Source organism: Oncorhynchus clarkii, chromosome 17, assembly GCF_045791955.1.
Source record: "Oncorhynchus clarkii lewisi isolate Uvic-CL-2024 chromosome 17, UVic_Ocla_1.0, whole genome shotgun sequence".
NCBI classification, from domain to species: Eukaryota; Metazoa; Chordata; class Actinopteri; order Salmoniformes; family Salmonidae; genus Oncorhynchus; species Oncorhynchus clarkii.
The window spans coordinates 5,289,099-5,392,658 of record NC_092163.1 but is presented as its reverse complement, the minus strand read 5'-3'; the positions used below and the strand labels follow the sequence as shown (position 1 = coordinate 5,392,658).

Genomic DNA, 103,560 nt, shown 5'->3' with positions numbered 1-103,560 from the left:
GCACTGAGGCTAGGAAACACTGTCACCACCGATAAATCCACAATAATCGAGAATTTCAAGAAGCATTTCTCTACGGCTGGTCATGCTTTCCTCCTGGCTACCCCAACCCCGGCCAACAGCTCGGCACCCCCTGCAGCTACTTCTTTGGACACTGTGTTAACAAACCTCCAAACGAGCTTCAATGCCATACAACACTCCTTCCGTGGCCTCCAACTGCTCTTAAATGCTAGTAAAACTAAATGCTCTTCAACCGTTTGCTGCCCGCACCCGCCCGCCCAACTAGCATCACCACCCTGGACGGTTCTGACTTAGAATATGGGGACAACTACAAACACCTAGGTGTCTGGCTAGACTGTAAACTCTCCTTCCAGACTCATATTAAACATCTCCAATCCAAAATGAAATCTAGAATCGGCTTCGTATTTCGCAACAAAGCCCCCTTCACTCACGCCGCCAAACATACCTTCGTTAAACTGACTATCCTACCGATCCTCGACTTTGGCGATGTCATTCACAAAATAGCTTCCAATACTCTACTCAGCAAACTGGACGCAGTCTATCACAGTGCCATCTGTTTTGTCACCAAAGCCCCTCATACCACCCACCACTGCGACCTGTATTGCCTCGTCGGCTGGCCCTCGCTACATATTTGTCGCCAGACCCACTGGCTCCAGGTCATCTATAATCTATGCTTTCCTTTCAGTTCTCTGCTGCCAATGACTGGAACGAATTGCAATCATCGCTGAAGCTGGAGACTTATATTTCCCTCACTAACTTTAAACATCAGCTATCTGAGCAGCTAACACAGTCCATCTGTAAATAGCTCACCCAATCTGCCTACCTCATCCCCATATTGTTTTTATTTACTTTTCTGCTCTTTTGCACACCAATATTTCTACTTGCACATCACCATCTGCTCATCTATCACTCCAGTGTTAATCTGCTAAATTGTAATTACTTTGCTACTATGGCCTATTTATTGCCTTACCTCCTCATGCCATTTGCACACACTGTATGTAGACTGTATGCTTGTTTATTCCATGTGTAACTCTGTGTTGTTGTTTGTGTCGCACTGCTTTGCTTTATCTTGGCCAGGTCGCAGTTGTAAATGAGAACTTGTTCTCAACTAGCCTACCTGGTTAAATAAAGGTGAAATAAATAAATAAAAATATAAAAAAACGTAGTATCTTATAGGAATGCTATAGTGCTTTTTCGTAAAGGGGAGCCAGTTTGACTGTATGGAGTAGCTTACTTTCGATGAGCAAAGACTAAGACTGGTAGGTCTGGGATACCAGACTGTACTCTGGTCAAAGAGTGATGACAGATATCCCTGCAAATAAAAACAGTCTGATCTCCACAAAAGCCAAACTGAGAAATACATTTAGTTTTTTTTATATTAACAAGTGGTTGCCATGGTGAATAATCCAATAATAATTGGTAGGACCCATGAAAGGAAACTCTAAATGAAAATACTGACAGATCAATAAAAATGGCCTTGTAGATCTAATCGAAATGATTCTAAATTCATATCTAAGGGTATTTTTTTAAATACATTTCCCGTTGCAGGTATTATAAATTAACAGTGTGTCAGTTTCCCAAAGTTTGGTGTTGACTATGAACTTTACTTAGTGAGGTTAGCTGTGCTTTGTGGAAGAATGTCAGATGTAAATTATTGTCAACATTGAGTTGTTACTGGCTAGCTAGCTAGTTGGCTAGCTAACTGGATATAACAGGTAATGACGTTCGTTACCTTATTTGTGCTTAATTTTATTTGTTTGTTTACACAGATGACATCAGCCTTATATATATATATATATATATATATATATATATATATATATATATATATATATATATATATATTTAAACTTCCTTGGCTAAATATAGCTAGCTAGTTGATTTGCTAGCTAATTGGTTGGTTAGCTTGCTAGCCAACGTTAGCTCCTATCTGGCTAGTACTGTATCTATGGTATAACCAAAGATACTGTATATAGAACCAACCCAAAATAGTTAATCTGTGTCGTTTACGGTGGGAGCAAATTAAGCATATTGGGCGGAACAAACAAGGAGGTTGGCAAAATCAGAGTTAGCGAGATCCCATTTGAGACATTTGCATATTTTCCGTTAGGGAACGCCTCCTCTGAAGTGCGCATGTGCACAAACTAAATTCGACTTTGCACTCCTTCAAATTGTATTGGTCACGAACACGTATTTAGATGTTATTGCCGGTGTTGAGAAAATGCTTGTTCCTAGCTCCAACAGTGCAGTAGTGTCTAACAATTCACAACAATACACACAAATCTAAAAGTAAAAGGATGGAATTAAGAAATATATAAATATTGGGATGAGCAATGTCGGAGTGGCATTGACTAAAATACACCTACATGTACCCTGCACATTGACTCGGTACCGGTACCCCCTGTATATAGCCTCATTACTAACCTGTACCCTGCACATTGACTCGGTACCGGTACCCCCTGTATATAGCCTCATTACTAACCTGTACCCTGCACATTGACTCGGTACCGGTACCCCCTGTATATAGCCTCATTACTAACCTGTACCCTGCACATTGACTCGGTACCGGTACCCCCTGTATATAGCCTCATTACTAACCTGTACCCTCCACATTGACTCTGTACTGGTACATCCTGTATATAGCCTCCACATTGACTCGGTACCGGTACCCCCTGTATATAGCCTCCACATTGACTCTGTACCAGTACCCCCTGTATACAGCCTCCACATTGACTCTGTACTGGTACCTCCTGTATATAGCCTCCACATTGACTCGGTACTGGTACCTCCTGTATATAGCCTCCATATTGACTCTGTACTGGTACCCCCTGTATACAGCCTCCACATTGACTATGTACTGGTACCCCCTGTATACAGCCTCCACATTAACTATGTACTGGTACCTCCTGTATATAGCCTCCACATTGACTCTGTACTGGTACCCCCTGTATACAGCCTCCACATTGACTCTGTACTGGTACCCCCTGTATATAGTCTCCACATTGACTCTGTACTGGTACCTCCTGTATATAGCCTCCACATTGACTCTGTACTGGTACCCCCTGTATACAGCCTCCACATTGACTCTGTACTGGTACCCCCTGTATATAGTCTCCACATTGACTCTGTACTGGTACCCCCTGTATATAGCCTCCACATTGACTCTGTACTGGTACCCCCTGTATATAGCCTCCACATTGACTCTGTACTGGTACCCCCTGTATATAGTCTCCACATTGACTCTGTACTGGTACCCCCTGTATATAGTCTCCACATTGACTCTGTACTGGTACCCCCTGTATATAGTCTCCACATTGACTCTGTACTGGTACCCCCTGTATATAGCCTCCAAATTGACTCTATACTGGTACCCCCTGTATATAGTCTCCACATTGACTCTGTACTGGTACCCCCTGTATACAGCCTCCACATTGACTCTGTACTGGTACCCCCTGTATATAGTCTCCACATTGACTCTGTACTGGTACCCCCTGTATATAGCCTCCACATTGACTCTGTACTGGTACCCCCTGTATATAGCCTCCACATTGACTCTGTACTGGTACCCCCTGTATATAGTCTCCACATTGACTCTGTACTGGTACCCCCTGTAAATAGTCTCCACATTGACTCTGTACTGGTACCCCCTGTATATAGCCTCCACATTGACTCTATACTGGTACCCCCTGTATATAGTCTCCACATTGACTCTGTACTGGTACCTCCTGTATATAGTCTCCACATTGACTCTGTACTGGTACCCCCTGTATATAGTCTCCACATTGACTCTGTACTGGTACCCCCTGTATATAGCCTCCACATTGACTCTGTACTGGTACCTCCTGTATATAGCCTCCACATTGACTCTGTACCGGTACCCCCTGTATATAGCCTCCACATTGACTCTGTACTGGTACCCCCTGTATATAGCCTCCACATTGACTCTGTACTGGTACCCCCTGTATATAGCCTCCACATTGACTCTGTACTGGTACCCCCTGTATATAACCTCCACATTGACTCTGTACTGGTACATCCTGTATATAGCCTCCACATTGACTCTGTACTGGTACCTCCTGTATATAGCCTCCACATTGACTCGGTACTGGTACCCCCTGTATATAGCCTCCACATTGACTCTGTACCGGTACCCCCTGTATATAGTCTCCACATTGACTCTGTACTGGTACCCCCTGTATATAGCCTCCACATTGACTCTGTACCGGTACCCCCTGTATATAGTCTCCACATTGACTCTGTACTGGTACCCCCTGTATATAGCCTCCACATTGACTCTGTACTGGTACCTCCTGTATATAGCCTCCACATTGACTCTGTACTGGTACCCCCTGTATAAAGCCTCCACATTGACTCTGTACTGGTACCCCCTGTATATAGCCTCCACATTGACTCTGTACTGGTACCCCCTGTATATAGCCTCCACATTGACTCTGTACTGGTACCCCCTGTATATAGTCTCCACATTGACTCTGTACTGGTACCCCCTGTATATAGCCTCCACATTGACTCTGTACTGGTACCCCCTGTATACAGCCTCCACATTGACTCTGTACTGGTACCCCCTGTATACAGCCTCCACATTGACTCTGTACTGGTACCCCCTGTATATAGCCTCCACATTGACTCTGTACTGGTACCCCCCTGTATATAACCTCCACATTGACTCTGTACTGGTACCCCCTGTATATAGCCTCCACATTGACTCTGTACTGGTACCCCCTGTATATAACCTCCACATTGACTCTGTACTGGTACCCCCTGTATATAACCTCCACATTGACTCTGTACTGGTACCCCCTGTATATAACCTCCACATTGACTCTGTACTGGTACCCCCTGTATACAGCCTCCACATTGACTCTGTACTGGTACCCCCTGTATATAGCCTCCACATTGACTCTGTACTGGTACCCCCTGTATACAGCCTCCACATTGACTCTGTACTGGTACCCCCTGTACATAGCCTCCACATTGACTCTGTACTGGTACCCCCTGTATACAGCCTCCACATTGACTCTGTACTGGTACCCCCTGTATATAGCCTCCACATTGACTCTGTACTGGTACCCCCTGTATATAGCCTCCACATTGACTCTGTACTGGTACCCCCTGTATATAGCCTCCACATTGACTCTGTACTGGTACCCCCTGTATACAGCCTCCATATTGACTCTGTACTGGTACCCCCCTGTATATAACCTCCACATTGACTCTGTACTGGTACCCCCTGTATATAGCCTCCACATTGTCTCTGTACTGGTACCCCCTGTATATAGCCTCCACATTGACTCTGTACTGGTACCCCCTGTATATATCCTCCACATTGACTCTGTACTGGTACCCCCTGTATACAGCCTCCACATTGACTCTGTACTGGTACCCCCTGTATATAGCCTCCACATTGACTCTGTACTGGTACCCCCCTGTATATAACCTCCACATTGACTCTGTACTGGTACCCCCTGTATATAGCCTCCACATTGACTCTGTACTGGTACCCCCTGTATATAACCTCCACATTGACTCTGTACTGGTACCCCCCTGTATATAACCTCCACATTGACTCTGTACTGGTACCCCCTGTATATAACCTCCACATTGACTCTGTACTGGTACCCCCTGTATATAACCTCCACATTGACTCTGTACTGGTACCCCCTGTATATAACCTCCACATTGACTCTGTACTGGTACCCCCTGTATACAGCCTCCACATTGACTCTGTACTGGTACCCCCTGTATATAACCTCCACATTGACTCTGTACTGGTACCCCCCTGTATATAACCTCCACATTGACTCTGTACTGGTACCCCCTGTATATAACCTCCACATTGACTCTGTACTGGTACCCCCTGTATATAACCTCCACATTGACTCTGTACTGGTACCCCCTGTATATAACCTCCACATTGACTCTGTACTGGTACCCCCTGTATACAGCCTCCACATTGACTCTGTACTGGTACCCCCTGTATATAGCCTCCACATTGACTCTGTACTGGTACCCCCTGTATACAGCCTCCACATTGACTCTGTACTGGTACCCCCTGTACATAGCCTCCACATTGACTCTGTACTGGTACCCCCTGTATATAACCTCCACATTGACTCTGTACTGGTACCCCCTGTATATAACCTCCACATTGACTCTGTACTGGTACCCCCTGTATACAGCCTCCACATTGACTCTGTACTGGTACCCCCTGTATATAGCCTCCACATTGACTCTGTACTGGTACCCCCTGTATATAGCCTCCACATTGACTCTGTACTGGTACCCCCTGTATATAGCCTCCACATTGACTCTGTACTGGTACCCCCTGTATACAGCCTCCATATTGACTCTGTACTGGTACCCCCCTGTATATAACCTCCACATTGACTCTGTACTGGTACCCCCTGTATATAGCCTCCACATTGTCTCTGTACTGGTACCCCCTGTATATAGCCTCCACATTGACTCTGTACTGGTACCCCCTGTATATATCCTCCACATTGACTCGGTACTGGTACCCCCTGTATATAGCCTCCACATTGACTCTGTACTGGTACCCCCTGTATATAGCCTCCACATTGACTCTGTACTGGTACCTCCTGTATATAGCCTCCACATTGTCTCTGTACTGGTACCTCCTGTATATATCCTCCACATTGACTCGGTACTGGTACCCCCTGTATATAGCCTCCACATTGACTCTGTACTGGTACCCCCTGTATATAGCCTCCACATTGACTCTGTACTGGTACCTCCTGTATATAGCCTCCACATTGTCTCTGTACTGGTACCCCCTGTATATAGCCTCCACATTGACTCGGTACTGGTACCCCCTGTATACAGCCTCCACATTGACTCTGTACTGGTACCCCCTGTATATAGCCTCCACATTGACTCTGTGCTGGTACCCCCTGTATATAGCCTCCACATTGACTCTGTACTGGTACCCCCTGTATATAGCCTCCACATTGACTCTGTACTGGTACCCCCTGTATATAGCCTCCACATTGACTCTGTACTGGTACCCCCTGTATATAACCTCCACATTGACTCTGTACTGGTACCCCCTGTATATAGCCTCCACATTGACTCTGTACTGGTACCCCCTGTATATAGCCTCCACATTGACTCTGTACTGGTACCCCCTGTATATAACCTCCACATTGACTCTGTACTGGTACCCCCTGTATACAGCCTCCACATTGACTCTGTACTGGTACCCCCTGTATATAGCCTCCACATTGACTCTGTACTGGTACCCCCTGTATACAGCCTCCACATTGACTCTGTACTGGTACCCCCTGTACATAGCCTCCACATTGACTCTGTACTGGTACCCCCTGTATATAACCTCCACATTGACTCTGTACTGGTACCCCCTGTATATAACCTCCACATTGACTCTGTACTGGTACCCCCTGTATACAGCCTCCACATTGACTCTGTACTGGTACCCCCTGTATATAGCCTCCACATTGACTCTGTACTGGTACCCCCTGTATATAGCCTCCACATTGACTCTGTACTGGTACCCCCTGTATATAGCCTCCACATTGACTCTGTACTGGTACCCCCTGTATACAGCCTCCATATTGACTCTGTACTGGTACCCCCCTGTATATAACCTCCACATTGACTCTGTACTGGTACCCCCTGTATATAGCCTCCACATTGTCTCTGTACTGGTACCCCCTGTATATAGCCTCCACATTGACTCTGTACTGGTACCCCCTGTATATAGCCTCCACATTGACTCTGTACTGGTACCCCCTGTATATAGCCTCCACATTGACTCGGTACTGGTACCCCCTGTATATAGCCTCCACATTGACTCTGTACTGGTACCCCCTGTATATAGCCTCCACATTGACTCTGTACTGGTACCTCCTGTATATAGCCTCCACATTGACTCTGTACTGGTACCCCCTGTATATAGCCTCCACATTGACTCTGTACTGGTACCCCCTGTATATAGCCTCCACATTGACTCTGTACTGGTACCCCCTGTATATTGCCTCCACATTGACTCTGTACTGGTACCCCCTGTATACAGCCTCCATATTGACTCTGTACTGGTACCCCCCTGTATATAACCTCCACATTGACTCTGTACTGGTACCCCCTGTATATAGCCTCCACATTGTCTCTGTACTGGTACCCCCTGTATATAGCCTCCACATTGACTCTGTACTGGTACCCCCTGTATATATCCTCCACATTGACTCTGTACTGGTACCCCCTGTATACAGCCTCCACATTGACTCTGTACTGGTACCCCCTGTATATAGCCTCCACATTGACTCTGTACTGGTACCCCCCTGTATATAACCTCCACATTGACTCTGTACTGGTACCCCCTGTATATAGCCTCCACATTGACTCTGTACTGGTACCCCCTGTATATAACCTCCACATTGACTCTGTACTGGTACCCCCCTGTATATAACCTCCACATTGACTCTGTACTGGTACCCCCTGTATATAACCTCCACATTGACTCTGTACTGGTACCCCCTGTATATAACCTCCACATTGACTCTGTACTGGTACCCCCTGTATATAACCTCCACATTGACTCTGTACTGGTACCCCCTGTATACAGCCTCCACATTGACTCTGTACTGGTACCCCCTGTATATAACCTCCACATTGACTCTGTACTGGTACCCCCCTGTATATAACCTCCACATTGACTCTGTACTGGTACCCCCTGTATATAACCTCCACATTGACTCTGTACTGGTACCCCCTGTATATAACCTCCACATTGACTCTGTACTGGTACCCCCTGTATATAACCTCCACATTGACTCTGTACTGGTACCCCCTGTATACAGCCTCCACATTGACTCTGTACTGGTACCCCCTGTATATAGCCTCCACATTGACTCTGTACTGGTACCCCCTGTATACAGCCTCCACATTGACTCTGTACTGGTACCCCCTGTACATAGCCTCCACATTGACTCTGTACTGGTACCCCCTGTATATAACCTCCACATTGACTCTGTACTGGTACCCCCTGTATATAACCTCCACATTGACTCTGTACTGGTACCCCCTGTATACAGCCTCCACATTGACTCTGTACTGGTACCCCCTGTATATAGCCTCCACATTGACTCTGTACTGGTACCCCCTGTATATAGCCTCCACATTGACTCTGTACTGGTACCCCCTGTATATAGCCTCCACATTGACTCTGTACTGGTACCCCCTGTATACAGCCTCCATATTGACTCTGTACTGGTACCCCCCTGTATATAACCTCCACATTGACTCTGTACTGGTACCCCCTGTATATAGCCTCCACATTGTCTCTGTACTGGTACCCCCTGTATATAGCCTCCACATTGACTCTGTACTGGTACCCCCTGTATATATCCTCCACATTGACTCGGTACTGGTACCCCCTGTATATAGCCTCCACATTGACTCTGTACTGGTACCCCCTGTATATAGCCTCCACATTGACTCTGTACTGGTACCTCCTGTATATAGCCTCCACATTGTCTCTGTACTGGTACCTCCTGTATATATCCTCCACATTGACTCGGTACTGGTACCCCCTGTATATAGCCTCCACATTGACTCTGTACTGGTACCCCCTGTATATAGCCTCCACATTGACTCTGTACTGGTACCTCCTGTATATAGCCTCCACATTGTCTCTGTACTGGTACCCCCTGTATATAGCCTCCACATTGACTCGGTACTGGTACCCCCTGTATACAGCCTCCACATTGACTCTGTACTGGTACCCCCTGTATATAGCCTCCACATTGACTCTGTGCTGGTACCCCCTGTATATAGCCTCCACATTGACTCTGTACTGGTACCCCCTGTATATAGCCTCCACATTGACTCTGTACTGGTACCCCCTGTATATAGCCTCCACATTGACTCTGTACTGGTACCCCCTGTATATAACCTCCACATTGACTCTGTACTGGTACCCCCTGTATATAGCCTCCACATTGACTCTGTACTGGTACCCCCTGTATATAGCCTCCACATTGACTCTGTACTGGTACCCCCTGTATATAACCTCCACATTGACTCTGTACTGGTACCCCCTGTATACAGCCTCCACATTGACTCTGTACTGGTACCCCCTGTATATAGCCTCCACATTGACTCTGTACTGGTACCCCCTGTATACAGCCTCCACATTGACTCTGTACTGGTACCCCCTGTACATAGCCTCCACATTGACTCTGTACTGGTACCCCCTGTATATAACCTCCACATTGACTCTGTACTGGTACCCCCTGTATATAACCTCCACATTGACTCTGTACTGGTACCCCCTGTATACAGCCTCCACATTGACTCTGTACTGGTACCCCCTGTATATAGCCTCCACATTGACTCTGTACTGGTACCCCCTGTATATAGCCTCCACATTGACTCTGTACTGGTACCCCCTGTATATAGCCTCCACATTGACTCTGTACTGGTACCCCCTGTATACAGCCTCCATATTGACTCTGTACTGGTACCCCCCTGTATATAACCTCCACATTGACTCTGTACTGGTACCCCCTGTATATAGCCTCCACATTGTCTCTGTACTGGTACCCCCTGTATATAGCCTCCACATTGACTCTGTACTGGTACCCCCTGTATATAGCCTCCACATTGACTCTGTACTGGTACCCCCTGTATATAGCCTCCACATTGACTCGGTACTGGTACCCCCTGTATATAGCCTCCACATTGACTCTGTACTGGTACCCCCTGTATATAGCCTCCACATTGACTCTGTACTGGTACCTCCTGTATATAGCCTCCACATTGTCTCTGTACTGGTACCCCCTGTATATAGCCTCCACATTGACTCGGTACTGGTACCCCCTGTATACAGCCTCCACATTGACTCTGTACTGGTACCCCCTGTATATAGCCTCCACATTGACTCTGTGCTGGTACCCCCTGTATATAGCCTCCACATTGACTCTGTACTGGTACCCCCTGTATATAGCCTCCACATTGACTCTGTACTGGTACCCCCTGTATATAGCCTCCACATTGACTCTGTACTGGTACCCCCTGTATATAGCCTCCACATTGACTCTGTACTGGTACCCCCTGTATATAGCCTCCACATTGACTCTGTACTGGTACCCCCTGTATATAACCTCCACATTGACTCTGTACTGGTACCCCCTGTATATAGCCTCCACATTGACTCTGTACTGGTACCCCCTGTATATAGCCTCCACATTGACTCTGTACTGGTACCTCCTGTATATAGCCTCCACATTGACTCTGTACTGGTACCCCCTGTATATAGCCTCCACATTGACTCTGTACTGGTACCCCCTGTATATAGCCTCCACATTGACTCTGTACTGGTACCCCCTGTATATAGCCTCCACATTGACTCTGTACTGGTACCCCCTGTATATAGCCTCCACATTGACTCTGTACTGGTACCCCCTGTATATAGCCTCCACATTGACTCTGTACTGGTACCCCCTGTATATAGCCTCCACATTGACTCTGTACTGGTACCCCCTGTATATAGCCTCCACATTGACTCTGTACTGGTACCCCCTGTATATAGCCTCCACATTGACTCTGTACTGGTACCCCCTGTATATAGCCTCCACATTGACTCTGTACTGGTACCCCCTGTATATAGCCTCCACATTGACTATGTACTGGTACCCCCTGTATATAGCCTCTACATTGACTCTGTACTGGTACCCCCTGTATATAGCCTCCACATTGACTCTGTACTGGTACCCCCTGTATATAGCCTCCACATTGACTCTGTACTGGTACCTCCTGTATATAGCCTCCACATTGACTCTGTACTGGTACCTCCTGTATATAGCCTCCACATTGACTCTGTACTGGTACCCCCTGTATATAGCCTCCACATTGACTCTGTACTGGTACCACCTGTATATAGCCTCCACATTGACTCTGTACTGGTACCCCCTGTATATAGCCTCCACATTGACTCTGTACTGGTACCCCCTGTATATAGCCTCCACATTGACTCTGTACTGGTACCCCCTGTATATAGCCTCCACATTGACTCTGTACTGGTACCCCCTGTATACAGCCTCCACATTGACTCTGTACTGGTACCCCCTGTATATAGCCTCCACATTGACTCTGTACCGGTAACCCCCTGTATATAGCCTCCACATTGACTCTGTACTGGTACCCCCTGTATATAGCCTCCACATTGACTCTGTACTGGTACCTCCTGTATATAGCCTCCACATTGACTCTGTACTGGTACCCCCTGTATATAGCCTCCACATTGACTCTATACTGGTACCCCCTGTATATAGCCTCCACATTGACTCTGTACTGGTACCCCCTGTATATAGCCTCCACATTGACTCTGTACTGGTACCCCTTGTATATAGCCTCCACATTGACTCTGTACTGGTACCCCCTGTATATAGCCTCCACATTGACTCTATACTGGTACCCCCTGTATATAGCCTCCACATTGACTCTGTACTGGTACCCCCTGTATATAGCCTCCACATTGACTCTGTACTGGTACCCCTTGTATATAGCCTCCACATTGACTCTGTACTGGTACCCCCTGTATATAGCCTCCACATTGACTCTGTACTGGTACCCCCTGTATATAGCCTCCACATTGACTCTGTACTGGTTCCCCCTGTATATAGCCTCCACATTGACTCTGTACTGGTACCCCCCTGTATATAGCCTCCACATTGACTCTGTACTGGTACCTCCTGTATATAGTCTCCACATTGACTCTGTACTGGTACCCCCTGTATATAGCCTCCACATTGACTCTGTACTTGTACCCCCTGTATATAACCTCCACATTGACTCTGTACTGGTACCCCCTGTATACAGCCTCCACATTGACTCTGTACTGGTACCCCCTGTATATAGCCTCCACATTGACTCTGTACTGGTACCCCCTGTATATAGCCTCCACATTGACTCTGTACTTGTACCCCCTGTATATAACCTCCACATTGACTCTGTACTGGTACCCCCTGTATACAGCCTCCACATTGACTCTGTACTGGTACCCCCTGTATATAGTCTCCACATTGACTCTGTACTGGTACCCCCTGTATATAACCTCCACATTGACTCTGTACTGGTACCCCCTGTATATAGCCTCCACATTGACTCTGTACTGGTACCCCCTGTATACAGCCTCCACATTGACTCTGTACTGGTACCCCCTGTATATAACCTCCACATTGACTCTGTACTGGTACCCCCTGTATATAGCCTCCACATTGACTCTGTACTGGTACCCCCTGTATACAGCCTCCACATTGACTCTGTACTGGTACCCCCTGTATATAGTCTTGTTGTAATTTTGTGTAACTTTTTGTTTTATTTTTTACGTTTATTTTGTAAATATTTTCTTAACTCCATTTCTTGAATTGCATTGTTGGTTAATGCCCCATCTGTCAGTCAGCTCTCTGTTTCCACTCTCTCGGCGGAGCTGACTTGAACTGGCAGGTTTCACACCCCACATTTACATAGGGAGTAACGTGTCACATTTTCTGGCCTATCCAGAAAAATTATCTCTTCCTCTTGAGAGAGTGAGCCCAGCTTGGGAGACAGCACCCAGTGTGGAAAGATGTTTACCCGCTGACTAAACTAAATTAATTTAGATGTAAATGGACAATAAAGTATCAATCTTTTAAAAGTAAAAAAATATATGTACCAATCACAGATTGCCCCTTTAACAATTCCTCCAGTACTGAACAACATATTCGAGTGCATAACTTCAGTAGAATGCCCCTTTAAAACCGCACCCGTAGCCTAGTTCAACAACTGCTGAGTTTTTTTAGACAATACTCACTGCTGTTAATAAGATCTTCTGTCTCCTCCTCTTTCACTCCCAGAAAAGCTTCAACCTTCTCTTTTATTGAGACAGCCTCCTCTTCCTCCCCAAAAGGTTCGTCTTTCTCTGAAACAGCCTCCTCTTCCTCCTTTTTCATTCTGAAAGCTTCTACCTCCTCTTCCACTGTGACAGCCTGTATCCCCTCTTCCTCTTTCACTCCTAAAGTTTCATTCTCTTCTTTCACTGTAACATCCTCCTATTCTTTCAATGTGATAGCCTCCTCTTCCTCCTTTTTCATTCTGAAAGCTTCTTCCTCTCCTTTCACTGTGATAACCTCCTCTTTTAAGTCATGTTCAGCCCCAGAGCTTCTTTCTCCGTACAGCAGACCTCCTCACGTCGCCATCTGCTGGCTGCATTGGGTAACGCAAAGAGGGTTCTGTCAAAAAATATCATAAATCATTTCAGTACGTTTTTTTTACCACACTTCTTATAAAAACACTATCACCCTCTACGAAGTTGGTAAAAAGAAAATCGGAAACATCCGGTTTTCACGGATATAGATTATCCTCAACCCAATAACATGCATCGGTAGCGTGGCCGAGCGGTCTAAGGCGCTGGATTAAGGCTCCAGTCTCTTCGGAGGCGCGGGTTCGAATCCCGCCGCTGCCAGATATTTTGGCTCCCGAGCGTCGCAGCGGTCTAAGGCACTGCACTGGCGAGCACTGGTTCGATTCCAGGCTGGTCCCATAGAGTGTCGCACAATTGATCCAGCGTTTTCCGGGTTTGTTGTAAATAAGAATTTGGCTTGACTAGTTATATAAAGGGAAAAAAAACTGAATTTCAAATTGATTACATGTAGATTTTTTTGTCACTGGTGTACACAGTGGTGGAAAAAGTACTCAATTATCATACTTGAGTAAAAGTAAAGATACCTTAATAGAAAATGACTCAAGTAAAAGTGAAAGACACCCATTAAAGTACTACTTGAGTAAAAGTCTAAAAGTATCTGGTTTTAAATGTATTTAAGTATCAAAAGTAAATGGAATTGGTCAAATGTACTTAAGTATCAATATATTAATAATCAAACCAGACGGCACAATTTTCTTTTTTTTTTATAGACGGATTGCCAGGGTCGCACTCCAACACTCAGACATAATTTACAGATGAAGCGTTTGTGTTAAGTGAGTCCGCCTGAGCAGAGGCAGTACGGATCACCAGGGATGTTCTCTGTTTAGTGAGTCCGCCTGAGCAGAGGCAGTACGGATCACCAGGGATGTTCTCTGTTTAGTGAGTCCGCCAGAGCAGAGGCAGTACGGATCACCAGGGATGTTCTCTGTTTAGTGAGTCCGCCAGAGCAGAGGCAGTACGGATCACCAGGGATGTTCTCTGTTTAGTGAGTTCGCCAGATCAGAGGCAGTACGGATCACCAGGGATGTTCTCTGTTTAGTGAGTCCGCCAGAGCAGAGGCAGTACGGATCACCAGGGATGTTCTCTGTTTAGTGAGTCCGCCAGAGCAGAGGCAGTACGGATCACCAGGGATGTTCTCTGTTTAGTGAGTCCGCCAGAGCAGAGGCAGTACTGATCACCAGGGATGTTCTCTGTTTAGTGAGTCCGCCAGAGCAGAGGCAGTACGGATCACCAGGGATGTTCTCTGTTTAGTGAGTCCGCCAGAGCAGAGGCAGTACGGATCACCAGGGATGTTCTCTGTTTAGTGAGTCCGCCAGAGCAGAGGCAGTACGGATCACCAGGGATGTTCTCTTGATAAGTGTGTGAATTGGACCATTTTCCTGTCATAATGTAACGAGTACTTTTGGGTGTCAGGGAAAATGTATGGAGTAAAAAGTACATTATTGTCTTTAGGAATGTAAGTGAAGTGAAATTAAAAGTTGACAAAAATATAAATGGTAGAGTACAGACCCCCAAACAACTACTTAATTTTTACTTAAGTACATTACACCACTGCATACACACAATACCACAAAATGTCAAAGTGGAATCATGTTTTCAACGTTTTTTAAAACAAATTAATTAAAAATGAAAAGCTGAAATGTCTTGAGTTTATAAGTATTCAACTCATTTGTTATGGCAAGCCTAAATAAGTTCAGGAGTAAACATGTGCTTTTTAACAAGTCACATAATCAGTTGCATGGACTCACTCTGTGTGCAATGATAGTGTTTAACATGATTTTTTAAATGACGACCTCATCTCCGTACCCCAGATATACTGTATTATCTGTATGGTCCCTCAGTCGAGAAGTGAATTTCAAACACAGATTCAACCACAAAGACCAGGGAAGTTTTCCAATGCCTCGCAAATAAGGGCACCTATTGGTAGATGAAGAAATATATATATTATATATATATATAATCCATTTTGAATTCAGGCTGTATCACAACAAAATGTGGAATAAGTCAAGGGGTATGAATACATTCTGAGGGCATTGTAGGTATGGATAAATAATGATAATGAAATTATAACAAAATAATGAAACAATCCCTAGTAAGCTAATGTTTGGAGGGCATACTGACAGTATTATGTGACATTAATAGACTGGTTTTACGCACAGCTGGGAGAGTATGGAACGCCGTTTGGGTCTTTGGGTCTTCAAACACCCAAACGGCGTTCCATAAGAGAGAGCACGAGGAGGGCCCGTGTCATGCAGGTTCAGGTAGCCTCTACAGGACAGTTGTATATTATTGAATTAAAACATGTAATCAATTGGTAGCTGATTAGGCATTATTGCCACCAGGCAGCAGTCTAACAATTGCAGCATTGCGACAGCATGTGTAGCTTCGTGAAATGTTAGGCCTAACATGAGAAAATGACGACCAAATAGAGGCCTACCAATAAACCGTTATTCATTAGCTAAAGAAAAGCTATACATACCCAGAAACCCTATCATCGATTAATTAGGCATGCAGCCAATTAGACACGTCACTATTTCAACACGATGGACAGCGATCGGTTTGTGAGATGGCTGTCTGGCTGAAATATTGGATTTTATTTTAGAGCGGGGCCCAAACTCCAACCTTGCGGGGTCCAAAGAAACTGCCTTAACTTTTGAAAATGAGCTACTAAAATCAGAAGGCTACCAACGACTGGAATAGTATTTGTATGTTGGCAAATTTCCAAAGTTTCACTTAACAGGTGCTGTGCCGAATAGCTCCCCCCTGCCAGAATCTCCCTTCGCGTAAACGCGCAAGCACTCAATTCTTCATCGATTTACTTGCTCGTTGAGATTTCTCATCACGTTAGGCTGCGTTTAATTTCATTTTTTTATGTAATTTTGATTTCACTAATAATGTCTGCAGTTTTCGGTTTGGCTATTTGTTTCAAGTGTATTAGTCTATAAATAAATATCTTTGCCATCTTTGATTACCTATCATGCCCTCTGATATGTGCCACAGGAAGTATTAGACTCCAGTCACAAAAGGAAGTGGTTATTTCAGCAATAATAGTTTTCAGAGCCCTCTACTGTTCCCACTACCCATCCCTCAATCCCCCATCCCATCGAGCCCTCTACTGTTCCCTCTACCCATCCCTCAATCCCATCGTGTTTTGCCCTCTTATGGCTTTACCTACATTTTTTAAAACACTTTTTCTGATTGAATTTTTAAGAATGTAGGTACAGTAGCAATAATAACAATAATAATATCAATAATAAATTAAACATTTGTACTCTGGGCAACTGTATAATAATATAATAAACAAAACTATGACTGAATGTGACTCCATGAAGAATCCCCTCCCCAATAGGTCCCTTCGCCCTCCATAGGACACCCCCAGCACCTCCACCCCCCCCCCCCCCCATCAGCCCTCCATAGGACACCCCCAGCACCTCCACCATCCCCATCAACCCTCCATAGGACACCTTCAGCACCTCCACCCCCCCCCCCCCCCATCAGCCCTCCATAGGACACCTTCAGCACCTCCACCATCCCCATCAGCCCTCCATAGGACACCTTCAGCACCCCCCCCCCCCCCCATCAGCCCTCCATAGGACACCTTCAGCACCTCCACCATCCCCATCAGCCCTCCATAGGACACCTTCAGCACCCCCCCCCCCCCATCAGCCCTCCATAGGACACCCCCAGCACCTCCACCATCCCCATCAGCCCTCCATAGGACACCTTCAGCACCTCCACCCCCCCCCCCCATCAGCCCTCCATAGGACACCCCCAGCACCTCCACCATCCCCATCAGCCCTCCACAGGACACCCTCAGCACCTCCACCCCACAAATCACATAAGTTAAGTATCCTTGAGTATCCTGTGAATATACACAAATACATATACATAAACATATTCACAGGATACTCAACTTATCTCTTTTCCTACATCAGATGTACAGGTGACATTTCCACCTGGATGACAGCACATAATCAGCAATACAGAGATGCTCTTCATCCGAGGGAATGCCTGCCCGTTCTCATTGTTACATCATCCCAGATGATCACATGTCATTTACATTCTAGCCCTAAGGATTGCCTGCCCGTTCTCATTGTTACATCATCCCAGATGATCACATGTCATTTACATTCTAGCCCTAAGGATTGCCTGCCCGTTCTCATTGTTACATCATCCCAGATGATCATGTCATTTACATTCCAGCCCTAAGGATTGCCTGCCCGTTCACATTGTTACATCATCCCAGATGATCATGTCATTTACATTCCATCCCTAAGGATTGCCTGCCCGTTCTCATTGTTACATCATCCCAGATGATCATGTCATTTACATTCTAGCCCTAAGGATTGCCTGCCCGTTCTCATTGTTACATCATCCCAGATGATCATGCCATTTACATTCCATCCCTAAGGATTGCCTGCCCGTTCTCATTGTTACATCATCCCAGATGATCATGTCATTTACATTCCATCCCTAAGGATTGCCTGCCCGTTCTCAGATGTTAGATAACCCCAGGTAATTACACATCATTTACATCCCAGCCCTTGTCAGCTCCAGATTTGACTACTTCAACTCACACCCTGTTGGAGTCCCTGCATTCTCAGATTCCCCTCAGTTATTCATCTCTATATTGTAATCAATAAAGTGTTTCAAAATGCTGTTTTTTTTAATTAACATATACGTTCAGATCCTTCCTGAGAGAGAAGGGGTGTAGTATCTTCAGATGGGCGTGTGGTGCCCTTCCTCACCCACGCCAACAAGATGTTACTTCTTCTGGGGTCTTTGCCTTGAAAGTAAGTATGAGAGTATAAATAATGTACAATTATAACCTAGTGAAAGTATACTGACTAAAGGCTAAAACAGAACTGTCAAATTATATTATAGCTGTGTCATTGTATACTTGCTAATTATAATCTTAAATTGTAACATCATTTTGTTGGGAAAACTGAAATGTCCATCAAATTCTCCCCCAGTTTGCTGAATGTGTTCTGAAGGTGTCGATTGTCTTGTCAAATATGGACAAAGATGTTAACATCATGAGAGAAATAGCAGAAATATGTTCAATTTAATATAATTGTATATAAAAAACATTTATATGGATCTTTCAAGGTTATCTTCTGTGACTGCATGAGACAGACAGCAGCTATCAACACCAAGCTTACAGCTACATTAAAGTAAACCAATGTTACTGGTATATAGTTATCTAAGCCAGCCAGCTAAAGTTAGCTGCTAGATAACCAGCACTCTGTTATATCCTATCAAAGCCCCCCCCCCCCCCCCCCCACAGCACTCTGTTATATCCTATCAAAGCCCACCCCCACCCACAGCACTCTGTTATATCCTATCAAAGCCCCCCCCCCCCCACAGCACTCTGTTATATCCTATCAAAGCCCCCCCCCCCCACCCACAGCACTCTGTTATATCCTATCAATGCCCCCCCCCCCCCCCCCACAGCACTCTGTTATATCCTATCAAAGCTCCCCCCCACATAACTCTGTTATATCCTATCAAAGCCCCCCCCCCCACAGCACTCTGTTATATCCTATCAAAGCCCCCCCCCACACACACACACACTCTGTTATAAAACTCACTATATACTTTGAATTTCTAGTTCCAATGATATTAACTCAAAACTCCCTATAGCTTTGACCAATTCCCCAGAGGCTGTATTCGCCTGGTTAATAGAAGAATTCCCAATTCCCCAGAGGTTGTAATTGCCTGGTTAATAGAAGAATTCCCAACGTCCCCAGAGGTTGTAATCGCCTGGTTAATAGAAGAATTCCCAACGTCCCCAGAGGTTGTAATCGCCTGGTTAATAGCAGAATTCCCAACGTCCCCAGAGGTTGTAATCGCCTGGTTAATAGAAGAATTCCCAACGTCCCCAGAGGTTGTAATCGCCTGGTTAATAGAAGAATTCCCACGAAGTCCCAGAGTTTCTGCAAACAGTTGCTTCATTATTCAGAGAACGTTCTGAAAATCATACAGGCACATAGCCTTTTATACCTCACATTTGGTCAGTCCATCTACCATACCCCTTATAAATGCCCCTCTTCTCTAACGCTGTCAATGCTATTTACAAGTCTACTCCAACACATTACATTGGTCATACCATCTACCATACCCCTTACAAATGCCCCTCTTCTCTAACACTGTCAATGCTATTTCCAAGTCTACTCCAACACATTACATTACTTATCATATTTTGCCACATTGTTGCGTAACCTACTGCAAGCCTAACGGTTTCTCCCCATTGTTACGTAACCTACTGCAAGCCTAACGGTTTCTCCCCATTGTTACGTAACCTACTGCAAGCCTAACGGTTTCTCCCCTCCCTGGGTGGGGAGACGTGTGGTAGGATTAATTTCTGTATTTTACCAAGAAGAGAGAGACTTAACTTCACACACCAATCAGAGTTATACTTAAACTTACACCTTTTTAATAATAATTAAGCTTTGCAATAGCATTTGACTTTCAACAATTCACTATCTCTAATGAATTGTTGAGTGTCAACATAATGGCAACTGAGATCTGTTATAGCGAAGATCCACCCCCCTAGTCGACATGACAAACCACAGATAATAGGAACTGTGCACAAAGAAAGACTTTTACTTGAGAGAGGAAGTGTCCCACGGAGATCTTTTATAGCAAAGATCCACCACCCCCCCTAGTCGACATGACAAACCACAGATAATAGGAACTGTTCACAAAGGAAGACTTTTACATGAGAGAGGAAGTGTCCCATGGCCAGATAGCATTCGCTATAGATTATCATTCAGTTTGGTCTCTAAGACAAGGTTCTAATCTCATTCCGGGTACTTCATAGTACAAAAAACACCAACTCATTCAATGGCATAGATCAATTGTCAACTCTAGATACTCCCATCTCAAGTAAAACCCCCCTTGACCCCACTCCTGGACAAGCTCACTGAGGGGAGTGAGCCTCTTAGGTCATACAATATCCCAAGATAAGTGCAACATCAGAGGGGACATACAATGGTTCCAGACACTGCCATACACCCCCCCCCCCCCCCCCCCCCCAATAGAAAAATGAGGGAGTGGCTTGCCCACAGACATTGTAGAGACAAAGTAATTGGTTGCCCATTAATCACGCCATCCCTTCACATGGTTTAGAATAGGTAAAGACACATTCACATGAGAAGACAATGTTCCATTCCTGTCCTCTTCCCTTTCTGATATTCTGCATAGCACCAGGGACATGTGAAAGACAAGCCTGACATCTCCCCTCTCTGGGCCCCAATAAATACTTATTTTCCACCATAATTTGCAAATAAATTCATAAAAAATCCTACAATGTGATTTTCTGGATTTTTCCCCCTAATTTTGTCTGTCATAGTTGAAGTGTACCTATGATGAAATTTACAGGCCTCTCGTCTTTTTAAGTGGGAGAACTTGCACAATTGGTGGCTGACTAAATACTTTTTTGCCCGTGTGGGTGTGTGTGATATATATATATATATATATATATATATATATATATATATATATATATATAGTTGCAAAAAATTCTAAACTGTTTTTGCTTTGTTATTGTGTGTAGATTGAGGAGAGAAAAATAACTATTAAATCAATTTTAGAATAAGGCGGTAAATGTAACAAAATGTGGAAAAAGTCAAGGGGTCTGAATACTTTCCAAATGCTCTGCATGAAACGCACATGTCTCAGTCATAGTTAGTGGATTAATGCATGGATTGGTAAGATTTTGGCGCCGTCATGTTATACTGCCTGGTAACATCTGGTGCATGTATTTCGTGAAACACATTTGCTACAACACAACATTCCTGTTGCTGTGGGAGTGGACTTACGGGTATGTTAACTATCTTTATCAGGGGAGTGCAGGACCCTTTCAGGGCCGCAAAACAACAGCTCTGAATTATAGCCCCTCTTTCACGTGACGCTCCGTGCAGAGTAGAATACTAGACAACGTGATGGAACAAAGGAGGCATGTTAAAAGGCTATCGGACGTTTAACTTTTGGAAATGCGCTATAAGCAGAAGCCTACGGCTGGACTGTTATTTGTATGTTGGCCGAAGTCCTCTTTTTCAATCGAACGGCAGTGAAAGTGGAGTCCGTCTCTATTCTCCATTTTCTCTTGTGACTTTACACGCTGACCATACTGACGCGAGCGTTGCAAAATAAATGTACAACGTGCATGTTATTCAATTATTGCACCCACACTGCTCGCACGTGCCAATGAACGTCAGCGTTGCCATTGTGCGTTTCAGGTAAAATAACAGCTCGAAATGTATATCCCAGGACAAAATAGCTAGCAGCTGCAAGCTAGCTCATTTAAATCGTCAGAAATGTTTAATGCTTAATGCTTTTCGAACCTGTCGCCCAAATTATTATAATTGGTTCAGAGTTTGTTTTGATATTTCAACCTGCATGTCGCGCTCTCTTTTAGTGTGTTGGGGACAAAATACATTTGCACGCGCGTCCGGTCTGGGCGTGGTGTTAGGCAGAGAGTAACGTGTTGGAATGTAACGTCTCGGTCTTCTACCTCCCTAATCTACAAGGTCAGTAGACTAGACATAAACAATTATCTGGTTAACTTCTCCTGAACTCTGCGATCGACCATAAACAAAACAAACGTTTCTACAATGAATCAGGTGAGTTTATTATATAACGGGGGTGAAGCCTCCCTCAACTACAGGTCTAGGATCAGCGTGTGCTCTCTCCAATCCTAACTATTAGTGTGTTTATTATATAACGGGGGTGAAGCCTCCCTTATAACTACAGGTCTAGGATCAGCGTGCGCTCTCTCCAATCCTAACTATTAGTGTGTTTATTATATAACGGGGGTGAAGCCTCCCTTAACTACAGGTCTAGGATCAGCGTGCGCTCTCTCCAATCCTAACTATTAGTGTGTTTATTATATAACGGGGGTGAAGCCTCCCTTAACTACAGGTCTAGGATCAGCGTGCGCTCGCCCAATCCTAACTATTAGTGTGTTTATTATATAACGGGGGTGAAGCCTCCCTTAACTAGCCTTACAGGTCTAGGATCAGCGTGCGCTCTCCCAATCCTAACTATTAGTGTGTTTATTATATAACGGGGGTGAAGCCTCCCTTAACTACAGGTCTAGGATCAGCGTGCGCTCTCTCCAATCCTAACTATTAGTGTGTTTATTATATAACGGGGGTGAAGCCTCCCTTAACTACAGGTCTAGGATCAGCGTGCTCTCTCTCCAATCCTAACTATTAGTGTGTTTATTATATAACGGGGGTGAAGCCTCCCTTAACTACAGGTCTAGGATCAGCGTGCGCTCTCTCCAATCCTAACTATTAGTGTGTTTATTATATAACGGGGGTGAAGCCTCCCTTAACTACAGGTCCAGGATCAGCGTGCGCTCTCTCCAATCCTAACTATTAGTGTGTTTATTATATAACGAGGGTGAAGCCTCCCTTAACTACAGGTCTAGGATCAGCGTGCGCTCTCCCAATCCTAACTATTAGTGTGTTTATTATATAACGGGGGTGAAGCCTCCCTTAACTAGCCTTACAGGTCTAGGATCAGCGTGCGCTCTCTCCAATCCTAACTATTAGTGTGTTTATTATATAACGGGGGTGAAGCCTCCCTTAACTAGCCTTACAGGTCTAGGATCAGCGTGCGCTCTCCCAATCCTAACTATTAGTGTGTTTATTATATAACGGGGGTGAAGCCTCCCTTAACTACAGGTCCAGGATCAGCGTGCGCTCTCCCAATCCTAACTATTAGTGTGTTTATTATATAACGGGGGTGAAGCCTCCCTTAACTAGCCTTACAGGTCTAGGATCAGCGTGCGCTCTCCCAATCCTAACTATTAGTGTGTTTATTATATAACGGGGGTGAAGCCTCCCTTAACTACAGGTCTAGGATCAGCGTAAGATCTCCCAATCCTAACTATTAGTGTGTTTATTATATAACGGGGGTGAAGCCTCCCTTAACTACAGGTCTAGGATCAGCGTAAGATCTCCCAATCCTAACTATTAGTGTGTTTATTATATAACGGGGGTGAAGCCTCCCTTAACTACAGGTCTAGGATCAGCGTAAGATCTCCCAATCCTAACTATTAGTGTGTTTATTATATAACGGGGGTGAAGCCTCCCTTAACTACAGGTCTAGGATCAGCGTGCGCTCTCCCAATCCTAACTATTAGTGTGTTTATTATATAACGGGGGTGAAGCCTCCCTTAACTAGCCTTACAGGTCTAGGATCAGCGTGCGCTCTCTCCAATCCTAACTATTAGTGTGTTTATTATATAACGGGGGTGAAGCCTCCCTTAACTAGACTTACAGGTCTAGGATCAGCGTGCGCTCTCCCAATCCTAACTATTAGTGTGTTTATTACATAACGGGGGTGAAGCCTCCCTTAACTACAGGTCTAGGATCAGCGTGCGCTCTCTCCAATCCTAACTATTAGTGTGTTTATTATATAACGGGGGTGAAGCCTCCCTTAACTACAGGTCTAGGATCAGCGTGCGCTCTCTCCAATCCTAACTATTAGTGTGTTTATTATATAACGGGGGTGAAGCCTCCCTTAACTACAGGTCTAGGATCAGCGTGCGCTCTCCCAATCCTAACTATTAGTGTGTTTATTATATAACGAGGGTGAAGCCTCCCTTAACTAGCCTTACAGGTCTAGGATCAGCGTGTGCTCTCCCAATCCTAACTATTAGTGTGTTTATTATATAACGGGGGTGAAGCCTCCCTTAACTAGCCTTACAGGTCTAGGATCAGCGTGCGCTCTCTCCAATCCTAACTATTAGTGTGTTTATTATATAACGGGGGTGAAGCCTCCCTTAACTAGCCTTACAGGTCTAGGATCAGCGTGCGCTCTCTCCAATCCTAACTATTAGTGTGTTTATTATATAACGGGGGTGAAGCCTCCCTTAACTAGCCTTACAGGTCTAGGATCAGCGTGCGCTCTCTCCAATCCTAACTATTAGTGTGTTTATTATATAACGAGGGTGAAGCCTCCCTTAACTACAGGTCTAGGATCAGCGTGCGCTCTCTCCAATCCTAACCTTAACTATTAGGATGTTTATATATAACGGGGTGAAGCCTCCCTTAACTAGCCTTACAGGTCTAGGATCAGCGTGCGCTCTCCCAATCCTAACTATTAGTGTGTTTATTATATAACGGGGGTGAAGCCTCCCTTAACTAACCTTACAGGTCTAGGATCAGCGTGCGCTCTCCCAATCCTAACTATTAGTGTGTTTATTATATAACGGGGTGAAGCCTCCCTTAACTACAGGTCTAGGATCAGCGTGCGCTCTCTCCAATCCTAACTATTAGTGTGTTTATTATATAACGGGGGTGAAGCCTCCCTTAACTAGCCTTACAGGTCTAGGATCAGCGTGCGCTCTCCCAATCCTAACCTTAACTATTAGGGTGTTTTTATATAACGGGGTGAAGCCTCCCTTAACTAGCCTTACAGGTCTAGGATCAGCGTGCGCTCTCTCCAATCCTAACTATTAGTGTGTTTATTATATAACGGGGGTGAACCCTCCCTTAACTAGCCTTACAGGTCTAGGATCAGCGTGCGCTCTCCCAATCCTAACTATTAGTGTGTTTATTATATAACGGGGGTGAAGCCTCCCTTAACTAGCCTTACAGGTCTAGGATCAGCGTGTGCTCTCCCAATCCTAACTATTAGTGTGTTTATTATATAACGAGGGTGAAGCCTCCCTTAACTAGCCTTACAGGTCTAGGATCAGCGTGCGCTCTCCCAATCCTAACTATTAGTGTGTTTATTATATAACGGGGGTGAAGCCTCCCTTAACTAGCCTTACAGGTCTAGGATCAGCGTGTGCTCTCCCAATCCTAACTATTAGTGTGTTTATTATATAACGAGGGTGAAGCCTCCCTTAACTAGCCTTACAGGTCTAGGATCAGCGTGCGCTCTCTCCAATCCTAACTATTAGTGTGTTTATTATATAACGGGGGTGAAGCCTCCCTTAACTAGCCTTACAGGTCTAGGATCAGCGTGTGCTCTCCCAATCCTAACTATTAGTGTGTTTATTATATAACGAGGGTGAAGCCTCCCTTAACTAGCCTGACAGGTCTAGGATCAGCGTGCGCTCTCCCAATCCTAACTTTTAGTGTGTTTATTATATAACGGGGGTGAAGCCTCCCTTAACTAGCCTTACAGGTCTAGGATCAGCGTGTGCTCTCCCAATCCTAACTATTAGTGTGTTTATTATATAACGAGGGTGAAGCCTCCCTTAACTAGCCTTACAGGTCTAGGATCAGCGTGTGCTCTCCCAATCCTAACTATTAGTGTGTTTATTATATAACGGGGGTGAAGCCTCCCTTAACTAGCCTTACAGGTCTAGGATCAGCGTGCGCTCTCTCCAATCCTAACTATTAGTGTGTTTATTATATAACGGGGGTGAAGCCTCCCTTAACTAGCCTTACAGGTCTAGGATCAGCGTGTGCTCTCCCAATCCTAACTATTAGTGTGTTTATTATATAACGAGGGTGAAGCCTCCCTTAACTAGCCTTACAGGTCTAGGATCAGCGTGTGCTCTCCCAATCCTAACTATTAGTGTGTTTATTATATAACGGGGGTGAAGCCTCCCTTAACTAGCCTTACAGGTCTAGGATCAGCGTGCGCTCTCTCCAATCCTAACTATTAGTGTGTTTATTATATAACGGGGGTGAAGCCTCCCTTAACTAGCCTTACAGGTCTAGGATCAGCGTGCGCTCTCTCCAATCCTAACTATTAGTGTGTTTATTATATAACGGGGGTGAAGCCTCCCTTAACTAGCCTTACAGGTCTAGGATCAGCGTGCGCTCTCTCCAATCCTAACTATTAGTGTGTTTATTATATAACGGGGGTGAAGCCTCCCTTAACTAGCCTTACAGGTCTAGGATCAGCGTGCGCTCTCTCCAATCCTAACTATTAGTGTGTTTATTATATAACGGGGGTGAAGCCTCCCTTAACTAGCCTTACAGGTCTAGGATCAGCGTGCGCTCTCTCCAATCCTAACTATTAGTGTGTTTATTATATAACGGGGGTGAAGCCTCCCTTAACTAGCCTTACAGGTCTAGGATCAGCGTGCGCTCTCTCCAATCCTAACTATTAGTGTGTTTATTATATAACGAGGGTGAAGCCTCCCTTAACTAGCCTTACAGGTCTAGGATCAGCGTGTGCTCTCCCAATCCTAACTATTAGTGTGTTTATTATATAACGGGGGTGAAGCCTCCCTTAACTAGCCTTACAGGTCTAGGATCAGCGTGCGCTCTCTCCAATCCTAACTATTAGTGTGTTTATTATATAACGGGGGTGAAGCCTCCCTTAACTAGCCTTACAGGTCTAGGATCAGCGTGCGCTCTCTCCAATCCTAACTATTAGTGTGTTTATTATATAACGGGGGTGAAGCCTCCCTTAACTAGCCTTACAGGTCTAGGATCAGCGTGCGCTCTCTCCAATCCTAACTATTAGTGTGTTTATTATATAACGGGGGTGAAGCCTCCCTTAACTAGCCTTACAGGTCTAGGATCAGCGTGTGCTCTCCCAATCCTAACTATTAGTGTGTTTATTATATAACGAGGGTGAAGCCTCCCTTAACTAGCCTTACAGGTCTAGGATCAGCGTGTGCTCTCCCAATCCTAACTATTAGTGTGTTTATTATATAACGAGGGTGAAGCCTCCCTTAACTAGCCTTACAGGTCTAGGATCAGCATGCGCTCTCCCAATCCTAACTATTAGTGTGTTTATTATATAACGGGGGTGAAGCCTCCCTTAACTAGCCTTACAGGTCTAGGATCAGCGTGTGCTCTCCCAATCCTAACTATTAGTGTGTTTATTATATAACGAGGGTGAAGCCTCCCTTAACTAGCCTTACAGGTCTAGGATCAGCGTGCGCTCTCTCCAATCCTAACTATTAGTGTGTTTATTATATAACGGGGGTGAAGCCTCCCTTAACTAGCCTTACAGGTCTAGGATCAGCGTGTGCTCTCCCAATCCTAACTATTAGTGTGTTTATTATATAACGAGGGTGAAGCCTCCCTTAACTAGCCTTACAGGTCTAGGATCAGCGTGCGCTCTCCCAATCCTAACTTTTAGTGTGTTTATTATATAACGGGGGTGAAGCCTCCCTTAACTAGCCTTACAGGTCTAGGATCAGCGTGTGCTCTCCCAATCCTAACTATTAGTGTGTTTATTATATAACGAGGGTGAAGCCTCCCTTAACTAGCCTTACAGGTCTAGGATCAGCGTGTGCTCTCCCAATCCTAACTATTAGTGTGTTTATTATATAACGGGGGTGAAGCCTCCCTTAACTAGCCTTACAGGTCTAGGATCAGCGTGCGCTCTCTCCAATCCTAACTATTAGTGTGTTTATTATATAACGGGGGTGAAGCCTCCCTTAACTAGCCTTACAGGTCTAGGATCAGCGTGCGCTCTCTCCAATCCTAACTATTAGTGTGTTTATTATATAACGGGGGTGAAGCCTCCCTTAACTAGCCTTACAGGTCTAGGATCAGCGTGTGCTCTCCCAATCCTAACTATTAGTGTGTTTATTATATAACGAGGGTGAAGCCTCCCTTAACTAGCCTTACAGGTCTAGGATCAGCGTGCGCTCTCCCAATCCTAACTTTTAGTGTGTTTATTATATAACGGGGGTGAAGCCTCCCTTAACTAGCCTTACAGGTCTAGGATCAGCGTGTGCTCTCCCAATCCTAACTATTAGTGTGTTTATTATATAACGAGGGTGAAGCCTCCCTTAACTAGCCTTACAGGTCTAGGATCAGCGTGTGCTCTCCCAATCCTAACTATTAGTGTGTTTATTATATAACGGGGGTGAAGCCTCCCTTAACTAGCCTTACAGGTCTAGGATCAGCGTGCGCTCTCTCCAATCCTAACTATTAGTGTGTTTATTATATAACGGGGGTGAAGCCTCCCTTAACTAGCCTTACAGGTCTAGGATCAGCGTGCGCTCTCTCCAATCCTAACTATTAGTGTGTTTATTATATAACGGGGGTGAAGCCTCCCTTAACTAGCCTTACAGGTCTAGGATCAGCGTGCGCTCTCTCCAATCCTAACTATTAGTGTGTTTATTATATAACGGGGGTGAAGCCTCCCTTAACTAGCCTTACAGGTCTAGGATCAGCGTGCGCTTTCTCCAATCCTAACTATTAGTGTGTTTATTATATAACGGGGGTGAAGCCTCCCTTAACTAGCCTTACAGGTCTAGGATCAGCGTGCGCTCTCTCCAATCCTAACTATTAGTGTGTTTATTATATAACGAGGGTGAAGCCTCCCTTAACTAGCCTTACAGGTCTAGGATCAGCGTGAGCTCTCCCAATCCTAACTATTAGTGTGTTTATTATATAACGGGGGTGAAGCCTCCCTTAACTAGCCTTACAGGTCTAGGATCAGCGTGCGCTCTCTCCAATCCTAACTATTAGTGTGTTTATTATATAACGGGGGTGAAGCCTCCCTTAACTAGCCTTACAGGTCTAGGATCAGCGTGCGCTCTCTCCAATCCTAACTATTAGTGTGTTTATTATATAACGGGGGTGAAGCCTCCCTTAACTAGCCTTACAGGTCTAGGGTCAGCGTGTGCTCTCCCAATCCTAACTATTAGTGTGTTTATTATATAACGAGGGTGAAGCCTCCCTTAACTAGCCTTACAGGTCTAGGATCAGCGTGCGCTCTCCCAATCCTAACTTTTAGTGTGTTTATTATATAACGGGGGTGAAGCCTCCCTTAACTAGCCTTACAGGTCTAGGATCAGCGTGTGCTCTCCCAATCCTAACTATTAGTGTGTTTATTATATAACGAGGGTGAAGCCTCCCTTAACTAGCCTTACAGGTCTAGGATCAGCGTGCGCTCTCCCAATCCTAACTTTTAGTGTGTTTATTATATAACGGGGGTGAAGCCTCCCTTAACTAGCCTTACAGGTCTAGGATCAGCGTGTGCTCTCCCAATCCTAACTATTAGTGTGTTTATTATATAACGAGGGTGAAGCCTCCCTTAACTAGCCTTACAGGTCTAGGATCAGCGTGTGCTCTCCCAATCCTAACTATTAGTGTGTTTATTATATAACGGGGGTGAAGCCTCCCTTAACTAGCCTTACAGGTCTAGGATCAGCGTGCGCTCTCTCCAATCCTAACTATTAGTGTGTTTATTATATAACGGGGGTGAAGCCTCCCTTAACTAGCCTTACAGGTCTAGGATCAGCGTGCGCTCTCTCCAATCCTAACTATTAGTGTGTTTATTATATAACGGGGGTGAAGCCTCCCTTAACTAGCCTTACAGGTCTAGGATCAGCGTGCGCTCTCTCCAATCCTAACTATTAGTGTGTTTATTATATAACGGGGGTGAAGCCTCCCTTAACTAGCCTTACAGGTCTAGGATCAGCGTGCGCTTTCTCCAATCCTAACTATTAGTGTGTTTATTATATAACGGGGGTGAAGCCTCCCTTAACTAGCCTTACAGGTCTAGGATCAGCGTGCGCTCTCTCCAATCCTAACTATTAGTGTGTTTATTATATAACGAGGGTGAAGCCTCCCTTAACTAGCCTTACAGGTCTAGGATCAGCGTGAGCTCTCCCAATCCTAACTATTAGTGTGTTTATTATATAACGGGGGTGAAGCCTCCCTTAACTAGCCTTACAGGTCTAGGATCAGCGTGCGCTCTCTCCAATCCTAACTATTAGTGTGTTTATTATATAACGGGGGTGAAGCCTCCCTTAACTAGCCTTACAGGTCTAGGATCAGCGTGCGCTCTCTCCAATCCTAACTATTAGTGTGTTTATTATATAACGGGGGTGAAGCCTCCCTTAACTAGCCTTACAGGTCTAGGGTCAGCGTGTGCTCTCCCAATCCTAACTATTAGTGTGTTTATTATATAACGAGGGTGAAGCCTCCCTTAACTAGCCTTACAGGTCTAGGATCAGCGTGCGCTCTCCCAATCCTAACTTTTAGTGTGTTTATTATATAACGGGGGTGAAGCCTCCCTTAACTAGCCTTACAGGTCTAGGATCAGCGTGTGCTCTCCCAATCCTAACTATTAGTGTGTTTATTATATAACGAGGGTGAAGCCTCCCTTAACTAGCCTTACAGGTCTAGGATCAGCGTGTGCTCTCCCAATCCTAACTATTAGTGTGTTTATTATATAATGGGGGTGAAGCCTCCCTTAACTAGCCTTACAGGTCTAGGATCAGCGTGCGCTCTCTCCAATCCTAACTATTAGTGTGTTTATTATATGACGGGGGTGAAGCCTCCCTTAACTAGCCTTACAGGTCTAGGATCAGCGTGCGCTCTCTCCAATCCTAACTATTAGTGTGTTTATTATATAACGGGGGTGAAGCCTCCCTTAACTAGCCTTACAGGTCTAGGATCAGCGTGCGCTCTCTCCAATCCTAACTATTAGTGTGTTTATTATATAACGGGGGTGAAGCCTCCCTTAACTAGCCTTACAGGTCTAGGATCAGCGTGCGCTCTCTCCAATCCTAACTATTAGTGTGTTTATTATATAACGGGGGTGAAGCCTCCCTTAACTAGCCTTACAGGTCTAGGATCAGCGTGCGCTCTCTCCAATCCTAACTATTAGTGTGTTTATTATATAACGGGGGTGAAGCCTCCCTTAACTAGCCTTACAGGTCTAGGATCAGCGTGCGCTCTCTCCAATCCTAACTATTAGTGTGTTTATTATATAACGAGGGTGAAGCCTCCCTTAACTAGCCTTACAGGTCTAGGATCAGCGTGTGCTCTCCCAATCCTAACTATTAGTGTGTTTATTATATAACGGGGGTGAAGCCTCCCTTAACTAGCCTTACAGGTCTAGGATCAGCGTGCGCTCTCTCCAATCCTAACTATTAGTGTGTTTATTATATAACGAGGGTGAAGCCTCCCTTAACTAGCCTTACAGGTCTAGGATCAGCGTGAGCTCTCCCAATCCTAACTATTAGTGTGTTTATTATATAACGGGGGTGAAGCCTCCCTTAACTAGCCTTACAGGTCTAGGATCAGCGTGCGCTCTCTCCAATCCTAACTATTAGTGTGTTTATTATATAACGGGGGTGAAGCCTCCCTTAACTAGCCTTACAGGTCTAGGATCAGCGTGCGCTCTCTCCAATCCTAACTATTAGTGTGTTTATTATATAACGGGGGTGAAGCCTCCCTTAACTAGCCTTACAGGTCTAGGCTCAGCGTGTGCTCTCCCAATCCTAACTATTAGTGTGTTTATTATATAACGAGGGTGAAGCCTCCCTTAACTAGCCTTACAGGTCTAGGATCAGCGTGCGCTCTCCCAATCCTAACTTTTAGTGTGTTTATTATATAACGGGGGTGAAGCCTCCCTTAACTAGCCTTACAGGTCTAGGATCAGCGTGTGCTCTCCCAATCCTAACTATTAGTGTGTTTATTATATAACGAGGGTGAAGCCTCCCTTAACTAGCCTTACAGGTCTAGGATCAGCGTGTGCTCTCCCAATCCTAACTATTAGTGTGTTTATTATATAATGGGGGTGAAGCCTCCCTTAACTAGCCTTACAGGTCTAGGATCAGCGTGCGCTCTCTCCAATCCTAACTATTAGTGTGTTTATTATATAACGGGGGTGAAGCCTCCCTTAACTAGCCTTACAGGTCTAGGATCAGCGTGCGCTCTCTCCAATCCTAACTATTAGTGTGTTTATTATATAACGGGGGTGAAGCCTCCCTTAACTAGCCTTACAGGTCTAGGCTCAGCGTGTGCTCTCCCAATCCTAACTATTAGTGTGTTTATTATATAACGAGGGTGAAGCCTCCCTTAACTAGCCTTACAGGTCTAGGATCAGCGTGCGCTCTCCCAATCCTAACTTTTAGTGTGTTTATTATATAACGGGGGTGAAGCCTCCCTTAACTAGCCTTACAGGTCTAGGATCAGCGTGTGCTCTCCCAATCCTAACTATTAGTGTGTTTATTATATAACGAGGGTGAAGCCTCCCTTAACTAGCCTTACAGGTCTAGGATCAGCGTGTGCTCTCCCAATCCTAACTATTAGTGTGTTTATTATATAATGGGGGTGAAGCCTCCCTTAACTAGCCTTACAGGTCTAGGATCAGCGTGCGCTCTCTCCAATCCTAACTATTAGTGTGTTTATTATATAACGGGGGTGAAGCCTCCCTTAACTAGCCTTACAGGTCTAGGATCAGCGTGCGCTCTCTCCAATCCTAACTATTAGTGTGTTTATTATATAACGGGGGTGAAGCCTCCCTTAACTAGCCTTACAGGTCTAGGATCAGCGTGCGCTCTCTCCAATCCTAACTATTAGTGTGTTTATTATATAACGGGGGTGAAGCGTCCCTTAACTAGCCTTACAGGTCTAGGATCAGCGTGCGCTCTCTCCAATCCTAACTATTAGTGTGTTTATTATATAACGGGGGTGAAGCCTCCCTTAACTAGCCTTACAGGTCTAGGATCAGCGTGCGCTCTCTCCAATCCTAACTATTAGTGTGTTTATTATATAACGGGGGTGAAGCCTCCCTTAACTAGCCTTACAGGTCTAGGATCAGCGTGCGCTCTCTCCAATCCTAACTATTAGTGTGTTTATTATATAACGAGGGTGAAGCCTCCCTTAACTAGCCTTACAGGTCTAGGATCAGCGTGTGCTCTCCCAATCCTAACTATTAGTGTGTTTATTATATAACGGGGGTGAAGCCTCCCTTAACTAGCCTTACAGGTCTAGGATCAGCGTGCGCTCTCTCCAATCCTAACTATTAGTGTGTTTATTATATAACGGGGGTGAAGCCTCCCTTAACTAGCCTTACAGGTCTAGGATCAGCGTGCGCTCTCTCCAATCCTAACTATTAGTGTGTTTATTATATAACGGGGGTGAAGCCTCCCTTAACTAGCCTTACAGGTCTAGGATCAGCGTGCGCTCTCTCCAATCCTAACTATTAGTGTGTTTATTATATAACGGGGGTGAAGCCTCCCTTAACTAGCCTTACAGGTCTAGGATCAGCGTGTGCTCTCCCAATCCTAACTATTAGTGTGTTTATTATATAACGAGGGTGAAGCCTCCCTTAACTAGCCTTACAGGTCTAGGATCAGCGTGTGCTCTCCCAATCCTAACTATTAGTGTGTTTATTATATAACGAGGGTGAAGCCTCCCTTAACTAGCCTTACAGGTCTAGGATCAGCGTGTGCTCTCCCAATCCTAACTATTAGTGTGTTTATTATATAACGAGGGTGAAGCCTCCCTTAACTAGCCTTACAGGTCTAGGATCAGCGTGCGCTCTCCCAATCCTAACTATTAGTGTGTTTATTATATAACGGGGGTGAAGCCTCCCTTAACTAGCCTTACAGGTCTAGGATCAGCGTGTGCTCTCCCAATCCTAACTATTAGTGTGTTTATTATATAACGAGGGTGAAGCCTCCCTTAACTAGCCTTACAGGTCTAGGATCAGCGTGCGCTCTCTCCAATCCTAACTATTAGTGTGTTTATTATATAACGGGGGTGAAGCCTCCCTTAACTAGCCTTACAGGTCTAGGATCAGCGTGTGCTCTCCCAATCCTAACTATTAGTGTGTTTATTATATAACGAGGGTGAAGCCTCCCTTAACTAGCCTTACAGGTCTAGGATCAGCGTGCGCTCTCCCAATCCTAACTTTTAGTGTGTTTATTATATAACGAGGGTGAAGCCTCCCTTAACTAGCCTTACAGGTCTAGGATCAGCGTGTGCTCTCCCAATCCTAACTATTAGTGTGTTTATTATATAACGGGGGTGAAGCCTCCCTTAACTAGCCTTACAGGTCTAGGATCAGCGTGCGCTCTCTCCAATCCTAACTATTAGTGTGTTTATTATATAACGGGGGTGAAGCCTCCCTTAACTAGCCTTACAGGTCTAGGATCAGCGTGCGCTCTCTCCAATCCTAACTATTAGTGTGTTTATTATATAACGGGGGTGAAGCCTCCCTTAACTAGCCTTACAGGTCTAGGATCAGCGTGTGCTCTCCCAATCCTAACTATTAGTGTGTTTATTATATAACGAGGGTGAAGCCTCCCTTAACTAGCCTTACAGGTCTAGGATCAGCGTGCGCTCTCCCAATCCTAACTTTTAGTGTGTTTATTATATAACGGGGGTGAAGCCTCCCTTAACTAGCCTTACAGGTCTAGGATCAGCGTGTGCTCTCCCAATCCTAACTATTAGTGTGTTTATTATATAACGAGGGTGAAGCCTCCCTTAACTAGCCTTACAGGTCTAGGATCAGCGTGTGCTCTCCCAATCCTAACTATTAGTGTGTTTATTATATAACGGGGGTGAAGCCTCCCTTAACTAGCCTTACAGGTCTAGGATCAGCGTGCGCTCTCTCCAATCCTAACTATTAGTGTGTTTATTATATAACGGGGGTGAAGCCTCCCTTAACTAGCCTTACAGGTCTAGGATCAGCGTGCGCTCTCTCCAATCCTAACTATTAGTGTGTTTATTATATAACGGGGGTGAAGCCTCCCTTAACTAGCCTTACAGGTCTAGGATCAGCGTGCGCTCTCTCCAATCCTAACTATTAGTGTGTTTATTATATAACGGGGGTGAAGCCTCCCTTAACTAGCCTTACAGGTCTAGGATCAGCGTGCGCTTTCTCCAATCCTAACTATTAGTGTGTTTATTATATAACGGGGGTGAAGCCTCCCTTAACTAGCCTTACAGGTCTAGGATCAGCGTGCGCTCTCTCCAATCCTAACTATTAGTGTGTTTATTATATAACGGGGGTGAAGCCTCCCTTAACTAGCCTTACAGGTCTAGGATCAGCGTGCGCTCTCTCCAATCCTAACTATTAGTGTGTTTATTATATAACGGGGGTGAAGCCTCCCTTAACTAGCCTTACAGGTCTAGGATCAGCGTGCGCTCTCTCCAATCCTAACTATTAGTGTGTTTATTATATAACGAGGGTGAAGCCTCCCTTAACTAGCCTTACAGGTCTAGGATCAGCGTGTGCTCTCCCAATCCTAACTATTAGTGTGTTTATTATATAACGGGGGTGAAGCCTCCCTTAACTAGCCTTACAGGTCTAGGATCAGCGTGCGCTCTCTCCAATCCTAACTATTAGTGTGTTTATTATATAACGGGGGTGAAGCCTCCCTTAACTAGCCTTACAGGTCTAGGATCAGCGTGCGCTCTCTCCAATCCTAACTATTAGTGTGTTTATTATATAACGGGGGTGAAGCCTCCCTTAACTAGCCTTACAGGTCTAGGCTCAGCGTGTGCTCTCCCAATCCTAACTATTAGTGTGTTTATTATATAACGAGGGTGAAGCCTCCCTTAACTAGCCTTACAGGTCTAGGATCAGCGTGCGCTCTCCCAATCCTAACTTTTAGTGTGTTTATTATATAACGGGGGTGAAGCCTCCCTTAACTAGCCTTACAGGTCTAGGATCAGCGTGTGCTCTCCCAATCCTAACTATTAGTGTGTTTATTATATAACGAGGGTGAAGCCTCCCTTAACTAGCCTTACAGGTCTAGGATCAGCGTGTGCTCTCCCAATCCTAACTATTAGTGTGTTTATTATATAATGGGGGTGAAGCCTCCCTTAACTAGCCTTACAGGTCTAGGATCAGCGTGCGCTCTCTCCAATCCTAACTATTAGTGTGTTTATTATATAACGGGGGTGAAGCCTCCCTTAACTAGCCTTACAGGTCTAGGATCAGCGTGCGCTCTCTCCAATCCTAACTATTAGTGTGTTTATTATATAACGGGGGTGAAGCCTCCCTTAACTAGCCTTACAGGTCTAGGATCAGCGTGCGCTCTCTCCAATCCTAACTATTAGTGTGTTTATTATATAACGGGGGTGAAGCCTCCCTTAACTAGCCTTACAGGTCTAGGATCAGCGTGCGCTCTCTCCAATCCTAACTATTAGTGTGTTTATTATATAACGGGGGTGAAGCCTCCCTTAACTAGCCTTACAGGTCTAGGATCAGCGTGCGCTCTCCCAATCCTAACTATTAGTGTGTTTATTATATAACGGGGGTGAAGCCTCCCTTAACTACAGGTCTAGGATCAGCGTGCGCTCTCTCCAATCCTAACTATTAGTGTGTTTATTATATAACGGGGGTGAAGCCTCCCTTAACTACAGGTCTAGGATCAGCGTGCTCTCTCTCCAATCCTAACTATTAGTGTGTTTATTATATAACGGGGGTGAAGCCTCCCTTAACTACAGGTCTAGGATCAGCGTGCGCTCTCTCCAATCCTAACTATTAGTGTGTTTATTATATAACGGGGGTGAAGCCTCCCTTAACTACAGGTCCAGGATCAGCGTGCGCTCTCTCCAATCCTAACTATTAGTGTGTTTATTATATAACGAGGGTGAAGCCTCCCTTAACTACAGGTCTAGGATCAGCGTGCGCTCTCCCAATCCTAACTATTAGTGTGTTTATTATATAACGGGGGTGAAGCCTCCCTTAACTAGCCTTACAGGTCTAGGATCAGCGTGCGCTCTCTCCAATCCTAACTATTAGTGTGTTTATTATATAACGGGGGTGAAGCCTCCCTTAACTAGCCTTACAGGTCTAGGATCAGCGTGCGCTCTCCCAATCCTAACTATTAGTGTGTTTATTATATAACGGGGGTGAAGCCTCCCTTAACTACAGGTCCAGGATCAGCGTGCGCTCTCCCAATCCTAACTATTAGTGTGTTTATTATATAACGGGGGTGAAGCCTCCCTTAACTAGCCTTACAGGTCTAGGATCAGCGTGCGCTCTCCCAATCCTAACTATTAGTGTGTTTATTATATAACGGGGGTGAAGCCTCCCTTAACTACAGGTCTAGGATCAGCGTAAGATCTCCCAATCCTAACTATTAGTGTGTTTATTATATAACGGGGGTGAAGCCTCCCTTAACTACAGGTCTAGGATCAGCGTAAGATCTCCCAATCCTAACTATTAGTGTGTTTATTATATAACGGGGGTGAAGCCTCCCTTAACTACAGGTCTAGGATCAGCGTAAGATCTCCCAATCCTAACTATTAGTGTGTTTATTATATAACGGGGGTGAAGCCTCCCTTAACTACAGGTCTAGGATCAGCGTGCGCTCTCCCAATCCTAACTATTAGTGTGTTTATTATATAACGGGGGTGAAGCCTCCCTTAACTAGCCTTACAGGTCTAGGATCAGCGTGCGCTCTCTCCAATCCTAACTATTAGTGTGTTTATTATATAACGGGGGTGAAGCCTCCCTTAACTAGACTTACAGGTCTAGGATCAGCGTGCGCTCTCCCAATCCTAACTATTAGTGTGTTTATTACATAACGGGGGTGAAGCCTCCCTTAACTACAGGTCTAGGATCAGCGTGCGCTCTCTCCAATCCTAACTATTAGTGTGTTTATTATATAACGGGGGTGAAGCCTCCCTTAACTACAGGTCTAGGATCAGCGTGCGCTCTCTCCAATCCTAACTATTAGTGTGTTTATTATATAACGGGGGTGAAGCCTCCCTTAACTACAGGTCTAGGATCAGCGTGCGCTCTCCCAATCCTAACTATTAGTGTGTTTATTATATAACGAGGGTGAAGCCTCCCTTAACTAGCCTTACAGGTCTAGGATCAGCGTGTGCTCTCCCAATCCTAACTATTAGTGTGTTTATTATATAACGGGGGTGAAGCCTCCCTTAACTAGCCTTACAGGTCTAGGATCAGCGTGCGCTCTCTCCAATCCTAACTATTAGTGTGTTTATTATATAACGGGGGTGAAGCCTCCCTTAACTAGCCTTACAGGTCTAGGATCAGCGTGCGCTCTCTCCAATCCTAACTATTAGTGTGTTTATTATATAACGGGGGTGAAGCCTCCCTTAACTAGCCTTACAGGTCTAGGATCAGCGTGCGCTCTCTCCAATCCTAACTATTAGTGTGTTTATTATATAACGAGGGTGAAGCCTCCCTTAACTACAGGTCTAGGATCAGCGTGCGCTCTCTCCAATCCTAACCTTAACTATTAGGATGTTTATATATAACGGGGTGAAGCCTCCCTTAACTAGCCTTACAGGTCTAGGATCAGCGTGCGCTCTCCCAATCCTAACTATTAGTGTGTTTATTATATAACGGGGGTGAAGCCTCCCTTAACTAACCTTACAGGTCTAGGATCAGCGTGCGCTCTCCCAATCCTAACTATTAGTGTGTTTATTATATAACGGGGTGAAGCCTCCCTTAACTACAGGTCTAGGATCAGCGTGCGCTCTCTCCAATCCTAACTATTAGTGTGTTTATTATATAACGGGGGTGAAGCCTCCCTTAACTAGCCTTACAGGTCTAGGATCAGCGTGCGCTCTCCCAATCCTAACCTTAACTATTAGGGTGTTTTTATATAACGAGGGTGAAGCCTCCCTTAACTAGCCTTACAGGTCTAGGATCAGCGTGTGCTCTCCCAATCCTAACTATTAGTGTGTTTATTATATAACGGGGGTGAAGCCTCCCTTAACTAGCCTTACAGGTCTAGGATCAGCGTGCGCTCTCTCCAATCCTAACTATTAGTGTGTTTATTATATAACGGGGGTGAAGCCTCCCTTAACTAGCCTTACAGGTCTAGGATCAGCGTGCGCTCTCTCCAATCCTAACTATTAGTGTGTTTATTATATAACGGGGGTGAAGCCTCCCTTAACTAGCCTTACAGGTCTAGGCTCAGCGTGTGCTCTCCCAATCCTAACTATTAGTGTGTTTATTATATAACGAGGGTGAAGCCTCCCTTAACTAGCCTTACAGGTCTAGGATCAGCGTGTGCTCTCCCAATCCTAACTTTTAGTGTGTTTATTATATAACGGGGGTGAAGCCTCCCTTAACTAGCCTTACAGGTCTAGGATCAGCGTGTGCTCTCCCAATCCTAACTATTAGTGTGTTTATTATATAACGAGGGTGAAGCCTCCCTTAACTAGCCTTACAGGTCTAGGATCAGCGTGTGCTCTCCCAATCCTAACTATTAGTGTGTTTATTATATAATGGGGGTGAAGCCTCCCTTAACTAGCCTTACAGGTCTAGGATCAGCGTGCGCTCTCTCCAATCCTAACTATTAGTGTGTTTATTATATAACGGGGGTGAAGCCTCCCTTAACTAGCCTTACAGGTCTAGGATCAGCGTGCGCTCTCTCCAATCCTAACTATTAGTGTGTTTATTATATAACGGGGGTGAAGCCTCCCTTAACTAGCCTTACAGGTCTAGGATCAGCGTGCGCTCTCTCCAATCCTAACTATTAGTGTGTTTATTATATAACGGGGGTGAAGCCTCCCTTAACTAGCCTTACAGGTCTAGGATCAGCGTGCGCTCTCTCCAATCCTAACTATTAGTGTGTTTATTATATAACGGGGGTGAAGCCTCCCTTAACTAGCCTTACAGGTCTAGGATCAGCGTGCGCTCTCCCAATCCTAACTATTAGTGTGTTTATTATATAACGGGGGTGAAGCCTCCCTTAACTACAGGTCTAGGATCAGCGTGCGCTCTCTCCAATCCTAACTATTAGTGTGTTTATTATATAACGGGGGTGAAGCCTCCCTTAACTACAGGTCTAGGATCAGCGTGCTCTCTCTCCAATCCTAACTATTAGTGTGTTTATTATATAACGGGGGTGAAGCCTCCCTTAACTACAGGTCTAGGATCAGCGTGCGCTCTCTCCAATCCTAACTATTAGTGTGTTTATTATATAACGGGGGTGAAGCCTCCCTTAACTACAGGTCCAGGATCAGCGTGCGCTCTCTCCAATCCTAACTATTAGTGTGTTTATTATATAACGAGGGTGAAGCCTCCCTTAACTACAGGTCTAGGATCAGCGTGCGCTCTCCCAATCCTAACTATTAGTGTGTTTATTATATAACGGGGGTGAAGCCTCCCTTAACTAGCCTTACAGGTCTAGGATCAGCGTGCGCTCTCTCCAATCCTAACTATTAGTGTGTTTATTATATAACGGGGGTGAAGCCTCCCTTAACTAGCCTTACAGGTCTAGGATCAGCGTGCGCTCTCCCAATCCTAACTATTAGTGTGTTTATTATATAACGGGGGTGAAGCCTCCCTTAACTACAGGTCCAGGATCAGCGTGCGCTCTCCCAATCCTAACTATTAGTGTGTTTATTATATAACGGGGGTGAAGCCTCCCTTAACTAGCCTTACAGGTCTAGGATCAGCGTGCGCTCTCCCAATCCTAACTATTAGTGTGTTTATTATATAACGGGGGTGAAGCCTCCCTTAACTACAGGTCTAGGATCAGCGTAAGATCTCCCAATCCTAACTATTAGTGTGTTTATTATATAACGGGGGTGAAGCCTCCCTTAACTACAGGTCTAGGATCAGCGTAAGATCTCCCAATCCTAACTATTAGTGTGTTTATTATATAACGGGGGTGAAGCCTCCCTTAACTACAGGTCTAGGATCAGCGTAAGATCTCCCAATCCTAACTATTAGTGTGTTTATTATATAACGGGGGTGAAGCCTCCCTTAACTACAGGTCTAGGATCAGCGTGCGCTCTCCCAATCCTAACTATTAGTGTGTTTATTATATAACGGGGGTGAAGCCTCCCTTAACTAGCCTTACAGGTCTAGGATCAGCGTGCGCTCTCTCCAATCCTAACTATTAGTGTGTTTATTATATAACGGGGGTGAAGCCTCCCTTAACTAGACTTACAGGTCTAGGATCAGCGTGCGCTCTCCCAATCCTAACTATTAGTGTGTTTATTACATAACGGGGGTGAAGCCTCCCTTAACTACAGGTCTAGGATCAGCGTGCGCTCTCTCCAATCCTAACTATTAGTGTGTTTATTATATAACGGGGGTGAAGCCTCCCTTAACTACAGGTCTAGGATCAGCGTGCGCTCTCTCCAATCCTAACTATTAGTGTGTTTATTATATAACGGGGGTGAAGCCTCCCTTAACTACAGGTCTAGGATCAGCGTGCGCTCTCCCAATCCTAACTATTAGTGTGTTTATTATATAACGAGGGTGAAGCCTCCCTTAACTAGCCTTACAGGTCTAGGATCAGCGTGTGCTCTCCCAATCCTAACTATTAGTGTGTTTATTATATAACGGGGGTGAAGCCTCCCTTAACTAGCCTTACAGGTCTAGGATCAGCGTGCGCTCTCTCCAATCCTAACTATTAGTGTGTTTATTATATAACGGGGGTGAAGCCTCCCTTAACTAGCCTTACAGGTCTAGGATCAGCGTGCGCTCTCTCCAATCCTAACTATTAGTGTGTTTATTATATAACGGGGGTGAAGCCTCCCTTAACTAGCCTTACAGGTCTAGGATCAGCGTGCGCTCTCTCCAATCCTAACTATTAGTGTGTTTATTATATAACGAGGGTGAAGCCTCCCTTAACTACAGGTCTAGGATCAGCGTGCGCTCTCTCCAATCCTAACCTTAACTATTAGGATGTTTATATATAACGGGGTGAAGCCTCCCTTAACTAGCCTTACAGGTCTAGGATCAGCGTGCGCTCTCCCAATCCTAACTATTAGTGTGTTTATTATATAACGGGGGTGAAGCCTCCCTTAACTAACCTTACAGGTCTAGGATCAGCGTGCGCTCTCCCAATCCTAACTATTAGTGTGTTTATTATATAACGGGGTGAAGCCTCCCTTAACTACAGGTCTAGGATCAGCGTGCGCTCTCTCCAATCCTAACTATTAGTGTGTTTATTATATAACGGGGGTGAAGCCTCCCTTAACTAGCCTTACAGGTCTAGGATCAGCGTGCGCTCTCCCAATCCTAACCTTAACTATTAGGGTGTTTTTATATAACGGGGTGAACCCTCCCTTAACTAGCCTTACAGGTCTAGGATCAGCGTGCGCTCTCCCAATCCTAACTATTAGTGTGTTTATTATATAACGGGGGTGAAGCCTCCCTTAACTAGCCTTACAGGTCTAGGATCAGCGTGTGCTCTCCCAATCCTAACTATTAGTGTGTTTATTATATAACGAGGGTGAAGCCTCCCTTAACTAGCCTTACAGGTCTAGGATCAGCGTGCGCTCTCCCAATCCTAACTATTAGTGTGTTTATTATATAACGGGGGTGAAGCCTCCCTTAACTAGCCTTACAGGTCTAGGATCAGCGTGTGCTCTCCCAATCCTAACTATTAGTGTGTTTATTATATAACGAGGGTGAAGCCTCCCTTAACTAGCCTTACAGGTCTAGGATCAGCGTGCGCTCTCTCCAATCCTAACTATTAGTGTGTTTATTATATAACGGGGGTGAAGCCTCCCTTAACTAGCCTTACAGGTCTAGGATCAGCGTGCGCTTTCTCCAATCCTAACTATTAGTGTGTTTATTATATAACGGGGGTGAAGCCTCCCTTAACTAGCCTTACAGGTCTAGGATCAGCGTGCGCTCTCTCCAATCCTAACTATTAGTGTGTTTATTATATAACGGGGGTGAAGCCTCCCTTAACTAGCCTTACAGGTCTAGGATCAGCGTGCGCTCTCTCCAATCCTAACTATTAGTGTGTTTATTATATAACGGGGGTGAAGCCTCCCTTAACTAGCCTTACAGGTCTAGGATCAGCGTGCGCTCTCTCCAATCCTAACTATTAGTGTGTTTATTATATAACGGGGGTGAAGCCTCCCTTAACTAGCCTTACAGGTCTAGGATCAGCGTGCGCTCTCCCAATCCTAACCTTAACTATTAGGGTGTTTTTATATAACGGGGTGAAGCCTCCCTTAACTAGTTAGGATTGGGAGAGCGCATGCTGATCCTACACCTGTAAGGCTAGTTAAGGGAGGCTTCACCCCCGTTATATAATAAACACACTAATAGTTAGGATTGGAAGCACGCACGCTGATCCTAGACCTGTAGTTGAGGGAGGCTTCACCCCCCGTTATATAATAAACACCCTAATAGTTAGGATTGGGAGATCTTACGCTGATCCTAGATCTTAAAATCTATTTTATTTTGGTACATGTTGCAGACGCCTACTGTAGCATATTATAATTGGTCTCTGGTATCCCTGACCTAGGGGGGAACAACACGAGGTCTGGGGTCTCTGGTATCCCTGACCTAGGGGGGAACAACACGAGGTCTGGGGTCTCTGGTATCCCTGACCTAGGGGGGACAGTGTTGGAGAATTTCCAGTACTATGGGGATTTTCCAGTATCTAGACTCTGTTCTCCCAGAAGTAGTGAGCAGAATCGACATCGGGTTAATGAATAGACCTGTATAAGCAGAATAAAGGCTGAGCTCTGGTGAATGAACTGGATCAACACAGAGTTAACCACCTAGACATGTAAAACAGAACGTAAGCAGAATCCATGGGAGTGTACAGAGCTGGGTCAACATGGAGTTGATCACCTAGACATGTAAAAACAACGTAAAACGAAAATGTGTACCTTTTTAATCTAGGCACCAAAAGCCATGTATCTGTAATAAGATGTGTTTGTACTAATCAAGTATTATGAAAGCACTTATATTAGGAAAGTATTTATGCAATAAATGTATTATTGTATTAATATTATGGCGTATACCAATACAATCTAGACTGAGCGAAGATCAGTCAGGTCTCAGATTAGATCATCATTGTGTTTTACCCTTCAGTGTTCTAACATGAGATCAGATCATCATTGTGTTTTACCCTTCAGTGTTCTAACATGAGATCAGATCTAAGATTAGATCATCATTGTGTTTTACCCTTCAGTGTTCTAACATGAGAACTTCACTACCCTCTTTTTTTGGATTTACAGGAAACACCTATCCCACCCCCCTCCTCCCTCCCCCTCCGACCCTCCTCCCCCTTCACCCTCCCGGGGGCCCCAGGTTGTGCCTCTCCCGGTAGCGCCTTACTGCAGGGTATGAAGAGGTTGTCTGTGCTGTTGGTGGACTGCAGGAAAACAACGGGGCTGAGTGGGTTTATGTTCTTACATACATTTATTTTGGGACACTCCCTAGATGTTCTTAATTACCATTCAATATAACGGGTCTGTCGTTGTTTCACAGGGGACAGCCGTAACCGTCGCTCTCTCAGTAGAAGAGTCATATCTGGGGAGGCTAACGAACATGATGCTGATGAGGCAGAGAACAGTCTCTCCAGATCAGAACACCTCAAACACCAGCAGAGAGTGGCAGGGAAGAAACCTCACCGCTGCTCTGACTGTGGAAAGAGTTTCACCTCGTCGGCAAAACTTAAAACACACCAGAGAATTCATACTGGAGAGAAACCTTATAGCTCTTCAGACTGCAGGATAAGTATTTTGCAACTAGGAAACTTAACAAAACACCAGCTGACCCACACAGGAGAGAAACCTTTTAGCTGTGATCAATGTGGGAGGAGATTCACGAAGTCAGGAGCCCTGACAATTCACCAACGAATACACACAGGAGCAAAACCGTTTCACTGCACAGACTGTGGGAAGAGTTTTGTTCAATTAGGCAACATGAAAATTCATCTGCGGACACACACACAAGAGAAGCCTTACCACTGCTCTGTCTGTGAGAAGAGCTTTTCAACATCACAGGGTAATAAGGCGCACCAGAGAACGCACACCGGAGAGAAGCCTTACCACTGCTCTGACTGTGGGAAGAGTTTTCTTCAATTAGGCAACCTGAAAATTCATCTGCGGACACACACACAAGAGAAGCCTTACCACTGCTCTGTCTGTGAGAAGAGCTTTTCAACATCACATGGTAATAAAGTGCACCAGAGAACGCACACCGGAGAGAAGCCTTACCACTGCTCTGACTGTGGGAAGAGTTTTGCTCATTCAAGAAATCTGATAAAGCACCAGCGCATACACACAGGAGAGAAACCTTACAGCTGTGATCAATGTGGGAAGAGATTTACTAGCTCAAATGACCTGATACAACACCATAGAATACACACTGGAGAGAAACCTTACCACTGTTTGGACTGTGGGAAGAGTTTTACTCAGGCAAGCAACCTGAAAACACACCAGCGCAGACACCTGGGCCAGAAGCTTCACCACTGTTCAGATTGTGGAAGTAACTTTTCAACATCAAGGGGTTTAGAGCTGCACCAGCGAACACACACAGGTGTGAAACCTTACTACTGCTTCAGCTGTAGTAAAAGTTTTGCTAGATTAGACGGACTGACAGTGCACCAGCGAACACACACAGGTGAGAAGCCTTTTAGCTGTGATCAGTGTGGAAAGGGATTTACTCAGGCAGCACACTTGACTGTACACCAGAGAACACACACTGGAGAGAAACCATACCACTGCTCAGACTGTGGAATAAGCTTTATTAATTCAAGTCACCTTAAGGTACATCAGAGAGTACACACAGGAGAGAAGCCTTATAACTGTGATGTATGTGGCAAAAGTTTTGTTACATCAGGAAGTCTGGCTACACACCTTCGAACCCACACAGGAGAGAAGCCTTACCATTGTACCGACTGTGGGACAAGCTTTGGCAAGTCAGACCATTTAAAAGTGCACCAGAGAACACACACAGGAGAGAAGCCTTACCATTGTGCCGACTGTGGGAAAAGCTTTGCTGGGTCAGGCAGTTTAAAGTCACACCGGAAAACACACACAGGAGAGAAGCCTTACCACTGCTCTGACTGCGGAATGGGCTTAACCACTTCAGGTGGACTTAAAATACACCGGAGAACACACACAGGAGAAAAACCATTCCACTGCTCTGACTGTGGGAAAAGATTTAATCAGTCTGGGGAGTTGGTTTTACACCAGCGAATACACACTGGCGAAAAGCCTTACCACTGCTCAGACTGTGGGCTGAGTTGTACTTCTTCAGGGGATTTAAAAGTGCACCTGCGAACACACACTGGAGAGAAGCCTTTTGGCTGTGATCAGTGTGGGAAGAGGTTCGCTCAGTCAGGAAGCCTGGCTGGACACAAGAGAACACACACTGGAGAGAAGCCTTTTGGCTGTGATCAGTGTGGGAAGAGGTTCAGTCAGTCAGGAACCCTGGCTGGACACAAGAGGAAACACCACACTGGTGGGTAACCTTTCCATTTATTTCATTTCATTATAGCTGAAACCAGTGAATGGTAGACTGTCGGAGAGAAGCCGTGCAGGGTGAGCTTTCTTAATGTGGCCATGCTTGGTGTAACAAGGGAACTTTAAATAACTGTCCATTTAATTACAATATTTTTTAACTAGGCAAGTCAGTTAAGAACAAATTCTTATTTTCAATGACGGCCTAGGAACAGTGGGTTAACTGTCTGTTCAGGGGTAGAACGACAGATTTGTACCTTGTCAGCTCGGGGGTTTGAACTTGCAACCTTCCGGCTACTAGTCCAACACTCTAACCACTAGGCTACTCTGCCGCCCCAATATGAGTGAAAAAGTCTGTGTTTGAATGGTGTGGGGGTATACCGGTCATTAAAATGATTCATGACATGTTAACAGTGGATTGGTCAGCTCAGAGAAAGCAGGGAGGCAGCTCCTCCCCCTCTCTCTGCAAGTTTCAGGCAAGTCTGTCCTTAGGGATAAGGCAAGGGTCCGTTTTGAAAATGTTCAACCCTGTCTACCATCCAACTCACCATGATCAAACCCTGTCCACCATCCAACTCACCATGATCAACCCTGTCCACCATCCAACTCACCATCACCATGGTCAACCCTGTCCACCATCCAACTCACCACGATCAACCCTGTCCACCATCCAACTCACCATGATCAACCCTGTCCACCATCCAACTCACCATGATCAACCCTGTCCACCATCCAACTCACCATGGTCAACCCTGTCTACCATCCAACTCACCATTGTCAACCCTGTCCACCATCCAACTCACCATCACCATGGTCAACCCTGTCCACCATCCAACTCACCATCACCATTGTCAACCCTGTCCACCATCCAACTCACCATCACCATGGTCAACCCTGTCCACCATCCAACTCACCATCACCATGATCAACCCTGTCTACCATCCAACTCACCATGGTCAACCCTGTCCCCCATCCAACTCACCATGGTCAACCCTGTCCCCCATCCAACTCACCATGGTCAACCCTGTCTACCCTCCAACTCACCATGATCAACCCTGTCCCCCATCCAACTCACCATTGTCAACCCTGTCCACTATCCAACTCAACATCACCGTGGTCAACCCTGTCTACCCTCCAACTCACCACGATCAACCCTGTCTACCCTCCAACTCACCATGGTCAACCCTGTCTACCATCCAACTCACCATCACCATTGTCAACCCTGTCCACCATCCAACTCAACATCACCGTGGTCAACCCTGTCTACCCTCCAACTCACCACGATCAACCCTGTCTACCCTCCAACTCACCATGGTCAACCCTGTCTACCATCCAACTCACCATCACCATGGTCAACCCTGTCTACCATCCAACTCACCATCACCATGGTCAACCCTGTCCACCATCCAACTCACCATCACCATGGTCAACCCTGTCCACCATCCAACTCACCATGGTCAACCCTGTCCACCATCCAACTCACCATGGTCAACCCTGTCCACCATCCAACTCACCATGATCAACCCTGTCCACCATCCAACTCACCATGATCAACCCTGTCCACCATCCAACTCACCATTATTAACCCTGTCTACCCTCCAACTCACCATGGTCAACCCTGTCTACCATCCAACTCACCATCACCATGGTCAACCCTGTCTACCATCCAACTCACCATCACCATGGTCAACCCTGTCCACCATCCAACTCACCATCACCATGATCAACCCTGTCCACCATCCAACTCACCATCATCATGGTCAACCCTGCATACCATCCAACTCACCATCACCATGATCAACCCTGTCCACCATCCAACTCACCATGGTCAACCCTGTCCACCATCCAACTCACCATGGTCAACCCTGTCCACCATCCAACTCACCATGGTCAACCCTGTCCACCATCCAACTCACCATGGTCAATCCTGTCTACCATCCAACTCACCATCACCATGGTCAACCCTGTCTACCCTCCAACTCACCATTATTAACCCTGTCTACCCTCCAACTCACCATGGTCAACCCTGTCTACCATCCAACTCACCATCACCATGGTCAACCCTGTCTACCATCCAACTCACCATCACCATGGTCAACCCTGTCCACCATCCAACTCACCATCACCATGGTCAACCCTGTCCACCATCCAACTCACCATGGTCAACCCTGTCCACCATCCAACTCACCATGGTCAACCCTGTCCACCATCCAACTCACCATGATCAACCCTGTCCACCATCCAACTCACCATGATCAACCCTGTCCACCATCCAACTCACCATTATTAACCCTGTCTACCCTCCAACTCACCATGGTCAACCCTGTCTACCATCCAACTCACCATCACCATGGTCAACCCTGTCTACCATCCAACTCACCATCACCATGGTCAACCCTGTCCACCATCCAACTCACCATCACCATGATCAACCCTGTCCACCATCCAACTCACCATCACCATGGTCAACCCTGCATACCATCCAACTCACCATCACCATGATCAACCCTGTCCACCATCCAACTCACCATGGTCAACCCTGTCCACCATCCAACTCACCATGGTCAACCCTGTCCACCATCCAACTCACCATGGTCAACCCTGTCCACCATCCAACTCACCATGGTCAATCCTGTCTACCATCCAACTCACCATCACCATGGTCAACCCTGTCTACCCTCCAACTCACCATTATTAACCCTGTCTACCCTCCAACTCACCATTATGAACCCTGTCCACCATCCATCTCACCATTATTAACCCTGTCCACCCTCCATCTCACCATTATTAACCCTGTCCACCCTCCATCTCACCATTATTAACCCTGTCCACCCTCCATGTCACCATTATTAACCCTGTCCACCCTCCATCTCACCATTATTAACCCTGTCCACCCTCCATCTCACCATTATTAACCCTGTCCACCATCCAACTCACCATTATTAACCCTGTCCACCATCCAACTCACCATTATTAACCCTGTCCACCATCCATCTCACCATTATTAACCCTGTCCACCCTCCATCTCACCATTATTAACCCTGTCCACCCTCCATCTCACCATTATTAACCCTGTCCACCCTCCATCTCACCATTATTAACCCTGTCCACCCTCCATCTCACCATTATTAACCCTGTCCACCCTCCATCTCACCATTATTAACCCTGTCCACCCTCCAACTCACCATTATTAACCCTGTCCACCCTCCAACTTGGCTGCCATCAGAATATATGTTCTCTTCTTCTGTCCTTCTCTTGTCTGTAAACTGCAGTTCATATTTTACCTGTCAGTGAGACAGCCTTTGATATAGCCATGTCCTTCTCTTGTCTGTATACTGCAGTTCACGTTTTACCTGTCAGTGAGACAGCCTTTGATATAGCCATGTCCTTCTCTTGTCTGTATACTGCAGTTCACGTTTTACCTGTCAGTGAGACAGTCTTTGATATAGCCATGTGTATGAGTGTTAATGGAATTTATATATGTTTAAATTAATGATTAGAATATTCCACCCTGAAACCATGTAATTGTATGAAATTGATTAGAATCATAAAATTATTATTAATGGTGTGTGTGTAGTTTGTCAGTAAAAGCATAATTAATGATGTGTGTAGTTTTAGTCAGAATTAGAGTAAAACAATATATCTGTACAATATATCTTTATAGTATCTTAAAACACAGACTGTCTGAGCAAAATTCGGTGCCAACCTTGCTAGGGGCCTCTGAGAGATTTGGGAGGGCGGGGAGTACTTCTCAAGTCCCTCCTAATCTTGAGGGAGGACAGGGAGTGCTTCCCACAGTCTCCCTAATCTTGAGGGAGGACACGGGGTGCTTCCCATGGTCTCCCTAATCTTGAGGGAGGACAAGGAGTGCTTCCCACGGTCTCCCTAATCTTGAGGGAGGACACAGGGTGCTTCCTACGGACTCCCTAATCTTGAGGGAGGACACGGGGTGCTTCCCACGGTCTCCCTAATCTTTGTCGGCTGGGTGGGGATACAGTATGTGCGTATTATACCTACTGTCTGTGTGTGAATGTAAGTGCGTAAGTAGCCTGTATAATATGAATGGTTTTGTGCAACGGACTAGCGCTCTCGTGAATAAACATTTTGACTATCATAGCTGGGCCTCCGTCTGTTTCATTTAACCAGAATCTTACAAATTCTGGGTTGCAGACTGAGTAGTTTAATTAAAGTGGTTTATGAACATTGAGAACATAATTCTCGCAACAATGAGACAGCCTAACCAATCACAATAAAGCATTGATATAACCATGTTTGAAACAGCCTAACCAATCACAATAAAGCATTGATATAACCATGTTTATGAGACAGCCTAACCAATCACAATAAAGCATTGATATAACCATGTTTATGAGACAGCCTAACCAATCACAATAAAGCATTGATATAACCATGTTTATGAGACAGCCTAACCAATCACAATAAAGCATTGATATAACCATGTTTATGAGACAGCCTAACCAATCACAATAAAGCGTTGATATAACCATGTTTATGAGACAGCCTAACCAATCACAATAAAGCGTTGATATAACCATGTTTATGAGACAGCCTAATTTAATAAAGCGTTGATATAACCGTGTGTGTGTGTGTGAAGAAGGTTAATTGAATGTTTTAAAGTATGGGACAAGAGGTCTGCCCTTCTCGCTCCTCATTGTAAATGCATCTCTAACTGGTTCCATCTCCACTATATTGCAACAAAGAGCCAGGAGATGAGATGTTGCTAAACAACCAGTTTAGTAAATAAAGCTTAGAGCCAGGAGATTAGAGATGTTGCTAACAACCAGTTTAGTAAATAAAGCTTAGAGCCAGGAGATTAGAGATGCTGCTAAACAACCAGCTTAGTAAAACTTGGTTTGGATGAAAAGCTAAAACCATAAAACTATCCCTTTAAGACAAGTGATCATATTTGATTGTTCACTTTTCTGTCATCTTAGATTGTTTGTTTGTGTAGTTTGACATTTCTGGCCATTGGCTGATTTTTCTAACACTTCCAGTTACCATAAACATTTAAAAAACACTTGAGACTGTATCATGGCCTTCATGTCCATCCATCTAACACAGCAGACAGAAACTCTGGTGATCGCTAGGAAACCTTCAAGCAGCCCTTTATACAGTAGCTGTGTCCACAGGAAGTAGTCACTTCAGTAGCTTCAGACAGATGAACACCTGATCACAGGAAGTAGTCACTTCAGTAGCTTCAGACAGATGAACACCTGATCACAGGAAGTAGTCACTTCAGTAGCTTCAGACAGATGAACACCTGATCAAGTCCGAGGCCTCTGTTGATACACAAACTACCAGTCTGAGCAGTGACGTGTCAGCGGAAGTTATAACTGTTTATAACTGATTATTCTGAGGAATAGGAGCGGCTTCCACTTAACTCACCTGTATACTGTGAAAGGTAACTTCCTGTTTTTGTGGAACCCTATGGCTAAGGACAGAAAGTAATTGCATTGGGTTATAGAGTAAAAACATATATATATATATTTTTAAAGAAGATGCCTGAGGCTTCGTCCAGCAGGAAATATGTTGATCTGCGCTCGCTCTCTCTTCATGCATGGTGGTCATGTGACCAGGAAGCAGACACGAACAAGCCACAGTGTTCCATATTGCCGCTGTCAACGGAATCGAGGACCAACTGAACATAATAGATGGGAAAATAGAAGAGAATTACTAAAGCTATTGTTTCGGCTTGAGCAAAGAGGATGTAGGATTATCCCGACCAGGCTAAACTAGGATAGCTAGAAGAAGCCTAATCATCTCAACCATTATTATCCAGACGATTTTTTTTCTTCCAGCCTGTCTTGTTTCGATCAGTTTTGAGAATTGTGATGCGGCAAAAAATATTGCTATGCATTTTATAACCCTGGTTGTACGGACAGAATCTGCGTAGAGGAGAGAGTATTAGCTGTTACTTTAATTTAAAAAAATGTATGTACAAGGCAGGTCAAATAAGAACAAATTGTTGTTTATAATGACGGCCTGGTAAGAGGCAAAAGGCCTCTCAAAAGTGGTAAGAAGTAAGTGTGTAACGGATGTAAAACGGCTATAACTAACAGTTTAACTTTAGTCGCCCATATCCAGGCTCGAACCAGGGACCCTCTGCACTCATCAACAACAGTCACCCACGAAGCATCGTTATACCCATCGCTCCACAAAAGCCGCGGCCCTTGCAGAGCAAGGGGAACCACTGCTTCAAGGTCTCAGAGCAAGTGACGTCACCGATTGAAACGCTATTTAGCGCGCACCACCGCCACTTCACATCCGTTACATAAGGAAACAAATATCTGGTTATTTTGTTATGACATATTGTTTGGCAGAATAAACACGGTGTAGTGAATATTTTCCAAAATTGCGTTACCCACTCCAGTCAGCAGATGGCGATGTGAGTCTTTCAAGTATTTTTTCTTGCGTGACGTATAATCTAGTGGACGGAGCGGGAAGCTTTTTCAACAGCAAGACGGACTCGTTAGCTTGCTAGCAAATATACAAACCAAAACATCGGAGCTCTTTTCACAATTTTGTGTATATTAGGGTTTTAAGCACGCAGTCTGTCTGCTTACTAGTTATTAAATGTCAAAAGTATGTTGTTAGCTAACGTGTTAAGATAGCCTAGCACTACGCTAGTCGCTAATGCTAATTAACTAGCTAGCCAACTAACATCCACCACCATCAGCTCAATAAGCTACTCGACCCCTATTAAAGAAGAGGTCTGCTGGTCGGAAAAAGAAGCTCTGGGGCTGAACATTATCATGAAAGAGGAAGAGGAGGATGATATCACCGTGAAAGGCGAGGATCCGGAGATGACTGTCACAGGGGAAGGGGAGGAAGAAGCTGTGTTAGTGAAGGAGGAGGGGGAGATGACTGTCACAGTGAAAGGGGAGGAAGAAGCTGTGTTAGTGAAGGAGGAAGAGGAGGGGGAGATGACTGTCACAGTGAAAGGGGAGGAAGAAGCTGTGTTAGTGAAGGAGGAAGAGGAGGGGGAGATGACTGTCACAGTGAAAGGGGAGGAAGAAGCTGTGTTAGTGAAGGAGGAGGGGGAGATGACTGTCACATGGAAAGGGGAGGAAGAAGCTGTGTTGGTGAAGGAGGAAGAGGAGGGGGAGATGACTGTCACATGGAAAGGAGAGGAAGAAGCTGTGTTGGTGAAGGAGGAAGAGGACGTTTTTAGAGTGAAAGAGGAGGAAGAAAAGGAAGATATGACTGTCACTGTGAAAGAGGAGGAGAAGAAGGGTGAAGAGGAGGACACTGGAGATCTGATTAACACCAGTGAGAACTGTCTTAAAAACAGTGGCACAAACTCTGCAGTTGTTAAAAAAATCGTGTTTTTTAAGGGTTATTGTACTGAAGTTCTACACTTGAATAATTGATTCTGTATTGTAGGAATTGTTAAAGCTACAAAGACAGAGGGCCATCACCAAAACGTTAACGTTGAAAAACAGCATTGCTTTAGGGAGAGAAGGAAACGCCCAGATTGGAGAAAATGTCTTATGTCTGTAGTATTTGAGTTAGGCCTATATGGTTAGACAGACCGATCCGATTGAAATCTCTGGCGTTATTAGGTCCGTATTATTTGAGTTAGGCCTATAAAGGTAAGACAGGCCGATCCGATTGAAATCTCTATGGCGTTATTGAATTGAAAAAACTCAACCCTGTGGATTATTGTGAAATGGCTAGCTAGTTAGCTGGGTGTGCGCTAATAGTGTTTCAAACGTCACTCGCTCTGAGATTTGGAGTAGTTGTTCCCCTTGCAAGGGCCGCGGCTTTTGTGGAGCGATGGGTAACGCTGCTTCGAGTGTGGCTGTTGTCGATGTGTTCCTGGTTCGAGCCCAGGTAGGGGCGAGGAGAGGGACGGAAGCTATACTGTTACACAGGCAATACTAGAGTGCCTATAAGAACATCCAATAGTCAAAGGTATATGAAATACAAATGGTATAGAGAGAAATAGTTCTATAAATACTATATTAACTCCAACCGAAAACCTCTTACCTTGAAATATTGAAGTCTCATGTTAAAAGGAACCACCAGCTTTCATATGTTCTCATGTTCTGTGCAAGGAACTCAAACGTTAGCTTTTTAAATGGCACATATTGCCATTTATTTACTTCTCCGACACTTTGTTTTTGCATTATTTAAACCAAATTGAACATGTTTCATCATTTATTTGAGGCTAAATTGATTTTTATTGATGTATTATATTAAGTTAAATAAGTGTTCATTCAGTATTGTTGTAATTGTCATTATTAGAAAAACAAACAAAAAAATAGTCCAATTAATCGCTCTAATAATCGGTATCAGCGTTGAAAAATCATAATCGGTCGAACTCTACTCTCTCTCTCTACTCTACTATTTAAACCAGTACAGAGTTAATGTGGAGGCTATATACAGGGGGTACCAGTACATAGTCAATGTGGAAACTATATACAGGGGGTACCAGTACATAGTCAATGTGGAGGCAATATACAGGAGGTACCAGTACAGAGTTAATGTGGAGACTATATACAGGAGATACCAGTACAGAGTCAATGTGGAGGCAATATACAGGAGGTACCAGTACAGAGTTAATGTGGAGGCAATATACAGGAGGTACCAGTACAGAGTTAATGTGGAGACTATATACAGGAGATACCAGTACAGAGTTAATGTGGAGGCTATATACAGGGGGTACCAGTACAGAGTCAATGTGGAGGCTATATACAGGGGGTACCAGTACAGAGTTAATGTGGAGGCTATATACAGGGGGTACCAGTACAGAGTCAATGTGGAGGCTATATACAGGGGGTACCAGTACAGAGTCAATGTGGAGGCTATATACAGGGGGTACCAGTACAGAGTCAATGTGGAGGCTATATACAGGAGGTACCAGTACAGAGTCAATGTGGAGGTTATATACAGGGGGTACCGGTACAGAGTCAATGTGGAGGCTATATACAGGGGGTACCAGTACAGAGTCAATGTGGAGACTATATACAGGGGGTACCAGTACAGAGTCAATGTGGAGGCTATATACAGGAGGTACCAGTACAGAGTCAATGTGGAGGCTATATACAGGGGGTACCAGTACAGAGTCAATGTGGAGGCTATATACAGGGGGTACCAGTACAGAGTCAATGTGGAGGCTATATACAGGAGGTACCAGTACAGAGTCAATGTGGAGGCTGTATACAGGGGGTACCAGTACAGAGTCAATGTGGAGGCTATATACAGGAGGTACCAGTACAGAGTCAATGTGGAGGCTATATACAGGAGGTACCAGTACAGAGTCAATGTGGAGGCTATTTGTTTTTGCATTATTTAAACCAAATTGAACATGTTTCATTATTTATTTGAGGCTAAATTGATTTTTATTGATGTATTATATTAAGTGAAAATAAAAGTGCTCATTCAGTATTGTTGTAATTGTCATTATTACAAATTAATTTAAAAAATCGGCCGATTAATCGGTATCGGTCTTTTTGGTCCTCCAATAATCGGTATTGGCGTTGAAAAATCATAATCGGTCGACCTCTAGTTGAAACAGTCCTTTATAGTGTGTTGATGATAATAATCCACAGGGTTGAAACAGTCCTTTATAGTGTATTGATGATAAAATCCACAGGGTTGAAACAGTCCTTAACCTCTCTGGGATCGTTCTGGACGCTAGCGTCCCACCTCGCCAACAGCCAGTGAAATTGCAGGGCGCCAAATTCAAACAACAGAAATCTATTTTTTTTAATTCCTCAAACATACAAGTATTATCCACCATTTTAAAGATACACTTCTCGTTAATCTTCTTGTTAAATTGTAGGCCCTGTTCAGAGATATTAATGCCTCTTGTAAGACCCTATGATTGTTCACACAGGAGAGAGACATGACTATTGTGGATCCTCTGGGGAGCCTCAACAACATCCTATTGCTGACGAGGCAGAGAAGAGTCTCTCCAGATCAGAACACCAGATGGTACAGCTTGGTCTGGTCTAGCATACAGCTTGGTCTGGTCTAGCATACAGCTTGCTCTATCGGGGGCTGGGTTTATGTAAAGAACTTTATGACAACAGTGACATCAGCATCCATAATGATATGTGTCTGTGTCCCCTCTTTATGGTTACTAGGACAATGCTAGCCCTTCCTCCCTCCCGGAGTCCCCGCGTCGTGCCTCTCCCGGTAGCACCTTACTGCTGGGTATGAAGAGGTTGTCTGTGCTGCTGGTGGACTGCAGGAAAACAACGGGGCTGAGTGGAACTGTGAGAGGAGGAGAAGAGAAGAAAGGATCAGATTTGACACATCAAAGTAAGTGCTGTAGTTTAGTTTGAACAAATACAATAGATCTGCCCACCGGTATCTGTTACCAGGACAACCAGCAGAGTTGTGTTAGTTGACAGGAAGATAGACTGGTGGATATGGATGTTATGAATATCATAACACTGAAAAAGGATTCTGCCAATGAAAAGAGAGAAACCAATTGACCATATAAATCCTTGATGAAAGTTAGCTTTGGAGAGAAAGTTTCAAGATGATCCAATGTAAGGTGCTTGTTTTACAAAAACTTTTCCTTAAAACATTATGGATGTTACATTGCCTGTCCCAGTCAACCCCCCCTTTCTTTACTAGACTGTAGAACAGGCAAACTAAACTCCAGACACTTCAATGTGGTCTGTATTGCTTCTGATCTACAAATATATTATTCTAAGCTACTGGTCAAAAGCTTTAGAACACCTACTCATTCAAGGGTTTTTCTTTATTTGGACTTTTCTATTGTAGAATAATAATAGTGAAGACATCAAAACGATTAAAAAACACATGGAATTCAAACAACAGAAATATAAATATTTAACAGTCATATAAATACAAGTGTAATACATCAAAATAGTGCTTAACTTCTTGTTAATCCAGCCCCGGTGTCAGTTTACAAAAAAAGACTTTACGGCGAAAGCAAACCATGCGATTATCTGAGGATAGCGCCCCGCATACAAAAACATGAAACCCAGATTTCAAGCAGGCAGTTGCGACACGATAGTCAGAAATAGCGATATAATATAGTGTATAATAATAATAATAATATAATATATAGCCTTACCTTTGAGGATCTTCTTCTGTTGGCACTCCAAAAGGTCCCAGATACATCACAAATGGTAATTTTGTTCGATAAAGTCCTTCTTTATATCCATAAAAACTCAGTTCAGCTGGCACCCTTCAGTCAATAATCCACCGATTTCCCTTCATCAAAATGCATACAAATGAATGAACCCCAAACGTTACTCATAAACTTATCCAAACAAGTCAAACAACATTTATAATTAAACCTTAGATACCCTAATAAGTAAATAATCTATAAAAATTTAAGACAGGGAATAGTTATTGTCTTTACCTGAGACAAACAAAAAGAACGCGCTCTCTTGGCCATGCGCTTGGAATCACTACAATTAGCGAGCCACTTAGAAAAATCACAACTTCCACAGGGTTGAAACAGTCCTTTATAGTGTGTTGATGATAATAATCCACAGGGTTGAAACAGTCCTTTATAGTGTGTTGTTGATAATCCACAGGGTTGAAACAGTCCTTTATAGTGTGTTGATGATAATAATCCACAGGGTTGAAACAGTCCTTTATAGTGTGTTTTTTAAATTTTTTATTTTACCTTTATTTAACTAGGCAAGTCAGTTAAGGACAAATTCTTATTTTCAATGACGGCCTAGGAACAGTTGGTTAACTGCCTGTTCAGGGGCAGAAAGACAGATTTGTATCTTGTCAGCTCAGGGGGTTTGAACTTGCAACCTTTCGGTTACTAGTCCAACGCTCTAACCACTAGGCTACCCTGCCGCCCCTCCACTCTAACCACTAGGCTACCCTGCCGTCCCTCCACTCTAACCACTAGGCTACCCTGCTGTGTTGATGATAATCCACAGGTTTGAAACAGTCCTTTATAGTGTATTGATAATAATGTTAGGCTAGTAGCCATGGGTTAATGATGTCCCTCTGTTCCAAACCAAATGTTAGGCTAGAAGCCATGGGTTAATGATGTCCCTCTGTTCCAAACCAAATGTTAGGCTAGTAGCCATGGGTTAATGATGTCCCTCTGTTCCAAACCAAATGTTAGGCTAGAAGCCATGGGTTAATGATGTCCCTCTGTTCCAAACCAAATGTTAGGCTAGTAGCCATGGGTTAATGATGTCCCTCTGTTCCAAACCAAATGTTAGGCTAGTAGCCATGGGTTAATGATGTCCCTCTGTTCCAAACCAAATGGTAGACTAGTAACCATGGGTTAATGATGACCGTATGCTTATATGCTTTTCTTCCAGTGGAGATTAGTTTATAAATTACCTGGCTGGGCTGTGGGACAGTGGAGATTAGTTTATACATGGCCTGGCTGGGCTGTGGGACAGTGGAGATTAGTTTATAAATGGCCTGGCTGGGCTGTGGGACAGTGGAGATTAGTTTATTAATGGCCTGGCTGGGCTGTGGGACAGTGGAGATTAGTTTATAAATGGCCTGGCAGGGCTGTGGAGATTAGTTTATAAATGGCCTGGCTGGGCTGTGGGGCAGTGGAGATTAGTTTATAAATGGCCTGGCTGGGCTGTGGGGCAGTGGAGATTAGTTTATGAATGGCCTGGCTGGGCTGTGGGGCAGTGGAGATTAGTTTATAAATGGCCTGGCTGGGCTGTGGGACAGTGGAGATTAGTTTATGAATGGCCTGGCTGGGCTGTGGGACAGTGGAGATTAGTTTATACATGGCCTGGCTGGGCTGTGGGACAGTGGAGATTAGTTTATAAATGGCCTGGCTGGGCTGTGGGACAGTGGAGATTAGTTTATACATGGCCTGGCTGGGCTGTGGGACAGTGGAGATTAGTTTATACATGGCCTGGCTGGGCTGTGGGACAGTGGAGATTAGTTTATACATGGCCTGGCTGGGCTGTGGGACAGTGGAGATTAGTTTATAAATGGCCTGGCTGGGCTGTGGGACAGTGGAGATTAGTTTATACATGGCCTGGCTGGGCTGTGGGATAGTGGAGATTAGTTTATACATGGCCTGGCTGGGCTGTGGGACAGTGGAGATTAGTTTATAAATGGCCTGGCTGGGCTGTGGGACAGTGGAGATTAGTTTATAAATGGCCTGGCTGGGCTGTGGGGCAGTGGATCTTTTGGGATAATTCAAATGGAACTTTTAACATGTATTACCAGTGGATTATTGCAAATGTGTATCAACCAATCAGCATTCAGGATCCATTCAGGATCCAAACTACTTATTTTCTAATGAGGAATCGAGACTTGATTAAACCACATAAGACATTTTTATCATGTGTAGGTTTCATTCATTCTGTTTTAACCAAATACTATGTTTGTCTTTGACAGGAGAGAGGCCAGACTCTCGCTCTGACACTAGGAAGAGTCCTACGGGGGAATCGGCCCCAGTGACATCCAAACCAGCAAGACCCCACCACTGTTCCCAGTGTGGAAAGAGATTTATCCGGTTAGGGCACCTGAAACAACATAAGAGAACACATACAGGGGAGAAGCCTTATCACTGCTCCCAGTGTGGAAAGGGTTTTGGACAGTCAGGTGATCTAAAAGTGCATGAAAGAATACACACTGGAGAGAAGCCGTATCAATGCTCACAGTGTGAAAATAAATTTTTCTCATCAGGGGACCTGAAATCATATGAGAAAACACACTTAGTAGAGAGGCCTTTCCAATGCTCTCAGTGTGGAAAGGGATTTATCCAGTCATCGCATCTGAAAGAGCATGAAAGAATACACACAGGAGAGAAGCCATTCCAATGCTCCCAGTGTGGAAAGAGTTTTACCCAGAGAGGGAAGCTGACAAATCATGAAAGAAGACATACAGGTGAGAAGCCTCATCGCTGCTCTCAGTGTGGAAAGGGTTTTGGACAGTCAGGGCATTTAAAAGTGCATGAAAGAACACACACTGGAGAGAAGCCATATCAATGCTCCCAGTGTGAAAATACATTTTTGTCATCAGGGTACCTGAAATCACATGAGAAAACACACTTAGTAGAGAGGCCTTTCCAATGCTCTCAGTGTGGAAAGGGATTTATCCAGTCATCGCATCTGAAAGACCATGAAAGAATACACACAGGAGAGAAGCCATTCCAATGCTCCCAGTGTGGAAAGAGTTTTACCCAGAGAGGGAAGCTGAAAGATCATGAAAGAACACATACAGGGGAGAAGCCTCATCACTGCTCTCAGTGTGGAAAGAGTTTTGGACAGTCAGGGCATTTAAAAGTGCATGAAAGAACACACACTGGAGAGAAACCGTATCAATGCTCTAAGTGTGAAAATAAATTTTTCTCATCAGGGGATCTGAAATCACATGAGAGAACACACTTAGTAGAGAGGCCTTTCCAATGCTCTCAGTGTGGAAAGGGATATATTCACTCATGGCATCTGAAAGAGCATATGAGAATACACACGAGAACAACCATTCCAGTGCTCTGTGTGGAAAGGGGTTTAACTGGGTAGTGAGCCTGAAAACGCATAAAATGACACACTCAGGAGAGAAGCCTCACCTCTGTTCCCAGTGTGGAAAGGGTTTTGTGCAGTTAGTGCACCTAAAAACACACGAGAGGACACACACATGAGTGTAGCCTCACCTTTGCTCCCAGTGTAGAAAGGGGTTTTCTTCAGTTAAGGGGCCTGAAAGAAAATGAGAGACGCACACGGGGGTAGAAGACACCTTTGGAGCAGGGCTTCATTCATTTCAAAACCAGTGTTTACAGATAATTATTACATGACCTAGATATGAAAAAACACCCAGTTGAATAATGGAATGTATTTGCAAATTCTTCAACTACATATCATATTAAGAATTTGAAAGACCGTACAATAATAAATATTACAATGATTTGGATGTATTTAAAATAGTTGTGAATGTACTTAGTATTTAAAATAGTTGTGAATGTACTTAGTATTTAAAATAGTTGTGAAAGTACTTAGTATTTAAAATAGTTGTGAAAGTACTTAGTATTTAAAATAGTTGTGAAAGTACTTAGTATTTAAAATAGAAAAAGTACCAAACAGCTTCACATGTACAGGTCTTATTTCACTGTTCAATCACAATATACAGCCCATACTCTACATTGGTGTCCCATCTGGTGTGGCTTCATCTGCTCATCTGCTTCTTTCAGATTTTTGACAAGCTTTCCATTGTACCTGGTAGAGCAATTGGTGAGATGTTTAGTCAGTTCTCTTATTTTTATTTTATTTTACCTTTAATTAACTAGGCAAGTCAGTTAAAGAACAAATTCACTGTACCTGATTTGTACCTTGTCAGCTCGGGGGTTTGAACTTGCAACTTTCCCGGTTACTAGTCCAACGCTCTAACCACTAGGCTACCCTGCCGTTCCTACACTCTAACCACTAGGCTACCCTGCCGCCCCTACACTCTAGCCACTAGGCTACCCTGCCGCCCCTACACTCTAACCACTAGGCTACCCTGCCTCCCCACCCCTCTGATGTATGGAAGGATGTAGCTGTGCTGTGATGATTTCGAATCCTTGCACACAATCTGTGGCAAGCATGTAGGAGCAGTATAGACCTAGTCTGTTCATTATATACATTGCATTGTTATACTATGTAGGAGCAGTATAGATCCAGCTGCATATTGTGAGATGATCTGTTTGATTTATATCCTAAATGCAGATGTGTAGTATAGTAGCCTGTTTTAAAAACTTGCTCATTAAAAATCTGTTCTGATCAACACATGCTTCTCTTTTGTACGTATCCATATAGTTTTTTAAATAAAAATACATGAAAAATAAAGAGTTTTGTCTGAAAATAAAATAAAGATTTTTTACCACGTTCACGTGCTAGTCGGAACTAGGAAACTTGCGTTCAACTAATCAGCAAGTCAGGAATGTTTGAGTTTCCTAGTTCAGCGCATTACCAACTTCAGTCGGTAGTAAATGGTGTGGCCAGTGTGACGTATAATCTAGTGGACGGGACGCTTCCTCAACAACAGCTAGTCGGTTACCTCGGTAACCAACATAGCCGAAACATTGAAGCTCTTAACCTTTTACTGCAAAGGGGGCTAAATCAGGGTCACACAGAGTGATTCTTGGTCGTCTCAAAACAAATACACTTTTAAATAAAAGTATACGTCTCACATACATGGTTTATGGGCAACAACAAAAAAAGAAGACACGTTTTGGGTTTGTTTATTACACTCTATATACATCACAGAAGAAAATATAACAAAACTGTTTGACATAGAAACACCAGATTTTTGTCGGGATGTTTGAATGAGCCTTTATTTACAATGAAATTCTGAAATACATTTAAATAAATAAATAATTGCAGCATAAATGACTACAGGAAATGGCTACCGCGCTTTCTGCGTATATTTACCGCTGTGTTTTAAACGCACTTCTCTCGGATATGGCTGGTTGTCCCATTTAATGTCATATTTACTTTGCTAGTTGCTAGCTGGCTTGCTTTGGGAGCGAGACACTAGACTATCAAAGATATTTATAACTAGCAACCCACTGGGCACAGACGTCAATTCAACGTCTATTCCACTTTGGTTCAATTGTAATTTCGTATGATATGTTACGAATTTCTATTTGTTGTGGCTAACATTAGCTAGGCTAGTGGTTGGGTTTATGGGGTTAGGGTTGGGGTTAAGATTCCTAACAGGGTTGATACCTAACAGGGTTGATTCCTAACAGGGTTTATTCATAATGTACAAATCCCTATCCAGCCATTTGAGGAAATTAATATCTGTAAGAGAACTGGTTATTTAACAATTATTATTTAACAATTATTTTTTTACGTTGTTTTCCAGAATATTGTTTTTGTTCAACTGTGTTACTCACTCCAGCCAGCAGGTGACGATGAGTCTTTCAGGTGATGCCTCTTCCGTGACGTATAATGTAGTGGACGGGATGTTTTTTCGACAACCGCAATTCATCCACCTCGGTAGAGTGCTAGCCAACATAAAACTAAAACATTGAAGCCTTTTGGCCATTTTTTTGTATATTAACCTCAGTGTTTTAAACACACTGTCTGCGTATTTACAAATTACTCTATTTAATTTACTATTTACGTTGTTAGCTCTCTAGCTAAGTAACATTAGGCTAATGCTAACTAGCTTTCTAACATCCTCGACCATGAGTTCACTAAGCTACTCCCTCCCTGCTAAAGAAGAGGAGAAAGAAGCCCCCGTGAAAGAGGAGAAGGAAGAGGAGGCTGTCACAGTTAAACAAGAAGTAGAGGATGAGGCTGTTACAGTGAAAGAGGAAGAAGTTACGGTGAAAGAAGAGGAAGAATCTTTAAGAGTGAAAGAGGGAATGAAGGAGGAGGGGGAGATTACTGTCACATTGGAGGAGACTGGAGATCTGATTAACACCAGTAAGTGCTGTTTTAAAAACAGTGGAACAAACTCTGTAGTTATTTTAACAATTGAACTAATGTGCAGTGTTAAAGACTGCCGTCAAGTGCTTCGTGCTTCTACACCTGCATTGCTTGCTGTTTGGGGTTTTATGCTGGGTTTCTGTACAGCACTTTGAGATATCAGCTGATGTAAGACGAGCTATATAAATACATTTGATTTGGTCAAATGAGCCGTAATTCGCAAAAGGCGGTCAAGTCACCCATCTGTTTCTGCCTGAATTTTCTTTTAAGTGGATAGACGACACTTTACGGTAGCGCGTGTTTTCTGTGAGGGGAAACTGAGTCGGGGGTTCTCTAATGCGCAGATAGAAACGACAGCTACAAATTATTCCAAGCAAACAGTTTCACGTGCGCGTATTCAATCTTCCATAATCAAAAAGATACCAAATCGTTTAGTTCATTTTCGCACCTTTTTATTTTTTTACTGTTACCTTTATTTGACTAGACATGTCAGTTAATAAGAACAAAATGCTATTTTCAATGGCGGCCTAGGAACAGTGGGTTCAACAACAACTGCCTTGTTCAGGGGCAGAACGACAGATGTTTTACCTTGTCAGCTCAGGGATTTGATCTTGCAACCTTTCGGCTACTGGTCCAATGATCTATCCGCCCCACTGGGCTACCTGCCGACCTTAACAAAAATTAATTTGGTATCAGGGGTAGAGTGAGTCTGCTTCATCAAGTACTGAGTTAAGGGTCTGAATACTTATGTAAATCAGTTCCAGATTTATTTATTTTTATACATTTGCCAAAATGTATACAAACCTGTTTTCGCTTTGTCATTGTGGGATATTGTGTGTAGAATAAAAATCGGAGTAAAATAAATGTAATCCTTTTTAGAACAAGAATGTAATGTAACAAAATGTGGAAAAAGTCAAGGGGTCTGTATAAACGAGTGCAAAATATCCAATCAGAAATTATTATTTTCTCTGTTGAACATTGGATGATCTGGGCCAATAGCTGAAGTCTATTTTTATAGTGGACACTCGGGTGTCTTATTGCTCACATGTTCTATTTTCTCTCCATTTGATCCAGTGTTGAGGCTCAGCGGAGTGGATGTGTTGTTTCCTACCTTCACCACCTGGGGGCGGTGATACGACTTGGTCTATTAAGACACTCAGTTTAATGCCGGTTAGATTTCTCGTGCCGCGCTATTTCATGATCAAACAATAGATACATCTAACATTGTTCTAGGCATTATCAGAAAGTTAGACGTTGTTTCTGAATAACCTAAAACATGGGAACCCTCAAGTAATAATGAGAGAGAGAAGGAACAATAGCAAGATATAAAAATCGCATGAGAAATTTGAACAAACCTTTATAACAAAGCATTATCAAGACAGAAATTATGCATGCAAGCCCCGCCCCCCAATTGGAACCAAACGACCAAAAAATAACCTATTAATTTAAATATCATAACAGCATTAAGACAAAATTCAAGTTATGACGAGTATTTTCCAAACTGTTCTAATGAAGTGTTTAAAATCCTAATGTTGCAGCTTTTTAAATGTGAATAATTTTGGAATAGTCTGATTCTATGCTATTTGTCAATCATATATATATATTCGGAATGCCAAATCTCACAGGAAGTGAGATTGAGAAAACAATACCAAGATGGAAAAATTCAATGAGGAGTGAAAGGCAAAGGCGTCGTTGTCCTAGGTCTATTAGATAACCACATCGGGCTACTACACAGCTCATTACTACCACAGATAACCACATAGGGCTACCACACAGCTCATTACTACCACAGATAACCAGATAGGGCTACTACACAGCTCATTACTACCACAGATAACCACATAGGGCTACTACACAGCTCATTACTACCACAGATAACCACATAGGGCTACTACACAGCTCATTACTACCACAGTTAAAACCTTTTTCACACTTGGAGCAGTGGTATGGCTTTTCTCCTGTATGTATTCTCTCATGTGTTTTCAGGTCCCCTAACTGGTTAAAACCCTTTCCACAGTGGGAGCAGTGGTGTCGTCTTGCTGGTTTGGACGTCTCTGGTTCCTCTGAGTCTGGTCTTTCTCCTGCAAAATACATAGTGTTTATTTAAATAGAGACCTGAATGAAACCTCCACAACTATCTTGCGAGGAGGTTGAATTCAAATCAGATCCCTCAATATTATTATTTGACCCTGCTGGTCATCTATGATCGTTTGAACATCTTGGCCATGTAGTGTTATAATCTCCACCTGGCACAGCCAGAAGAGGACTGGCCACCCCTCAGAGCCTGGTTCCTCTCTAGGTTTCTTCCTAGATTCCGGCCTTTCTAGGGAGTTCTTCTACATCTGCATTGCTTGCTGTTTGGGGTTTTAGGCTGGGTTTCTGTACAGCATTTTGTGACATCGGCTGATGTAAAAAGGGCTTTATAAATACATGTGATTAAATAACCCGAGGCCAGATTACAACAAAAAATCTAATTTAAAAGAATCTTGGTGTCATTTGAATAAGTAGGAGTCATTTTTTTTTCTTCCAAAAGCTGAAGGTTGACTGAAAATGACTTGCATTGCTACAGGAAGGACGAGAGGAATCATGGCATTGACAAACTATATTTGGTGGAGCCAAATCTTTTAGCCCATTCCAACTCTAGTGGAGCTGTGGCAGTAATGAGCTGTGTAGTAGTAGCCTGTATTCTGGTTATCTGTGGTAGTAATGAGCTGTGTAGTAGCCCTATCTGATTATCTGTGGTAGTAATGAGCTGTGTAGTAGCCCTATCTGATTATCTGTGGTAGTAATGAGCTGTGTAGTAGCCAAGGTCTATATGGTTATCTGTGGCAGTAATGAGCTGTGTAGTAGCCCTATCTGGTTAACCAGTTAGGAAACTTGAAGCGGCATGAGAGAATACATACAGGAGAAAAGCCATACCACTGCTCCCACTGTGGAAAGGGTTTTAACCAGTTGTGGGACCTGAAAGGCCACAAGACTTTGCACACAGCGGAGAAGCCTTATCACTGCTCCCTTTGCGGAAAGAGTTTTACAGTGTTAGGGAGCTTGAAAACACATGAGATAAATCACACACGGGAGAAGCCTTACCACTGCTCCCAGTGTGAAAACAGTTTTACCGAGTTAGGGAGCCTGAAAATACACGAGAGAATACACACAGGAGAGAAGCCTTACTACTGCTCCCAGTGTGGAAAGAGATTTACCCAGTTAGGAAGTCTGAAAGAGCATAAGATACTGCATACAAGGGAGAAGCCTTACCCCTGCTCCCTTTGTGTAAAGAGATTTTCCTCATCAGGGTGCCTGAAAAGACATGAGAGGACACACACATGCGATAAACCTTTCCAATGCTCCCAGTGTGGAAAGAGTTTTTCCTTGTTAGCGAGCCTGAAAAGACATGAGAGGACACACACAGGAAATAAGACTCATCACTGCCCCCAGTGTGGAAAGAGTTTTAACCTTAAAGAATACCTGAAAGTGCATGAGATAATACACACAGGGGAGAAGCTAGAGAAGCATTTCCACTGCTCCCAGTGTGGAAAGAGTTTTTCCTTGTTAGCGAGCCTGAAAAGACATGAGAGGACACACACAGGAAATAAGCCTCATCACTGCTCCCAGTGTGGAAAGAGTTTTAAGCTGAAAGGACAACTGAACCAGCATGAGAGAATACACACAGGGGAGAAGCCATACCACTGCTCCCAATGTGAAAAGAGTTTTGCCTGGTTAGGGGACCTGAGAAGACATGAGAGGACGCACACGGGAGAGAAGCCTCATCACTGCTCCCAGTGTGGAAAGAGTTTTACCCAGTTAAGACACATGAAAAGACATGAGATAATACACACAGGAGATACGAACGTAGGCTGAACAGTGGGACATAGGACAGATGTAGGCTGAACAGTAGGACATAGGACAGGTGTAGGCTGAACAGTGGAACAGAGGACAGATGAAGGCCCAATTAATGATGGGTCAGTAGTCCCCAGACACTCCGAATGTGTCTCGACTTTCAGTTTTTTTCCTCCTGCATGTATTATAAAGGATTGTGTTTGTGGATGTGTTTTCGCGGTGAGGGTTTGGTTTGTGCCCTAGCACAGCTGATTCAAATAACCAACTCATCATCAAGCTTTTCTTATTTGAATGGGCTGTGTAGTGTTAGAGGACCTGAACGAATACAGAGGTTTTGTTCTGGCTGTTGTTTTTGACTGAGAATTGTTCTGACTTTTCTCTTTTCCTTTAAGTTGTTGAAATGTTTCCCGGAATCACTGACCTTCACATCTTAAAGTAATGATGGACTATCGTTTAGCTATCTTCAGTATACCACCCCTACCTTGTCACAACACAACTGATTGGCTCAAACACATTAAGAAGGAAAGAAATTGCACAAATTAACTTTTAACAAGGCACACCTGTTAATTGAAATACATTCCGGGTGACATCCTCATGAAGCTGGTTGAGAGAATGCCAAGAGTGTGCGAAGCTGTCATCAAGACAAAGGGTGGTTACTTTGAAGAATCTCAAATATATTTAGATTTGTTTAACACTTTTTTGGCTACGAAATGATTCCATATGTGTTATTTCATAGTTTTATTCTACAATGTAGAAAGTAGTAAAAAGAAATAAAAACCCTTGAATGAGTAGATGGGTCCAAACTTTGACTGGTATATATGTATGTATGAGTATTTATAAGTGTATGTACAGTTGAAGTCGGAAGTTTACATACACTTAGGTTGGAGTCATTAAAACTAGTTTTTCATCCACTCCACACATTTCTTGTTAACAAACTATAGTTTTGGCAAGTCGGTTAGGACATCTACTTTGTGCATGACACAGGTATTTTTTCCAACAATTGTTTACAGACAGATTATTTCACTTATAATTCATAATATCTTTGGAAGCTTCTGATAGGCTAATTGACATAATTTGAGTCAATTGGAGGTGTACCTGTGGATGTATTTCAAGGCCTACCTTCAAACTCCGTGTCTCTTTGCTTGACATAATTGGAAAATCAAAAAAAAATCAGCCAAGACCTCAGAAAAAAAATGGTAGACCTCCACAAGTCTGGTTCGTCCTTGGGAGCAATTTACAAACGCCCTAAGGTACCACGTTCATCACGCCAAACAATAGTACGCAAGTATAAACACCATGGGACCACGCAGCCGTCATACCGCTCAGGAAGGAGACACGTTCCGTCTCCTAGAGATGAACGTACTTTGGTGCGTAAAAGTGCAAATCAATCCCAGTACAACAGCAAAGGACATTGTGAAGATGCTGGAGTTAACAGGTACAAAAGTATCTATATCCACAGTAAAACGAGTCCTATATCGACATAATCTGAAAGACCGCTCAGGACGGAAGATGCTACTGCTCCAGAACCGCCATAAAAAAGACAAGACTACGGTTTGCAACTCCACATGGGGACAAACCTGCTTTTTGGAAAAATGTGCTCTGGTCTGATGACACACAAAGATAACTGTTTAGCCATATTGACCATCGTTATGTTTGGAGGAAAAGGGGGGAGGCTTGCAAGCCTAAGAACACCATCCCAACTGTGAAGCACGGCGATGGCAGCATCACGTTGTGGGGGTGCTTTGCTGCAGGAGGGACTGGTGCACTTCACAAAATAGAGGGCATCATGAGGGAGGGAAATTATGTGGGATATATTGAAGCAACATCTCAAGACATCAGTCAGGAAGTTAAAGCTTGGTGGCAATGGGTCTTCCAAATGGACAATGACCCCAAGGATACTTCCAAAGTTGTGGTAAAATGGCTTAAGGACAACAAAGTCAAGGTATTGGAGTGGCCATCACAAAGCCCTGACCTCAATCCTGTCGTGTCTTTGGATTAAGTGATATGACATACTATTCTATAAAATAATTTATCCGTAATTACTATTACCTGATTGAGCTAATCATGTAAATGTAATTAACTAGAGAGTCGGGCACCACAAAATAATATTTATAGAGCTGTTATCTTCCGAATAGACTCTTAAAGACCTAGTAATATTTTACATCAATAGCAGTCAATATCAATCGTCACCTTAATTCAGTTTCATCTGAAAGTTGTAAATTCTTAGTTATCTGCATGAACCCTGGCTAACAATTTGAATCAGCAATACAAAATTGGGTTTAATTATTTATTTACTAAATACCTAACTAATCACACAGAATTACACATACACACAATTAAATCATAACTTGATTACAAATTACATCATAAAGGACAACGTCCCTAGCGGGCGAAACAGATATGACAGCTTGTAACAAAGGAAAAGGGGCTGGGTTGAGTGAAGGAGCGGGAAGACTGAGGAACAAAGGCGAAGCTGTGCTATCGTAAATACAGTATCTTATGCATTCTAACTTACCGTCCATTTGGAAAAGGAAAATGCAATAAACATTTACTCTGAGCTGCGCTTCGATAGGTTGGTGGTAGATGGAAGGCCGTGTTGCCAAACCGAGTCCTATGAAGAATGTCTCTGGTGGTCAATTGGATACGTTGTAGTAACGTCGTTGTGTGGTAGACGGGATACTCTGTCTGTTCCTTCCTAACCTGCATTTGCAGCTGCGGTTGCTAACTCAACGGCTAGGAGGTATCACTTCTGTAGTGAATAAGAGTACAAATGTTGGCTTCGTTCTGTAGTTATAATCTGAACCATTCTGACATTGGACCGTCGTCCTACATCCCCGGAACCGGAAGTTCTATTGTCGTAAAGGACATATAGGAAGGGAGAGGAGGGCGTGTTTGAATAGTTTTATAGCCCATGTCCCTTCACAGGGCGGGCCACTAATTGAGCAGCCCTATCTTATGAAAACCCACATCTCACATTTTAGAAGCTAAAATCCAATTTCATCCCATCACAGGTCCTGGAGTGGCCTAGCCAGTCTCCAGATCTAAACCCCATAGAAAATCTTTGGAGGGAGTTGAAAGTCCGTGTTGCCCAGCAACAGCCCCAAAACATCACTGCTCTAGAGGAGATCTGCATGGAGGAATGGGCCAAAATACCAGCAACAGTGTGTGAAAACCTTGTGAAGACTTACAGAAAACGTTTGACCTCTGTCATTGCCAACAAAGGGTATATAACAAGTATTGAGATAAACTTTTGTTATTGACCAAATACTTATTTTCCACCATAATTTGCAAATAAATTCATTAAAAATCCTACAATGTGATTTTCTGGATTTTTTTTTCTCATTTTGTCTGTCATAGTTGAAGTGTACCTATGATGAAAATTACAGGCCTCTCTCATCTTTTTAAGTGGGAGAACTTGCACAATTGGTGGCTGCCTAAATACTTTTTTGCCCCACTGTATGTCCAACAATAATGTATGTTGATGATAATAATATGATGTACAATATTCAATTATGTTTCTATATGAAAGAAATAGGGTAATATATTTAATATGCCATAAACTATTATTTTTATTTTTTTTACAGTTTCACCAATTCATTTTAATTAACTTAATCATTATGACACACCCCTTACTATTGTCACTAATAGCACTTGTTTGTCTACATAACCTGGTTGAAGTATTCATGACATCACCCTGAGGAAGGCACAGTGAGGCTGAAAACATTGGTAAATACCCACTCAATTGCTGGGAGTTTATATATATAGTTTATATATATAGTTTATATATATATATATATATATGGAGTGTGCAACTTTATTTTGATAGTTTGAAGTCTTGATCAATGAACACATTATCCGTGGCCACGAAGGCTTGAATCTGGAACCGACGGATGTCTTAGACGGTGACTGGGTAGCCGGGGTGAAACAGCAGGGTCTCTCCTTGTACCGGCGAGCCCTGGCACATTTCCAGTCAGCTCTGGGCATGTAGCACGGAGATGACCTCCGCAGTAGAGGCAGCAGCCTTTGCGCATGCGCCTGTCACGTTCCTGTGGGTTCAGGCATGTGCGTCCCAGCTGCATGGGCTCCGTAATGTCGGCAGACTTGGGGTGGAGGAGGGAAAAATGTAAAAATAAATAAAAAAGATTGTAAAAAAAGACCCTGTCTCACACATTCACGAAGGCGGTTGTCAATCCAGATTTCCATCGTTATCAGGGGCTTGAGGTCGTCTCCCAGTTCCCAAGAGGCCAGTTCATCCTTCATGGAGTTAAATAGACCCTGGTGGAAAGAGGTGATCAGTTCCTCAGTATTACACCCACTCTCGGCGGTGACGCCTGTAGCACTGGGTGACTTGGGCATTGGCTCCTCCTGGGTTGGAGTTGCCAATACAGGGCTAAAATTAAATTGTACTACACCAGCTCCGACGCTGGACTTATGTGGCAGGGCTTGCATACTATTACAGACGACAAAGGTAAGCACAGCCGCGAGCTGCCCAGAGACACTAGCCTACCAGACGAGCTAAATCACTGCTATGCTCGCTTCGAGGCAAGCAACACTGAGGCATGCATGAGAGCATCAGCTGTTTCAGGCAACTGTGTGATCACGCTCTCCGTAGCCGACGTGAGTAATACCTTAAACAGGTCAACATTCACAAGGCCGCGGGGCCAGACGGACTACCGGGACGTGTACTCCAGGCATGCGCTGACCAACTGGCAGGTGTCTTCACTGACATTTTCAACATGTCCCTGATTGAGTCTGTAATACCAACATGTTTCAAGCAGACCACCATAGTCTTTGTGCCCAAGAACACTAAGGCAACCCGCTTAAATGACTACAGACCCGTAGCACTCACGTATGTAGCCGTGAAGTGCTTTGAAAGGCTGGTAATGGCTCATATCATCACCATTATCCAAGAAACCCTAGAACCACTCAAATTTGCACACCGCCCAAACAGATCCACAGATGATGCTATCTCTATTGCACTCCACACTGCCCTTTCCCACCTGGACAAAAGGAACACCTACGTGAGAATGCTATTCATTGACAACTGCTCAGCGTTCAACACCATAGTTCCCTCAAAGCTCATCACTAAGCTAAGGATCCTAGGACTAAACACCTCCCTCTGGAACTGGATCCTGGACTTCCTGACTGGCCACCCCCAGGTGGTAAGAGTAAGTAACAACACATCTGCCACGCTGATCCTCAACACTGGAGCCCCTCAAGGGTGCTTTCTCAGTTCCCTCCTTTACTCCCTGTTCACCCATGACTGTGTGGCCAGGCACGACTCCAAAACCATCATTAAGTTTGCAGACAACAAAACAGTGGTAAGCCTGATCACCGACAACGACGAGACAGCCTATAGGGAGGAGGTCAGAGACCTCCTCCCTATAGGCCACCTGGCTGGGTGGTGCCAGAATAACAACCGATCCCTCAGCGTAACCAAGACTAAGGAGATGATTGTGGACTACAGGAAAAAGAGGACCGAGCAGGCCCCCATTCTCATCGACGGGGCTGTACAACAAAACCTATTCCCCCTCAGGAGACTAAAAAGATTTGGCATGGGTCCTCAGATCCTCAAAAGGTTATACAGCTGCAACATCAAGAGTGTGGCTGCATCACTACCTGGTACGGCAACTGCTCGGCCTCCGACTTCAAGGCGCTACAGAGGGTAGTGCGAACGGCCCAGTAAATCACTGGGGCAAAGCTGCCTGCCATCCAGGACTTCTACACCAGGCGGTGTCAGAGGAAGGCCAAAAAAATTGTCAAATACCCCAGACACCCCAGTCATAGACTGTTCTCTCTACTACCGCATGGCAAGCGGTACCAGAGTGCCAAGTCTAGGACCAAAAGGCATCTCAACAGCTTTTACCCCCAAACCATAAGACTCCTGAACAGGTAATCAAATGGCTATAATTTCATGTCATGATCAACCGTCATAATAAACCCAGTTATGATCAACCCTGTTATCATCTCAGGGTTGATTATATCAGGGTCGATCATGATAGGGTTTATTATGACAGTTGACCATGACAGGGTTGATCATGACAGGGTTTATTAATGACAGGGTTTATTATGATAGTTGACCATGACAGGGTTGATTATGACAGGGTTTATTTATGACAGGGTTTATTAATGACAGGGTTTATTAATGACAGGGTTTATTAATGACAGGGTTGATTATGACAGGGTTTATTAATGACAAGGTTGAACATGACAGGGTTTATTAATGACAGGGTTGATTATGACAGGGTTTATTAATGACAGGGTTTATTAATAACAGGGTTGAACAAGACATGGTTTATTAATGACAGGGTTTATTAATAACAGGGTTTAATGACAGGGTTGAACATGACAGGGTTTATTAATGACAAGGTTTATTAATGACAGGGTTGAACATGACAGGGTTTATTAATGACAGGGTTTATTATAACAGGGTTGATCATGACAGGGTTTACTATAACAGGGTTTACTATAACAGGGTTTACTATAACAGGGATTATTATAACAGGGTTTATTATAACAGGGATTATTATAATAGGGTTTATTAATAACAGGTGTTATCATAACAGGGTTTATTATAACAGGGTTTATTATAACAGGGTTTACCATAACAGGTGTTATCATAACAGGGTTTATTATAACAGGGTTTATTATAACAGGGTTTATTATAACAGGGTTTACTATAACAGGGTTTATTATAACAGGGTATACTATAACATGGTTTACTATAACAGGGTTTACTAATGACAGGGTTTATTATAACGGGGTTTATTAATGACAGGGTTTATTATAACAGGGTTTATTAATGACAGGGTTTATTATAACAGGGTTTACTATAACAGGGTTTATTATAACAGGGTTTACTATAACTGGGTTTACTATAACAGGGTTTATTATAACAGGGTTTATTATAACAGGGTTTATTATAACAGGGATTATTATAACAGGGTTTATTATAACAGGGTTTATTATAACAGGGTTTATTATAACAGGGTTTCTTATAACAGGGTTTATTAATAATAGGGTTTATTTGTAACAGGGTTGATTCGTAACAGGTTTGTTGATAATGTACCTTTCCCTATTCAGCCTCTACATCTGCGTAAATGAAATTATCTGTAAGAAGTAAGAGAACTGGTTATTTAACAATTATTTGTTTACGTTGTTTTCCAGAATGTTTTTGTTCAACTGTGTTACCCACTCCAGTCAGCAGGCGGCGATATGAGACTTTCAGGTGATGCTTCTTGCGTGACGTATAATGTACGGGACGGGATGTTTTTTCAACAACAACAATTCATCCACCTCGGTAGCGTGCTATAGCCAACATAAAACCACAACATTGAAGCTCTTTAGGCAAAGTATATTAACCTCAGTGTTTTAAACACACTGTCAGAGTAACGTTAACTAGTAAATAGGCATTTTAATTTAGCATTTACGTAATTAGCTATCTGGCTAAGTAACACTCGGCTAATGCTAACTAGCTTACTAGCTAACATCCTCGACCATGAACTCACTAAGCTACTCCCTCCCTGCTAAAGAAGAGGAGGTCTGCTGGACGGAGAAAGATGTTCTCGTGAAAGAGGAGAAGGAAGAGGAGGCTGTTATATTTAAACAAGAAGTAGAGGGGGAGACTGTTACAGTTAAACAAGAAGTAGAGGGTGAAGCTGTTACAGTGAAAGAAGAGGAGAAAGACGTGAAAGAGGAAGAAGTTACAGTGAAAGAAGAGGAAGAATCTTTAAGAGTGAAAGAGGAGGATGCAGTTTTTGGAATGGAGGAGGAGGAGGGGGAGATAACTGTCACGTTGGAGGAGGAAGGGAAGACTGGAGATCTGATTAACACGAGTAAGTACTATTTTAAAAACACTGTGTTTCTATCAGACTGTTTCTGTCCAGAGTTTTTCTGACTGTGTAGTTGTTGAACTGTGTTACTAATGTGTCGTGTTAAAGACTGCCGACATTCGCAAAAACGCTGTCAATCCACCCACTCTTCTGTTTCCGCCTGCATTTTCTTACACCGAGATCATTCCGAAAGTTGTTATTGCATTTTGGGGACACCAAAACTACATTAATTTTCCAATGTGAATACACAACGCTTTATGGTACCGCGTGTTTTCTGATGGGGAGACCGAGTCGGATGCTCTTTAAACATCTCGATCAGCATCATCTGCAATAAAAGTTTTTTCAGGGATCTTTTTATTTCAGCTCGTGAAAGGTGGGACCCAACACTTTACATGGTTTATATTTGTTTTAAGTATATTTATAAAATGGGTGATACCCTTTTTTAAAGTACCAGGGACCCTGGACATTTGTCAAGTCTTGTTCCAGACCATATGTGTACAAATAAGTGAAATCAAAAGGCTACTTTTTGCGATATTAATATTATGCACCGATATTACATTTTTGTCCCGATATCCGTTATTTTCTTTGCCCAAAAAAAACTTTACCTATTACCGATACTAAACATTTTAGCGGCCTTTTTAAGCCTTCTAATACAGTTCAATAGTTTAAACAAACACACCGACCGAAAGGTTATTTTGTTGGCATTTACGTATGTCCCCATTACCAGTAAAAAAACTAAATTAAAACCTATTTATTTCACTTAACTGTGCTGTGCTGTTTTGTTGTTCGTTTGTTCAGTCGTTTCATTCTCAGCCAAGATTTCATCATACATCATAGAAGCAGGGAAGTTTCAGCTCAGTCGGTCCGTGGCCTCTCTTCCTTGAGTTGTCTCGCTGAAAATGTATTTCACTTTCAAATGACTACTGGACATGAACTTGTTCAGTTGTTGAAAGTGACGTAGGTAGATGAAGTGTGCGCTTAGTATTTTTCTCCTTTTGTTCTGTGTAGCGCTGTATTTTTCGTGGCGTGATTACGTCATCTACCTACGCTATATAGGTATGGCACGTCATCTACCTACGTTATACAGATATGGCACGTCATCTACCTACGTTATACAGGTATGTAGGTCATCTACCTACGTTATGTAGGTCATCTACCTACGTTATATAGGTCATCTACCTACGTTACCTACGTTATATAGGTCATCTACCTACGTTATACAGGTATGTAGGTCATCTACCTACGTTATATAGGTATGTAGGTCATCTATCTACGTTATATAGGTATGTAGGTCATCTACCTATGCTTAACAATATATCGTGCTTCCCTAATTAATATTAAAGTTTAAGATTGAATACATTTATGTGAAAATGTGCATTTCAGAATCTAGACATACTGGACGTGTTAGAGCACATTATAAGGATCATAATGACGAGATGTTGTCTGTGTCGTTCATGGATCACAGGGTCTTAGAGGGGGGGGGGGGGCATGTTTTGGCCTAAAATGACCCACTTTCATCATGATGTTGTCAGAAAAGGGTTTGTGATACAAATGTAAAACATATTTCCACCTTGTTTTAAGTTTCTTTGTGAGAATTGTCTGAAAAAAAATCGGAGATACCACACACATTTTTCGACCATGATGGTGTGGAATCACCCTGTACTGCCAATCCACTTTTTCTGGGCACTGTATGAGGTCAGACCTGTAACGATGACTGCTGCTTACGGTTCTATGAAGCACAGCATCACGTTAACGGGGCTGGACAGGAACCGATACTCAAGGACCTTTCTGATGCTCTCGTTCAGGTAACCCGGGGTCCCGGTGCTCGTTCAGGTAACCTGGGGTCCTGGTGCTCGTTCTGGTAACCCGGGGTCCCGGTGCTCGTTCAGGTAACCCGGGGTCCCGGTTCTCGTTCTGGTAACCCGGGGTCCCGGTGCTCGTTCTGGTAACCCGGGGTCCCGGTGCACAGAAACTCATATTTTTGAAAAAGACACTCTTTGCCTACTCCATCATGTTTCATCATTAGATGCTCCAGTCCTCCTTTAAGACTCCATAATGTTTCATCATTAGATGCTACAGTCCTCCTTTAAGACTCCATAATGTTTCATCATTAGATGCTACAGTCCTCCTTTAAGACTCCATAATGTTTCATCATTAGATGCTACAGGCCTCCTTTAAGACTCCATAATGTTTCATCATTAGATGCTACAGTCCTCCTTTAAGACTCCATAATGTTTCATCATTAGATGGTACAGTCCTCCTTTAAGACTCCATAATGTTTCATCATTAGATGCTACAGTCCTCCTTTAAGACTCCATAATGTTTCATCATTAGATGCTACAGTCCTCCTTTAAGACTCCATCATGTTTCATCATTAGATGCTACAGTCCTCCTTTAAGACTCCATAATGTTTCATCATTAGATGCTACAGGCCTCCTTTAAGACTCCATAATGTTTCATCATTAGATGCTACAGTCCTCCTTTAAGACTCCATAATGTTTCATCATTAGATGCTACAGTCCTCCTTTAAGACTCCATAATGTTTCATCATTAGATGCTACAGTCCTCCTTTAAGACTCCATAATGTTTCATCATTAGATGCTACAGTCCTCCTTTAAGACTCCATAATGTTTCATCATTAGATGCTACAGTCCTCCTTTAAGACTCCATAATGTTTCATCATTAGATGCTACAGTCCTCCTTTAAGACTCCATCATGTTTCATCATTAGATGCTACAGTCCTCCTTTAAGACTCCATAATGTTTCATCATTAGATGCTACAGTCCTCCTTTAAGACTCCATAATGTTTCATCATTAGATGCTACAGTCCTCCTTTAAGACTCCATAATGTTTCATCATTAGATGCTACAGTCCTCCTTTAAGACTCCATAATGTTTCATCATTAGATGCTACAGTCCTCCTTTAAGACTCCATAATGTTTCATCATTAGATGCTACAGTCCTCCTTTAAGACTCCATAATGTTTCATCATTAGATGCTACAGTCCTCCTTTAAGACTCCATAATGTTTCATCATTAGATGCTACAGTCCTCCTTTAAGACCCCATAATGTTTCATCATTAGATGCTACAGTCCTCCTTTAAGACCCCATAATGTTTCATCATTAGATGCTACAGTCCTCCTTTAAGACTCCATAATGTTTCATCATTAGATGCTACAGTCCTCCTTTAAGACTCCATAATGTTTCATCATTAGATGCTACAGTCCTCCTTTAAGACTCCATAATGTTTCATCATTAGATGCTACAGTCCTCCTTTAAGACTCCATAATGTTTCATCATTAGATGCTACAGTCCTCCTTTAAGACTCCATAATGTTTCATCATTAGATGCTACAGTCCTCTAAGACTCCATAATGTTTCATCATTAGATGCTACAGTCCTCCTTTAAGACTCCATAATGTTTCATCATTAGATGCTACAGTCCTCCTTTAAGACTCCATAATGTTTCATCATTAGATGCTACAGTCCTCCTTTAAGACTCCATAATGTTTCATCATTAGATGCTACAGTCCTCCTTTAAGACTCCATAATGTTTCATCATTAGATGCTACAGTCCTCCTTTAAGACTCCATAATGTTTCATCATTAGATGGTACAGTCCTCCTTTAAGACTCCATAATGTTTCATTATTAGATGCTACAGTCCTCCTTTAAGACTCCATAATGTTTCATCATTAGATGGTACAGTCCTCTAAGACTCCATAATGTTTCATCATTAGATGCTACAGTCCTCCTTTAAGACCCCATAATGTTTCATCATTAGATGCTACAGTCCTCCTTTAAGACCCCATAATGTTTCATCATTAGATGCTACAGTCCTCCTTTAAGACTCCATAATGTTTCATCATTAGATGCTACAGTCCTCTAAGACTCCATAATGTTTCATCATTAGATGCTACAGTCCTCCTTTAAGACTCCATAATGGTTCATCATTAGATGCTACAGTCCTCCTTTAAGACTCCATAATGTTTCATCATTAGATGCTACAGTCCTCCTTTAAGACTCCATAATGTTTCATCATTAGATGCTACAGTCCTCCTTTAAGACTCCATAATGTTTCATCATTAGATGCTACAGTCCTCCTTTCAGACTCCATAATGTTTCATCATTAGATGCTACAGTCCTCCTTTAAGACTCCATAATGTTTCATCATTAGATGCTACAGTCCTCCTTTAAGACTCCATAATGTTTCATCATTAGATGCTACAGTCCTCTAAGACTCCATAATGTTTCATCATTAGATGCTACAGTCCTCCTTTAAGACTCCATAATGTTTCATCATTAGATGCTACATTCCTCCTTTAAGACTCCATAATGTTTCATCATTAGATGCTACAGTCCTCCTTTCAGACTCCATAATGTTTCATCATTAGATGCTACAGTCCTCCTTTAAGACTCCATAATGTTTCATCATTAGATGCTACAGTCCTCCTTTAAGACTCCATAATGTTTCATCATTAGATGCTACAGTCCTCCTTTAAGACGCCATCATGTTTAATCTGTAGATGCTGCAAAGCAAAAATTCAAAGATGAGAATTGGTGTCATTAGACACCTGCTTTACATTTCTTACATGTATTTATTCAAATTGAAACATATCAACATTAATATTGAAATAATAACATTTTATTTGGCTAGTTTTTCAATCTATTGTTGAGCATAATATACTCTATGGACATGTCAAAGATTCAGAGTTGAATCTCTGCTACTTTTAGAGGTTTGATCCATTTGGGGAGCCGTACCAACATAATGAATGTAAAAAATGTATTAAAAAACCTTGCCCTCTGCAGGTCAAAGAAGGGCTGTGATTGGTTACATTTCCTACTATGCCAATTGGTCCATCACATTAAAACTTGTGGAGATCCTACTCTGAAACTCTGTCTAAAATGGTCCATCACATTAAAACTAGCAGAGATCCTAAACTCTGATGCTCCGCCCACCACCACCAATGTTGTTAAAATCTCTGTCTGATAAATTGTATGAGTATGGAAGTGTTTTGACTCTGTCTGATAAATGGTATGAGTGTGGAAGTGTTTTGACTCTGTCTAATAAATTGTATGAGTATGGAAGTGTTTTGTCTCTGTCTGATAAATTGTATGAGTATGGAAGTGTTTTGTCTCTGTCTGATAAATTGTATGAGTGTGGAAGTGTTTTGTCTCTGTCTGATAAATTGTATGAGTATGGAAGTGTTTTGACTCTATCTGATAAATTGTATGAGTATGGAAGTGTTTTGTCTCTGTCTGATAAATTGTATGAGTATGGAAGTGTTTTGACTCTATCTGATAAATTGTATGAGTATGGAAGTGTTTTGTCTCTGTCTGATAAATTGTATGAGTATGGAAGTGTTTTGACTCTATCTGATAAATTGTATGAGTATGGAAGTGTTTTGTCTCTGTCTGATAAATTGTATGAGTATGGAAGTGTTTTGACTCTATCTGATAAATTGTATGAGTATGGAAGTGTTTAGTCTCTGTCTGATAAATTGTATGAGTATGGAAGTGTTTTGACTCTATCTGATAAATTGTATGAGTATGGAAGTGTTTTGTCTCTGTCTGATAAATTGTATGAGTGTGGAAGTGTTTTGTCTCTGTCTGATAAATTGTATGAGTATGGAAGTGTTTTGTCTCTGTCTGATAAATTGTATGAGTATGGAAGTGTTTTGTCTCTGTCTGATAAATTGTATGAGTGTGGAAGTGTTTTGTCTCTGTCTGATAAATTGTATGAGTGTGGAAGTGTTTTGTCTCTGTCTGATAAATTGTATGAGTGTGGAAGTGTTTTGACTCTATCTGATAAATTGTATGAGTATGGAAGTGTTTTGTCTCTGTCTGATAAATTGTATGAGTGTGGAAGTGTTTTGTCTCTGTCTGATAAATTGTATGAGTGTGGAAGTGTTTTGTCTCTGTCTGATAAATTATATGAGTGTGGAAGTGTTTTGTCTCTGTCTCTGATAAATTGTATGAGTATGGAAGTGTTTTGTCTCTGTCTCTGATAAATTGTATGAGTATGGAAGTGTTTTGTCTCTGTCTGATAAATTGTATGAGTGTGGAAGTGTTTTTGTCTCTGTCTGATAAATTGTATGAGTGTGGAAGTGTTTTGACTCTGTCTGATATATTGTATGAGTATGGAAGTGTTTTGTCTCTGTCTCTGATAAATTGTATGAGTATGGAAGTGTTTTGTCTCTGTCTGATAAATTGTATGAGTGTGGAAGTGTTTTGAGGATACAATATACAGGTAACTGCCAAATAAAGGAGACGCTTGAGTCAATGAGGGAAACAAAGTAGACTGAACAAAAATATAAACGCAACATGTATAGTGTTCCCATGTTTCATTAGCTGAAATAAAAATACCCTGAAATTTGCATTCCTCTGTATTCCTGTATTTCTCTCAAATTGTGTGCTCAAATTTGTAGTTATGACTCTTTATGTTGGGGTTTCCTTTATTTTGGGCAGTTATGACTCTTTATGTTGGGGATTCCTTTATTTGGGCAGTTATGACTCTTTATGTTGGGGATTCCTTTATTTTGGTAATTATGACTCTTTATGTTGGGGATTCCTTTATTTTGGTAATTATGACTCTTTATGTTGGGGATTCCTTTATTTGGGCAGTTATGACTCTTTATATTGGGGATTCCTTTATTTGGGAAGTTATGACTCTTTATGTTGGGGGATTCCTTTACTTGGGCAGTTACCTGTAGCCATTATTATTAATTTCCTTACCAATGGATAATTTTTTTTAACTCCTTTTTCTCCCCGGACTCTGCCCGGGATCGAACCTGGCTCTGTAGTGATGCCTCAAGCACTGCAGTGCCTTAGACCGCTGTGCCACTTGGGAGGCCCCATGGATCATTTTGGACCTGAATACATGGCAACAATCCTTCCCCTCAAAGGACACTTATTCTATGGATGACATTTTGTTAAAATCCCCCATTACGGACGTTCTGCTCAAGTTTTACATTGAATATGTTGTTTTTAAATATAGGAATTGTTAAAGGGATACTGTGTGATTCTGGCGTACGGAGTCCGATTAAACTCGTGCTAACACTAGAATGTAAGATGTGTTTACCATCAAAGAGTGGGCCACCAACAAAACATTAATAACAATGGATCAAATGCAGCATTGATTGAAATACTGTAATCTACAATATCTATTATTACAGAGCTCTGCTCAGCCTGTAAACATGACATTATCTATTATTATAGAGCTATGTTCAGCCTGTAAACATGACATTATCTATTATTATAGAGCTCTGCTCAGCCTGTAAACATGACATTATCTATTATTATAGAGCTCTGCTCAGCCTGTAAACATGACATTATCTATTATTATAGAGCTATGTTCAGCCTGTAAACATGACATGATCTATTATTATAGAGCTATGTTCAGCCTGTAAACATGACATTATCTATTATTATAGAGCTCTGTTCAGCCTGTAAACATGACATTATCTATTATTATAGAGCTCTGCTCAGCCTGTAAACATGACATTATCTATTATTATAGAGCTATGTTCAGCCTGTAAACATGACATTATCTATTATTATAGAGCTATGTTCAGCCTGTAAACATGACATTATCTATTATTATAGAGCTCTGTTCAGCCTGTAAACATGACATTATCTATTATTATAGAGCTCTGTTCAGCTTGTAAACATGACATTATCTATTATTATAGAGCTCTGTTCAGCCTAAAGACATGACATTATCTATTATTATAGAGCTCTGCTCAGCCTAAAGACATGACATTATCTATTATTATAGAGCTCTGCTCAGCCTGTAAACAACAGTATCTATTATTATAGAGCTCTGTTCAGCCTGTAACTATGACATTATCTATTATTATAGAGCTCTGCTCAGCCTGTAAACATGACATTATCTATTATTATAGAGCTCTGCTCAGCCTATAAACATGACATTATCTATTATTATAGAGCTCTGCTCAGCCTAAAGACATGACATGATCTATTATTATAGAGCTCTGCTCAGCCTAAAGACATGATATTATATATTATTATAGAGCTCTGCTCAGCCTAAAGACATGACATGATCTATTATCATAGAGCTCTGCTCAGCCTAAAGACATGACATGATCTATTATCATAGAGCTCTGCTCAGCCTAAAGACATGACATGATCTATTATTATAGAGCTCTGCTCAGCCTGTAACTATGACATTATCTATAATTATAGAGCTCTGCTCAGCCTAAAGACATGACATGATCTATTATTATAGAGCTCTGCTCAGCCTAAAGACATGACATTATCTATTATTATAATAGAGCTCTGCTCAGCCTGTAACTATGACATTATCTATTATTATAGAGCTCTGCTCAGCCTAAAGACATGACATTATCTATTATTATAGAGCTCTGCTCAGCCTGTAACTATGACATTATCTATTATTATAGAGCTCTGCTCAGCCTAAAGACATGACATGATCTATTATTATAGAGCTCTGCTCAGCCTAAAGACATGACATGATCTATTATTATAGAGCTCTGCTCAGCCTAAAGACATGACATTATCTATTATTATAGAGCTCTGCTCAGCCTGTAACTATGACATTATCTATTATTATAGAGCTCTGCTCAGCCTAAAGACATGACATTATCTATAATTATATAGCTCTGCTCAGCCTAAAGACATGACATTATCTATTATTATAGAGCTCTGCTCAGCCTAAAGACATGACATGATCTATTATTATAGAGCTCTGCTCAGCCTGTAACTATGACATTATCTATAATTATAGAGCTCTGCTCAGCCTATAAACATGACATGATCTATTGTTATAGAGCTATGCTCAGCCTATAAACATGACATTATCTATAATTATAGAGCTATGCTCAGCCTGAAGACATGACATTATCTATTATTTTAGAGCTCTGTTCAGCCTGTAAACATGACATTATCTATTATTATAGAGCTCTGCTCAGCCTGTAAACATGACATTATCTATTATTATAGAGCTATGTTCAGCCTGTAAACATGACATTATCTATTATTATAGAGCTATGTTCAGCCTGTAAACATGACATTATCTATTATTATAGAGCTCTGTTCAGCCTGTAAACATGACATTATCTATTATTATAGAGCTCTGTTCAGCCTGTAAACATGACATTATCTATTATTATAGAGCTCTGTTCAGCCTAAAGACATGACATTATCTATTATTATAGAGCTCTGCTCAGCCTAAAGACATGACATTATCTATTATTATAGAGCTCTGCTCAGCCTAAAGACATGACATTATCTATTATTATAGAGCTCTGCTCAGCCTAAAGACATGACATTATCTATTATTATAGAGCTCTGCTCAGCCTGTAAACAACATTATCTATTATTATAGAGCTCTGTTCAGCCTGTAACTATGACATTATCTATTATTATAGAGCTCTGCTCAGCCTGTAAACATGACATTATCTATTATTATAGAGCTCTGCTCAGCCTATAAACATGACATTATCTATTATTATAGAGCTCTGCTCAGCCTAAAGACATGACATGATCTATTATTATAGAGCTCTGCTCAGCCTAAAGACATGACATGATCTATTATCATAGAGCTCTGCTCAGCCTAAAGACATGACATGATCTATTATTATAGAGCTCTGCTCAGCCTAAAGACATGATATTATATATTATTATAGAGCTCTGCTCAGCCTAAAGACATGACATGATCTATTATCATAGAGCTCTGCTCAGCCTAAAGACATGACATGATCTATTATCATAGAGCTCTGCTCAGCCTAAAGACATGACATTATCTATTATTATAGAGCTCTGCTCAGCCTGTAACTATGACATTATCTATAATTATAGAGCTCTGCTCAGCCTAAATACATGACATTATCTATTATTATAGAGCTCTGCTCAGCCTAAAGACATGACATTATCTATTATTATAGAGCTCTGCTCAGCCTGTAACTATGACATTATCTATTATTATAGAGCTCTGCTCAGCCTAAAGACATGACATTATCTATTATTATAGAGCTCTGCTCAGCCTGTAACTATGACATTATCTATTATTATAGAGCTCTGCTCAGCCTAAAGACATGACATGATCTATTATTATAGAGCTCTGCTCAGCCTAAAGACATGACATGATCTATTATTATAGAGCTCTGCTCAGCCTAAAGACATGACATTATCTATTATTATAGAGCTCTGCTCAGCCTGTAACTATGACATTATCTATTATTATAGAGCTCTGCTCAGCCTAAAGACATGACATTATCTATAATTATAGAGCTCTGCTCAGCCTAAAGACATGACATTATCTATTATTATAGAGCTCTGCTCAGCCTAAAGACATGACATGATCTATTATTATAGAGCTCTGCTCAGCCTGTAACTATGACATTATCTATAATTATAGAGCTCTGCTCAGCCTATAAACATGACATGATCTATTGTTATAGAGCTATGCTCAGCCTATAAACATGACATTATCTATAATTATAGAGCTATGCTCAGCCTGAAGACATGACATTATCTATTATTATAGAGCTCTGCTCAGCCTAAAAACACAACATTCCATGAGAGCAAGATTCTAGTTGGAACTCTACATCTTTTATTTTAAATTATTGAGGGATCTGATTTAGATTTAACCTCCTAGCAAGAGAGTTGTGGAGGTTTCATTCAGTTCTCTATTTAAATAAACACTCTGTCTTTGGCAGGAGAAAGACCAGACTCAGAGGAACCAGAGACGTCCAAACCGGCAAAACAACACGACTGCTCCCACTGTGGAAAGGGTTTTAACCATGTAAGGGACCTGAAACGACATGAGAGAATACACACAGGGGAGAAGCCTTTCCAATGCTCCCAGTGTGGAAAAAGTTTTTCCTTGTTAGCGAGCCTTAAACGACATGAGAGGACACACACAGGAGAGAAGCCTCATCACTGCTCCCAGTGTGGAAAGAGTTTTACCCAGTTAGGACACCTGAAAGTGCACGAGAGGATACACACAGGGGAGAAGCCCTACCACTGCTCCCAATGTGGAAAGAGTTTTAACCGGAAAGAATCCCTAAAAGAGCATGAAAGAATACACACAGTGCAGAAGCAAGAGAAACCGTACCACTGCTCCCACTGTGTAAAGGGTTTTAACCAGTTAGAGGACCTGAAAATGCATGAGAGAATACACACAGGCGATAAATCTTTCCAATGCTTCCAGTGTGGAAAGAGTTTTTCCGCATCAGGGTGCCTGAAAAGACACGAGAGAACACACACAGGGGAAAAACCTCATCACTGCTCCCAGTGTGGAAAGAGTTTTAACCGGAACGAACACCTGAAAGAGCATGAGAGAATACACACAGGAGACAAGCCCTACCACTGCTCCCAATGTAAAAAGAGTTTTGCCTGGTTAGGACACATGAGAAGACATGAGAGAACACACACAGGAGATAAGAATGTAGGCTGCTGAACATTGGGACATGGGACAGATAAAGGCTGCTGAACAGTGGGACATAGGACAGATGTAGGCTGAACAGTGGGACATGGGACAGATGTAGGCTGAACAGTGGGACATGGGACAGATGTAGGCTGAACAGTGGGACATAGGACAGATGTAGGCTGAACAGTAGGTCATAGGACAGATGTAGGCTGAACAGTGGGACATAGGACAGATGTAGGCTGAACAGTGGGACATAGGACAGATGTAGGCTGAACAGTGGGTCATAGGACAGATGTAGGCTGAACAGTAGGACAGATGTAGACTGAACAGTGGGACATAGGACAGATGTAGGCTGAACAGTAGGTCATAGGACAGATGTAGGCTGAACAGTAGGACAGATGTAGGCTGAACAGTAGGTCATAGAACAGATGTAGGCTGAACAGTAGGTCATAGAACAGATGTAGGCTGAACAGTAGGACAGATGTAGACTGAACAGTAGGTCATAGAACAGATGTAGGCTGAACAGTAGGACAGATGTAGGCTGAACAGTAGGTCATAGGACAGATGTAGGCTGAACAGTAGGACAGATGTAGACTGAACAGTAGGTCATAGAACAGATGTAGGCTGAACAGTAGGACAGATGTAGGCTGAACAGTAGGTCATAGGACAGATGTAGGCTGAACAGTAGGACAGATGTAGACTGAACAGTGGGACATAGGACAGATGTAGGCTGAACAGTGGGTCATAGAACAGATGTAGGCTGAACAGTAGGACAGATGTAGACTGAACAGTGGGACATAGGACAGATGTAGGCTGAACAGTGGGTCATAGAACAGATGTAGGCTGAACAGTAGGTCATAGGACAGATGTAGGCTGAACAGTGGGTCATAGGACAGATATAGGCTGAGCAGTGAGACATAGGACAGATGTAGGCTGAACAGTGGGACATTGGACAGATGTAGGCTGAACAGTAGGACAGATGTAGGCTGAACAGTGGGTCATAAATTAACTTTTAACAAGGCACACCTGTTAATTGAAATGCATTCCAGGTGACTACCTCATGAAGCTGGTCGAGTTGTGTTATGTTGTGGGTTGTGTTATGTTGTGGGTTGTGTTGTGTTGTGGGCTGTGTTGTGTTGTGGGCTGTGTTATGTTGTGGGTTGTGTTATGTTGTGGGCTGTGTTATGTTGTGGGCTGTGTTATGTTGTGTTATGTTGTGGGCTGTGTTATGTTGTGGGCTGTGTTATGTTGTGGGTTGTGTTATGTTGTGGGCTGTGTTATGTTGTGGGCTGTGTTATGTTGTGCTATGTTGTGGGCTGTGTTATGTTGTGTTAAGTTGTGGGCTGTGTTATGTTGTGGGTTGTGTTATGTTGTGGGCTGTGTTATGTTGTGGGTTGTGTTATGTTGTGGGCTGTGTTATGTTGTGGGCTGTGTTATGTTGTGCTATGTTGTGGGCTGTGTTATGTTGTGGGCTGTGTTATGTTGTGGGCTGTGTTATGTTGTGGGCTGTGTTATGTTGTGTTATGTTGTGGGCTGTGTTATGTTGTGGGCTGTGTTATGTTGTGTTATGTTGTGGGCTGTGTTATGTTGTGTTATGTTGTGGGCTGTGTTATGTTATGTTATGTTGTGGGCTGTGTTATGTTGTGTGTTATGTTATGTTGTGGGCTGTGTTATGTTGTGTGTTGTGTTATGTTGTGGGTTGTGCTATGTTGTGGGCTGTGTTGTGTTGTGGGTTGTGCTATGTTGTGTTATGTTGTGGGCTGTGTTATGTTGTGGGCTGTGTTGTGTTGTGGGTTGTGTTATGTTGTGGGTTGTGCTATGTTGTGGGCTGTGTTGTGTTGTGGGTTGTGTTATGTTGTGTTATGTTGTGGGTTGTGTTATGTTGTGTTATGTTGTGGGCTGTGTTATGTTGTGGGTTGTGTTATGTTGTGTTATGTTGTGGGCTGTGCTATGTTGTGGGCTGTGTTGTGTTGTGGGTTGTGTTATGTTGTGTTAAGCTGTGGGTTGTGTTAAGCTGTGGGCTGTGTTATGTTGTGGGCTGTGTTAAGCTGTGGGCTGTGTTATGTTGTGGGCTGTGTTAAGCTGTGGGCTGTGTTATGTTGTGGGCTGTGTTAAGCTGTGGGCTGTGTTATGTTGTGGGTTGTGTTGTGTTGTGGGCTGTGTTAAGCTGTGGGCTGTGTTATGTTGTGGGCTGTGTTAAGCTGTGGGCTGTGTTATGTTGTGGGTTGTGTTATGTTGTGGGCTGTGTTATGTAGTGGGCTGTGTTATGTAGTGGGTTGTGTTATGTTGTGGGTTGTGTTATGTAGTTGGCTGTGTTATGTTGTGGGTTGTGTTATGTAGTTGGCTGTGTTATGTTGTGGGTTGTGTTATGTTGTGGGTTGTGTTATGTTGTGGGTTGTGTTATGTAGTTGGCTGTGTTATGTTGTGGGTTGTGTTATGTTGTGGGTTGTGTTATGTTGTGGGTTGTGTTATGTAGTTGGCTGTGTTATGTTGGTAAAACCTATGTCTCTCAAACAGATTTTGTGAACATAAAATTTAAACTAGAAGAAAGGACAGGGATTATCCAGAACATTTTAATGACCAAAAACATCTGGTCGTAGAGAAAGTCTAGATATCAGACAGGGGAGGAGATATAAATAACTCTGAGTAAAAGAGAATGTTTTTTGATATTTTCACCCTCCAGACATTATTCCCTAAAGGTCTTAATGATGTGATGCCCATGTTATGTTATGTTATAAATGTGAACATGAACTGATGCCGCCACACCACCTCAGCTGACTCTGACGTTTCTTTCCTGCGCTGTACCCAATGATTTATGGAATCTTCCTGGATAGGTCGATGTCCTCCTCGTGGTTTTACAGACGTGTTTATGAAGTGTTATGTTGTGTTATGTTGACGTTTTTATGAAGTGTTATGTTGTGTTATGTTGACGTGTTTATGAAGTGTTGTGTTATGTTGACGTGTTTATGAAGTGTTATGTTGTGTTATGTTGACGTGTTTATGAAGTGTTATGTTGTGTTATGTTGACGTGTTTATGAAGTGTTGTGTTATGTTGACGTGTTTATGAAGTGTTATGTTGACGTGTTTATGAAGTGTTATGTTGTGTTATGTTGACGTGTTTATGAAGTGTTATGTTGACGTGTTTATGAAGTGTTATGTTGTGTTATGTTGACGTGTTTATGAAGTGTTATGTTCACGCTGGATTAGAATATTTATGAAATGCACATTGTTAGATTTGGTAGCACGTCTTTCGTGATGCTTGTTTTCCCTCCAAACCCATTGGACGCGTGGAACGGATGTGGGTGTGGCTATGTCTAAATACGGGTGCATTTTTTTTTTTTTTTACTCACTAAAGCTCTGACGAAGGCCTTGCGGCGGATACGTTTAATTGATAGCGGTGACACTTTCAGGAGCGGTGTGGGAGTTTCTTATTGTTTCTCGCCATTACTTATGTCACCTTTAAAAAACGTGTATAAAGCTGTAGTCAGTTATGGGGGGAGGGTATACTATAACAGGTTTTCTTATAACAGGGTTTGCCATAACAGGGTTTATTTGTAACAGGGTTGATTCGTAACAGGTTTGTTAATAATGTACTTATCCCTATTCAGCCTCTACATTTGCGTAGAGGAAATTATTATCTGTAAGAAGTAAGAGAACTGGTTATTTAACAATTATTAGTTTTGCCAGAATGTTGTTTTTGTTCAACTGTGTTACCCACTCCAGTCAGCAGGCGGCGATGAGAGTCTTTCAGGTGATGCTTCATTCGTGACGTATAATGTACGGGACGGGATGTTTGTTTCTACAACAACACTTCAGCCACCTCGGTAGCGTGCTAGCCAACATAAAACCAAAACATTGAAGCGCTTTAGGCCATTTTGGTTCATATTAACCTCGGTGTTTTAAACACACTGTCTGCGTATTTACTAGTTACTCTATTTAATTTACTATTTACGTGTTTAGCTAAGTAACACTCGGCTAATGCTAACTAGCCTGCTAACATCTCCGACCATGAGCTCACTAAGCTACTCCCTCCCTGCTAAAGAAGAGGAGGTCTGCTGGACAGAGAAAGATGTTCTAGTGAAAGAGGAGAAGGAAGAGGAGGCTGTTACAGTTAAACAAGAAGTAGAGGGTGAGGCTGTTACAGTGAAAGAAGAGGAGAAAGACGTGAAAGAGGAAGAATTTACAGTGAAAGAGGAAGAATCTTTTAGAGTGAAAGAGGAGGATGCAGTTTGTGGAATGAAGGAGGAGGAGGGGGAGATTACTGTCCCGTTGGAGGAGACTGGAGATCTGATTAACACCAGTAAGTGCTATTTTAAAAACAGTGGAACAAACTCTGTAGTTGTTGAAGTAATGTGTCATGTTAAAGACTGCGGTCAAGTGAGCCGTCATTCGCAAAACTTCCGTGTGAATTTTTTTAAAGCGAAGTGACAACACTTTATGGTACCGCGTGTTTTCTGGGAGGGGAACTGAGTCGCATGTTCTCTAATGCTCTGATAGAAACGAAAGCTACAAATGATTCCAAGCAAACAGTTTCACGCACACTTATTCAATATTCCATAATCAAAGTGATACCAAATCGTTTAGTTCATTGTCGCACCTTATCATAAATTGCTTTGACATCACGGGTAGAGTGAGGCTGTAGTAGCCTAATGTTGGCGCTGTTTAGGAAATGTTCAATTATCAATCCAAGATGTGTTTATGATGTCATGACACACAGGACGATCTAATTGAGTCTGATATGTTTTCAGTATATCATTAATCCAGTGTGATGACCATATTCTGCCAATTTAAAATATGGGTTAACATAATTGCTACTTCTATTTTACAGTTAATGTTGAAGCGAAATCGGATGATAGAAAATGTGTCACGTCTGACACCTATTCCACTGTCATTAACATTGTAATGTATAACATGCCCATACTACAACATTGGAAAAACACTAGTTTACTGTACATTCTTAATGTACATTCGGAAAGTATTCAGACCCTTTACTCAGTACTTTGTTGAGTTCTAGGCTTTATCAGAAAGTTGGGCGTTGTTTCTGAATAACCTAAAACATGGGAACCCTCAAGTAATAATGAGAGAGAGAGAAGGAACAATAGCAATATTGAAAAATCAAATGTGAAATTTGAACAAACCTTTCAGTTGAGCAAAGCATTATCAAGACAGAAATGACATCAGAGAAACCCCTCCTTGTCATTTGGGAACCAAAAGCCTAGCATTATCAAGACAGAAATGACAAGGCCCATCAGAGAAATCCCTCCTTGCCATTTGGGAACCAAAAGCCTAGCATTATCAAGACAGAAATGACAAGGCCCATCAGAGAAATCCCTCCTTGCCATTTGGGAACCAAAAGCCTAGCATTATCAAGGCAGAAATGACAAGGCCCATCAGAGAAACCCCTCCTTTCCATTTGGGAACCAGAAGCCTAGCATTAGAAAGACAGAAATGACAAGGCCCATCAGAGAAACCCCTCCTTTCCATTTGGGAACCAGAAGCCTAGCATTATCAAGGCAGAAATGACATCAGAGAAACCCCTCCTTTCCATTTGGGAACCAGAAGCCTAGCATTATAAAGACAGAAATGACAAGGCCCATCAGAGAAACCCCTCCTTTCCATTTGGGAACCAGAAGCCTAGCATTATCAAGGCAGAAATGACCAGGCCCATCAGAGAAATCCCTCCTTGTCATTTGGGAACCAAAAGCCTAGCATTATCAAGACAGAAATGACCAGGCCCATCAGAGAAACCCCTCCTTGTCATTTGGGAACCAGAAGCCTAGCATTATCAAGACAGAAATGACCAGGCCCATCAGAGAAATCCCTCCTTGTCATTTGGGAACCAAAAGCCTAGCATTATCAAGACAGAAATGACAAGGCCCATCAGAGAAACCCCTCCTTGTCATTTGGGAACCAAAAGCCTAGCATTATCAAGACAGAAATGACAAGGCCCATCAGAGAAACCCCTCCTTGTCATTTGGGAACCAAAAGCCTAGCATTATCAAGACAGAAATGACAAGGCCCATCAGAGAAATCCCTCCTTGCCATTTGGGAACCAAAAGCCTAGCATTATCAAGACAGAAATGACAAGGCCCATCAGAGAAATCCCTCCTTGCCATTTGGGAACCAAAAGCCTAGCATTATCAAGACAGAAATGACAAGGCCCATCAGAGAAATCCCTCCTTGCCATTTGGGAACCAAAAGCCTAGCATTATCAAGACAGAAATGACAAGGCCCATCAGAGAAACCCCTCCTTGTCATTTGGGAACCAAAAGCCTAGCATTATCAAGACAGAAATGACAAGGCCCATCAGAGAAACCCCTCCTTGTCATTTGGGAACCAAAAGCCTAGCATTATCAAGGCAGAAATGACAAGGCCCATCAGAGAAATCCCTCCTTGTCATTTGGGAACCAAAAGCCTAGCATTATCAAGACAGAAATGACAAGGCCCATCAGAGAAATCCCTCCTTGCCATTTGGGAACCAAAAGCCTAGCATTATCAAGACAGAAATGACAAGGCCCATCAGAGAAATCCCTCCTTGTCATTTGGGAACCAAAAGCCTAGCATTATCAAGACAGAAATGACAAGGCCCATCAGAGAAACCCCTCCTTGTCATTTGGGAACCAAAAGCCTAGCATTATCAAGACAGAAATGACAAGGCCCATCAGAGAAACCCCTCCTTGCCATTTGGGAACCAGAAGCCCATTCCTACTAATTTAAATATCATGACAGCATTCGGACAAATTCCAGTTATGAAGAGTATTTTCCAAACAATTCTAATGAAGTGTTTAATGTCCTAAAGGCCAAGGCACACTGAAGCCGTTGTCGGGGCTCAACGCTCAAGACACTTTATGTTGGGGTTTCCTTTATATTGGCAGTTACGACACTTTGTTGGTTTCCTCTTTCTCCCCGGAACCTGGCGAACCTACATTAATAACAATGGATCAAATGCAGCCTATGACATTGATTGAAATACTGTAGTCCACATTATCTATTATTATAGAGCCCTGTTCAGCCTGTAAACATGACATTATCTATTATTATAGAGCTCTGCTCAGCCTATAAACATGACATTATCTATTATTATAGAGCTCTGTTCAGCCTGTAAACATGACATTATCTATTATTATAGAGCTCTGTTCAGCCTAAAGACACAACATTATCTAGTATTATAGAGCTCTGTTCAGCCTGTAACTATGACATTATCTATTATTATAGAGCTCTGCTCAACCTGTAACTATGACATTATCTATTATTATAGAGCTCTGTTCAGCCTGTAAACGACATTATCTAGTATTATAGAGCTCTGCTCAGCCTGTAAACATGACATTATCTATTATTATAGAGCTCTGTTCAACCTGTAAATGACATTATCTATTATTATAGAGCTCTGTTCAGCCTGTAAACGACATTATCTAGTATTATAGAGCTCTGTTCAGCCTGTAAACATGACATTATCTATTATTATAGAGCTCTGCTCAGCCTGTAAACATGACATTATCTATTATTATAGAGCTCTGCTCAGCCTGTATACATGACATTATCTATTATTATAGAGCTCTGCTCAGCCTCAACATGCCATTATCTAGTATTATAGAGCTCTGCTCAGCCTGTATACATGACATTATCTATTATTATAGAGCTCTGCTCAGCCTGTATACATGGCATTATCTATTATTATAGAGCTCTGCTCAGCCTGTAACTATGACATTATCTAGTATTATAGAGCTCTGCTCAGCCTGTATACATGACATTATCTATTATTATAGAGCTCTGCTCAGCCTGTAACTATGACATTATCTATTATTATAGAGCTCTGCTCAGCCTGTATACATGACATTATCTATTATTATAGAGCTCTGCTCAGCCTGTAAACGACATTATCTATTATTATAGAGCTCTGCTCAGCCTATAAACATGACATTATCTATTGTCATAGAGCTCTGCTCAGCCTATAAACATGACATTATCTATTATTATAGAGCTCTGCTCAGCCTCAACATGACATTCCATGAGAGCAGGACTCTAGTTGGAACTCTACATCTTTTGATTTTCAAATTACACCAAGACTCTTTTAAATTAGGATTTTTTTGTAAACTGGCCTATGGTTATTGAGGGATGTGATTTGGATTCAACCTCCTAGCAAGAGAGTTGTGTCATGTGGAGGTTTCATTCAGGTCTTTATTTAAATAAACACTCTGTCTTTGGCAGGAGAAAGACCAGACTCGGAGAAACCAGAGACGTCCAAACCAGCAAGACGACACCACTGCTCCCACTGTGGAATGATTTTTAACCAGTTAAGGTGTCTGAAACGACATGAGAGGATACACACAGGGGAGAAGCCTTTCCAATGCTTCCAGTGTGGAAAGTGTTTTTCCTTGTTAGCGAGCATGAAAAGACATGAGAGGACACACACAGGGGAGAAGCCTCATCACTGCTCTCAATGTGGAAAGAGTTTTTTCTCATCAGGGTGCCTGAAAAGACATGAGATGATACACACAGGGGAAAAACCTTATCACTGCTCCCAGTGTGGAAAGAGTTTTAACCGGAAAGAATACCTGAAAGAGCATGAGAGAATACACACAGGAGAGAAGCGAGATAAACCTTTCCAATGCTCTAAGTGTGGAAATAATTTTTCCTTGTTAGCGAGCCTGAAAATACATGATAGAATACACACAGGGGAGAAGCCTCATCATTGCTCCCAGTGTGGAAAGAGTTTTAAGCTGAAAGGACAATTGAAACAGCATGAGATAATACACACAGGGGAGAAGCCGTACCATTGCTCCCAATGTGAAAAGAGTTTTTCCTGGTTGGGTCACATGAGAAGACATAAGAGAGTACACACAGGAGATAAGGATGTAGGCTGCTGAACAGTAGGACAAAGGACAGACAGCCGTGAAGAGGGCACGAGAAAGCCTATTCCTCCTCAGGAGACTGAAAAGATTTGACATGAGTCCTCAGATCCTCAAAAGGTTCGACAGCTGCACCATCGAGAGCATCCTAACTGGTTGACTCACTGCCTGGTATGGCGACTGCTCGGCCTCCAACAGCAAGGCACTACAGAGGGCAGTGCGTACGGCCCAGTACATCACCGGGGCCAAGCTTCTTGCCATCCAGGACCTCTAAACCAGGCGGTGTCAGAGGAAGGCCCAAAAAAATTGTCAAAGACTCCAGCCACCCATGTCGTAGACTGTTGTCTCTACTACCACACGGCAAGCCTTACCGGAGTGCCAAGTCTAGGTCCAAGCCATAAGACTCCTGAACATCTAATGGCTACCCAGACTATTTGCATTGCCCCCCCCACCCCCACATGTTTACACTGCTGCTACTCTCTGTTATAATCTGTGCATATTCACTTTAATACCTCTACGTACATGTACATATTACCTCGACCAACCGGTGCCCCCGCACGTTGACTCTGTACCGGTAACCCCCTTGTATATAGTCTGCACATTGACTCTGTACCGGTAACCCCCCTTGTATATTGTCTGCACATTGACTCTGTACCGGTAACCCCCTTGTATATAGTCTGCACATTGACTCTGTACCGGTAACCCCCTTGTATATAGTCTGCACATTGACTCTGTACTGGTACCCCCTTGTATATAGTCTGCACGTTGACTCTGTACCGGTACCCCCTGTATATAGCCTCCACATTGACTCTGTACCGGTAACCCCCTTGTATATTGTCTCACTATTGTTATTTTACTACTGCTCTTTAATTACGTGTTACTTTTATTTATTTTTCTTATTTACATTTTTTCTTTTTACTGAATTGTTGGTCAGGGGCTCATAAGTAAGCATTTCACTGTAAAGTTTACACCTGTTGTATTTGACTAATAAAAATTCGATTTTATATTAAAGCTGATCTACCCCCTAAAATAACAAATAACTGTTACTGATTAAACCCAAAAGGCATATTCTATTCTATGGTTACCAACTCCTCTATTAATACCTGTTGTAGGTCAGTCCAACAAGAAGCTGTGTCTGTGTATGTCCTTTGGTTACCAACTCCTCCATCAATACCGGTTGTAGGTCAGTCCAACAAGAAGCTGTGTCTGTGTATGTCCCATCAGGGGCACAACTCCTCCATCAATACCGGCTGTAGGTCAATCCAACAAGAAGCTGTGTCTGTGTATATGAGGAAAAACAAGCCTCACCAGGACAGAAGAACAGGCACTTAATGAACTAATGTAAGAGTCATCTTTGCATCAAACCTGCAGACAAGGGGGGGGTGGTGGTGCTGTGGTTGTTTTAGACTATGTCAAATACAAAGAAGAGATTCAGACGCAAATCCGTCATGAACGTTTCTATGGAAAACTGAGTGTCTGTTAACCTGTTCGGTGTATGGATAGGAACATACCGTTTCAGTGGTCTTTTGCTACAGGCATAGCCTTCTGTTAATATTCTCACTTCGGGAGCATTTAAAACAACCATACTTTCAATGGGATAACGGTATAATGGGATAATGATACTCGATTTCATATTTAAAATGCAATGTTTTTCATAGGCCTATATGTCTACCATGACCCCATGTTGAGGCTGAGCAAGACCTTCGATATGCAGAAAGCACCGTGGATCATTGTTTATTACCATTTATAAACCAACCAGGGGGGGGGGTGGGTAGCCTATGCGTTTTACCATTCACTATAACAAGGGTTAAAACTGTATCGTCACATCCCTTCAGTTCAAGCCCTGCTTTGAACCATATCACATCAAGCCCTGCTTTGAACCATATCACATCAAGCCCTGCTTTGAACCATATCACATCAAGCCCTGCTTTGAACTATATCACATCAAGCCCTGCTTTGAACCATATCACATCAAGCCCTGCTTTGAACCATATCACATCAAGCCCTGCTTTGAACTATATCACATCAAGCCCTGCTTTGAACCATATCACATCAAGCCCTGCTTTGAACTATATCACATCAAGCCCTCCACAGAAATGGATAGAATATAGCGAAAGAGGTCAAGTCATGATATCAGTGATTCTCAGGTGGGAAAGTCAGAGCTGTAGGAAGAGGGGGGGGGGGGTCAAGTCATGATATCAGTGATTCTCAGGTGGGAAAGTCAGAGCTGTAGGAAGAGGGGGGGGGGGGGGGGTCAAGTTATGATATCAGTGATTCTCAGGTGGGAAAGTCAGAGCTGTAGGAAGATGGGGGGGGGGGGGGTCAAGTCATGATATCAGTGATTCTCAGGTGGGAAAGTCAGAGCTGTAGGAAGAGGGGGGGGGGGGGGGGTCAAGTCATGATATCAGTGATTCTCAGGTGGGAAAGTCAGAGCTGTAGGAAGAGGGGGGTGGGGGGTCAAGTCATGATATCAGTGATTCTCAGGTGGGAAAGTCAGAGCTGTAGGAAGATGGGGGGGGGGGTCAAATCATGATATCAGTGATTCTCAGGTGGGAATGTCAGAGCTGCAGGAAGAGGGGGGGGGGGGGGGGGGGGGTCAAGGCATGATATCAGTGATTCTCAAGTGGGAAAGTCAGAGCTGTAGGAAGATGCAGCTGTTTCCGAATTGGAAATAAGAGTTGGATGACCGTTGGAAGATTTTGTTCCCCAGTCAGAGCTTGTTCTTTCAGAGCGACTTTAATAAAGAGGAGATCTGCGATTGCTACGTCACATTTCAAACCTTTTAAATCAATCATATATACCCATTGACTCTTTAAGAATATAAACTTATAAATACATTATGAGCCTAGTTCAACTGTCGTACCCCATCAGAACCCAACCTGTTTAACTCCATTGTTTGTAAATAATATAAACACTGTTAACCTGAAAATATGGATGAACCAGAATTGTAATATCATGGATGGTCAGTTCTATAAACACTGTTAACCTGAGAACATGGATGGTCAGTTCTATAAACACTGTTAACCTGAGAACATGGATGAACCAGAATTGTAATATCATGGATGGTCAGTTCTATAAACACTGTTAACCTGAGAACATGGATGGTCAGTTCTATAAACACTGTTAACCTGAGAACATGGATGAACCAGAATTGTAATATCATGGATGGTCAGTTCTATAAACACTGTTAACCTGAGAACATGGATGGTCAGTTCTATAAACACTGTTAACCTGAGAACATGGATGAACTAGAATTGTAATATCATGGATGGTCAGTTCTATAAACACTGTTAACCTGAGAACATGGATGGTCAGTTCTATAAACACTGTTAACCTGAAAACATGGATGAACTAGAATTGTAATATCATGGATGGTCAGTTCTATAAACACTGTTAACCTGAAAACATGGATGAACTAGAATTGTAATATCATGGATGGTCAGTTCTATAAACACTGTTAACCTGAGAACATGGATGGTCAGTTCTATAAACACTGTTAACCTGAAAACATGGATGAACTAGAATTGTAATATCATGGATGGTCAGTTCTATAAACACTGTTAACCTGAAAACATGGATGGTCAGTTCTTGCATCCATTGCTCTATGAATTTGAGGCTGGTTGTATTTCTCCAGACTCAGCTTTTTACCAAAACAGGGTGGGGGGGGGGGAACTGTTATTGTTTGAACTGCAGGTCCCCTGTAAAGGAATAGGACTCTCTCACCGAGATGAAAACTATTAATGTGAAAAAAGAACAAACAACAGAGGATTTAAAACAAACACATGACCTTTTATAACATGGATTAGTATAACAGGGTTTATTAATAACAGGGATTAGTATAACAGGGTTTATTATAACAGGGATTATTATAACAGGGATTATTATAACAGGGTTTATTATAACAGGGTTTATCATAGAGCTCTGATAAGCCTATAAACATGACATCTATTATTATAGAGCTCTGTTCAGCCTGGAGACATGCCATTATCTATTATTATAGAGCTCAGCCTATAAACATGACATTGTCTATTATTATAGAGCTCTGTTCAGCCTATAAACATGACATTATCTATTATTATAGAGCTCTGCTCAGCCTGTAACCATGACATTGTCTATTATTATAGAGCTCTGTTCAGCCTATAAACATGACATTATCTATTATTATAGAGCTCTGCTCAGCCTGTAACCATGACATTATCTATTATTATAGAGCTCTGCTCAGCCTGTAACCATGACATTATCTATTATTATAGAGCTCTGCTCAGCCTATAAACATGACATTATCTATTATTATAGAGCTCTGCTCAGCCTATAAACATGACATTATCTATTATTATAGAGCTCTGCTCAGCCTATAACCATGACATTATCTATTATTATAGAGCTCTGCTCAGCCTATAGACATGACATTATCTATTATTATAGAGCTCTGATCAGCCTATAACCATGACATTATCTATTATTATAGAGCTCTGCTCAGCCTATAAACATGACATTATCTATTATTATAGAGCTCTGCTCAGCCTGTAACCATGACATTATCTATTATTATAGAGCTCTGATCAGCCTGTAACCATGACATTATCTATTATTATAGAGCTCTGATCAGCCTGTAACCATGACATTCCATGAGAGCAGGATTCTAGTTGGAACTCTACATCTTTTGATTTTCAAATTACACCAAGATTATTTTTAAATTAGATTTTTTTGTTGTAAACTGGCCTATGGTTATTGGAACTAGAGACGTCCAAACCAGCAAGAGGACGCAACTGTTCCCACTGTGGGAAAGGGTTTTAACCAGTTAGGGGACCTGAAACAACATGAGAGGACACACACAGGCAATAAACCTTTCCAATGCTCCCACTGTGTAAAGAGTTTTTCCTCTCGCAAAGATTGCGTACAGATGTAGGATCTTAGTTTTATCACTCTTCCTGTGCAGCAGTACATTCAAACTTGTAGTTTATTCACAGTTTAAAAACGCTTCCAAAGTTTGTAATTTCCACTTAACATTTCAGACTTAATTTGCCCTAACGTAAAATGCATCAATCCCTACAACATTTTTTTTTTAATCAATTATAATCAGCATAATAATTCACATTTCCTGTTGTTTCGGGATTATTTTCCTGCTGTATTAAACTGGCTCACATTGATATTTTCCCCATGTGCACTGTATTTTTAAAAATCAAATTGTATTTCTCACAAACACCGAATGCAACAGGTTTTACCCTGAAATTATGAGTTAAAAAGAAGAAAAAAGGAAATAGTAACAGAAAATAACAATAAGGAGGTTATATACAAGACGTACCTGTACAGAGTCAATGTGCAGGGAGGGGTACGAGGTAGTTGAGGTAATGTGTACATGTAGGTAGGGGTTAAATTGACTAGGTAGATGACAGACATATTTTAAAATGTATTTATCAGATATGTTTTATTTTTTTTTTTAAATACTAACATTAAAATCATTGTTGTGCAAATACAAACTAAACATGTTGTGGGCTAATGACAGGATGCCACTTCACACATGCAGCACAGATGCCTTTTAATAAAATTGTCTTTATCAATAGGAGTGAAGGAAAAACAGTTAATTGTCATGGAAACCAAAGAACGCATTTATTTAGTACAATCAAATGAACCTTGTAGTACACTGCAGCTATTCTGCAATTACTGCGTCCTAAATACCACAGCCGACTGCAGTTACTGCACTTGGACTGCAGTTTCAAAACAGCAATCTTTTTTTGTTGTCAGGGAAGACGACATTTTTTTTTACGTTATTTGCCACATAGCCTAGGTTTTTCAGGATAACTTCTTGATATCGGCAAAAATGAACATGTGGCACTGACTCGCCCACGCATTGCTGAAGACTTTGGATTAACATAAAGCATTTTCGCCCAATTTAAATCCAATGACACGGTGAAATGTTTAGTTGATTTCATGTTGAATTCACTTTAGTTGACAATTTAACCAAATGTAAATCAAAACTCGACGTTGAAATGACGTCTGTACCCAGTGGGCTGGTTTGAATAAGCTGCAGGTGTTGGATCAACATTCACCTTCGAGACATACATCTACGACGAGGAACCATCGTTTAGGAAAAGGAGGCGAGTAGTGCGGATGAAATGGAGAAAAGGGTTGGTGAATCAACAGCTGTGCTGGAATGAGGACAATATGCCCGTCAGTTCTGATGATATATATAAATATTTTTTTAGCCCCGTATTTAACTAGGCAAGTCAGTTTAAGAACAATTCTTATTTACAATGACCGCAAACATGGGCCAATTGTGAGCCGCACTATGGGACTTCCGATCACGACCGTTTGTGATACAGTTTAGAATCGAACCAGGGTCTGTAGTGACGACTCTAGTCCTGAGATGCAGCGCAACTCAAGAGCCAAAATATCTGGCAGCGGCGGGATTCGAACCCGCGCCTCCGAAGAGACTGGAGCCTTAATCCAGCGCCTTAGACCGCTCGGCCACGCTACCGATGAACATAAATATTTTCCACATGATTCAACATATTGATATCCACCAATACCGGATGTTTCCGGTTTTAATCAACTCCGCAGATAGTTGTATAGTGTGTATGTATAAGAAGTGTGGAAAAATCTTACATTGAAATGATTTGTTATGACATTGTTTGACAGAATCCTCTTTGCGTCAACCAATTCAGCCAGCAGATGGCGACGCGAGTAATTCTTCCGTGACGTATAATCTAGTGGACGGGATGCTAAGAAGAGCAACACGGCTACGTATTCATCCACCTCGATAGCTTGCTAGGCAACATGAAACCGAAATATTTAAGCTCTTTAGGCCATTCTTGTGTATATTAGTCTCAGTGTTTTAAACACAATCATGTTAACGTATCAACTGCTTAATTTTAACGTCATTTGCATGTTAAATGTGTTAAATTGTTAAGATTGATACTGAGCCCGGCACTAGGCTAGTTTCTAATGCTAACCAGCTAATGCTATTTAGCGAACTAATATCCCCGACCATGAGCTCACTAAGCTACTTCTCCCCTGCTACAGAGGTCTGCTGGACTCAGAAAGAAGCTCAGGGGCTGAACATTGTTGTAAAAGAGGATGATATTATAGTGAAAGGAAAGGAAGAAGCTTTCAGAATGAAAAAGGAGGAAGAGGAGGCTATCACATTGAAAGAAG

At 42.8% G+C, this 103,560-nt stretch overlaps 5 protein-coding genes and 2 non-coding genes across 7 annotated transcripts in view; 5 read left to right on the top strand and 2 right to left on the bottom strand.

Moving 5' to 3' along the window:
* Positions 1 to 14,436: 14,436 nt before the first annotated feature.
* On the top strand, positions 14,437 to 14,518 carry trnal-aag (transfer RNA leucine (anticodon AAG)). Its single transcript has one exon. It is a non-coding gene; the product is annotated as a tRNA-Leu (tRNA).
* Positions 14,519 to 22,875: 8,357 nt separating this feature from the next.
* Positions 22,876 to 47,236, top strand: LOC139370293 (zinc finger protein 850-like). Its single transcript, XM_071109684.1, has 3 exons — positions 22,876 to 22,884; positions 44,881 to 45,040; positions 45,134 to 47,236. Exons 1-3 carry the CDS (start codon positions 22,876 to 22,878, stop codon positions 47,119 to 47,121), a joined length of 2,157 nt encoding a protein of 718 aa, XP_070965785.1. The 3' UTR covers positions 47,122 to 47,236.
* A 6,274-nt stretch (positions 47,237 to 53,510) lies between these two features.
* LOC139370287 (zinc finger protein 431-like) lies at positions 53,511 to 68,336 on the top strand. Its single transcript, XM_071109678.1, has 5 exons — positions 53,511 to 53,518; positions 53,810 to 54,402; positions 60,463 to 61,493; positions 67,587 to 67,699; positions 68,045 to 68,336. Exons 1-5 carry the CDS (start codon positions 53,511 to 53,513, stop codon positions 68,334 to 68,336), a joined length of 2,037 nt encoding a protein of 678 aa, XP_070965779.1.
* A 7,287-nt stretch (positions 68,337 to 75,623) lies between these two features.
* LOC139370137 (zinc finger protein 135-like) lies at positions 75,624 to 88,553 on the top strand. Its single transcript, XM_071109463.1, has 2 exons — positions 75,624 to 76,150; positions 86,844 to 88,553. Exons 1-2 carry the CDS (start codon positions 75,814 to 75,816, stop codon positions 87,584 to 87,586), a joined length of 1,080 nt encoding a protein of 359 aa, XP_070965564.1. The 5' UTR covers positions 75,624 to 75,813; the 3' UTR covers positions 87,587 to 88,553.
* Positions 88,554 to 91,564: 3,011 nt separating this feature from the next.
* Positions 91,565 to 96,789, top strand: LOC139370285 (zinc finger protein 436-like). Its single transcript, XM_071109675.1, has 2 exons — positions 91,565 to 91,856; positions 95,765 to 96,789. The coding sequence occupies exons 1-2, from the start codon at positions 91,565 to 91,567 to the stop codon at positions 96,421 to 96,423; spliced, it is 951 nt and encodes a 316-aa protein (XP_070965776.1). The 3' UTR covers positions 96,424 to 96,789.
* Positions 96,790 to 102,729: 5,940 nt separating this feature from the next.
* Positions 102,730 to 103,560, bottom strand: part of LOC139370284 (noelin-2-like) — a 27,792-nt gene continuing 26,961 nt past the window's right edge. The window contains exon 6 of the mRNA XM_071109674.1: positions 102,730 to 102,878. Coding sequence (XP_070965775.1) covers positions 102,730 to 102,878 — 149 coding nt within the window. The remainder of the gene's footprint in view (positions 102,879 to 103,560) is intronic.
* Positions 102,802 to 102,883, bottom strand: trnal-aag (transfer RNA leucine (anticodon AAG)). The gene has a single exon. It is a non-coding gene; the product is annotated as a tRNA-Leu (tRNA).

Bases quoted from the DNA above. Each gene is read 5' to 3' on its own strand.
- LOC139370293 (XM_071109684.1), top strand. The intron at 45,041-45,133 runs GTGGGTTTATGT...GTTGTTTCACAG, and splicing joins CAGGAAAACAACGGGGCTGA to GGGACAGCCGTAACCGTCGC.
- LOC139370287 (XM_071109678.1), top strand. The intron at 54,403-60,462 runs GTGAGAACTGTC...TGTCTTTGACAG, and splicing joins TGGAGATCTGATTAACACCA to GAGAGAGGCCAGACTCTCGC. The intron at 67,700-68,044 runs GCATAAGATACT...GAGCCTGAAAAG, and splicing joins CAGTTAGGAAGTCTGAAAGA to ACATGAGAGGACACACACAG.
- LOC139370137 (XM_071109463.1), top strand. From the start codon at position 75,814: ATGAACTCACTAAGCTACTCCCTCCCTGCTAAAGAAGAGGAGGTCTGC. The intron at 76,151-86,843 runs GTAAGTACTATT...TGTCTTTGGCAG, and splicing joins TGGAGATCTGATTAACACGA to GAGAAAGACCAGACTCAGAG.
- LOC139370285 (XM_071109675.1), top strand. From the start codon at position 91,565: ATGAGCTCACTAAGCTACTCCCTCCCTGCTAAAGAAGAGGAGGTCTGC. The intron at 91,857-95,764 runs GTAAGTGCTATT...TGTCTTTGGCAG, and splicing joins TGGAGATCTGATTAACACCA to GAGAAAGACCAGACTCGGAG.